Genomic DNA, 144,179 nt, shown 5'->3' on the forward strand with positions numbered 1-144,179 from the left:
AGTTCCGCTCCTGAGCCCAAATCTCTTGTGTGGCAGGACAGAGAAAGTACAATAGTAGCAAGTCAGCAGGATAGCTGGAACTTCATGCTCCTTGCCAGAAAGTAGGATGTCCAGCTAGCACAAATAAATGTGTAGAACTAATCAAATTAGGATGGACATGCTGTGCAATACAGAGAAATGCATGTAGGCAGAAAATTGTGTTTAATATTTGTAATCAAAAGCATTTATTTGGGACTATAACAGCCGAGTGCTACGTGCAAATTGGGTGAGGAAAAAATGTAAACACTGTTTCTTTGATTTCATTGGGAGTTCGGGTACAGGAGGAATGCTGGATCAAGCTCCTTTTCCAGTGGCTGTGATTAAAAAGCTATGTGAAATGAACTTAGGGGCTTATTGACAGAAAATATTACTGTAAATGGTGGTGAAAACCTATTCCACAGAGATTACTCTTTATTGCTTGGAGTTTGCCAGAATTTATAGGATGCAATCTGAAAACTGTGGGTTTAGAGACCATTTGAGGAAATAACTTCAGTCCTAACACCACGTTTTGAGGCTTCTGCAGAAAGCAGAATTTAATGCAGCAACTGGAGAGACAGTGGAATTTTATTCTGTGAACTTTTCAGGCCCTTAAGGAACATGAATTAATGGAGGAACCACACCAACTCAACCAGTAGATGTTTTTGTTACTTATCCAGTTTCCGTGTCAGCTGAAATACAGTTACCTATAAACAGAATAACCAGTGACATGGTATAGCCCATGCCATGTGTCACTGAAGAATGCAATTAACCATCATGCAAAAGCAACTTTATTACAGTAGCTCATATTATAAACTGTACACTGGCTAGAAATGCTGAAGTGTGCTTTGTATGTGCTTTTGGGAATATGCTAGACTAGCATTTTCCAGTCCTGAGAATGTTGTAGCCAGCTTCAGATTTCACGGAAGTAAACAAAGAAGGCCTCATTGTTTCATTTTATGAGAGTAGCCTTTAACGTTCAGGGAGAGAGGAAAGGATATGGTACAGGAGTAGATCTGCTGTTAGCAGACATCACAGTACTGCCTAGTGCTTTATAAATGTACTCCATGGAAGTAAGAGAACTGTTAATGCTGTTCTAGCTGGAGGGGAAGCCGGCAGCCAGTCCTCCGGGATGCATCGTGTTCCGGCTGTGCCCCCATACCCTACCTGAGGAGCTCCCTGTGGCAGGGAGGTCAGCCATGAACCTCCCTTTTGTTTACAACCTCCTTTCTGCAGGAGGAATCTTTCTGGCAGGAGGGATGCAGTAGCCGGTGTGCCCAGATTCTGTAAATCAGACCGACAGAGGAACTTTGGTCATCTGTGCCAGCTGAAGAGCTCTCACCTCTTCTTTAACTGAATAGTATGGAGTGGGTTAGATAACATACGGACAGCCATACAAATGTAGTTTTGTACCAGATGGTTGCATCCCTGCCACTACTTGTAATCTATATGTATAGCTATGTAATCCTTCCACGAGTTATTTTTCAAGTTACTCGTATTTTGCAGGATTGGATGTTTTGTCCTGCTACAACTAACAGTTGCTAAACTCTGTAGGCAAATTATATAAATTCACAAATTGCCTTGAGATTATTCAATGAATAATACAACAACAATGAAAAACCTTAAAAGTTGTGGTATGTATGGAGCATAACCAAGTATGGAACCTACTTGACTTGTGGCAAAGGTGAACATGATGGGTCTTGAAAACTACTTGCTAATTCTAAAGAGGTCCATTTTCATTTGAAAGACATTTCCATGAAGGTTTTTCCACAAGGAGTTTCACCCAGCATGTGGTTAATCAGCACTCACTATAAGTGAAGCTAAAGCTTCACAAGAGTGAAACGTCTCCATGAGGAGAAACAGAGAGCACAGATATTAACCTGGAAGTACCCTGAATAACCCAACAAATATGTAGCCTGGTAAGAAATAGTCACAGAAATGGTCAAGTAGCACTGCAAAGTTGCAGAAAGTGAATGCAGAGTTAGCAAAAACTTTATTTGTTCTGATTCTATTTGTATTCACTCAGTGCCATGTGACTAAAGCTCCTGATTAAAACAAGCCCCCTCTGTTCCGCTTTCTCATTGGAAGTACCCTGCTCCCAGTTGTCCAATCATATATTATTTAGGTGTCGTATCAATTATTTGGATTAATTTCTAATACAAATATGACTGGAAAAATAATTGAGGTTGATGGAGGCAGAGATGGTAGCTATCAGACAACAGACTTCTATGAATGACTCACTCATCTTAGTGGTCAAAAATGTCTCTTATAATACAGAATTTGCTCTAACAAAGCAGGTAAAACAAACATGATGGCATTTTTATTCAGGGCATATTTCTTCTGCGTGCCCATCAGATGTGTTACCAATAATATGAGTTCTGTGTTTGCAGAGACTCTTTATCACTGTGGCCATGATAGCATCATTCTTAGGGAAAAAAAAAATAAAAAATAAAAAAAAAAATAAAAATCTATAGAATTTCACAAGAAAAATGGATTCAGAATTAGGAAATACAAAGTTATAGAAAACAATCATCCTTTTCCTGCAATAAGCTAGTGAGTGGAAACAAGAACGCTCAATATCTGTGCATCCAGACATCAAGGTGATATGCATGGAGAGTTTGCACCCCAGTATGATATACCTAGAGCGGACGGATGAGACACTTGGGTGGAACTTGGCTGTGCTCTTGCAAGACTCGGTATGGGGATGAAAGTGAAGCAGTAATTCGCTGCTGGTATAGCACAGCAAAACATCTGCTCTTCCCTTGTAGATAAGAAAGAAATCATGACTTTCTGAGTCATGGTACCTAGATGAATGTCATAATGCTGGAGATCTTCCACAAGAAGTCCATTATGGGTAGTGCAATGCTGTCTATAGGTGACAAATTTCTGCTGGAATGCCATATTTTCTTGTATTCATTCTCTTGTAGATAGAACCAACTGCAGCAGGTGGATACAAACAGTAAGGGAAGAAAATGGGAAGGAAAAGACCAACTGAAAACATTACAGAACTGATCAGCATGAAAAAGTTATAGCAGCGTCCAACCTGACAGCCTGGGGAGAAGACAGGAGTCCAGTAACAGACCATAGCATGGTAATGATCACCTCTGAGGCAACATATTCTGGCTGGTCATCTGCAGTGGGAAATGCTTGGGAGTGGGGGGTGAGAGAAAACCCTCTGACACCACGTTGTTTAGCGCCCCGCTGACTGTGGTGCTTTATTTCTCTAAGGGTTCGCATGGTAACTATGTTTGCACATGGTAACGAGCTGCCTGCAGGATTCTCTGATGTTTATGACCGTCACTGCTGGGGTCTTGATTGACTGGGGGAGCAAAGTGTGATGTGTCCAAGCATGTGAACTGATCAATGTTGCTGCTTACAGGCCAAGAAAGGTTGGGGTCCCCTGCCTAATGCCAAATCAAATTTGGACACATGTCATTTATAGGCATGCAAAGCAGTATCACATTTTTTTCTTCTTCTTTGATCACACTCAGAAACTACAAATCCCCAGGGTGAAGTCTTAACTCCACAGAAAGCAGGCGCAAAACTCCCTTCTGTGGTGCTTGGTTTATGGTGAAAGTTTTGTTGTTGTTGTTGCTTTTTTAAACAGTCCTTATAATTTCTAGAAATCCATGCTTATTTCCCTCCCCTCACAGCAAGTAAAATGTCAGTCTTCACAGTCAGGTGGTCTGCTGAAAACGGTCAAGTCTGTCTGTTCAGGGTGTGGAAGGCTGATTATAAATTTACAGTCCTATAGTTTTATATTTTCTCCTATTATCTACTCTTCAGAGCATGTTTTATGTGTTTTGCTCTGCTGGGACAAATGCTAAGTTGTAGCCAGCTATTTCTTTTGAATGCACTCAGTGGGAGGTGGCAGTTGTGTTATTACAAAAAGGTCTTGAAACTTTACCACAACATATTCAGCAAGGTGACGATGTAAAACCATTGGGAAACAAGAGAGAGGTGAAGGAGAAATTCCACACCTGGGAAGTTATTGAATGTTTCAAGGCAGACCATGCTTTAGAAGGGAAAGCATCGCTGCTCTGCCTAATCCACTGCCCCAGCCCAGTTGTCAAGAGCCCTCCAGTGAAGGAGACAGAGCTCCAGCTCACCTCGCATCCATTGTATCCTCCAGCTCATGTGCCAAGTGGAGCAGCCAGGCACCTTAAATTGGCACCGTCGACTGCTTACTTTTGTGGTGTGACACTGGGACAATGGAGATTTTGAGTGTGATTGCATTGAGCCATATACAAAAACTCTCTGACACAAAAGGGAGATCACGGGGTGAGGGACACTTCTGTAGGTGCAGCCAAACCCATCAGAAACAAGTTCTGTATTGATTCCTGACCCATTAACTTCGGTTTTATGTTTCCTTTCAGATTATTCAGATCTTTCCTGCATTACTGATGTTTTCTCTAGAAAGGGAAGTGGAACCTGACAGCATGGACTAGAGCAGTCGAGACCAGAACCGAGTGCTCCTTTTGGCTCAATACACGTAGGTGGTGTGCAGTCATCTCCTTTGTGGACATCCATGTTGGACAGTAAGTGCTCAGTAGTGGGTCTTGGCTATCACAGCTGGATTTCCTTCACAGGCACCCTTATCTGTGTTTGATTTTGATTGTTTGTGTGTTTTCCTTGAAGATGTCTTTGGAAACAATGGACCACAGCAGTACATTCTCTCCAAACGAAGCTGGATGGCTGATACCGGACCCCACACCCCTCTCCCAACACCAGCACCGAGACCCCCGCACATTTCGGCTGAGCCCCACGCCTCCTCCACCACCCCCCGCACCCCCCTCGTCCCTCAGCCCCCCGCAGGTGCCGCGGCCGCCTCCCTCCTGCTCAGCCCAGCCTCCCGCAAACCCTCCGCATCCCACCGCCCCCTGCCCAGGTGCCTCCCCCGGCTCCCTGCGGCCCCTGGCCTCCTCGGCACGGCTCGGCACGGCACGGCTCGCACCGCACGGCTCGGCACGGCTTGGCACAGCCCTACCCCGGCCCGGCCCGGCCCGGCCCCGCCGCCTCCCCATTGGTCCCTCCCGCTCCCCTCCGCTCCGCTCCGCGGCGCCCCCCGGGCGGCGGCCGGGTCGAGACGCGGCGCCGGAGGCAGCGCTGCCCCGCGGCGGCGGCGGCGGCGGCTTAAAGCGTGCGCGCCGGCGGCGAGGGCGCGCTCACCTGGGCGCCGCTCCATGGGCTCCGCCGCCGCGCACAGAGCCGGCCGCCGGAGCCGCTGCGGGGCAGAGCCCAGGTGACCATGCGGGGGAGCCGGGCTCGGCCGCCGCACGCTTCGGGGAGCAGGTAGCAGCGCTCCAGGTGCGCGGCGGAACATGGACTGTCTCCTGCTGCTCGGCTGGACGGTACCTGTTGCGGTTCTCAGCGGCTGCTCCATGCAATTCCCGACCCTCCCGTGGCTTGGAAGCGCTGTAAAGGCAGGTCGAGAGCACTTTCTTTTGCAATCGCCTAGAGTGCTTGCATACCAGGTTACTGCACAGTCTCTGGTGCCTTGTCTTTCTGACTTCCCTTGTCAAGTAAATCTCGCCCAATGCTTCTTTTTTCTCTCTTTTTTTTTTTTTTTTTCTCTTGCAGACCCTTCAGTTGTGCTGCCTCTGTTGCATGTTTCATGCAGCAACTTTAACCAGTGACAGCATCAGCATCAGTGAATTAAATCATGGTTTGTATAGCTCTTTGTGTTATCTATGTATGTGATGTATGTGAACATTCGTGTGGATGCTTTTTTTTTTTTTTTTTTTTGGTAGACTGAGCGTTCAAAGTGAAGAAGCCACGGTGTTCAGGGAACATAAAGTGAAAGCAAGTTGGCTGCCATAAAATAGCTAACCCTGGGCAGAGATTAACTTGTTCAGCCCTGCATGCAAAAGCTAAAAAGAATGATAGGTAAAGGCAAAGTGAGTGAATAAACGAGCTGGTAAATACATCCACGTTTACATGTGCAATTAGGAAGATGAATGTGTATGTAGCCACAATAACAAAACCTCATGCATCTGTTAAGGAAGCAATGAGACAAAAGTAATGAAAAGATTTGGGTGGGAGGGTGGAAGAAGCAGAGCAGTGCAGGCTAAGGGAAAGCAAACCTGGAGAGAAAGGACTGCTCTGAATGACAGCTGAGGAGCAGTTTGTTCCCAGGTTGCAGAGACTAGCACTTAGATGCTGATGAGTTTGGGAAGTTTGAAGTGCAGTGTATGCTTTTTATTGGGTGAGAGTGGAAACAAAGTACAATAGAGAACCACACCAGGGTGCAGAAAGGAAAACCCTGTTGCACCCTATCATCTGCTCACTGGGGGATTCCCTCTTTCCAGCAGCTGCTTGCATTTTTTGGCCACTAGCCTGCTTAGAGTCCTCAACTTCTGCCGTTGATTAACACCACTTGAGGAAAGTGAAAGCTCTTGATGTATTGTTTCCACCGTCTAAGAAAAAACAACCTATCATTGGTTATGTGCTCAGCTTAACGTGCATCCAATAAAATCTATTTAGGCGAGAAGAGTGGTAGTTTTTGCAACATCTGTTACGACATAAGAAGGAAGAGTTTTTTTCTTCTTTCCAAAGGGTGTTAGAAGTGGATTGTCTGGCTGTCAAATCTATGGACATCTTTAAGTATTTGCAGAGAAGTACAGCTCAATGGTTCAATGGGGCAGGGAAGCAGTTCAGTCAGCATAGTTACTCATATAACTGGGAACTGGTGCCAATGGTGCTAGTTCAGCAAATGACTGAAATTCAGACCAAGCTTCCAGCATCCAAGTAATCCCTGTATGGGTAGTTCAACAGCAGTGGTCATGTACTTCAAGCTAAGTGCCTGCTAGCTGGATCATGGCCTCTATTTTTTTTTTTTTCCTTTCCTAGGTTGTGTGAGTAGATCTTCTTGCAAATAGTTTTGTAATTTTTCACGTATTTTATCCAAAACAATAAAGTTCTTTGACACGCAATTAGCAATGGCTGACTAAAGGTTATTAGGTAGGATGTAATCTCTTTCTGCTGAAGGTCAATTACAATTTGAAACCCAGTCTAATCAAGTCACTACAAAGAGATGAGGTCTCACTCAGTTAAGGCATTAATAAATTAATCCTTTAATCCATTTGAACAAGTGGTACAGTTCTACAAAGTCCCAGTCATGGTTCCCCCTACAGTGATACAATATTTGCTGCATTCTTAGGGAAGGAAAAAAAAAACAAACCAAAGCAGCCTTCACATTTGACAGCAATTAATACAGGGGGAGGGGAAAATCTACAGATCTGCTGGTGATGACAAATGTCTTCAGAAGAATGATTGTGGGAATGTTCACAGCTATGCTAGTTAGTCTGTACCTCTCAGTGGGGCAGAAAGGAAACAAACACAGTTTGAGAGCCTGTGTGACTTACAGGGATGAATATATGCAGTCAAGACTATATACACATAGCCTGTAGAGCTTTCAGGCCTGTACTTAAATGATGGAATTCTTCATACCATAGTGAAAGCCTGCTGCTTACTGTGTAAGAATGACACTTACCTTATTTGCTGGATGCTAAAGCTGATGGCTAACTTTTTTATCGTTACAGATTATGTATTTGTGACACCTGTCAAAGTGGATTCCAGTGGATCGTACATTTCACACAATGTTTTGCACAGTACTAGGAAAAAGAGATCAACTCAGAGTTCAAAGAGTTCCTTGCACTACAAATTTTCAGCATTTGGACAGGAACTTCATTTAGAACTTAAACCTTCAACCATTTTAAGCAACAGTTTTATTGTCCAGGTACTCGGGAAAGATGGAGTCTCAAATTCTCAGGAACATGACATTGAGCAGTGTTTCTACCAGGGATTTATAAGGAACGATAGCACCTCATCAGTAGCAATATCTACGTGTGTAGGCTTGGTAAGTGTTTCTTTAAAACAAATCAGTGTTTGAAGTATTTTCATATACGGAACAGTAGCTGTTTTGGCAAAGATCTGTATGTATGTACCATATACCATTTGGTGACTTTCCTAAAACCACCAGTGCATTTAACAGAAGAGATTTAGTTATAGCCACTGAACTGCATCACACCTTTTGTAATTTTTTATCATAGTCTTTGAGGAAAAAACAGAAGATTGACCAGTAGTCCTAGTAATTAACCCACAGCAATTTTCATTTGCTATAGTTTGTGATAGTTTCTCCTTCTTTCACCTGCTTTTAAGTAAATGTTCTTGTTGCTTTTGTGAACTACTTTGGATAAAGAAAAAATCAATCCACAATTTAAGAGCAAAAAATATTTATACCTAGGTTTGTCAACTACTTTAAGGAAGGGTGAATTTCTTAGCTCAGTAGGAGTTATGAACCAATCCTTTGACAATTGCAGCCTACTTTGGTTTATAAGTCTTGACGAGTTGATCTCTTATGAATGTGTTAAATGTTATCTTTGCATATTTTATATTTATGGCTGTCATCCAAGTTCATGAAAAATTATTATGCACAAATTATTATTTTTTTTTTCAAAATATATTTGACAGTGCTCTTTGCCTGCAGAGAAGTCTTTATTGACTTAACTCAGAATAGTCATCTACAGAATTAATGGTTATTGATGGCTTTTAGGCAAAAGATCTTACACCTTGCCTGCAGTCTGCTATGAATGCAGATTAAAGAAGGGAAATTCAACAATGTTAGGTTATATGAAGCTGTCTTTATGCTGTGCAGTTCATTAGGGTCCAGAGGATATGTTAGGTCACCCTCTAGAAATCTTTCTTGGAAAGGTACTTGACCATAAGGGCTATTAAACTGCATGATGGGACCAAAAGAGGGGCACTTCAGACATCCAGTGTTTCCTTTGAAATAGTAATCAGTGACTTGAGAAGAGGGTGGTTCACTTGGAAGAACTGTTGAATACTGATAATTGGTTGCAAGTAGTCTGGATTATATTTTGTATGCTCTACTTCTTTTTATTTTATTTTATTTTTTATTTTTTTTTTTTTCCCTGTGTTGGTCACAGCAGTTTGAAGGAATTAATATTTTATAGTTCATTTGAACAGTTGCAAATGTGACTTTGGAGCAGGTGCCAGGAACAGGAATGAAACTTTCTTTTGTTTTTATGTTTGGAGTCCCAAAGTCTCCATATCAGGTGTGCTTAGTTGTGAATTTCTATAGAAACTTAATTTTCAAAACTACAAGCTTTTACTGTTTTTATTCCAACAAAAGCCATTCTCACTCATTGCAGTGTTTGCCATTTCCTCTAAGGGAAGTGCTCTACCTACATACAACAGTTAAAATTTGGGTGATCTCCCCCGCTTGGTCACGTTTTGTTTTCTAACATGCTTTATGAGCTAAGTGAAGCTGGGCTTGTCATGTCTTGTCTGGAGAAGGAAGGTTCAAGTCTGCCTCAGGTCACAGAGAAACAGAATGTGGTGATCTTAACTGAGACTGAAATGGATCTGTTACCACTGTCTCGACATAGAGATTGTTATGACTGGTAAGCTTTACTTAGAAAAGATCCAGAAACTGATCAAAAGAGAATAAATACTGTGGCTTGAACAAATTTATTATGGCACAACATTTTCAGTACCTACACTATCATCAATTATAATCTGTCTCTTTCTTTAATCAGTTCCAAGATTCAACAGATTTCACCTTAAATTGTTATTTTAAACCGGTAAGTGAAGTAAACCTTACAATAATCTCTGGCAGAGTCAGTATTACAAATAACGCAGAATTGTTCCTTTCTCCGTATCCATCCATTATTTTCAGTGCACCTAGTGAATATCAGGAAACTTATCAACAGGGCTCTTAGTCTTTCAGTTTGCAAGGCTGCCTTAAAAATGTGTCATCAACTGTCTGTAATGACAACCACGTCATTTTTACTGTGATCCAAATTCAGTGATCATATGTTAAGTCTGGACGCTGTGCTCCGATCAAGAGAACCTTGTGAATAGCTCCTATATCCTCTTTGCACCAACTACTTTTGTCACTTGGTTGCCCTTCTTTCCTATTTGTTTTGTTCACTGCAATTAAACCAAAAGTGGTGTTTCTTCTATATGGTTGGTAGCACTAATCTTTCCATTGTTCCTTTCATTAGCAATAGCTTCTCTACAATAAAACTGCAGTGACCCATTCTTTCAAGCCTGGAACACCACAATGTGATTTGGAAGCAATTGCATTTCAATAGACTACAGGGACTCTTTGATCTAATTTTTTGGATGACCTAGAGTATTCAGTCATTCAGTTGTCTGTTATCTGCCATTGCCTGCAGAGTGGACTTTTGAGAGTGTCTATATGAAAAGGTTTGTTAGGCAGGATGACCTTAACTTAACACTGGAAAGGAGCAAGAATTTGTTGCTTCAGTATAGATCTATTAAGAGATGGACGTATCTTACACTTTAATAGCTTAATTGACACTAAGGCCTCACGTTTTTATGCTGACTTGTTGATTTGAGACTGCATCTTCCCATCAGTCAATGCAATTTCCTTGATGTGTCAAAAGGCAAAACTGGGTCCACACTCTTTTTCTGAATAAGTACTCATGTAAATTAAGTTAGCATTTTAGGGTAGTGTGTACAGAATTACTATGAGTACTGCCTCTTGCCTTTTCATCTTTAAAGTGTTTAGGTATTTTGATTGTCAATGGGAAACTTGCTTTCTTCTGTACACTTTTGCTTCAGTCAGCATCCTTTATTTGCTGGAGCATCAGCTATACAGCAAGAAAGCTGTGATTTTTTTATTTATTTATTTTGATGAAATGAACTTGTATGCAAGAAATCTTGTTTAGATCTTACATGCCTGCTTCACCGTCAGGCATTCAGTAACAGCATCATACTTTCTTGGTAACAGCATGTCAGATTTAGTAAAATTCAGGCTCGTGGTCTACAACATAGAGTCATTCAGTCAGTTTATCAAAAATGCTCAAAATACAGGTATAGTTTCTACACCTTCATAAAAATGTGTTCTGGACTATCTGTAGAGAAGATAATACATTCTCTCCAAAGAAGCTGTGATTACTTTTTTTTAATGTTCATATATTTTGCTAATACTTCCTCACTCTCAGGGCTGCTTTTGTTTTGTTTTGTTTAGCTCTTCTAACTTTGGGTCAGTGAGTTCATTTACATTTGTAAATATAAAATTAGTTTCTTCCTTTGTCATCATCTTAATGTGGCCCAAATAGAAAATCCTGTAAAATTTTCAACTCCTTTCCCCACTGATGTTCATTGTCATTTTTAATAAAACTCTTCTGATAGTCAAGAATGACTTGGATATTCCTTCAAGTTCCACAAATTCCTTGTGCTTTCCCAATGTGTACATCCAGGCCGCTGGTTTGTCTTGCTGCTTCTTCCTGTTTGTGTGTTCAATTCAAGCTGCTCATTCTTCCCCACTTTTTTTCCAAGCTCCTGTTTTGAGCTAATTCATACTTATTCAAATTACAGTTTATTATTACTGATATTATTTAGTAATATATCATTACTTATATTTGCCTTTAGCTGTATTATTGGGACCCAAAGCCACATAACAAAGGTTTTTTTTTCCCCAGTTTTTCTGAAATAGGTGGTGCAGGCCATTGTTAGAACAAGGCTTATTTTTATTTTTTTTAGGAAGTATTCAGTTTGGCCATTTCTCTATTCGCAACTACTTGCCCTTGCCCCTTTGCCCATCCACATACACTCTATCCTGTGTTAAAAACAGGTATCTATGTCAGGTTCACCATCTTTAAACCCACTTCCAGGATGACTCTGTCTTTAAAAGCCTTACTACTGTTTGTATGTTGATTGTCTCTATTTACATGCTTTTTTTTGTCTACTTTCTGTCTCCTTACGTGCTGCATATGCTCGGTCTATGTATACATAATCTCTTGTATAAAGTGAGAGGTTTCCAGTCACACAGAAAATCAGGGCAAAATAAAAGAGAACCCTAGAGTTGTCAGTAGTCAAGTGGCGTTCTAGAGAGAGTCTTAAAAGTAATTTATAACTGTGCATTTAGGAACTGAAATCACACTACTCTTGTGAACAAGAACCCTCTCTTTAAGAGTCAAGCAAGTTTACATTGTAGTCCAATACACAAAACATAGAAAATACCGATCATAATGAATGAGTTGGTTTTTATTTATAGCATTTGTGGGAATGTTGCTGCTATTTGGTGGAGGAGAGGCGAGGGCATCTGACAAGTACAAAGCATGTGCCCCCCGAGAAGAGAAAAGAAAAAAACATGTACAACATAAAGGAGTGCTCCTACCATTACATCATAGAGGAGACATGCATCTGTATTTTGGGTCAGAGAGAAAATCAGCAAAGTTCAGTGGAACAGTTCAAGTACTTTAAAACTGCATGATACAGAGTTTTATTGTTTAGACCAAATTCATCCCTAAACAAATGTGCTAGCATGGAGGCCTGACAGACTGCACCTGCTTATGCTAGAAGAGAATATGGGCCATTCTGCCCCTTTTATTTATGTACCTCAATTAGAAGAGTGGAGTCAGCTTTGAGCATTAGCTAGTGCCCTCCTTTGTTTTTGGTAAGATGTGATTGAATCTTTCATTATAAGGGGCCTCTTTCTCTTGTCTCAAGTTCTGTTGTGTTTGTTACTGTCTAGTCAAGGGAAGAGAAAGAGGAGGGAAGGATGAATCATGTTACACTCACTGAGCTGTCAGAGGAGTCTATGACTGGAGAAAGGGTTAGGTGTAGCTCTGAGAGATAAACAGGATATGTATTAATTCACTCGTAGTTGTGTGTGCATGTCTGAGGGCAGGACTTTTCTCAAAATATCAAAGAACCCACAAAATTAAAGCCTCTTAGCATAGTCTGGCCACCTAAGAGGCAGGCAGGCAAGGCAACTCATATAACCATGCATTGTAGACATTTAATTGCACCCCATATTAATATTATTTAAGCTCATACTAACAACTTCTTATACCTAGAGCTCACACTTAAGTCCAATTAAGTAGATTGAGACAAATCCCAATGTTCTTATTCAGACAAACTCCCATCATAATCAGTGAGCCAGACTGGTGGTAAAAGTACAAAACAATTGCTGTTTGCAATGAAGTTCCTTTAGAAACCTACCACTGTAAAAACAGGACAAAATATGGCCCAATAGGACCTTGAAGAGAAGATTTGTTTCATTCTGAAAGCTATTTTAGTCCATCTACAAGTCAATATACAAACTCTATAATTTTTGCTGTTACACCAGAACAAAATGAGCAGCATATGGAACATATGTTCTTTGACCTTCTTTATATTCACACACCAACACATCTCTATCCTCTATAAAACACAAATTCTATTTCACAGAATCATCACTTTGTCCACCATCTTGATAGACATTGGGTAATTATTCATCCCATAATACAGTAAAGAGGAAAGGAAAAATTTTCCAAGGAAAATGAGGTGACTGAAAAAAAGCATTCTTGCAGATATTTTAAAGTATACTAGACAAACACAAATATTTTTGTATTGACTGTTGATAGGAAATGAATTGCATGATTAGGTTATTGATTACCCTCCTGCATATCTGTCAGATAAGCTTTCTGTTCAGCTCTGGTTTTAACTCTGCAAGACAAAGACAGTGTTATCCCAGGCAGTGTGATCCTACTGATTCCTCAAAGGTGAGATATGGAGTTAGATAGGTTTAAGGTTGGAGGAATAATCTGTCTCCACTGGACAGGAGGACTAATAGAGTTTGTGGTTCTTCCAGGTTTAGTGAAAAAAAAAAAAAAATATAACCCTTGAACATACATAGAGGAAATACTGCCACTGAGTATGAGCAGTTTGGCTCCATCAGCCTGAACATAGTGGCTGTGAACATAGAACAGTTCTCAAGACTGCCCACAGGAGCTAGTCCTCTAAGTCATTTTTGCCTGCTCCATTATTGCTTAACTGGCAGTAAGAGCATGGAAATTGTTTGTTGGTGTATTTCAGAACAAACTTCAGGCTGTTGTGAGCACCAGTGCTTGCACCCTAAAAACAGTGCCAGAAACAGGGGGTCGTCCACTTGTGTGTAGATAGGCAGTTTGTCCTGACCTTTTTTTTCTAAGAAGCAGTCTTGTGACTTCTAAATGAATCACTAGACTTTATCTATACTTGAAACATCAGCATTTTTCTTGCTGTAGCAAAATCTTTCCACAAAGCTTAGTTCCCACAGTTTCCCTAGTCCGTTTGAGAGAAGCTAATAGTCAAATGCCCTCATAAGGGTCAGGAGAGGATGACCTGTCTGCGCAGACTTGACCTCCTCATAACAGGATGTCTTTGATGTAAATGAGGATTTTTATTTTAAGTGCCACTATTTTGTTTGGACCATACTATCTCTGCTGCTGAGATGCAACATATTCTCTTCTCCACAGCCATGAACTACTGAACATCTAACATATTTCCCTTTTTAGAGGCAGATTCTAAAAACTAATAGCCGCTTTCAGTTACTAATAATTAACTTAAACAAGATTTTATTTCTCTTTTTCCCCTTCCTCCACTTCAAAAGTGCTTGAGGAAGATACCGGGTCTGCATACCCAGAATAAAGTCTTTTGTTTACCCAAACCACAATGACAGCCTGTGAAACTGTAGTTCAAGTCCAACTCAAGCAGCCCACTCCCACAGCTCCTTACATGACACACAGCAGTGGAGTGAGTGAAAAGCAGAGGAGTATCTTGGTTGTGCCTTGGTACTGCAGCACAGTCCACTTAATTTGAGCAAACAGCGATATCAAAACTGTTCTTAATCACTGTTTTCTTAAACTTGCTTCCTCCTTAGTCTCTCTGTACAAGCAGTACACCGGTTTGGCACTTACAGTTTTTTATCGCAGTTATATTTATGTGCACAAGGTATTTAAGATAATGCTTTCAGATTTGCAATGATTGTGTCTCTGACGTACAGTGTGCCCCATACTCAAAAGAGATTTAGTTTGATCACTGGGACAGCCGTCCAGTACTGCCAACGATGAGAGAAGGGCAGAGGTCTGAAAACTGTTCTCAACTTCAGTGGTTTTGAAATTTGCAGTCCATGGATGGGGTAAGATAAAAGCTGGGGCCATGCTGTGCAAAGGCATCCAGAGTTGTGATGCTAATAATTTATCAGTTGGTTCTATAAGACAATTTCAGAGCTATTTGCATCTGATTTCACTGTCTCCTGGACATAAGTATTGCTGTGGACCTATGGATTTCTCTGGGGGATTTCTAGAAGATACCTGTCTTTTTTTTGGAAGTTGCACTGTTCAGCGATAACCTGACAACACCCCCACTAAAGTGAACAGTCTATTTAGTCATCAGAAGTGTTCCCTCTAATTTCCTGATCACGCACAGCTGTTAGCTCTGTGCGACACATTTTGGTCTTCTCTCAGTGAACTAGTAGGAGAAGGGTTAAACTTAGTTATCTGCAGTGAGAGGTACACTGGACCTGCAGTGAGAGCTAGCACTGAACCTACCGCAAGTTCTATCAGCTGAAGCTCAGACTTCATTATCTTTTTTTGTAAAACCCACTCATTTTGTGTTAGGAAGGCTCTGACTAGCCCTTAAATGGTATCTGAATTGAACCTTAATGGATAATTACATTACAAACAAGGTTTTCCTCTGTCTTTTTGATCATGTCACTGGGAGCAAAAATGTTGGTTCTTTCTTGCCTTTTCTTATCCCATTTTAATCCCAATTCTGTTGCTGCAGGTCTACCATAAATTACAGTATGCTAAAGGAATTTCCTATTGATTTGCTCTGACAGTGATTTGACCAGCTATGTGAATAGCTGATGGAAGCAGAACTTATCTTTGGTTCAGACAGTAGAGCGTTGACTAAAGCTTCGAGGTAAACATTTACAGAAACCTGAAATCATAATGCCTTGCAGCTCAGCACAATTTACAAATGTATTAATTAAGCTTCAGTACTGGCTTTACTCTGTGTTAGAAGAGACTCATAATAGGTTGACATCAGTAACCTTTTATTGTTTATCGTGCTCGGAAGTCACTAAGAATGAGGGTGAAGAAATGTCAAATAATCAGGTCATATGCAAGTGAATGAGTCTTGATGGTTGAAGCTTAGTACCGTGGGAACCATTATTGTCCAGAGTAATTTCTGGAACAGTCAAGTTAATTTCTTTTTTCAATGTTAGTTCATAAGCTGGGGAAATCTACAAACAATTTATACAGTCAGATGAAAATTCTTTTCCTGAGTCTCATAGGTAGCTTCACAGCTAGTTCCTGACACAAATTAGTAAAACAAAAAAGTCTGATGACAAAGATAACAGGTCTTGAAGTTATTCTTACTGAAATAGCAAGGTCCAGCATAAATGCATTTAATAGAAGAGGAAGCTGAAGCAATAAAGTGATATTTACTTGCAGAGACAATAGGGCATTGCCTTTTCACTCTTCTGTGGCATTAACATTTCTAGCTGCCCCACTATGTACACAGCTCTCATGGCTTTATGCTGTGAGGACTGGATTCTTGCTGTTCACAGTGGGATCACTTGAATGCTTGTGCCTGCCTGCCTAATATATGTTAATTGAAGGACTTTTGTGTCTCAACATCTTTATTAATATTAATGGAATGAGATTTTTAATGGACCTATACAAAATATGCTTGACCTAGCTTAAGCCCTCACTTTTGTTTTTCTATTCTGCAGCACAGTGTGGCTTCCAACTAATTTAAGAACGTAATATTATATTCTGTGGCAGAATACACAAACTAATGAAACATGGATTACTCTTCAGATCTTCAGTTTCTTTGCCATGCAATATAAAATTTATGTAACATCAGAATATAATTAGTTTTTTTAAATAATGAAATTAAAAACAGATTTTCTTTTTCTTCATGCAAATTAATGCGTTTCAGTGAAGAGACTGAGCATTTAAAAATAAATCTGTCTTGAGCAAGCTTGTCTTATGTGACACATTCTTTTTTTTTCGGAAGAAGTCATGAAAACAGTAGGTCTTAAAATTAGGCTAGACTAAACCTCAAGAAATATTTCCAGTCAATACCGCAATGGGATTATTATCTGGTCATGGTATAGGGTAGGTATAAATGGTGTAAAGCAGTGTCAGAGAAGAAAGTTTAAACTTTTCAAAAAAATGTGGCTACCCAGTTTAATTTCCTGCTAACACTTGATAGAAAGTTGTGCTATTTATCTTGGTTGATGCAAGTATAAATTAAGGATTATAGTACCGATCTTGGTCTAGGGCCAGCCTGATTTTTCTGCAGCCCGCCATGGATCTGTGGATAATTACAGTACAGACGAGAAAAATGTTTCTGTCACTTTTGCACTTTTTTGCTACTTCTTCTGTCAGAGGATCATTCCTTATAGTCTGCTCTACAGACTTACATTGTTTGCAATAGCTGTCTGTGAAATCACTGTAGAGACCAACCTACCACAACAGTATATCCAGCCCCAAGTTTCTTTCTCTGATTGCTGGCTGCTCTTCATGCTAGAAGCCATGCTGAAGGCTGCATGGATATTTTTTGCATTCTCAACATCGCGTGCTGATGATCAGATTGTTTTCTCGCCTCTAGCAAAAGGTTGAGCAAAGGGGAGAAAAAGAACAACTTCCAGGCTGAGACAGAAGTGAGCAGCTGACATCCTTTGATTCCTGTACCACAGTATCTTTCACTGTCATTGACAGGTATTTGTTGGTTTAGGGGCTTCATCTAAAGCTTGTGGAGAGTAAAAAGTTTTGTGCTGGCTTTTCTGGATCAGAACCTGTCCTCAGGAGAGTTCCTCCATGTATCTTCTTGGCCATAGAATGAAGAGCGACACCATTTCTTTGGGTAAAATTACTACAATTACTCCTTGATTTAGAAAGGCGTTTTTCAAATGGAGAGTAGTGCTGGCTCATCAGGAAAGTGAAGCATGTCGGTTTCCACTGACAGACCCTAAAACACATCTTGTAAATAATCCAAGGTAATACTGTATAATCAGATTTTCCTGAGTTACAAAATGGAGGAAAATGGCCTACCTGAAAGGCAAAGAAACCCATCTACAGACTGCCTGTATCCTATTCTAAGGGACTACTCAGACTAACAGCAGCCAGACATGAAATGAAGCAGGAGTTCAGGTGGCTTCCCAGAGAACCAGCTGCTGCTACTGCTGCTGGAAAATGCAGTGAAGTGCTTGGCATCTGGTGCCTGCAGCTGCCAGATGTGTTTCAGTGAACTAACACCAAATGTTTTCATTATTGCTATGCTGCCAGGGTATTATGACAATGAAAGAGAAAAGGAAGTGCAATGGCCACCAAAAAATTCAAAGTCAAAACTAAGTAAATGTAAAGAGGTTACTTGGCCTAATCCTGATCAAGTCTTGGTGAAGTAAAATCTGGCATTTAGAGTAAAAGAGGAAAGTAGTTTCAGGCTTGTTTCCCTTGGTTGACAGGAGTTGGATTTCACAGTCTTTGACCTGCAAAAATGTGCAAGGATGTTAACACCTGTCTTCCTGGGAACACCTGTAGGAGGGAAGACCTTATTTGTATTTTGCCCTTGGTAGGAGAGCTGAATAATTGCATAGAGGAGGACATGTAGTCTCCTATAGAAACAGTTAAGTGATACTTGTGATTCCTCTGCCTATCGGAGAGCCTTTGGTGGTCATTTTCACTGTCTGAAGCAGGGTCCTACAGCTCTCACTCAGTGAAGGTCATACACGAACCCAAATACGGGGTGGGAGCCATGACAGAGCAGCATACAGTCAGGGCCATGTGTCACTGAACATCAGACTAATGATATGGTGACAAAGTTTTGGTTTCTACATCAGCCTGCGTGACAGATGTAACACCAGTGAAAGGATAATTTGGACCTGAAGCTGAGTCAGCAAGACCAGATGATATATTACCACAGACAGTTGAAGCTGGGATCAAAAATGTGCCAGACTTTGGTTTTGACCTGTATATGTCACCAGTTCTATTTACATGTTTTCAGCTTTTGGGTTGTAGTCCCATAAGAAGTATATTTTTTGTTGTAATTTTCCAACCGTTTCTTGAAAAGTAGCTTTCTGGTGTACAGAATAGTAACACAAGACTAAATTAGTTAGAATCAGCTTGAGGCTGAAGGAACAATATATTTTTATGTTGTGGCTGTTCACATGATTTATTTAATCATTTTAAAGATTTCAGTTTGGGAAAGTCAGGAATGCACTCTAATGTGAGAAACAAAACAAAAGAAATGTTCTTTGCCCAGAATGAAGGTCTGTGTTCTGCAAACTAGCATTTGTATGGCGCAAAGGATACTCAGCCTCCACAGGCCTACTTTTCTAGTGGGTTTAACAGAAGATTTGGAGTATTTCCCTGTGGGGCTGTGTTGCTACTTGCCATCAACCTGCTCTGAATGGTGCCCCTGTGCTCCAAAATGCATCCATAGTGTGCCACATGCCTTTAAAGGCCGTTTATCTTCTGGACCTGACTTTTTGCATTTTACTACTCAGTAAAAAGGAAGAGAAATTGATGTATACACACATACATGTCTATACCAAAGAGCTGAATAGGTGCTAGTGTGAATCTTGATTTTACTAAAGACAGTGCAATGCAGTAAATATGAATGTATTTTCATTTCCATAAAGTTGCACAAGGCAATGCTCTCTAGAGCTGTTATCTTTTCTGCCATTCAATAGCAATATTGTGCTAGCAAAATAGTAACTGTAATTTTAATCAGCTCCTTCATGTTTCTTCCAGGAAGGGACTCCAATTTTAAGAAGGACGATGAGGTTTGTCTGTTTGATTTTTATAGTAAGTGGATGAATGAAAAGTAATTGCAAAAAAATGACCATGACATTTATCAGTCCTGCATGACTTCTATCATTATATATTAAAACTGTTAAAGGAAGAAGTTGTTATGAATTCATAAATTATTTTATACAATTTACTTATGCAAAAAAATACATTTAGGTTTGATGACATTTGTAAGAATTGATAGTAGTATAAATAATTTGAAAAAAACATGGAAGTCCAGTGTCCCATTCTGGCACTTTTGAGGAGTTCAGTAGAGGTGTACAAAGAAGAGTCCGGGGTAGGAGTGAGCAAATGTGGAATCTTGGGCTGAAACTATGTCAACAGGATGGGGAGTGTAGTTTCAACCCTCTCTTATCTTCACAGCGTTTCTTGTGCATGCTAGCTCTGCAGCGAGATGGTTGATTGATTCATAGCAACTGATGGCCAGTTTAAAATTACAAAGCTTTCAATTTCCTTGTTCCTGGCAGATGAAGAGGGCGGGCATTTCCTGATTATATGGTATACATTCAAAGTATTTCAGTTCCCTATGGTGCTATTTGTGACTAATTTACTTCCATACAACATTAACACTGCTGGTTTTATGCTGTGGGAGGAGTGTATAGTGTAACATGCTGTGAAGAGAGGAAATGTTTCACAACAAGAGGTCCTTCTGGCTTTTCCTCTGTTTATGTTACCACCTGGAAAGTAGAAAAGGTGGAGTAAATGACTGATGATCCAGATGCATGAACAGTCACATCTTTAGGCATGACACATTAAGCTGGGCAAATCCACACAGAGAAATGGCAGGATTGCACTTTTACTCCTGAAAGCAAATATATTCTGATGTAGGAAAATGTGTAGGCATGAATAGCACGTGACTACCTTCATGCCACTGGTCTTTTGGCAGGCCCTTTAGCCAAAGAAAGTGACCACTGAGCAGCCAGATTATTCTGGGGAGAAGTCAGGGATGCACTAAGGTGAGAGACAGGGGCTAGGGACAGGATATATCTGAGAAGTTGTAATGTGAAAATGATAAATCAGGGTCTGTGCAATCAACATTGAGGTTCGGAGGGGCTCAGAATGAGGGGAACACATTTTTTACTCTTCGTGTTCACTTCCGTAATTCCTGCCTATGGCTGTAGACAAGTGATTTCTTCCTTATGGGAGTTGGTGTGCTTTGATGCACTACTTACTTGACTCATGCAGCACCTCTCAGCCCACCAAGTGTATCCTGATTTCTAAGGGCTCAAGATACAACAGTAGCTAAGCTATGCAGCACTTCACTCAGGTTGTGCCCAAAGTCCACAGAGAGTCCTCAGGTCTTGTGTTCTGTGCTGCCAGGGTGGAGCAGGGAGCACATGCAGGCCCTGGGACTGGGAAATACACACTAGCCTGATGTGTCTGTAACTCTCAAACACTTCCTTGATGTCCCAGAGCCTCTGTGACCCTGACAGCACATTCCTCTTCTTGGAGCTTTTTTCTTAACCTATGTTTAACCTGACCTTTGCTTAACCTACTGTTCAGTAGATTCATTGCAGAAAGAAGGTCAGGCTGCCTAGGAAATTATCCCTGCTAAATCTTCTGTTGATTATTTTTTTTTTTTACCATCTTTTTGTAACTTTGCAACATGTTAAGCTGTCAACAAATTACATATAATTATATTTCCCTTGACTTTACTGCATTTGTAATTCAACTAGAAGGCCTGTAGTGCTTAATAAAGTGACAACTCCTATGGCAATAGATTTCCAGATTTCTTGGACCAGTTTAATATAGAGAATATCTCATGGAAGAAAACATCACTTTCAAGTACAGTCTTCCCTTTGACACTTTATTTTTACCATTTCTTGAGGTCTCAGAGATCATCACAAGGTTATGTAGATCTTTCGGGTTCCATGGTCCATATTAGAAGGTATTACATTGACAACACTCTACTGTACAAATGCTTTGATGAAAAAATGCTATTCACTTGCTTGAAATTCACAACAAATGTATGCTTGCTGACACAAGAATCAAAGGCTTCCCTTTTTGGATGAATCTCTAAAGGACTCTGTAGAAATGGAATCCTTTGTGTCCTTTCCTCATCTTCTTTTTTGTCCTCTGATTCTCAGAGGTGCTTATTGGAGCTGATTTCATAATTGAAAAGAAATTTGTAAATATTCCTACACCATCTTACATGCTTTTATTAAGATGCATCCCTGCTAAAGAGTCACATAATTCATAGGCTTATACTAAAATCTGCATATGGTAAAATCAATGTAACCTTTCATGACTGCTGTAGCTCTGCAGGCCTAGGCAGTAAGTCAAACACAGACCTGAATACTTGGAAACTGTTGTGTTAACAGCCCAAGTACTGGTTTAGACTTGTATGTTGTACTCTGACCCTGTCAGCAGGCAGGATGTCAACAGATGTAAATTGATGTATTGCATTGAGGAATGGATTTAGCTCACTTTATGCTGAAAATTTGGACCAATATTAAGGTAGTGATATTGTTTCCATTTTAAGAGGACAGTTTCTGCATGCTATTGTATTTGATACCAAACCAGGACATAATTGTGGTGGTTTTTACATGAGGTCAAAGTTGTTTCTACTACAGAGATTACTGCAGTTAGAAAATTATGCTGAAAATTATTTCTCATCAAACTTTCATTTATAATTGTATTAAAAACCTTTCTAGACAGGGCCAAATTCACTCAGACTTCCTGTGTTTCATTTCAGTGGTGAAACCAGCAAGACAGTTGGCATGCTCACCTTTGTGCATCATTCCCTTAAAATCAAAACATAGACTAATTTGTGGGAGGGAGGAGTGTATGTATGCACAGTTTCGAAGGAGGACAGAAATTAGGGCAGTATATCTGGGCACAACCATTTGGTAACTTGTTACCTTTGACTACAATTGGGAAAACAAATCTTTGGACCCCTGGAATACTTGGCAATGTAATACCATGAAAGCAGGTTTCATGGCTATAAACAGTGCCCACAAATATGAGAGTTTTTGACGGCATGCAGTTACAACATTTATCTTAGCAAATAACTCCTTATTCAAATGCCCATTCTAAATTAAGACCAGGACACTAAAGTTGTACCTATTGGATACTGTATCTCTAAATCTGACATGGAGTTGTCATTGTACAGGATTCTTAATGTAAAAAACCTGAGAAAACGGTGAGGTCTTATTTTAAATCGTTGGAATGATACTGCTCTGTATTTCAGGTTTAATGGTATGAATTGCATTCAAAGTTTTACTGATCTGCCATTTTTTAGAAAGAAAACACGATTCACACACACTTAAGCTACTGTCCTGTTTTGAAGAGATGACTACAGCAAAAGCAGAGAAGATGAAATTTATTCTATCCTGCTCCCCTTTTTGCAGCAATGCTAAGCAATCACACTTCATCTATAGGCATGTGTGAAGTGTAAAGAATTACAGCAAGAGAATTCCTAGTTATGAGCAAACCTACCGACCTGCTCAGACTCCAGTGAATGTGACCACATTATTTCAGGGTCACATATCGTGTCGCACTGTGAGTCCTGTGACTGGGGACACATGGCACAAGTCCATCTAGTGACGTGATGAGGGACAGATCATGGGCAGAGCCACATTTGAGCAATGTGTCTTTGAACAGGGTGCTTACCAGTGTGGAGCCCTGCTAGGTGGCACGTACTCAGCTACCATGACCTTGTATGCTCTGGTCAGTGGATGAGAGCTCAGGCTGCTGAGTGGCATCCTCAAGGCTGGGGCTGCAGGGGGAGAAAGGCCATGTGCTTGTAGTGACGGAGACAGAGGCATTTTAGAACAACCCAACTGGAGTCAAATGCGAGTCTTCACAAGTCTGTTTTGACCATCTGCAGTGTAGAGTATACTGGCCTGCCTTTAGAACTGCGAAAACTGAGGAACGGAGAAGCTGAATGACTGAAGAACTGGGAGTTTAATCCAGATAACCCAGGCGCCAGCCTGACATCTCACTCTTGCGCCATCTTTGCTTCTTAGTTTCCATTCCTTTAATGGTCTAAGCTCTTTTGTTCCACTCCCTTTCCCCTTCCCACACAGATATTTCAACATATGTATATGTCTGTGGATGTGGAATATCAGCAAAGCTGATACTTTGCTCCCTACAGAGTTCTTTGTGACCACTCTCTCATGTAACTAATCCATAGCAATGTATACTCCAACAAGGAAAATTAAAAGGTTGGGAACCACTGACCTAACTTCTTAGTAAGCAATACAGCTGGCAATCAGATGTAACCCGAGCTCCTCACTATTGGAGCTGCCTGAGCTATTCATAGCAAAATAAAATTGCTATGGGAATAGAGCTGGATTTATTTTGTTTGAATGCAAATTATCCCAGGTCAGACAGGCTCAGATCTTCTGCCCCCTCAAATTCATTTGCATCAGCTCTGCTAGGCTAAAGCTTTTATCTGGAGGATCTTCAGTGGGGAAAAGTAGATATGTGTAGTGAACTGCCACTGTCTAGAACATTCCCTGTGGGGCTTTGACACAATCATTGTAAGCCACTCTGAGCAGAGTGAAGGGTCTGCCATCAGCTAGTCCTGTGCGGTGTCTGAGCGTGGTTAGTCTCTCTGTCTTGGCTGCAACTTCAACAAGGTGTCTTAAAGGTCTGAAGGAGCCTTTCACACTTGTTTGCCACTCTCACTCATGATTTGTAATCTTCTGAAAAGCCTAGCTGCCAAAGTCCTATCATCACAGGAAAAGCTGAGTTTTCACTAAAAAAATAGACCAAGTATGACTCTAGTACACATGATCATAAAGGGTAAAAAAAACACGTTAAACACTCAATCCAAAATGTTTCAAGAAATCAGAAAGCAAATAAAACACCAAAGCCCTTAAGCATTATTTAAAAAAAAATCTCGTAACTTACAGTATTGTGCAAGGCCTGATTCAAGACTTCCAATGTTTGGAGCTGCATGTGCGATAGGAGGGAATGTTCCTTATCAGAAACAAGCAAACATCTGCTAATGCTGAGATCCTATGGAAAAGAATCTCTAAGTACTGATTTTAGTTATCTGTTATCATCAGTTCTTTTGTTTTAAGCAGTTCATTTTTGGTGTCATTATTACCTAAATAGTCTTACTGGTTTTGCTTTTATCAGTTATAGGATCAGAAGATTGATTGACAAGGCATGCCGTTTCCGTAGAATATTAGTACATCTGAATTTCATCAACATAAATTCATTAGCTATATACAGAGGAGAAGAATCTTCCCAGTGCCTTTTCATTGCACCTAATCCTTTGAGCAGTATGAATAATTCATAGTGGACCATCCACAGGGCAACTTTCTGCCCTGTCCAAAGGTCTGTTAAAGATCTAGGTATCTCCAAGTCACATTTCAGAGCTTTAAGAGGAATATAAATGGTGCTTTTATGGGAGGACAGGGAGGGCTGCACTTCCTATGCTTCAAAGTTAAAGGTAGGGCTCCTCTCGCAGGCAATGAATTCTGTTACATGCGATGCTAGTTTAGGGGACTAACTGAGCTACCTTTTGAAGACAGTTGGCCTGTTACACTTGGTGTACCATAAGTAACTAATCAACTGTAAGACGGCACATGACAAGTACGGGCTGCCTCTTTTTAGGAAAAGTGAAGCATAAACGCATTCATAAAACAATCCTGCTGTTTCCTGTTTGCATTGTGATGGATTTCAGAGCTGTCATAACTAATAAAATGTCTAGATTTTATCTTACAGTTGCAGGGATTTGCTTAAACAGGCCATACCCAACTGCTTGTACAGCTACCAAGCCTAAATTCAAGCAGCTTGTTTTAGCTAACTGCTTTCCAGAACCATTGTAACAAGCCAAAGAGCCAAACAGTCAGTGCCCATACTGATGGAATCGTTAACGAAGTGATCTTGAGTGCACTTGGCAAAACACTTAATTTAAACTGTAGTTTGTGTCATAATGCTGTACTTTACATTAGTACTTTTCTTCTGTTCATTTATGATGCCTACTGTTTTTTTGTTTTGTTTTGTTTTTTAATATGAGAAATGAGGAAGCTCAGTTATATATAAGCAAGTATTTAATCTTTGGCAAAGCAATCAGATTTGTGTCAGTTCTAGAATATCTCATTACCCTGCAATAAATACCAATTTAATACATTTAAATACCAATGTGACTGGTTCTATTACCTTCAATGGAGGAACAAATAAGAGTATTTCCTTATTTGCCATTTGTTGACAGAGGATTGCATAAAGATGTTTTAAGCAAGTTCAGTCAACTGCAGAAATACAAAGGCACTATTCAGATATAATGTTGTCTTTGTTCATATAGGAATAATTAAAGACATGCAATTTTGTTACCTCGTTTTAATAACTGCTGCATGTTCTGCATAGCAATTCTTTAGAGCAGCCAAACAGAGTAGTCTTTCATGACTAATTCAGATTGGCAATTTAAATGTCTTACTCTCCTTCTGTCAGATCCTCTGATAGTAAAATGTTATGTTGTTAAGAATTCCTAACATTTTACATTTGCAAGAAATCTATATATTAGAAAACAGAATAAACTCAGTTATTTTGTGGGTCATTTAGAACATACAGAAACGTGATCAGCTGAGAGCTCTCAAATTGAAATAGACAACCAGTGATTCTAATGCTTCTTTCATAATAAAAATAGTATGTATAAAGTCCATTAACTTAACCTAAACATTTGGTGTGGTACCGAGCCAGATATTGCAATCTGGTGAAAATCAGTAAAGGTCTGCTGAGGTTATCCACATCAGCCAGGGCCCCAGACCAATAAAACATTACATTTGTACCTTTCTGATTCTGGGATAGTCCTCAGTAACTGCCCATCTACAGACTCGATGCTATTCTGAAGAATGGGTGAATTTGTTTGGCAAACATAAAAGCTAGGGAATAGTTTAGTTAACTTAAATTCTCTTTTGTTTAGTGTGTTCGCATGACTTTGTGCTGCCTGGTTTGGGACAGGATCAAAAATGAAAATGCTCTGAGTTTTACTCGTGGGATCTCTGACTTCAATAATACATGTGTATTATTGGAAACCTCATGAGAGTCCATTCTCACTAGTTTCCCAGAACATATTCTTTCCCAAATTGTTATAAAAGCACTCTGGAAATGCTTGCAGTTCAGAGACAATGTTCAGTTCAATGGGAGCTCCTGGGTGCTTAGCACTCTAAAAGTTGGAGATTTATTTAACAACCTGTGGATGGATTTAGGGGGGCAGACCTGTCACTTTATGTTGGAAAATCATGGATCGCGTCCCTGTTGCTGTGTCTCAGAACCTTGTTTAATTCACCCAGTGGTTCAGTAACATGGGTGCATCTGTATGAAATGCCCTTCTGAGGGGAACAGAAACAAAATATGGAGGCAAAATACACTTCAGCTCTGTTAGCTGCCACGGCTGTCGCCTTTGCAGCTACCACCCAGAAAAGGGGCTGTAGGTCATAGCAGAGAGGGAACAAACTTCTTTAATTACCATGATTTACTGCCATTGGTTTGGCTGTTTGCTCATGCTGCTTCCCATGGGTAAAGATATCTTTCACCTCTGCAACACTTCCCATAATTCAGCTCCTTCATTCTGCTTTGCCAGATAAGTTGCTTGTATTTTTTCTACCTGATTTCACATCTTAATTTGCTCATTTTGATTATAGTTTCCAGAGTATTGACATTTTGACCCTAACCTGAGAGGTGCTCAATAACCCATATCTCAAAAAGTTAGTTAGTGATATCAGGTATCTACTATTTCAGGTCACTCTGTACTATACTGCTGGCTATAATTCTTGGAAATAGTTTTGCTTATGACTGTAGTAAGGTTATAGTCTTACATATTTTTCATTCTACCACCTTAACCTATCCGAAGAGGTGAGTCTACCTCATTACACATTCTCTTAAGAAACATTTATTTAGACTGCCCACAAGATGTGGGATTGCTTTGAACAGCCTTATACTGGTATTGGTTGAATATCCTGGCTTTGGAGGAAAGAAAAATTCATGGCATGTGTGAGAAAACTGTATATCCCTTTTCAAGGCTAGACCCAAACCTCATTCTAAGCAGCTGGCACTTTTTGTCATCTTGAGGGGATTTTGTAGCAGGCTGCTGGTATATGCATGGGGGACTGCCATCTCTGATCATGCATTTGAAATGGATCTGAAATCACCATTGCTGTTCTCCAAGCTGCTGGCCAAGAACTAGCTCTGTTACAAAATACCGTGTAGACACATAAACATTATGCTGAGCTTGAGCTAATAAGCCCAGTCTCTCAGCAGCTACATTGCTCAGCTGGCTTGCCTCCAGCTGCCTTGGACCACATGCAGACTGCATGGAGGGCTAGTCTCAAACATGAAGAGCATATCTATACTTCATAAAGGGACTACCACTAACCCTATAAAACCCGATGGAAGGGACTCATCTCCCTCTTTCTGCTTCTAAGATGCTGATGATTCCAGAACTGGAAATGGTCTAGCAGAAAATTCTCACAGGTGGGACATATGAGCTAGGGGAGGCCCTCCTCCAGCAAGGTGGAGAATGGTCTTTTGCGATGCTAAAGGACCAGAAACCTAGCATCACATCAGGGCAGAAAACAAGAGTTTGGCTTTAATTAAAATGAACTGTAGCTAAGCTCATTTCATGAGTTTTCACTATGAAGAGGAGAAAAGAGCCAGTATGCTGTGACACGTGATGGTCCCAAAATACTGTAAAGTGAATTCCAGATATAGAGGCAACTTGTGGTTGTGGACCTCAGATAATTTTAAATAACCAGCAACTATTGTTCTTAGGTCATCTATTCTTATTCTATCAATTTCAAGGAAGTTCTACATTTACGTTTTTATTTATTTTAAGTAGAACTAAAAGCTGTACTTTGTGCCTGTGATACGTGCTGTAATTCTCATTAAGATGTTTGAATCAATGACTTGTGTGCTGGACAGTTGGCTAATAACACAACAGAAGTCTTGGATCAATGTCCACTGATGTCTGTGGGAAGGTTTATGCCAATTTCAGTTGGCCTTTTGTCAGGTCTTTTAAAACTTTGTGTGAATATTTGGAATCATTTTAACGGGTGTGAAACTACATTTAACTCTGCTTTTTGAGAGATTTTTCATTTTGAGTACATGCACACTCACCTAATGGTATAGACATCATTAACTTCTTTGGCCATGGTTTTAGCTGTTACCAGTTTAGACAGAATGTTTCTAGCACTCTCGATTTTATATATATACTTATAACATTGAATAAAGCATTCTGGAAATGAGAAGTATTGCTTAGGCAGTACATGCACATGTTGTTTAGCACTTGTTTTAGCTGAGATATTCCCGTCTATACAAATTGTAATTCAGTTTTGTGTCAGTCATTATTAAGTAGTTTTCTTTAGCAGCGACGTTGCAGTTAATTCATTCATAGATTTTAATTATCAGTTTCATTTCATTAGGCTTCTTACCTCATTATTTGTATTTTGCATCTGGATTATGAAACTCCTGCAACTTTATTATGCATGTGGCCAAGCTGTTGCCTTTAATTTTATTAGCATTTAATGAAAATGTCTTGTATGCAAACAGAGAACCCACAGCCATGAAGCTCTTCCAGTGTAGAGCAAGGGTTTCTTTATTATCTTAGAACCTCTTTCTCTTGTTGTAGGCAAGAAATACAAGTTTTGAAAAATCCTCTGTGTGGTATGTCTCTCACTGTCAGTGCTGTGTTCCTTATGGAGGGTCTGTTTTTTGGAGATGCTGAAACATCAGAATGAATTAGATTTACAAACCAGTAAGCTCCCAGATTGTTCACTCTGAATCTAAGAACACAGGGGGAGACAAATGGGAGCAGCCTTTGTGTGGTTTCAGCAAAAGGCAAATGATAGAAACAGGTTTGTTAGAGTTGGATTCTAAAAACCATTTTATGTGGATTTGAAATTATGGAAGATTTACCTGGTTTAGAATAGCTAAGATAAACTTTCAATGTTTTAAAGCATTCCTCCTATTCTTCAGTTTATAATCTATAAAAAAAAAAATAAAATCTTGAAGCAGGTATTTTATTATCATTTCCCTTGTCTAAATTTCATTTTGAGATTCTTCCTCCTTTTGAACTATACTGAGAATATGGAACAAGTTCCTTAGTTTGGTGATAGCACCCTGATACCAAGGAATTTTACAAAGACGTATTCCGGTGTGAAAATTCCTTTTGCCCAGAGCTAAGCAAACGCTTCATAACAAATAATGAGTGTGGGGAATGTTGCCTTCTCATCTCTTCTCAACTTGTCTGCAAACAAACTGCAAGTTCCTCTAATTTACTGATTCAGAATTATTTGCTATCCACACAGATCAACGTATGTCTTTCAATTTACTTCCCAATGGTATGGAATATCCCTTACAGAAAGAGCAAATATGTGTTGTGAGGGAAGAAAAAAGAACAGCAAATTCCAACTGAGCAGTCTCTTGGGTTTTCCTTTCCACCCTGTTCTCACAGTTACAGCTATTGTTAGTGATAACCACAGTGGGAGAGCGAAGAGGGAATAGATAGGAGTCCCTGGTCATTTTCATGCTGTGTTGTTTAGGCTTACTAAAAATGGTAGATTTGATCGGCCTGCTTCCTCTCATAGTGTTATGATCGCAGAGAATCTGAAGAAAAAAATGGAGTTTAGACCTATCCAATCCTCTTTTTGTCAGGTCCCAAACCCATCAAAATTAATGGAAAGGTATTACTGAGTTCTGATTCAAGGATAAGCACGTGTATACTTAAAGCTATGCTGGCAATACAAAAACCTAATGCATAAAATTTCCATGACAATTTTGACAGTAATTGTTAATCTACTGAAATACTTGATCTGGTGAACCATGTTGCAGATTACAGTGATGTTTCGTGTATTTGTAGGAAAAATTCCAAAGAACACATTTTTATTTTTTTTTAACACTTACACTGCCCAGGAGTACAGACTAGCCAAAACCTGGCCTTCTTCAAGGAGCTGGAATTCCTTGGCAGTATGAGGTTAGAAAAGAAGATTCTGTGCTAGTATCCTGCCTGTGTGCTCTGGGATTTCTCAGGTGGCGTATTTTCCAGACAACATGACCATAGCCGTAGACCATTTTACTTTACCTAAGGCTAAAATTCAAGAACCTGCAAGAAAAGCATCTGGTTGTTATTGCCCAATTGCCCACTTAGCACCAATCCAGAGGAGTGCATTTCTGTCAGAAGCCAGGTCAGCATTCTTGGCATTACTTTTGAATTACTGAAGAGATTATTTTAATGTGAATCCTTGAAACCATCCCATACCTGAAAGAAATGGAAAATGATCTGTGATTTAGTGAGTAACCAGGCTGCTCCGTGGCACTTCCCCTTTCTTCATGACAACTTCATAAAAGTAGATGTTACCAAAAGAAGGTATCTTTCGTTCTCACAACATTTTTCAATTTGGAGGACATGTGTGATGCAAAACACAAAGAAAAAAAGTCTTATTGGAGATTTGGGTTCATTTCTGCTGAGGAAAAAAAAAAAAAAAGTGAATACCTTTGTGAGGCACTCAAGTCTGTTACAGCCTATGAAGTAGTGCGGCAATATGCAGTACAGGGTCCACAACTCAGTCTGCCTTTTTTTTTTTTCCTTTTTTTTTTTTTTTTCCAGAATTCTCAACCTACCCTTATAATGTTAAATATAGAAATTACATTTGGGGCTACGTTTGGTAGAAGTTGGTGTACATCAGGGATAGTTTCTTACAGGAAAATGTAGAAAACTCTTTGTTCCATATGGTTTGAATCATTTACAAAATTAATCCTACAGGAATAATTTCAGATGTGGAAACCTTTAAAATGGGGAAATAAAAACCAGATTTACTACATTTATGTTTTACATCAGAAAAAAAAAAAAAAAGGCAGTGACCAGGTATCAGTGCCCTCTAGCAGATAAAGACTGTCTCTCAGAACCACTTTTAAACTGTTTAATGACACAAAACGTAAGGATTAAAATATTATTCTTCTTCCCTACAGGAAAGTACTTTGCCATTACCAAATACGATTTGACATTTGAAATATGCCAATTTATGGCATTAAGCAGGAAAGTTAAATTCTTGTCAATGTTGTCTCTCTCTTATTTATCAGGGGCAATTTTAACTTTTCTTTAGAATATTAAATATTTAGAATATTTAACTGCATGAAGTTCAACAAGGCCAAGTGCCGGGTCCTGCACCTGGGGCGCAATAACCCCAAGCAGAGCTATAGGCTGGGAGATGAGTGGTTGGAGAGCTGCCAGGCAGAGAAGGACCTGGGAGTGATGGTGGATAGTCGGCTGAATATGAGCCAGCAGTGTGCTCAGGTGGCCAAGAAGGCCAACGGCATCCTGGCCTGTATCAGGAACAGCGTGGCCAACAGGGCTAGGGAGGTGATCGTCCCCCTGTACTCAGCTCTGGTGAGGCCGCACCTCGAGTACTGTGTTCAGTTTTGGGCCCCTCGCTACAAGAAGGACATCAAGGTGCTTGAGTGGGTCCAGAGAAGGGCGACGAAGCTGGTGAGGGGCCTGGAGAGCAAGTCCTACGAGGAGCGGCTGAGGGAGCTGGGCTTGTTCAGCCTGGAGAAGAGGAGGCTCAGGGGTGACCTTATCGCTCTTTATAGATACCTCAAGGGAGGCTGTAGTGAGGTGGGGGTTGGCCTGTTCTCCCACGTGCCTGGTGACAGGACGAAGGGGAATGGGCTAAAGTTGCGCCAGGGGAGTTTTAGGTTAGATGTTAGGAAGAACTTCTTTACTGAAAGGGTTGTGAGACACTGGAACAGGCTGCCCAGGAAAGTGGTGGAGTCACCATCCCTGGAAGTCTTCAAAAGACGTTTAGATGTAGAGCTTAGGGATATGGTTTAGTGGGGACTGCTAGCGTTAGGTGAGAGGTTGGACTCGATGATCTTGAGGTCTCTTCCAACCTAGAAATTCCGTGATTCTGTGATTAAGTAGATACAGACAAAGATAATTATGAATTTGTGTTGAAGAGAGGAGAGGGGGTAAATTGTTAATCAGAATAGCATCTATTTTAATGTTCATATAATTTTTCAGGAAGCAATTTGATCATCTAATTTCATAATATGTAATCTCTTGTCAAAATGAAGATCATGGTACTATTTTAGGAGCACTACTATTAAAACCCAATGAAAAATACTTATACTGGGGAGTACTGTGAAGATACTATCGATTTGGAAAGACAGAAGTGAATTTCCATGAAGAGGGCGTAGTGTCTTACTATAGACTATGGAGTACCTCCATATCTCTGATAAATCTTTTAACGGGACTTAAAGTCAATTTTAGCATTAGCTTAGAAAGCTGTGAAGATTTTACATGTAGCTATCTATTTTCACTTTCTTTACGTGTTCTGTTGAGTTTTCCTTATGGGAAACAGTTCTGAAAGTGCAGAAAATTTCACAAATCCTTAAGAAATACAGTGCTTGTATTAGTCATTAAAATTTACTCTCTTTTGAATATCCTTGGCATTCTAGATGCAGGAATTTAAGCTAAATAAAGCATCAGTTTCAGAAGGGAATATGTGATACCTGTCTAATATGTACGTTTTCAAAGAATGCTTTTTGAGGAAGGAGGTGGTAGAATCATGAGCTTTGAGGACTTAAGATGTCGGATAAGATGGTTTGTAATTGACATTTGTTTGTCTGCACATATTTTTTTGAAGCATTAGAGAAATGTAGATCTCATGGGATGTCAGTTTTGGCAGGAGGGTATTGGCACATGGTAGAGCTCCACTGATCCAAAACAAAAATCTGTATCTAGTATTATGTATATAATGTAACAGAATTACCTGATGAAACTTCGTGGTTTTTGACTTGGTAAAAAGGAGTGTTTATTACAACGTGTTTTACAAAACCGAGAAATGAAATAAAATCATAACTGATTAATGAGCTGCATGGAAATACTTCCTCAGTGCCACCCGCATTTCTCTGGCCCTGATCCTGGAAACACTTCATCACATGTGCAGTTTTATGCATAGATACTATGTGAAAAATACAGCACCCTTTTCCCATACTCACTTCTGTCTTTTAGGGATCCAAAAAGGAAGATAATTAAGATACTTGATTTCACTGTTCAGTTTTCATTTGTATGAGGGCAAAAAATATAAACTGCTTTATGTTGATTAGATTGCTGGAACTTGATTGCTGAATGATGATACTAAAATTTTTAGATGCTTTAACTTCGCACTGCTGTGCCATAACGTGCATAGGTTTCTACTTAGAGTAACCTTATGTCTGGATTATTATTGCTTACAAAATTAGTCACGACAATGTGTGAAGGTGCTATGCTAATGTGGTGGGGTACAGCATGCTTGTTCTCTGTGTTACCAAACATAACACCTGGTTGTCTTCAAAGTGCAACAATGCATATGTAATTGGGAAGACTATCTAGATTAAATCTTGAGTAAATGTATTTTAAAGGAGTACATTTCAGTTTGTCTAGAGGCTTTGGAGGGAGATCACTTTAAGAGCTAGCATGTTCCAGGTGTGAACTTCAACAGTATTTCCTCTAATTTCTGCTTTTTTTTTTTTTTTTTTTTTTTTAGTCGGGTTTGATAAGGACACGGAAGATAGAGTTCCTTATATCTCCATTACCTCAGCAGCTAGCACAGGAGCACAACTACACATCACCTGCTGGACACCATCCTCATGTATTATATAAACGAACAGCAGAAGAGAAGGTGCACCGGTACACAGTAGAGTCCAATCCCAAATACTTATCTCTTGGTCATCACAGAACTCACACTTCCCACAAGTATCATGCTCAAGTGAATGGTTACCACCCTGGAAGGTTTCAAAAGCAACATTTTTGTGGACGTCGCAAGAAATGTATGTAAGGAAACTTTCTCTCCTTGTTTGAGATAGTGCCTCTTAGAGACTGTATGGTGATACTTAGGTGCAGTTCATAGTCACCTATGTGATGGAGACATAATAATTAAGGATAGTATGGCTATAAAGGGAAATAGATATGGGAAATATGATTCTTTAAATTGATGTCATCTTTTTTTTTTTTTTTATTAAGCCATCAGATCACTGTTTAGTTCTCATTTACTTTACCTACTATAAAAGATCCCTTATCTGATTTTTTTGACATCACCATAGTTTTTGATAAGCCTTTCTGTTTTAAATCACTGCTTTTGCATAGTTAGGGTTGCCAAGTCCCTAAACTGTTCTCTGTTAGTCTGGGGAAATAGAATTAATTAGGCTTGAAGGTGGAGGAGAAGCCTTCCAAATCACTACTTTCTGAGAGGACAGAGAATAAATCTTTCAGAGCTCACCATCTGATAATGAAAGTTTCAGCAACTGAGATTTTCAAAAAGAACCTCCCACGTAAATTGTTTAAATAAAATTTTGGAGCCACCTCCTAAAAAACATACTGGAGCATAGTATCCTGCCAAGATCTATTCTGACTCCTTCATTTGGCCTTCAAATTTCTGAACATTTTAGAGCCCCCTTGGACCCTATATCTGTACTTACAGTCTTCAGTTGATTCTCTTTGCAAACCGATCTGCTTCTAAGTTGAGTTGCTTAAGGAGGGTCTCCAGGATTGCACACAGTATTGAAAATATTGTCAGTCTAGTTACATTCTTCCAACTTGCTTGTGTTGTGAGAGAATGAGAAGGTTCCTTTTCCAATAGGCATGTAGGGAAGACAGAGAAAAACAAATAGAAAGGAAGGAACGAGAAAGGAGGTAGTGGAAAAGATGGCTGAGGCTGAGGCCTATCTGAAGCCAGATAACTGCTTTTTAAAAAGTGACTGCTTCTTCAAAAATCCTTGTCCTCACTGATTTGAAAGCTAGACCTCAAATGCCAGATGCAGAAGTCTGTGATTCCAACCGTAAATATTTGCATTCTGATGCAGGTCAAAGCTACCTCATTACATACTCCCTCCCGCTCCTGTCTGTTTTTCCTGATGCCTGCTTCAAAGCAAACAAAATGGTGCTAAGTTAGCTATTCTGCTCTGCAGTATTTAATTTTATTTACATTGTCCACTGTGGTCTTATTCCTTATTTGCTGTACCCCCCATGACTGCTTGTCCAAATTCAGAATTATTCATGTCTTTAGTTTTTACATAATGCCGGTCCCTGTAATAAATTAACACATTTTGGTTATTGCATTTTCAAAACCTCCTGGGATTTGAAAAGATATTATCATTATTCCTGTCTTAGAAGCAGGACTCCAGAGACACAGGAGATGTCAAAAATAACCATTGCTGCTGGATACTAAATCAATAAGCTGAGTTTTCCTTTAACATACTTATCAGAATATATACTCCTGTAATTGTGTATGTTTATTGGTATGTTTAGTGATTCCACTTAGAGCCATGAGATTTTAGCTGGATTTTTGAGCTGGGTTCCTGGTAAATGAAGAACATACAGTTAGCATCCAGCTGTGCTGAGTTTAGTGTAAGTGATTTATCCATCATCACCTAGGAACTTGGTGTCAGAGGCACTGTTAAAATCCAATTAAACAAGATTTCCTTTAATTATCTTAACCATGCAACTCTTTCTTTTCACATCCTGCATTTTTTCACCTCATGCTATACATACCTGCAACCTTCTGAAAGGAAGGAGGAGTTAAAAAAAAAAAACAACCTAGTTCTACACCCAGCCTTAGCTAATATATCAAACAAACCTCTCTTGTGTTCACCAAATACAATGCAATCCTGCAAATATAATCACATGTGATCATTTAGTTGAGTAGGGGCAAATAAGGGATGCAGAAGAAAATTTTATTTATTTATTTATTTATTTATTTATTATTGTTGTTGTTTTGATTTTTTTTTCTTGGTCTTGTTCTGAGATCTGGAATCATATTAATTTGAAATTTTTAGCAACATCCAGTCCAGCCACCTCAGACAGAAAACTTTAGATTGAATAAATAAAGATGTAAGAATTGAGTATGCAGTGGTACAGAAGACAGTCCTCTGCTATTAACACTGCCTATAGTCAAGTTAATTTATCCTAACTTAAGAATGAATCCAAGTTTTCTGAACAGAAAAAGGGATGAGCATGCTGCCACTTCTAAGATCATAAATGTAGTTTGTCCATCTCATCGTCATTTGAAATTTCCTATGTTGTCAGTCTGTAAGCACTAGAGAAGTCGGTTAATCTTTCAAACTCTGCCTCACAATCTTAATATTTTTAGATCATGAGAATTCACTGGACTGTAGTCATTAAATCATGCTTGAAACATATTGCTGCATAGGTTTTATAAGTAGCAGTGAAGATAATCCAAGAACAAAACTCCACTGCTTGAGGATCAGTCTACAGGACATGTAAATATAAGCACCATTTTTTATGAGTCAAGTGCCTTGAAGTTATATTGCTTTCAAAACATGGAAACTGATGTGCCCTGAACTGAGTGCTTTACTTTTGTGTGAGGCAGGTCTTCATGTTTTGACATGCTTCCAGAAGAGGAGTTCTCTGAACTTGTAAAGGATAATTTTTTATAATGAGTGGTGTTTTCAAATCTTACTAATACAGTCACTTGCAATGTTAAATAGAGTTCAGCGTGACTTAATTCTTGAAAGCAGATTTCTATTGTCCATTCTGTGGTATTCCTGATTTCCCAGCTTGAGATGCTCTGTCATTGGACTAACTTTCTGATGAGGCACAGGCAAGATTTTTTGAATTACCTGAGGCTCCTTCACTTGCCTCATGTTACATCCCATGTCAAACAAACAAACAAACAAACTGTACTGTTATCCAAATAGTTAGCATGGCCTTAAAAAGTGGCCTTTGAGTTAATTCTTAGTGCCAAAGCAGCGTAGCTTTAGGTGAAAGAAGCAATGAGCAATTGGAGAGTTATAGGATGTAGAATATAGATTTCCTTTCCCGTTTCGGTCTCTCTGAAGAAATTGATTGGAAACCATTTTATGACTTTGACATTGACCAAGCTATACAAGCACAGAGGGAAAAAGTGCACCCCAACATTAGTGTGTGCAGGCTGGATGCGCATATCCTGTTGTCAAGCCTTGATTGCTGTTTCCTGACATTTACCTATGCTAAATAAATACATTCCCAGCAGGAGCAATGTCAGTTGCAAATTTGCCACTGAATAGAACTTAATTGTGGTGTGTCTCCTTTCTGGACACTTATGGTATATCTCCTTTCTGGTGGTGGACGTCTGTTGTGGAAAGGATTTTTTTTCATCAACTGCTATGTAAGTAGCATATGCCAAACACTTCTAGATGTTATCAAAAGGACAGGACATATGTAGGTATTCTGTTAAAAAATCTTTTTTTTTTTTTTCCACAGATGCTACCAATTTATTAGATTAATTCTTTATTTTGAACTGCTTACAGAATACATATGTTTTTTCTCCTATTTCCATCTCCCCGTATAGCCATCCTACCCTGAAGAATTAATCTTTTTTTTTTTGTTTCATAAATATACAAGAACTTCCTACTCATAAGTATTAAATCATATGCTGTAAAAACAATATGGCTCTAAACCTGTGTTACTTCCGTATCTGATGAAACTGATCATGGGTGATCTGAATCCTTCCCCAAACTGAGTTTTATTTCCTTTTTAGATGCACCTAAGCCACCCACAGAAGAGACATACATTCGCTCAGATGAATATGGGACTTCTGCTAGGTTCAAAAGGTCATCTGCTAAAATTCAGAAAAATGGAAGTCTAAATGTTGAAACCCTTGTTGTGGCAGATAAAAAAATGTTAGAGAAACACGGCAAGGAAAATGTAACAACATACATTTTAACAGTTATGAATATGGTAAGATCTGATGTCATTGAAGTATGTTTTCCCTGTGAAATATTGTTATGTCAGAGTATCTTTCATTAGACAAATGGTGATACCAGAAAGGGCAGGCACAACATAGACAAGCTCTTCTTCAAGTCTCATACAATGTGTTACTTAGGCCAAAAAACTATTTATAATGATTTTTTTTTTTGGATTATCACAGCTCTGACACTACTACTGTAGGGTAAAAAAAATATAAATGTTTGGAGAATATTTACAAATGTTAAATTTTAAAATATATCTTGTATAGTACAAAGAAATCATGTATGCTGAAACTGAAACTTTTACTTAGTTTCACGAGTCTTAATCTGTTTAGTCTGATGTCACTCCTTGAAACAAAAAATTGAGAAAGCAAATTTATTTTGAGAAAAATAATATAACTAGAAATACATTTTCCTTTGTGGCCTTGTTCTCCTTTAATTTTTTCTTCAAAACTTGAACTTTAACACTGATTACACTTGATCTGCGAGAACAAGGACAGAACAAAGCCCATTGAAATCAAGTTTTCAAGTGTTTTGAATAAGTGGAGTGGTTTGGGGCATAATTCTGGGTTAAGCTCTTTTGGATTAATCCTAAAAGATATATAATTCCATTAACTTGTATTGAAAAATGAAGGTGGATGTGATAACTCAATATATATGTCTATTTAAAAAATATTTTTTAATACATGTAGATAATATTTCATTTTCAATAATCACTACAGGTTTCCAGTTTGTTTAAAGATGGAACAATTGGAAGTGACATAAACATCATTGTTGTGAGTCTTCTTCTTTTGGAACAAGAGCCTGTAAGTTGTATCAGGATTTTCATGGTGTGTACTTCATTTGATACTGTTCACAGGGAACACTGGATATTCCTCTGTTATGTACATGAACTTTCATTAGAAGTCTTTGTCATTCTTATGACATAAAGTGTGAGAAGAAGATTGAAATCACAAAAAGCTCAAAAATTCTTTTCTAGATGTCACTGCTTTTCCTTTTTTCTTTTGATACTAAAACCTTCATTTTCATATAAATGTTCTTTAGAAACTTTGAAATGCATCCAATAAGATAAAACTTAACAGTTTCCAACATTTTCTTGGAGAAGGCTGGAATGAGAAATCTACTTGTAGGTTTTGAAGTAGGCTCTCCAGTGGGATGAACAGAAGAGAGAAAGAGACAAAAGTTCCAAACCGTAGACAGCATGTAACAGAAGGTTGGAATGGAGCTGATTCTTTTGGCAATGGTCCTGAAAGAAAAGAAGAAAAAATCTTTCCTGATGAGAAAAACTTTTGATGGGTTAATTTACTTGCATAATATTTTTCCTTCACCAAAATCTCCAAAAATTTTAATCACAAGGTTAAAAATATTTTGGTATTCAGTTTTATCAGGAATCAAATCCCTATGTATTGTATTTCAACTGCTGACTTTGAAAATATCTGTGTCTGGTGAATGCTTCAGTTTTATTTTATAATTCTAATAGATTAATTCATCAACTGAATTGGTCATCACAAATAGTAAATACAGGATTGCATAAGTTCACATAGAAAAAATGCAAACAAAAATAATTCTCTTTTCCCTAACCAACTCTTCTTCCTTCAAGCACCTTTCTCAAGTTTTGATGAAAGCACCTTCTTTCTGTGTCTGTGAAATACCTACAGGGTGGATTACTGATTAACCACCATGCAGACCAGTCACTGAACAGCTTTTGTCAATGGCAATCTGCTCTGGTTGGGAAGAATGGAAAGCGCCATGACCATGCCATCTTGCTTACGGGTTTTGATATCTGCTCTTGGAAAAACGAGCCTTGTGATACTTTAGGTATGATAAGAAAACACATTCTGAGAAACTCGTGGATGCAGCATCTTGATTCACAGAGACTGAAATGTTTTCAAATAACAAAGGCCAATTTTGTATATAATGTTAAACTTCTTGAACAGGAAATATCTGTATTATTTTTACATATATTTCTTTGAGTTACCTAGAAGAAAAAGAATATTTCCAGTATTATTGTCCCAGCAGAAGTGGACAGATAAGCTCTCTGAAAACATCCTTCTGGATTGTCACCTCTTCAAGGAATATTTGAGATTTTGAAATAATTCTGAGCCACTCTGATTTATTTTATTTTATTTTATTTTATTTTATTTTATTTTATTTTATTTTATTTTATTTTATTTTAAAGAATAATCTGTACCAGTAAAGTGCATTTTGGAGGTTTAGGTTTGATTTGCATTAACTTCTTATACTGGAGTCCCTTTATTGTCAGATAAAAGTCTGCTTTAATTCTTAGATGATAAAACTGATGAAGTAGATAGCCATCTTGCATCTTCATGCAACACAATAGGAGTGGCTTATTAGGAACAGTGTAGATGATGTATGTACTTAGCATTCTGTAGAGGAACAACCTCTTCAACCATTTCCTTCTTTCAGGATTTGCACCTATCAGTGGTATGTGCAGCAAATATCGTAGTTGCACCATTAATGAAGATACAGGCCTTGGACTGGCTTTTACAATTGCTCATGAATCTGGACACAAGTAAGTTATTTTTCATGAGTCTTACCTACTCCTTCTATAAATAAACGTGTAAGTGAATGGAAACACAGCATCAATTAATATAAATCAGCTAGCCATGGATCACAGAGAGCAATTATTAGAATATAGACAGCATCTATAGACACCCATGGAGCTTGTATTGTATTTTTATTTTTTGATGTATTGGTTATGAACAACCTGTGTGGCAGTTTTAGTTTTTCTGTAGATATATCCATTGGATTTCCATTTGATTTCTATGGTAATAAGAGTGTCATTTTCCTAATTTCTATCTCTCAAGCACAATTGGTAGTCTTCTGTGGAGCTTCAGCTATTCTCTGAATTGTTGAATTAAGATCTAAAGAAGACAAATAGCTTTTACTGTCCCATTTTCTCCAGATACCTTTTAATTCCTTTTCACAACTTTTTACATGTTTTTGACTTTCACTTCCAACATGACTCAAGTTGGATTCTAACTAACCACTGGTGGTATAGAAGTATATCTTCTCAATGTGGAACAAACCTGAAATCAAGGCTTAGAGAAAACACTGACATAGGATCATTATTCTGTACAGCAACATTTGTGCGTGTAATATCCTTCAAAAGCAGTGCTACTATATTCTGCTGTTTGCTCAAGGCATGAATCCTTCTGATTCTGCATGACTGAATCAGGACTATTTAATTTTCATTGTACAGATATGCTCTACAGTATATACTATGACCTAATGTCTACATGAGTGACCCTTTCACAGGTCTGAGGGGAAACAAGGAATTAAAGAATAATCCAGCTACTGGTGAAGCCCATGGGAACTGAGCCAATGCTTTCAGTGGGACCAAATATGTAAAATGTATATAGCTTCATCCTCCTGGCACACTAATGCAGTTTCACTGAGCTCAGTAGACTTTTAATGCCCTTCGATCAGTATGAGGGAGAGAATCAGGCTCAAAGCTTATTTTTCAAGAATTATCTCCTTTAGTAGTTTAATCTCTTTCTTGTTTGTTTTATTCACTTTAAGAGATTATACTTGGAACCTCTTAAATACTTTTTTTGGTTGGTTGTTTTTTTTTTTCTCTTTTTTCACCACTGCCATTGATTCTTATATTATGGAGCTTTTTGGTATATTTCCATACTCCTGTCTAATGAAATGCATCTTATCTGCTAGAAAACAGCTGCCTCAGGTACAAACTCTTATCATCTGTTCATATTCATGTCCTTGAGACTACCTAATATGAAGTGTAAAACGATAGAACTTGGTCTCTGTGATACAGAGATTTGTGGAAGAAAAATGTTCTCAGAATTATTGTCTGGCAATCCTAACAATAAGCATGCAGCATGCGGCTTTGGAAACGGTACATGATTCATTATGTCAAGGTGTAAGGTAATTTAGTGCAATTTTGAAAATTTAGGATCTCATCTATTGATCATCAGTGTTTATATAACAGGTTGAGAAGTGCTTTCAGACTGTGCTCTGGTCCTGGAGAAAAAATGGTTCCCTGTGGCAATTACTGAAGGTTCTTATCTGACAGGATGATGCATACAGGATGTTTCCTGGAGTTTTCTTATTTCGCTCATTAAATGTCTGTTGTGTGTCTTTGAAAGTCAAGTGTCATTTCAGAGAGTTCTCTCCTGACTGTACCAACTCAGAATTTTTAGGAGAAACTTCAATTCAAATGTAGGATTGTTACCGCTAACCACTTCAGTAAAACAAATGGAGTGATTTGACTGTTTTGCATTGATCTCATATTAATATGGATGCAGATAAATACAAAGTCTTGCTGAGTGTGCTGAGGTCCACTGTGAATATATTAATCCAAGTATTTCTTATTAAGAGGGTATTGTATAGTGTATAGATCACACTGTCATCCACTGAGTAGCTTCAATTGTTATACACTTTTTATGGTTTCATTTAAGTAGTTTGTGTTTTTACCTGAAAGCTTAACGTTTCCTTTGGGAGTTCAGAGCCCATTGAGTGAGCGGATGTTAAAACTGTGGATCTGTTGGCTGTAATGCATGTGAACAAAGTTAGTATTTTATAAAGGGTTATAACATATTTGCTCAGTTGGCATTTTTTTTTGTCCATTTATAGAATGAGACATATATTTTAGAAAGTTTGGATCCTCAATTGGTGGCAACGCGTGCAACTCTGATGAGCCTGCAATGATTTAAAATAGTAGAGGATCATGCCCAGTAAATTAGATATTCCCTGCATGTGCACACATTGCATTCATAAAGTCACCAATGTACTACAATGTAGAAGTAACAGATTTTGAAATTTCTATTCCAAACACATTGAAATCCACAGATATCCTGTACAGTGAGTAAATATAAAGCAGGGAAATAAAGTCTGAAAATTAAATTTATTATAACCATACGCTCCACATAATTTATCATTTTGAATGTGGCTTTTATTATTGCTTATTATTGCTTATAAACAAGAGAGATGAGAGAGCACATTGAGGAAAAATCAATCTGGGGTAATCTCTCTGCTGCAATTATCCACACAACTCATTAGTCACTTTTTTGTTTGTTTGTTTAGCCTTTTTTTTTTTTTTTTCCTTATAAGGTACTTTGCATTTTGGAGACATGAAAATAGGGCACCTGGAGTATAAATCTGATTTTGGCATTGATTGGCCCCATTTGACAAAGGCTGCAAAAACATATACCTATAGCTGTGACTTGAATTTTTCAGAATATTTCTCTTTCACCATGATTTTGCAAGAAATTCATCATCTGTTTATCTGCAGAGCAGACTTACTATAGACAGTATAATATTCCTCCCCACCTCCCCCCACCCCCATTGCCCCTAGTAGTTCCTTCCAAGACACAGTTGACTCCAAGTAAAATCAGTTCTTGGCTTGTTATGGGATGTCCAACAAGGTGGACATAGAAAGCTATAAAGTGGATGTTAGATAGAATTTTTCACTGGCAATTCATGATACAACAAATAGGCACAATTTCATGAAAAAAAGACTAATGGTTGAACTGTAAAACTTCTGAAACAGTCTGTAACTCTGGTAATTAGATGGCAATGCCATGTCATCAGCTCACATTGCAGAGCTCCTGTCCATCACCATCTTTCTTGAAAAATGACTGTTTTTCTAATCATACAAGTGCATGATGACAGTAAAGTCTGAATGCTATTAACTGGAACTAGTTTTATCCTAATAGTCATTTGAATGGTGGTTTGTGCATATGTGTTCATCCTTTTGTGGAATTCAAACACAGAGGTGTTGACTGTAATGTGTTTCTTCTGCCACAAATTGTGTCTTGCTTCTGATTAATGTAATTTTTCACTCTCATGTATGATTCTTTTTCAGCTTTGGTATGATTCATGATGGAGAAGGAAATCCTTGCAGAAAAGCTGAGGGCAATATTATGTCTCCTACACTTACGGGAAACAATGGTGTGTTTTCTTGGTCTGTATGCAGCAGGCAGTATCTCAACAAATTTCTCAGGTAGGTCAGATGTTAATCTGGACCAGTGTCAGGGAATGTATCTTAGTAACTGGCCTTGAACACTTGAACAGACATAAAAATTACATAGGTGTGAAATTTACCTCTTTTAAAATGTGCTCAAACCAGTACACTATTTGAGCCTGCACACTTGGACATCTGAGGTGTATCGGTGGTATGGTATAGAATCAGAGAGCCATGGAATCATAAAATGGCTTGGGTTGGAAGGGTCTTTAAAGATCATCTAGTTCCAACCCCCTGCCATGGGCAGAGATGCTGCTCACTAGATCAGGTTGCCCAGGGCCTCATCCAACCTGGTCTTGAACACCTCCAGGTATGGGCCATCCACAACTTCTCTGTGCAATATAAGTGTCTTTTTCCTGCCTCATTTCAAAACAACAAATTTCACTCTCCATGAATATCCAATAATAATGGCTGGCATATCATTCTTTCCGAGGCATTCCTGTCAGGTTTAGTAGAGAATTAGCAGGAAGTGAACACAGAGGGCCGACATAGTAGTGCCGAAGTCATTACAAAATGTAAATTAACATTAATTGCCTTTCTCCCTAGAGTTTCTCTCTTGATCTAGCTCATGGCATGAGTAAGAACATTTTAAGTTTTTCATACACTGCTTCTGGTGAAAAAAAATATTAAAAAGAGAAAGATGCCAGTTACTTCTCCAGGGTGTTGGTACCACTCAGTGATGCTTTTAAAGGAGCTGTATTTTTCTGAGCTTAATGTCATCAGAATTGCAGTCCTTTCTTGCCAAATTTTCCTTTTATTTGTTGTACATGGGTAGAGTATGTATCATTATGTAAAAATGTGTAAGTGGTACTAAGACCCAGATCCAGTAAGGGCATTGTAGATGTTAATTCTCTGAAGTAAGAATCGAATTCCTACATATTTCAGTTTCTTGGTTTCAAATTATTATCTTAGAGCAATGGATAGGAAAGGTGACAGAGTTTTGGTGACTTTGTGTGCTCCAATGATGCAGCATATTCAGATTACACAAGCAAATTTCAAATTGAAAAAAAAACTCATAAGCCCTCCAGCATGCAGTATGGTCCAACAGACTTACACTTGGAAGATATATCTAGCATAGGGTTACCTTCCATACACATTGCTTCTCAAGCACACATAAAGGAAAAAAAAAGCAGACCATAGTGTACCTTTGGTCTTAAGCTAGACCCAGCCAACCCAAAGCACACAAGCCGCAGAAGGCTTCTGTTTGTTGATCCACTTGAAGTGAATGCTGAAATGAGACAGTGTCCATGTCGACTCTTGATTCCTGATTTTTGGAATCTATTTAAGGGAAAGAAGCAGACCAGATTACCTTGATCTTTTTACATGCAAATAAAGGGAGCAAAATACTTTGGTATCATTTTTTCCCTGTCACAACAGTCCCAAAGCCTGGAAATTCATGCTTCCTTAAAAGTTTGCAGGTCAGGCTACCAACAAGATGTCAAGATCTTTTGGCTCCTGCAAGCATATATTCTTATTTCAGTACATGACTATAAAGCTAATTAAAAGTACTGTATACCATACTATATGTTTTTGCTGTTCTGTAGCAAATTAAAATGTTGTGATTTAAAGACCTTAGTCATAATCACTATACATTCTCATTATAGTACAGCTCAAGCTGCCTGTCTGATTGATGAGCCGAAGCAAACAGGACAGTATAAATACCCTGACAAACTGCCTGGGCAGATCTATGATGCAGATACCCAGTGCAAATGGCAATTTGGAATGAAAGCGAAAGTATGCAACCTCAGCTTTGTTAAGGTACCTATTGATATCCTTGTGGAAAGTTAAAATTATATTAGGGAACTGCAGCATTCTGTAAGTAGAAGTAACACTGTTCTCCAGAGCCTGGGGCTATTTCTCTACTTTATCTTGCTTGGCAATTTGCTTTGAAGGCACTGGCCTCCTTTGAGGAATATCACCATTCCTGAGGTGTTTCGGAAGGAAATTTGTCCTTTCTGTGAGTCAGAAAGTGTGCAGTTGGATACATTAGACCCCTGAGCCCTTGCCTACTATGCTTATGGACATTAGCAGGCAGTAGAGCTTTGATCAAAACTTTCATAAGGGATGAGGGTGGTAAAAGGACTAAGCTTCTCGTGTTTGGTTTTACTCCTATGCATTGATGTGGAAGCCTGGAAAGGATCTATATAGTCATTTAAGAACAATAAAAATGGATCTTCTGACTCTGTGATGAAGGATTAATTTAGATTAACCCTTTATTTTAGTGACTATTACAGTCCTTGCTGGCCTCCTCAGAGAAGACATTTTGTCAAATAATCCAGAGTGGTCATTCTGAAAAGTGTTGTCATTTCTTTTACTCCCATTATTATTCTGGAATTTTTTGATTTATTTTATATTCACCATATTTATCAGTTGATGCAAGCAGTGTTTCTTCAACAGCTACAAAGAGGTGAGAGTGAACTGCATTGGGAAGAGACTGTTTCCAGCCACCTCCCATGTTTTAGAAAATCTGTTCAGCTTTATTGTCCCTGCAGACTTGTTTTAATTTTAGCCTTTAACATTTTAACACAATTTTTGTTAGTATAGTCTCACACTCAAAATAGTAAAAAATATGTATATAGTGAAATGGTCCATAAACAAGAAGGCAATATACAGCATATGGCTGTGCTATGAATCTTAAACTCTGGATATTCTAAATGCAGAAATTTTTGTCTATATGGCTTATATGGTAGCAAAGGCATATATCATTTGTTACTTTTTCTAAACACCATGACATAATAGGAATTATGAGTTCTATGATAAGTACTTTTTTCTTTCTCTTTTCAGGATATATGCAAATCTCTCTGGTGTCACAAAGTAGGTCACAGATGTGAGACTAAGTTCATGCCAGCAGCAGAGGGAACAGCTTGTGGTATAAGTATGGTAAGTTCTTTTAAATAGGATGTCATTCTATCTTGGTTTTAGATTGCATTGGGTTAAATACTAGCTCCCCTCAAAACCAGCTTTATCCAGACCACCCCAGGTTTTGTATCATGGACTTGCCTATTGCTCTGTAGAAGATTGCACTGCGATACATAGTCAGGACTTGTCCTCACAGTAGTGTCTATTTGATTGTAGGTAGTGATGCCTCTCCTGTCGAGCTGTAGAATAAGATATATCTAGCAAATCTAAATCAGCAAAAAAAATAATAATCCATTGATTATAACATCTATAATTACACAAAATATTTTATTTTGCTGTAATGTTTGTTTCAATAGAATATTGTTTTGATTTTCAAGTTACTGACAAATGTTCTGTTTCACTTTTTCTCTTTGTATAATATTTCATAAATGAATGATAAAAGGAGAGAAATTTTAGCAGAATTTTAGCAGGCTATTTTTAAATTACATGGGAGATTTTGAGGTTCTGACAAACCAAGACCATCAAATAACATGTTTTCTGGGGGAAGATAACCCAAAAAGATACTCTCCAAAAGAACAGTTTTGAAAATTTGTGCATCAGAGATCGTGAATCAGAGCTTGGACAAATTTAAGGCCACTATTTATCTATACCATCATGTTGACCAATCTCCTACTTCAGAGTCCTTGTTGTACTGTGAACTATATCATTGAGTTCAATGGGTGACCTTAGATTTCTTAGGGTAAAGCGCTAGAGCTTTTAAATGTCCATTCTTTTTTTCTTTTCTTTTGCACCTACTAGGTACCACTAACTCTGATGGGATATTTTTTGGCATTCTTTTGGCAGTGGTGTCGAAGAGGACAGTGTGTCAAATATGGTGATCATGGACCCAAGCCTGTAAATGGTGAATGGTCTGCCTGGTCTGAGTGGTCACAGTGCACTCGGACTTGTGGAGGTGGGATCACATATCAAGAAAGACACTGCAACAATCCAAAGTAAGACATAGATATGAAAAAGGTATTATTTTTATGCTATTTATGTTATTAAAACAAAACAAATGGGGTCCATTTCTGTAGGGAAACGATATGTGTGAAATGCTTCTTAGACCATTCTTTCACGTCCATTATGACCAGTCAGTATCTAAAGAACAGAAATATGTTCTGTCCACTAGAAGAAAGTAGTGGCTGTCCAAAGACTGCTAGAACACTGTAACATCTATCCACTCTGAATTTTTGAATTTATTTTGTAACACTGCAGTTTATCTAACACCTGCTGCAGTAAAGAAATGCCACACAGACATAATCACACCTAATAATTTAACTGTAATTTAAGACTTCTGATGGGATCATACTGTCCAGAATAATAAACCAAAGACATTTAAAGCCAGTATCAAAATGGTTCTAGATTTATGACTTTGTATGTCTGTCATATTCTTGTATTCTTTTATGTTTCACAAGTCAGAATAAAGTTGCTGAACTATGGTATTGTATGCTAACTCATAAGACATTTCTAGCATGTTCCTCTAGTGAACATCTTATCACTGTACATGCTACTATTCCTTCCAATACTATTTCATAGTAGAAGTAAAATGTTATCAGGTCAGAATCTTTTCTAACTTAGTAGAAAAAAATGATGTCACTGTTTTATTTCATACAAAACTTTAACAGGCATATACACACGTATTCTTCATTGCACACAATAAAAACAGCACTTAAACTGCAGTAATAAATAATAGAGAAAATATGACACAGTTTATACGAGGCTGTAAAGAAGCCTCACACCTATTGCACAGTGCTCCAGTAGTAATATCCATGCTTCATATACTATGTTATAGGAAAACTCAAGTTAGTTAAAATAGTCTTTATTATCCTTCATCAGTCAATCTTTGCAGATCCATAGCAGGGCATTCTCAACCTTTTCTGTTGTTTCTCTGTGGTTTTTGATAACAAAATTGCTTGGATAGTTTCATTTTTTAATGAAAAATCGTTAGCATGAGAGTAGAGATTCTCAATTATGTGTCATATATATATATTCTGGTTTTCTTACGTTGGTCTCTGTTTTTCCTGCTGAATTTGCATGTATATACCTTGTTCTTTGCATTGATTTGTAAGCCTTCTCTTGCTCTCCATGCAAGACAGAAGAATGCCCACTAGTTGGAATGTTTCAGCTTGGCTTACTATAATAACGAATAATGATTTCAAATTGTGTTAACACAAAAGCTCTTTAACTTGCAATGTGTCTGTTACTGTAGCATATATTTAAAACTTGTACCCAGAGTGATCTATCTGTTCTAATTTCAGTAAGATCTGATGTAAGACTTGATGTAACCATGTAAGGCTTGATACCAGAACTGTACTGTCTCTCTAAAAAAATTAAATTTTATTACATTAGTAATAATCCAGTTAGAGCAAGAAGAATATACTATAAATCTCTCTCAGATTTAGAGTGATGAAATTACAGACTATAAACAAGCCGTCTACACATCAATATACAACAGTGAATGGATATCCAGGTAACTGTATTTCACATCACAGCACTTTTATATAAAAGTGGAATCCTATCCATTTTCAATGTTAAACCACATGGAAAGATTTATAACCTACTGACTGTTCATTGTTCACTTCTAAAACTACACATAAACAAAGAATAATGATCCCTTTCTTTCTGAACTTCTGAAATATATTTCAGATGTTTAGATATCTCAATATATCTATGTGTATTATTTCATATGTAAGATATTTATGTCAGTTTTCCTAATCCAGGTTTGTGTAGGAGCTAATGTTTTTGTTCATAAATCTGACAGAAGATTTTGGATAGCAAAATTCTGAGAACGACAATAAATAATATGTATTTCTACAAGAGATTATGATAGGGGCTGTGGATCTCTGAAGAACTGACTGGACTTTCTTACAGGAGAATTGGGGGGGATTTCTAGGTTTCTCATGATTTTAATGGTGACACCTTATTTAAGAGCTTAGACAGGTAATACAGCTAATACAGCTTCAGACTGCTGCTTATGAAATACTTATTATCTGTGTTAGCATGTGAAATTCCCCTCTTGAAAATGATATCCAAGCAATTCAATTCCCTTTCTCTTGATACTAATAAGTTGGACGTCGTGACCACACCCAAACAGCTCTGGATACGGCTCCTGAATTACCACCTCGGTTATGTACAAATTCATAATAGCAGACACCTATGGAGGTCATCTGTAGAACACAGGGTTATGACGATTTGCTAAAATAATTATGTGTCTATAAATTGTCCCAGTGTAATTTCATGGATCTGGTTTTCATAAATCACAACATTTTACACTTGGGGTACTTTTCCAAGATAGAAATAAATTACATAATTTAATAGTTTAGCTGGGAAAGAACCTGAAGAGCGCCCAAGAGATTTGAATTAATACCTAAGTTGTATCTGTGGGACTGCATCCTACCCACTTCACAATAGCGCATTGTTCAGTAGAAGCAGAAGTAGAATGGAGTTTTAGCATGTATATAAACAAAAGACTAAATCAATAAAATGGCTTCAACATGTCTTTTTTAATCTTTTCTGTACAATAGCTGTGAGTAAAGACAATGCAGATGTAAGCCCGTGTAAAATTATGATGCCATTGAAAGCATTAATAAAAAGGAAGATTGTGAAAGATCTTTTGAATTCATGCAGAAAACAATTGTCTAGCTTTGTGATATTGTCATAATATGGTCATAATATGAGCAGAAATGTCCTCACTTCAATTTAAATGATTACAAAACATGAAAAAATAGGAGTCCAGAAATTTCAGTCTCATTCGCTTTATAACGCATGAAATATTTTCCTTATTTTCCTTAATTATTTTTTTTTTCAGGATTTTACACTCTGTGTTACATTCCAGTGAATAGCCATTTTAGTTTCTTTTGTTGATCTTTAAGTGCATTCCATTAAGGGTACTGTAGAATTTATTTATGCTACATTTGTAGCATTTTAATATTTCAGTCTTATATGAAGTTGGCAGCTTTGTACTTATACTCCTTTTACAATTCATTCTTTGGAGACTGTGCTGGCCTTTCTCAGCTATTTTCTTCCTTCTCCAATTATCATCAGTAATGCCTCAGTTATAACAGCATTTATTCCATTTATTTATGCAGGGATCTTTACCAGTATGTGCCAAAGTTGGGAAGGTACACCTATGAAAGTTTATGCTGTATCTGCATTAGGAGTACTATACTGCTATAAAAATATTGGAATACCTTTTTTTTTTTTTTTTTTTTTCCCACATCTGAGCATGGTTATACACAAAGAGCTGTTAGTCTGAAGCCAAAAGCTGTTGGTATAAACATCACAACAAAAGCGTGATTTTATCAGTGTCAATGAGAGTCCTTTTTTCTGAAATTTGGTTTTGTAGTCCTACATCTAGTTTCCTGTGAATTACTCAACTGACATCTGGTTGGTAAAAAATGAAGGTGGAGATGTTTCCATCAATTCTCTGGCCAATGGCTTCAGTAATGGGAATGTACTGTAATATTAAAATGCTGGAACAGAGTTGAGAAACAGAATGCCTCTTTCAGTGCTCCCCTAGTTTGGTGGAATTTTATACCATCCTTAAATACAAGCCTGTGGCTAGAAATCACGATTTAGCCATAAATAATTCAATTATATTGCTTATTTGGTGGCATGTACTTGGAAGGAGGTTGCTTCTTTTCCTTCTACTAAAGCAGATTTGTTCACTGGGGTTGAAGGAGTTCAGAAATCATACATGTGTTGAAGCTGTAAAGAAAATCTGTAGAGAATTGAGTAAGGACCCAACACTTGGCTGCTGAAACTCCAGGCTCCCCCCAGCTGCACAAATACTGACTTCACTGATAATTCATATCCTCCTTGCCCTTCAAAGACTGAATTGCCACCAGCTAGTATGGAAAATCCAACTCTTTTTAAGAGCTTTGCTGCTGTACCCAGTGTTAGTGTAGTTGACCTCAAGTAAATGACCTCAAGAAAGGTCAATGGAAGTGCTTTTTCCACAACACATTTCTCTGGTGCTTTAGCCCAGTTTTAAATGGCACAGCAGAGGGTTTACACCTCTTCCTTGGAGAAACTATTTTGTAGCCCAGAATTCTGGAGAAGCCAGGTATTGTGAGGTATTGTGTACATTTGAAGCTGATTTAAAACATGAGAACCAAGCTCCGGCTTAGTTAGTGGGTTAGATGTGTGGGAATTAAAATTTACAATACGGAATAGTGTAAAAATAAAATGTATGTGGATTTTCTCACCCATGTTGCACCAAGCTTTCTCCATATTACTTCCCAGACAGATGCATGTTAAAAGTTGCATGAGATAGTTGATACAGGGTTACAGCATACTGTTTGAGGCTTTAAACAAACAAATGTGATCACACTTGTTGCAACTGTATCTTTTATACTAGCTATATAGTTAACTATAAATAATATATATTTAAATTTAATGTTATTTTACATTTAAATATATCTTAAATAATGATTATTATTAAATAAGTAATAACTTGACTAAAATAATATTTTTATTACCTGATATATTTTATTTTCATTTTTGTCTGTAGTGTGTGTGTAACATTGTTATGCCATCCACTGAAAGATCTTGTTTCCCAAGCATGTATGTTCCGCAATTTTTAAAAAAATCATAATATAAATGTATGCAGGTGCAGAATTCTCGCTTTTTTTTCTTTTCTTTTTTTTTTTTTTTTCACTCGATGCAAGAAATAGCATAATATCACACAGATATCACACAGTTCTTAGACTTTGGGGTTTTAAAGACTTGGCTCAGTACTTGCAGATGTATATCTGAGTGTTGTGGAACTGCAAAAATAACATAAGTGGATTTTTAGGAGATCCATAAGGAGTAAGGAAGTGAGTGAATACGTATCTCATCGGTTTGCAGGGTCTCTCGGCCACTTTAAAAAGAGCAATTCTTGCATTTTAAATCAGCTTACAGACACAGACATAGACCAAATAGTAATATATATATAATTCTGATAACATAAGATGAGTTATGCAAAGCAAAGCAACAGAATATGTTCTTTTCATTCTCTCCAAAATTAAGGGAAATACCCAAGTAAGGTTTGCTGAAGCAGATGTGACATATTTAAAGTTATTCAAGAATGTCAATGGTATCGCAGAGCAGGGCAACTATGTGTAGCCCTGCTTCCTTTGTTTAAAAGCACACTTTTTCAAAATGATTTACAAAATAAATGAACAACCAAATGTCATTAGTCATTTTGTTTATGATTGACCAGTGCTATGTTATTCTTTATTAACTCTTATTGTGATGTGTAATTCTTTGCACATGTTCCTTCCTGGGTTATAACGGAGTAAAAATAGCTATATTAGCAAGACTGAAACCAGCCAATACAAAATAGCTATAAATTTTAATTAGTGAACACATGATTCACCTCTAGATGTTTGCATCTTTGCTGAGTTTGCAGTGATCCAAGTAGATAATTCATGGCAACTGCTTTGCTGGGTTTTAACAACTACGAAAATTAATGGTTTGTATAAGAAATACTGATCTCCTGAGATAACACATCCTCTCATTTTCTCTGTTAATGTGCATGTAACATGTGCCAATCACATAAAAAGTAAGTGCTGCAAATGATTTTTTTTTTCTTTTTTTTTTAGGCCACAGTATGGTGGCAAATTCTGCCAAGGTTCCAGTCGTATTTATCAACTTTGTAATACTCAGCCATGTCCAGCAAATAGTTTGGACTTCCGTGCCCAGCAGTGTGCAGAATATAACAGCAAACCTTTCCGGGGATGGTACTACAAATGGAAGCCATACACTAAAGTGGAAGGTAATTATGCCACAGCTCTGATGGACAAAGGCCATTGCAGAAAGCAAGCTACCAGCTGAAAATCATCCATATTCTTTAGGCAAATAACACCGTGATGTAAGCAAATAGAAATTGAGTTGGCTTATTTGAGATATGTTTGCTTTCCAGCATAGCTGAATCCGGCTCTTATGTGATACCACCTGTATGAACATGTAGAGTTCATTTTGGTTGTGAATTTAAACCTTTGTCCTTAGCATGACTCCCCAGCTGTTGCTAGCCCTTTCTTTTATATTACATATGTTTTAGTATAAAAACAAAACAATAGAAAACAAAAAAAAATTCCATGGATTCTTCAGCATGGGAAATGTGAGCTTCTATAGTAACGCTACCAGAATCTTCCTTCCCTTGGAATGTTCTCAGATTTCAAAATGTAACAATAAATCAACCTTCTGACTTTTCTGCTGGTACAGTCCCTTAAGAATTAGAAAAACAAATAATGTACAGGCATATATTTTTTTAAAGTTATCTTTTACTAAGAGATCTTTATAAAATTCAGGTCTCAATAACTCTCGTTTGTCTTTTGTAGATTTAAAATTTATTTTTAATTTATCCACCTTAGTTTTGCAAATAGTTTGCATCAATGTTCATTTTAATCAATTACAGCAAGCATTTGCTGCAGTTTGAAAGTCAGTTTATATATACAATTTTTGCTACTTAAAGAAAAGTCACTGGATTATATCACATTGTAGCTGCTTTGTTTACAACCTGCACAAATTTGTTTTCAATGCCATTAAGTATACACACACCCATAACCTATTCATACCCTGATTATAATTTCTTTAAAAGATTTTGCAGACATTTCAGTTGCTATTTAGAAATCTGTGTCCTAACAGCCATTGTGAATAGAGGAAAGAGGAAATATGGTTTCGCAGCATGTAACAATGGATGCTACATTATAGGGGGAATAATACTTCATTTAACAGAAGTTAATGTAGCCTACATTGGTTTTAAGGCTGTGTTTAGTAAAAGTTTAACTTAGGGTCAGAGGGCATACTTTTCAAAAGCAAGAAATTCCCAAGTGATGCTGAAATTGAAAATGCCTGTCTTTATTCTCTTTAACTGCTTTTCAAAATATCCCTCAAGATCTATATACTCCTGAAAGTATGATCTTGTTCTCAAAACTACTACAGATGCCTTGCCTCTGTAGAACAAGTTGAGTGCTACATGCTATTGAAAATCCAGCTGTTTATTTAAGAATAAAAGGATACCATTTTAAATCCAATTTCATGTTCCTGAAAATTTTACATTGCTTTATTTGTTGCACTTTTGTATTAAAACTGTATTTCAGCAACTGTATCAATGTAGCAATAGCATCATTGTATTTGTCTATGTAGAATTTATCAGCCCTTTATAAGCACAATTTACTATCTGAGTATAAGAAGAAATTTGATTGACAGTGGTCTGGCATTTTTAAAGGAAAAGCGCTTTTGTTAGGGGAAAACCTCACCCTTGTCCTAGCTTCCATCTGAACACACCATTTGAGCAATCATACCTTTTTCAAATTTTAATTAAACATTAACACCATTATTACAATAAACTTAACACTATGGACAAGTGGAGCTGAAGTCACAGCCACAGCAGCAAAGCTAATAAATATGCTCATTTTCACATTGGTGTTGAATTCTTACATGTAATTCTGTGAGTGTGTGGACTGTTATACCCACACATTGTTTTAAAATGTATTTGGCTGTAATTTTGCCTATCTTGGGGTCCTAATAAGTCACTACACAATTAATCCTTGTAGCTGCCAAATGTCATGTAGGATGCAAGTAGAAACAGCAGGGTGCTTGGAGTTTTTTGTTTGTTCATTTTTAAACTGTGCCACAGGTCTAATACTTCCTTGTCTTTTTGTTTGTTTGTTTGTTTTCCATAGAGGAAGACAGATGTAAATTGTACTGTACAGCTGAAGACTTTGACTTTTTCTTTGCAATGTCCAGCAAAGTGAAGGACGGAACCTTGTGTTCACCAAATAAATACGATGTTTGCATTGATGGAATTTGTGAAGTAAGATAATAATTAAGTTTCTTACAATCTTAATGTCTATTTTTTTTAAGTGGGCAATTGACTCCTTTATAGAAAATGCAGCTGTTACTTCAAATTCCCTTGTATCTGAGTCCTTTACTTCTGCCTTTTGGTTGCAGCAAGTAGGGTGTGATCATGGACTTGGTTCCAAAGCTGTACTGGATGCTTGTGGAGTTTGTAAAGGAGATAATTCAACATGCAAGTTCTTTAAAGGCCAGTACTTGATCCAGCACAAAGCTAATGGTAAGGAAAGCTGTTCCACATGATCATCAACTCGTTGCTCTGCTGTATCCCCATGTAATATATATATGACTCCTTGCTCATTAGGGAGTGTCTAAAAGTCCAGATGTGAACTGAAAATCACAGGGAGAGTGAGAAAAGAGTTCACATTTCTGCTGTTTCTTGGTAACAAGAAAGCTATGAACATAAGTCTTGGTTAGTTAATCTGTAGGCATTCCTCTTGTTTCTTAAGCCACTTTTTCCTTTTACGTGTGAATTTTTAAAAAATATTTTAAGATTCATGCAAGTGGGTCAACAGTTCTGACTGGAAGGGGACAATAGAATATATAAAAAGTGATACACAGCATAATGCCAAACGTGACATCATTTCCACATCCATTTTTAAATTAAGTTGATGGGAAGCAGTCCAGTTGATTCAGTGGATGATCCAGTCACTAGGACGTGGACTTTCCTTTAGTGGACTGTCACAGGCTTATTGTGAAATCCTCTCCACCTTACCCCAGTTTCTCAAGCATAAAATGGAGATAATAAATATTTCTTTACCCACAGAGGTATTTTGAGGATCCATTTATTGATGATTGTAAGACATGTCAATGCTACAGTGAGGTATGTCAGGAAATCATTTAGGATATAGCAATACAGAAATACAACGCTAGGAGAATAAGCTAAACTGAATGCTCTGCAAAATGAGCTGTGTTCCGTGTGTGTTGAAGGTTGTCAGTAGCATCTTATTTGACTGTAGAGTGAAGTAGGTTTCTAAATGCTCAGAGTGAAATGAGTCACGGGAAGGAGATGTAGTTATATATAGGGCTTTGTGGGAGCTCTCTGCATCCCAGTGCATTTCACCTCAAAAAGCTTGCCCATGATTGAAGTGGTACCTTCCGACTACTGCAGGAAACTACAGGGAAAACATGATAAAACAGTTACAGTGAAACTACCATTTTCTGCATTTTTCTAAGGTAAATTTGCTTTTTCTTGTCTTCAATCGCAAAGACAAATTCCAGGAATTGAAATACCTCTGATTTACTCTGATTACAGACTGCATCGGGGGTTAAAATCAGATTTTTTTTTTTTTCCTTGTGGAAATGAAGTAACTTTGGTGGATCTGAACAGCTATCTTCAATATCTTTCAAACTGGCTGAAAAATGGTAAACCATCTCTATCCGTATGGCAATTGAAAAAATTTTGCTTACTTCTTTCATTTCAGACTACTATGCTGTGGTCACTATTCCAGCAGGAGCACGCAGTATACACCTCCATGAAATGCAAATCTCAACCAGCTATCTTGCAGTGCGCAACCTCAGTAAAAAGTATTATCTAACAGGAGACTGGACAATTGACTGGCCAGGAAAGTTCCCTTTTGCTGGAACAGTTTTTGATTATCAACGCTCTTTTAACCATCCAGAGAGTCTATATGCAGCAGGACCAACTAATGAGACGCTGGTCTTTGAAGTAAGCTTTCTTCTGTTTATTCTTCCCTTGATGTCTATTACAGAATTAGTAACGACAGCTTTAGCTCTGTGCTGTAGCTCTCAGAGAGATTAAAGAATAGCATTGAGTCACGATAGTATTCAGACTTAATTGTGTAGTCATGCTAGATTGAAAGGCCTTTCAACAGTTCATCAAGGTTTGAAGTTTATTAAATGTCACAAATTCAGTAAAAAGAAAGGTGTGTAAAACACACCATATAGCATTATTTCTCAGTTGCTGCACAATGGTAGTAGAGATTATAAGCACATCCCACAAGTACTGTACAGTAAAATTCAGAGATGTAAAAAATAAATTTAACATTATGGATAGGCTTAAGGTAAGAGCTTCAAATGATGCTTTAGAAAACGCAGGCACAAGTAGCCCTTTTTACATCTACTTTGGGACACAGGTGATCTAAGTACCATACCTTAGGCTCCTGTGTAATTTCTGTTGATTCCGTTTTATCGGTGATAGCGTCTAGAATAAGGAATTTCATATATGTTTACCTCCCAGTCAACTTTGTTCCACTTACTCTGTCTGCCAGATATACTGTGTTGAAACTAGGTTTAGAAGAAAGTAAATTTGGTGCTTCTATGGTTTGTTTCAGTGTTACATTTTTGAAACTGGTCAAAACTGGTCTTTTTTTCTAAGAAAAAACTCTTTCTGCATGGGGTTGCTTGTCTTTTAAAGTGCATCAGAACATCTGAGTGTCAATTTCTGGCTAAATCACCTAAGTCTTTACTTACTGTTAGCTATATCAGTTTGCCTCCTTTGTTAGAAAGCACCAGCAAATCCATGGATTTTTAACGTGTCTGTTACATCTGTTTTGATGAACTCTTCCCTGTGAGAAGGAAGGAGCCAAGGGATTCAATTCCTTCCCACATCTTCCTGCAGTACCCCGGTCAGCCTGCTACCAAAGGCATAGCTTTCTCTGGAGTGTACCAGGAGAGCGGGAGTGCGAGGGCTGTACCCACTCTCGGAGGCAGCAGGCGGTGGTTCTTCTCCCCATCACGTAACACCATAACTGGAAACAGCTCTCTGCAGAAGTTTAGCAGGAGTGGTGAACCGAGAACTCTGCATCCTGTTTCCATTACACAGCTTTGTTCTGTTAAGTTTAGGAACACAGCGAATATAGACTGTGATATGAAATATATTCTTCAAGGATTATTTAAACTTTCACAGCTATTCAGTAAAGATTTTTATTTTGAATACTGAAGAGCCTTACCATTACTCATATTGAGTAATGTGCTTAAACATATATTTAAGCATCATTGAAGCTCATGAACCTTGAACACATGTTAAAGTACTTTAGGATGGACACATGTTTTAGAAGGGACAGTTTGACATAGGCTAAAGCTGTACATTTTAACAAATTGTTATCCTAATTTGCAACAGCATTTCAAAATGTTTTTTCTCAATTGAAGAATTTTAATTTTGTGTGTGTAGTTTAATAAGAATATTTTAGTTGAAAGAAGAGTTTTGGCCTACAAGTCATAGACATGCTTCCTTGTCTCCAAATCATTTCCAATATAGCCTTACACCAAAGAAACAAGCACACTTATAAATACTACAAAATGCTAAGCTGAACTCTCAGGAATCTTATTTGTCATAATACAAAGTAAATTGAACTGTATTATTATAGAACTCAAGTATGAATAATAAATTGCCTGTAAGATGACTTGGCTGCATATCATGCAAATACTTCACAGAATAAAGATTAAAGAAAAAAATATTTCATTTTAATGCCAAATAACACTTCTATTTTCATCCTATCAAATTATGCTAAACAGTTTTATTAAGATTTAACATTTAACTTGAGGCTATTGCTCCTAGGAGAGCTTATTTAAGCTTCCCTTCTATTTTTATTGAAATACCTACACCACTGGCTTAATAACTAGGGAATCTAACAACTGAAAAATGCTAAAGTTAACATATTCCCCAATTATATATACCTATCAGCTGTAGTAAAGTGTTTATTTATTTATTTATTTGTTTATTTGTTTGTTTGTTTATTGGCTCTCAGTAATTTCAGCAATGTTCAACAAGCTGAATTCTGGGAAAATGCAAAATACTGTGTTCAGAGATCTGCATCATTTATGCTTTATCAATAAATAAGCAGCACAAATACCAATGAAAAACAAAGAATACACTTTTATGAGGAAACATGCATTGCTGAATATCTATTTCCAACAATAATCATGAAACAAATCCTATTTAACTTTAAGCATACAAAATAAGTCTTGCTAGCAATTTTTTAAATCCAATTAAGTTGATTTTCAGTAAGATGAGGCTTTCCAGGGAGCAGACCTCAGCTTCTGCTGTAATGTTTATATATTTTTTTTAATTATTTGTAATTATGTTGTATTCAACACCAATTTAATAATTATTTTCTGGAGTAGATTTTTTTTCCAGAAGTATTCAGTGGGAGTCCTTGTAAAAACGGATACTACAGGGACTAAGAAACTGAATAAATTGCATGCATAAATACAGGAACTTTTATTATTCAGGTGGGCACAAAATACAAGTTTTTGTAGGTGTATTTGTTGCTGTTCCGATCTGAAAGATAGATTAGCACAGTTTGTGCTTGTTTAATTTTGTAGTCATAGTTTTGCAAGACATTTGTGTGGTGACCCAAATGATCCAGGTTTTCAACTGCATTTCTGGATGCAAGTCAACCTGCACGCATCCAGAAAGTTCAGGTTACACACATCCTCTGAGTAGCATTCACAGGAGAGGATGGGACCAGTGCTCTCCAGGTATGGGTCCAGACAGGTCTGGCACGTCTGTGCTCAAGGCAATCACTTGCTGTGAAATGCAGTCATTCTCCAAATTATTTTCTTGAAACAGACATCTGAAGCATGTGTTAAGAAATAAGGGTGAAACCTAAATAAGAAAAAGAGTCTTAAAATTCCCTATTGCCTTGCATATCACAAGTAATAGTTCAGCCTCGCAGTTCAACTAAATGTTTTGTATTTATGCATTATTGTATATCATGTTCCTGTGCATCTGTTTTTCTATCAGGTTTTTCAATAGCTAAGCTGTGTCATTTAATCAGACTTTGCAGTCCTAAACACTATTCAAAAGTGGATGAGAGACAAGAACCACAAAATACTTTTCTTTTTTTGTCCTGGAATCTTACCAAAACAAAACAAAGCAAAAATAAACAACAAAAACACATATACATATTCACATACATTATATGTATGTAATTATGGGAACCAGTCATACCAAAGAAGACAAAGAGCAGTGAATCCGTAATTTAACTAGGTTGTGAGAGAAAAAAATGCAAACTTAATGTACAAATATTTTCTGAGGGGGAGGAGAATATTTTGAGAAGAATGTGGTATAAAAAGTGTAGGATGAGTGTTTCCTGAGCACAACTACTGGAAGATTTAAATGAAATTCTGGAGATTTCATCAGAGCCTTTTCTGGATTGTCCAAGAAGTAAATTGACAGATGGAGGGAATGCAAAGCAGTGTAAACTGGTGCCCTTTAGAATTTGTATATCCTTCTGAAATTGCAGTTGGTATTATTGATAGGTTAGTGATTGTGGGTTTGTAGAAACCAGTAAAAGCCTAAATGAGAAAGAGACATGGGTACTGAAGGCAGTTCCCAAAATGTCAAAATTCAGGCTAGATGAAATAACAAAGGTCAAAGTGGTAGAAACATGATAGTTAAATGATAATCTGGCATAAGAAATTAATACCAGGTATTTAAATATGGTTTTGGTAGCATAATTGTCTCATCTTAAATGGAAACATATTGCATTTTTTTAAGGTAGTTGAATATATTCAGTTTATTTATTTATCTGTCATTTGGTCAAAGGTCATTTGGGCACCACTTCCATTTAAAGACCTCAACAGTGTTTTTCTGTTAACCTGAGGAGGAATGAACAGTAAATTAATCATTCGTTCATCTAGCTTTGAAAATGAGGGCTGGCAGTGGTCACCTCAAATGCTGAAAGTACTTTCCATATGGGGCTAGCAGAGCACCAGGGACATTGGTGTCAGAGGGCTCTATTGATACACATCTCATGTGCGGGTCATGTGTGACTTCCATTTGTTGAAATATTCACTCACCCTCCACAACTAAGTCAAATTACAAGAAAGAGTCTGAAAGGGCAAGAAAAACCTGCACTGTTTGGTTGGCATGAAAAATATTGCATGACCAGGGATCAATAAACTAACTTAAAAACACAATAATTCAATAATTTGGTTTTCCATTCTACCAGTAAAGTGAGGAAGAATGGATTGATTTGAGAATTCAAATCTGATTTGAGAAAGCACTGTAAAGTTTTTCAGGATGAGATAGAATCAGTATCCTCACTGAAATTTACCTCAAACTCGGTGAAATATTTTATCAAGGAATTGTGAAATCTTGGTTAAATAATCATAAAATCATGGTTTACTTTGACAACAGTAAGCAACAGATGGAAAGGATGCTTTATAAGGAGGCAAATATCCATGGAAAGAGAAGGTGAATGAAGCTTCAAAGCAGGAAAATGTCTAATTAAAACCAGTAAATCACTTCCTCTTTGCCAATAGGAAAAAAAAAAAAAAAAAAAAAAAGAGAGAAAGGAGGCCAGGTGGAATGACTTTACTGATGATCTAGCTGCCACTGGGAGAAAGCCAAGTTGCAGTTATAAAACATTACATTTATTATTAGCTACTAGATGATAAATTTGTACTGATTTCCCCTAAAGAGAAAGTAAGTTAAAGAGAGCTAAGATGTGCTTATAAGATGCAGATGTTGGTTCAATACAAACAGATAAAAGGGTTTTCCTTTAGTGAAGAGAGACTAGCTGGACAGTATCCCTGAAGGTTGTACATTTAGCATGTGAACAGTAAAAAAATGGAGACACAATAACAACAGAAGATAAATTTGAAACAGCTGAAGAAGAAATGAGATCATACAGGACCTTTCAAGGTTACTTTTTTTGTGTGTGTGTGATTTTTTTTTCCTTTTAATGACCTTAGTGGACTTCCTTGAAAAACAATAGTTTGTCATAAGCTTTTAGTTAAGATTTTGTTTAAAGTGACTTTAGAAATACTGAAGGGATAAAAACCCTTTTGTTTTAAGGTTTGACTTAAGTAACCGATGTAGATGCAATTCTTCCTCTGCTGGTGCTTTTCTCTACAGGTGTTCTCCCACTTTGCTTGGAAGCTCCTGCTATTGGCCACTGTCAAGTCATGTCAAAGCCCCAGCAGCTGCCCATTCAAGCCAGTGGTCCTGTTTTAAACAGGAACAGTTTTCCACCAGCATATGCTCCATGCTTAGATTTACACTACTGAAAACGGAGTAAATTCATGAAAGTCAGTGGAATTAATCTTGATTGATCAGAGAAATCAGAATCTGGCTTAGCATGTTGGATGTTAAAATATGTATTAAGTGGCATGTAGATTCAGAGTGGATATAAACTGCAGGTCTCAGAAGCATCTTTCTGAAAACCAAATCTAAAAAGTCAGACACTAGTCTTTAACACAGCTAAACTTCTCAGTCCACCCTTTTTGGTGTAACTGATGGCTCACTGGAGATAGCTCACCTCCTTCACATCTACCTAAAGAAATTATCAAAGACTTACAAAGCATGGGAGTGACCCAGAAAATGTAGATGCAATTTGAAGGTGTAGATCAAAGCTATCATGTGTGCTGGGGTTCAAAGTCTGGGCTCATGCCCATTTTGTAAATTATCCCCATGCAGAATGAGTAAAGATGAAAATACGCAAAGCACATATGGATAAACAGTAGCTATTCCTTTATCTGGCTTTTTATTTAAACTCACTGCAATTCTCTTAGTGGTATAAGTGTATTACTCCTTCGCAGAGATATGGATTCATTTTATAGCTTGTTAACCTGCCAGACACTTGTATGCTTTCCTGTACATTAGACAGAATATTATGGGAGAAGAGTTTATCTTGTCTAAATTAATTTATTTTAATTCAGTGTATTGCAAGTGACTTCATATACGCATCCTACAATAAAAGATACCTTAAAAGTATAATGACTCAATCATAAAAAAGACATTGATAGGCTCTTTAAAATATTGACCTTTAAAATGGAATATTGTATTGGAGACTTAGGATAGCCATGGGGAAAAAAAGAATCTCAAACAAAGGAGCAGATGCACAGCTAGTTTAGAAAATTTATTGGCTTAACTTTGAAATCAAAATTAGCAGCAAAAGGAAAAGGTTCTTTACTCAGGAGAATTCAATTTATCCATTGTTTTAACATTTTATGCTCAAAGCAAAAGCCACAGTTCGTTTTCTTCAGAGTAGATCTGGCAGATTCCAGCCACAGAGTCTGTGGTTTTCAAACTCAAGAAGCTGTAAATTTTATAACTCTGCGCCCTGCGGTCAGAGCTGCTGAGTGTTGTGTCTGAAGTCAGGTGGTTGGTGTGTTAAAGGTAGACATTAAACAGTTCTATTGAGGAACTGGAAATGTTTAAGGAGGTTGTTTGCCAGCTGTAAATTTGGGAGCAAATGCCAGTTGGCTGAAAATATGCTGGAATGTATCCAGTTAAGTAGACTTGCACTGGAGGTCTTTCCAAATTTGTAGGTCTGATAACTTGGCTGTATACGCAGACTTCAGTTATTGGGTTGTTAAGGAAGGGCTTTATAATGAATGTTTGAAAATACAAAAGAAAAATTTTTATATGCTCATTACTTTGGCAAAAATGTAACTTTGCAATAGCATTGCATTTCTGATGAAGACTTGTTTGAATGTTACACATTGTATAACGTTTTCAGCTGAGTGCCAGGGACTTTAAATTATATGACTTAGTGTCCTACAATATTTTGTCCCCATTACTTTTCCAGAGTTTGATTTTGCCCTTTTTCTTTGTAGCTGGGATGATACAAGGATGAGGGAGACCTGAATGTAATGCAGCTTCTGCTTTGTAAACATGCCCTCTTGTTCAATAAAGGGGAAGCAGCTCTAGATTTGGCTGCAGGTGGGGAGAAGGAGAGGAAGTTACAGGCTTCAGCTCTTTCTTACAATTGGATCTACTTTCCAATGCACAAGAAGGGGATGTAGCCCAATGGCTTAAAATGGAGCAGCCTGCATGATGTGCAGGATTTACCCCACAGGCACTCACTCAGCTGGAGGCTGCAAGGTTCTGACATCATTGCATGGTACTCTGAAGTGACAGACACTAACACGTCTTGTTCCAACTCATCAGACATCATTTGCATCATTTCCATTTGCTGTGTTGAAGCACCAGGAGAATATTGCTCCACAGGAGTAAAACTGGTTGTAACAAAAATGTTATTCTTCTCATCCTCCCTCTTTTGTGTTCTGAATTTGTTGCTCAGGATGCATTTGTTTTGTTTCTTACCTCTACTACCACCAAGTAAAGAGCAGTTTCACAGTCTAAATAATTCAAGATACTTGTGTTGGGTAAGCTTTAAGTTTTATGGTTATTTTGGCCACTGACGTAGCACAGCTTTGTGACAGTTGTCAGAATCAAATGAGGCAAGGGCTCACCCTTACATGAGGTCTTGAGGAATGGACAAAACATCTTCTGCTTTTGACACAACTTACTAAATGGCCAGGTAGAATTTCAGCCCGTGCACTTGAAAGAACATAGAGCAGCTAGGGAAGTGAGAGAAAGAGCATCCTCGCGCTTTCAGGAAAGAGACTTTAACTGTTTGTTATTAGGCAGGTCATTTCTATCACGAGAATAAAATAAAGCTACTGTCTGAAATTGCTTCTCTGTATTTGAACAGGCCCAGTAAATGCTTGTTAATGAAGAGTGACTTTATGCCCCCCATTACTGTGAATGAAGTTCTGTGAGGAAGAGGGCCCCAGCTATTAGTAGTGAAAGCAGAGGGACTATACTAACACTTGATTTTGTGGTCTTGTTCTTCATTTGATATACTGACCTTCCACAGTTGCTAAATAGCAATATGAACACACTAAAAATACATTTCCACAACCTGTGGGACCTGCCAACCTGTTTTTTCTAAAATTTTGACACCCATGGGCTTGAAGGTTGATATTCAAAGTGATGGTGCAATAGATGCTGTAACAGAGTTGGACTTTTTGCCATCAGCTTTCTAAAAATCAAAACCAAATGTGGAGGAGATGTTATCCTTCATCTGAAAGGACTGCTAAATCTTATAAAACATTCACAATGGATAGTGATAAATAGCCAAGGAAAAAAGAAAGTCCTGGAAAAAAGTTACATTGATAAGATTTCAACAGGGCACAGCAAATGGGGCACAAAACCACACAGTAAAGAATGAACATGAAGTAACATACGGAAACTTTATCATATGCTCATTAGTGAGCACTGAATGTTGTAGAGGCTTTATGGAAAGATGGTATATGACCCAGAGATCCAAGTGCATTTGTGCAGGGCAGCGTGGAGTTACACAGCAATCTCAGTTCGAACATTTCCTAGTTTAGAGTGTTTGAGTTTAATCCTGTTCTTGTAAAATAGAGATACATACAGATATTACTTAACCTTAAAGCAGATGTAGAAATATTATTTCTGTTGAGAATAATTAATAAAAATAGGGAGGTCAGTAATGACTCTCAGATCTATTTATTCCATGGTCTCGGAGGTACTCTAAGGTGCTCATGAATTAAACTTGGATGGTGTGTAGATGGTGGTGGATGGTGTGAGATGAAAAGTTGCACTTGAATTACTTCAGTTTTCCTGTGCTTGGAGGGTTTTCTAATCTGGACGTTTCAGTGAGAATGCACCCATTCACCTACTCTTTTGCGTGTATTTTGCCATTGACAGTTCGCAGTCCTGTTTTCACAGTTGGGATCATTATCAACATTCACTTACTGAAATACAATATTTGGTTATTAAGAATAGAAAATATAATACCAATTTTTTGCTGTTTTAGAAAAGTATACAGTTTACAGTCCAGATCAATTGTGTGTTCAACATTACCAAGCTGGAGTTCATGTAAATTTGCCTAAATTTTTACTGTCACATAAATTCTCTTTTCCAATATGTAAATTTTCAGAGTATTTTAAAACTCTTGGTTCCATTTTAAAATGTATAAAACGTAAAATTTGTTTTATTTCTTGGTCGTAAAAGACAAGAGAGTAAATTTGTTGGTATTTTTTGAACCCTATCTAAATAGAGATCAGTTCTACCTGCATGGGTGTGCTTAAGCACTCAGGTTAGACATCACACAAACCTAACTGACAGTGTCAGCCATATTTCATTAATAGTTTGAATAGTAATCATTAATGTAAAGTGGAATCTTACTTGAATTGCAAGTGTTTATCAAAAAGCATATTTAGGAACTGAGGTAAACCATACCTGATCTTTATTTTGCTATGACCAGATCCACAGTGGTAAATAATTAAAACTTAGTAGAGCTCTGTAACTGTAAACTCTTGCACTTTTTCTATTAAGTATGAATATAAATGCACTTTACTGCCAAAAGTAGCTCCTAAAATAAATAAATATTTAAATACATTTTTCTCCCCAAGTTTAGGTATTTGTCAGATTTTTGTGCATCTTGCATTGATTTTAATTCAGACTGAAATTAATACAGTGAATTGGAGGAAGCTGTCTCCATGAAGGCTACAATATAATTCATTACTAAAATATTGCACCTCCAAGAGGTAGATTGCCTGAGTTAAGTGACAAGGATTGTTACTGTAGCTAGTAACCACACCATCTACAATTTTTCTAACACATTATGGTAAAATCAAGAATAAAAGATTTTTCCAATCCTTTTTTTCCCTGTAGACAAGACATCCAGGGACAGGTCCTCTGCTGAATTGAAGCTTTTTCAGTTTCAATCATCTTAAAAAAAAAACAACAGCTGAGGGTCTGCCAAATGAAACTTATTACCAGTCAGTACAGAAAAACATTTATTACAAGGAAAAGAAATCAATTTTATACCCTCAGGCTCAAGAAGTGAGGAAGCCATCTCTAACCATCTTTATTCCCAGTCCCCACACAGCTATACTACTGCTTTGCTCAAGCTTCTTGTAGTAAAGCATTTGAGTCCTGCTTACTCAGTGAGCAAATGTGTCTTCGTTTGTAGAATCATAAAATCATGGACTGGTTTGGGTTGGAAGGGCCCTTAAAGATCATCTAATTCCACCATCCCTGCCATGGGCAGGGACGACTTCCACTAGAGCAGGTTGCTCAAAGCCCCATCCAGCCTGGCCTTGAATTCGTAGAAGGCATTGTGGAAGGATCAGTTAGCTGAGTGTTTGCTAACTAGAAGATAGGAAATATCTCCCATCCCCAAATCCTTAATCCTTCCACTGCACTGGCACAAGCAAACTCCAGCACCTGCCCATGAGCCCCTGCAGAAGGCAGGGATCCACCTGTTAGGAGTCCATCTCAGGAGAGGAGCACGGAGTGCTGGGGCATGGCCAGTGACATATGCTGTATCACCAAAAGTCTCCAGACAATATTTCATGTCTACTGAAGGTATTTTTGCTTCATCAGTCCAGTCAAATGCCTTCTGATTTAAAGGAGCATTGTGCTGGCATTTCTGCACTCTGCTTATATGTCCTGCAGGTGCTGGGCCAAGCAAACACTTCACTGTTCTGGATTACTTGGATGAACTTTAGCTTAACAAAGAATCAGGTCTCCAGCAAATTCTTTCGCAAACTCTGTGTGTGTAAATATGTTATGTGTGTATCATGTTTAGTTCATCTGCCTTCCAAATGACAGAAATGACAGAATCCATATTTTTTTTTTTTCCCAAACAAAACCAAAATACCCCTCTCTAGATCCTGTTACAAGGCAAAAATCCTGGGATTGCTTGGGAATATACATTTTCCAAAATCAACACTGAGAACAAGACATCTGTCAAAAAGCATAGCTACTCCTGGGTGACGGTGCAGTCAGAGTGCTCAGCTACTTGTGGTGGGGGTAGGTAACTTTTTAATTACCAATGCTCTTCTTTTTCATTTTTAATGCATCTCAAACATTTCAGCTGCGTTTAATTTTGAAAATTGTTTATAAATACAGACAGAAGGTTACAATGAACACCTGGTCCTTATTTTTTATCTAACAACTTATAACATAAATGAAGTATCGTCACACTTCCTTTGTAGTAGAAAAAAAATAAATCCTTGTAGTCTCAATTCATGTCACTTATGGTGACGACTATCTGTAGGCATATAATACATGTATCTTGCTCTTGAAGTAACATGGAAATTAAGTATGTGCTTCGATGTAGTTGTAATTTGGGAACATGGAAAGATAACAAATAATTAGTACAATTTATCTATCTGTAGAGAGTAACTGAAGACTATATTATGTGACAGTTGCACCCTGGTCTCACTGCTTAATTACAAATATTTGAGTTCTGCCAGCTTAAATTCTGAAGTTCTGCTTAAGATAAAGATTTCTTACTAACATATTCTTCTAGGCATTTCTTTGTTCAGAACATGTATATTTTAAAATCCCGGGTGCTCTGTCAGTGAAAGTAGGATGTAGTGAAAGCAGGAAACTGGCACATGGGAAATCCTGGAAAAAGAATTGAGAACAAAAAATTTATTGGCCTTTAAATCGGAACTTAGTCATATAAACAAGATTATATGATGCAGCTGTCCTTAACATCAAAGAACTGGACTGGATGACCATGGAAAAGCCATGTTATGCTTCTGTACTGGCAAAAAAACGTGCAGGTGAAATTCAGGAATATCTTCTTAGTGAGTTGTTAGACTTCACAGCATATCAGTACACTCTTCAAGGCCCACCAGGAGCACTGTAGACAAAATACAGCTACTTTATTTTTCTTGCTTCCCTTTAAAACAAACAAAAGTTTGGATGGATAGCATGGATAGCAGCATGGGTAAAGACAATGGAAGTAACCGTGTTTTCAGATTTGACTTGCTGTGCCCAATGAACCATGTGTGAGGTGCACAATACATCCCAACTAAAGGATGTATCTATAAAATCATTTAATCACTTAAGACATTTGTTGCTTTTCCTGTAGTCTGACCTGATGTAGAAAATAGATACACACTAGGTACAGGAGCTTGCAGAACTCTGAAGTCTGTAAAAATACTGAAAAAAATGCAAAATGTTTTGTTGCCATTTGCAAGCACATAAGCAGAGCTCTAAGCAAATGCTGCTGGTTTCTGCAGGGAATTGGGATTCGAAGCATTACTAATTTTTGCTGGAGGAAGATTCTGCAAATATGCCATTTATAACTAAAACGTTTCATCTGACTTCAATAGTAGCTGTGTTGCAGAGAAGGAAATTAGTGTTAAAAACTTGTTGCCAAATGAAATCCTATTTTATTTAGTTCACGTCAGTGGAATTGTACCAAGGATGAGCTTGGACTTGTTTAGATAAAATTCTTTTCTACTACTTTTTCTCTTATATTTTGAGTAGACATTTATTTTACTACTTTTTTTTTTTTTTTCTAATACTTCCATAGGACACATTACAACAAAAGCAATTTGTTTAGAAGACCATCGTACACGAGTTAATTCCTCCTTTTGTGGTGCAAGGACGAAGCCTTTAAGTGAAACAAAACTATGCAATACTAATCCCTGCCCAGCATAGTAAGTTCTCTTTATTTTTCTACCTTTTGTTGTGCCTTATGACTGAGCTAGCCAGCAAGGTCACGATAGGCACACAGAATTGTATAGCCTGCTAGATGAACCTCTTTTTATTCTGTAATTTAAAACAGTAATTGTTTAAAAATGTTAGTTGTGTAGGCTTCTACCCAATGATAATAATAGAGGCAGTATTTCTAATGTTGCTAAGCAAGACCTCCTGAGGATTGCTTGCAGCTCTGTCACCATGCTGGGGTTAGCTATGTGACACTGAGTAAATCTAAATTACTTAGGGGCCCATTCTGCCACCTTTACTCACCTTGAATCAATAAGACTATTTCCTGAGTAAAGTGCTACTCCCCGTGTGGAGACTTGGCCCTCTGACTCAGATTCCACATATTAGATTAGGCTAAAAGAATCTTGTGAAGTGTAATTAGTGATTTTTGGACAAAATGCTCCATAGAGTATTATGATACCAATAAGAAGACTATCTAAGCCAAATAAATTGTCAGTAATGCTCCTGGTGCCCACAAAAATAAATATGAAGACATTGCCTATGTTAACAATCTTATTTTCTAAAAGACACAAGAAAGTGAGATGCAAAGGAAGACAATGACATATAGATAAGCCTTTAGAATCCAGCTGGTATAAATCAATAGAGTGCCTTTAAAAACAAAGGAGTTACACTGATTTATAGTAGCTGTGGTAGGGGTCCTTTAGAAAAAAAAAAAAGTTGCATGTTCATATAATTAAGCACAGTATCATGTGGCTTGGAATATACATGGGTAGATTTAAGGATGTATTGAGCGTCTTTCTTTTGTTGTTTTTTCCATATTTGGACTCCTGATTTTGCGACCTTTGCATTACTTTAGTTTTATATTAAACATGAGAAAAGGTGTATTATATTGGACAAGACATCCATGACTTCCAGAACAAGAGTTCTTCTAAAGCGATATGTTGAAAAAATCAAGTGTTGCAGAAGAAAATAAAGAGAGGTAAAAAGGCAGTTTAAGTGCACAAGCAGCAGAAGGCAGAAAAAATGGAGGAAAGCTCTACTCCTGGTGTCATCTGGTGGTTTTACTCTGTAGTGATAAAAGCAATGGGTGGTAAAAGCAATTAGCTAAGCCCACTCCCACACTTCATAAAAATAACACATTTGATGAAGTTTAATAAGCTTTCCCTATCTTCCCCAATGCAGAAGAGGATGATGGGACAAAGCAGAAAGATACACATGCTCCGCAGTGGCTTTGTTTTTGATTAAAAATCCATAGTTTCCAATGTGTTTAACATTCTAAAAAATTGTCCAGTAATAGTTTGGAATTTCCTGCAAAATTTAAAGATTACAGCAGAGAACACAAAATCCAAATGGCAAATTATATACTATGACCACAAAAGGATAGAGATAAGATTTAAATAATGGCAGCATGTCACATCAGAGCCCCATGTTCCTGTTTCAGCAGTTTCTTTAGATTGCTTTTAGCCACATGATTTTCTGAATACTAATTTTGAGTAATCTTTGTAGCCAAACACAATCTGTTTGTATATGACTTATCTTCTGCCAGAAGTATTTTTATCCAATGAACACAGTATCGTGTAGACAGAAATGTAATGTCTGTGATGTTCCCAGGAGTCTTCTTAAGCTGCTTATGCTTACCTTCATTTTGATGTGGTATTGTGCTATAAAGCTTCAGCAAATGATCTTCATTTCTATTTTGTCCCTCTGGACCACACAGAAAATTTCTATTTCTATTAAACAGAGATCCCAACGTATTTTAAAGATCCACCGATATAATTATCACTAAAAATGCTGAATATCCTTTTTGACAGGCAGTGCAATATTTTCATGCTAAACTTCCTCTAATAGTCTTGGATTTACTACAACACAATTAATGACTTTATGCCTAAAAAGAAAAACTGTAAAAGCCTCAAGCCCTCAAAAACTACACCTTTCAGGAAGAACAGTTCAACTCACTAATTAATTATTTTTAAAATCCTGAGGATATATTAATGTATGGAGGATCTACATGTAGGACCTTGTCTTAAGGTAACAGATTGCCATTCAACCGAATGAAACCATGCCAGATCGTCTTTGTTGAGGAATCTACCTAGAAAGTCATGACGTAATTTTACCCACAAAACTGAGACTGTCAACATAAAAAAATATATATTTATATTAATAAATACAGTGGAGGAGACAAGGAATGCTTAATAGCTAGCAAATAGAGGAAAAACAAATATGGTAAGACTAACAGGCAAGAAAAGGTGGTGAAAAATAGATGAGATACAAGTGTGTCTGTTTTGTGACTTAAAAGAGAAGACTCCAGCCTTGTAAAGGTCAATGAAGTATACTTGCCGCATAAGAACAAAGACTTAGTGGTAAGAAGCAGAACAAAACTACCACCCTAACAGTAAGAACGCAGGCATCAAAATGCACGCTGTTGTTGGGTTTCAGAGCTGCCAAATCTGCTCATAATTAGTTAGTTATTTGAGCTAATGAAAGATACTCTTGGATCACAGCCCAGATAATCCTGGAAAATGGCAGTTTACTAGAGGACATTAAAGCAAGTTTATCGCCCTCTCCTCAGTGGACAAGGGAACTTTCTGGACACTTATGGTGAATAAACTCTTAAAATGTTTGCTTTTGATTGCTCTGCCAATCATAGTTGTCAGAAACATCAAGGAAAACTAATTAAAAGCTGTAGAATGGATTAAAACTGTATCTTCTGTCCAGATGTTTGTATTGCAAAGGTCTAAACATTTATATATCAGGCAAAAAGGAAATTTCTGACATGTGCTGGAAATACATGACTACTGACTTCTTATATTAATATTTCTTTGCACTTAAATTAGGTCTTTTTATATTTCCCACTACTTTTGGCAGTTACTGAAGTTCTTAGATTGAGCATTGGGATTTCTTCTGTTCCCAAAGGAATTTTACCAAGAATATGCCTTTTATACATTTTTTACCAATTAAAATTAGTTTTGTTTACAGGCAGATGTGAACAGACAGGCAAATGAGATGCTGGACATCTTTCACACAGTAAGAAAACAAAACAAAACAAAACAAAACTTTCCTGTCATTAAAACTCTATGTAAGCAGCTATTCTAGTCATTACAGGGCTAATGCTGTGAAAAATGATGGAAGTGGGGATAGGAGAAGCAGCTGGAGTTGAGACAAAAAGCCCTTTTCTAAGACATCAATTATTACCAATCTGTAAAACTGTTTTAAAATACTTAGTTTAAATTCAGTGTTGGGTATTTGAATGAGTTCTCAACTTGAGCAATCACTTAAACATTCTTAATTTACTTTGTTTTCTTCAGCCCTGTTTTCCCATTGAGTTGTCGGGTTACGGTCTCACATCTTAAGCCTTTGGGAACAGACACAGTTGTGTGTTTGCAAAGTGATACATAAGAGCTGGGGATCCACCCAGTGCTTCTATAACAGAAACACTGAGCAACTACTGACATTTCAGAATTGAACTTAGCCTAAGTGACTGGCAGTGACTATTCAGGCTTTGTGTAATTTTAGTGACAGCATGCACAACTGAAGCTTGCCTGTGACTGCAGCATAGATTTGCCCAACAGATTTTGCTGGTTGAATTCCTACTGTTTTATTTAGATTCCACATCATCTGTCTGCCAAATTTATTAGTCTGAGGACAATTAAATCCTCCAAACACTAACAGCAGGACTGCTGATTTTAGCAAGTATGTTCTTTTTTGTAAATAGAGTAAAGCTAAGGTTTGCCATTGATATTGCTGGACAGCACCATGCCAACATTTGTCACCCTAAGCAAATGCATCTATGCACATGTGCGTTGGGAGGCACCTGCCCAGCTAAAATGGCCCCACTCTTCCCCTGCCATGCCAGCTTTTTCCTTATGTAAGCTTAGGTGGATCTTCCTCCTCTCTCCGCTTTCTGACAGAGGCTGAAGGGAAAAATGGGCAAAACTTTCCAGTGATACAATCTCGTCTATTTACAGACCTGGCTATCCATCTGACTTTTCTTTTGGCCTCTGGTCTGTTAGTCTATTTGGAGGTCCCTTCAGCAGCTAAAATGAGAAAAGTGATCATCCTATCATTTCTTTAGAGAAGATTTTTCTTTTCCTTTTTTAGAGAGTTTTTCGGTAAAGACATTGTCATGGTTAAAAGGAATGGTGATTTGTTAGCCAGATCTGTAGATTTTCTGGATACTCCACCAGCCTCAGTGGCAGTGTCTCCCTCAGTCCCTGTGGAATTCCAAATTCTAGGTCAGATTCATAGGCAAGTTCATTCTGGTAGATGAGAACTGTAAATAAGTAATACTAGTTTTTCTAGTTGTATGACTTATATTTCATCCCTATCAAAATGTTCTCTGCTTTGAAGATAGATTAAGTAACTAAGGCTTTTTGATTGCTTGAAAAGATATCAGTACATCAGTAGAGTAGACTAAGCTGAATCCCTGAGTGACTCACCTTTGATAGGTGGCTCAAATGCATTGATTTTATAAAGCTAATTAGCCTCCTGTGTTTTTCTAATATATATTTTCTCCGTTAAGCTGGTCACCAGGTGAATGGGGTGCATGCAGCAAGTCTTGTGGAGGTGGACAACAAAGTCGCCTCATTCAGTGTGTCCAGAAAAAGGCTTTCCAGAGAGAGGAGGTAGTGGCCCACTCCCTGTGTCCTGTCAGCACTCCTGCCCAAGTGCAGATGTGCAACAGTCAAGACTGCCCACCTGAATGGAGCCCTGGACTATGGTCTCAGGTAACTTGAAAAACTTCTATTTTCTTTTGTTGGCATAATGAAAATACTGCCAAAATCTCTGCTCAAGAAGGAAGTGTAAACTTTGTGAAAATCAGTATTTTGCGAATAGCTCTATTTATAAAGGTAACGTACACAACGTATATATTTTACCTAGCCTTCATAAGTGGTCAGACAGGAGGGGTTGCCGGAAGGGGACACATGGTGTCCTGCTGGATACATACAAACAGATGGAAGATTTTTCTGGTTTATAACTTCAGGCTCTATGAATTCTTCAAAGCCATTAACTCTTCTCTGAGATAGTTCCCACAGCAATGTTAACTTTTCTTAGAGATGACAGGCAGTCAAGGACGAAGAAGTATTTGGGCATGTGTTGCATACACACTTTTGAATTGCAGGTTGATAAATCTGTGATTTACATGTGCAATAATAATTTATGTACTTTTGCCTTTGTCAGAATAACTCTTCTATAGCATACTTTAGAATATTGCTGTACTTAATTTCCATGAAGGGCATAAGGCCCCTAGGCAGATTCCTGTGTGTACACACCCCGATTCACAAGCCTATGAAATGCCTCACATTAAACCAATCTAAGTTAAAAAGCATACACACGCTTAAACAAAACTCATCTCTGCTCTTTCTTTCACTATTGTTGCTGCTGGTATGAACTGGTAAGAAAAATAAATGCAAAATACCCAATCTCTCTTCACTAATCAGGTAGTCATTTTAAATGATTTTTTTGTCTGTCTGGGGGGAAGATTACAACCACAGATTTTCTGCAAGCAGGTATTTCTGATGCATCTTCAGTGCAACTCTGCTTTCATGAAATCTTTTTAAAACATCTGTGATTTAATTTGTATAGTGATAATGTGGTATTCCACATTGGAATGTGCCTGTTAATTATTAGTAAGAAGAAGAATGCTTAGAAGAGGATGCAACAAGGCAGAAAGCTCTTTATTTCCTCATTTCACCAGAAATGGCTCATTAGTGCATTCTGTTGCATGCTAAGGCAATGAAAACTACAGAATGTCTTTTCAACTGAGCCACGGCTCAGCAATACACGTTTGTTCACTGGTGACTTGTCCTAAGCTTCATTGCAATCTTGGCAATTAACATATCTTTGGCCAAGCATCCTAAGCATTTTCTGTATCAGATTCTGTCTTGTGAGATTCATTCATGAAGGAGTTATGCATAGATTCCCTGGATACCCCTGGGCCTATGTCAGGACAAAATAACGAACAGCTGAGAACATCTTGCTGTGGGAGATCTTCAGAGGGGAGGTTAGAACCAGTTTTCAAGTATGATGTCCAGGGAAAAACAATTTTACTCACAACTTAGTATCTCTCATTAATGGAAGAGAGATATTACTTATCTGTCCTACATGGGGGCTGTAAGAGTTCATAGTTTACATTACAAAACTGCTTAGAACAATTCTTTAGAAGCAACACACAGATGTTGCTGTTATGTGTTTACGAATTGAATTCAAGTTTACTTGCATTATAATGACAGCCACAGAGCACATTAACCACAGTTTCTTTGTTCACTGTAAAATACAAATGTCAGTTTGCATTTCCTGGAGCTCAAATGAGTATTTCTTTCCATCGCAGTGCTCCAAGACCTGTGGGAGAGGTGTTAAGAAACGGGATGTCTACTGCAAAAGTACTGGTTCTCCCAAGCTTAAAATCTTGCCTGATAGTATGTGCAGCCAAGACCATAAACCTGAATCCCAGCAGACCTGTGTGCTAGGACGCTGCCCCAAAAATGACCGTCTCCAGTGGGTGATTTCTTCCTGGAGTGAGGTAAAGTGGTAGAGCTACATGGCTCACTGTCTTCCTTCACTGGTCTTGACTTGGGGCACACACAAACTGTGTGGAGAAAAAGAAGCTGAGCTGACATTTGAAAATCAGGTGTTGTTTGCAAGCCACTATAAAAACAGTTCTTTAAATTCAGGTGTAGTTAGATGTACTCTATGTCTTTGTTTTTCTGGACTTCCACTGACTTGGCTTCATATTTCTTTTTATACATTGTGGAACGTGGTCTTTGTGGTTTTGGTAATGCTTTTGTAGTTTCACATAATTTGAGTTGTCTTGAGCATAGCACAGCCTCCTTTGAGGGCATTTCTATAGATGTAAAAGGTGTATGTTGCTTTTGCAGTGCTCAGCTTCCTGTGGCCCAGGTGTACACAAGCGAGAACTAAAATGTGGTGAGAAAAGCATCCATGGGAAATTGATCACCTTTCCTCAGAGAAGATGTAGAAACATCAAGAAACCAAACATAGACCTGGAAGAAGCTTGTAACAATGGAGCCTGTCCATCACAACCGTTGTATAACATGGTATCTGGCTGGTATTCCTCACCCTGGCAGCAGGTAGGAACAGGAAGCTTTCTTGCCTCTCTCTCCCAGTCCCAACTAGCACTGGCTCTCCAGCAGCATTTCATGTCTTGGATTTTCTGGAGTTTTTAAAGGAGCAAGTTTCTCTGCGTGGTAGTTCAAGTACCATACCCTAGTGCACAGCATTAAAGAATGGAACAACTGCAAAGTGACTGCTGACTCCTGGACAGTGTATCCACTGTAATTAGAAGGAGGTTTTAGAGAGCACCAAACCTAGAGAAGTAGTGGTATCACATGCCACAGAATGGGTGCTATCTGGAGCTGCATAAACATCCAGTATGGTGTAAAATGCTAAAGACTATGCCGCTGTGACTTTACGGCAATGTGAGTCTGAGCTACCCAAACTGAAGCTAGCTTGAGTCTTACAGTCATTGTGCTGTAGTCAAAAATGTCCAACTGTAGGGAGGAGAATGGAGGAGGTGATATCCCCAGTGCTGACAGTCCATGGGTGTCTTTTGCACACAGCCGTTCCCTAAGGAAGGTCACACCACTCAGCCACTGGAGCATGATGCAGCTGGTCCTTATCCATCCTGTATTTTGATGCAGTTTATTTATTTGTCCTTTATCTGAAGAATGTCACCCTAACATGTTCTTTGTGCTCCAGAGGCACCAGATTCCATGGTCGGTCACCAATACTTCCTTCTCAGTCTTCTTTGAACTGCACTGTGGTTGAACTATTACATAGCTACATGCACAATGGATTTGAGGACCAGCACAGATTGCCTGGAATTCCCTAAATACTATGATTAATTATGGGATCAGTCTGTATTTGTTCCTACATTCTTGCAAACAAGCTTCTGTATTTCTGGAACTTATCTACTTTATGAGTCACATATCAATGAGCCACACACTCATTTAATAACATTTACATGAAACAATGTATGCCTGACAATTGTAATCAGATGAAAACGATCACATTTATCTTAAAGACAACTTCTCATGAAACACATAGAAGTAAAATGCTTATTCATTTTAAAATACTTCATAGATCTTCCTGAAAACGCATAGTGTTTTTCCCCAGATACTGCCATAATTATGGTTCCAGTGGGAGTTTTATCTCTGTTCAGACAGCAGGATTGGGACCAGAGGCTCAGAGTTCAAAAGAAATCAGTGCAGACCATCAGGAACAGGTTTTCTAAAATATTCAGTTTATGTCTAGATGCCTAAGTAAAGAACCAAATTTTCAGTTGAGTCCTTAAATAACCACACTTTAAGAAGGGTTCGACATGGAGAACAGATGCACACATCTTTGAAAATTTGGTCCTGATGGGGATTGCCGAGCATCAACACATCAGATCCTGAAATCTTTCTGAAAGTCTCATCTTAAACCCTTGAAACTTTTTCCTTTGGCTTTCATGAGATCTGAGAGATTCCCTATAATTAAAGACAGCTTTTTTTTTTTTTTTTCCACTTCCTGTCTACAGTGTACAGTAACATGTGGCGGGGGAGTGCAAACCCGGAGTGTACAGTGCCTACGCCAAGGGAGACCAGCTTCTGGGTGCTTGCCCCATCAGAAACCAGCAGTCCTGAGAGCTTGCAATACTAACTTCTGCCCAGCCCCTGTGAAAAGAGGTAAAACTCAGCTCTACATGCTGCAGCAGGGTTGGTTGCTTATATCTATATATAGAGATATACTCTATATCCAGTAAAAATCACCTTTTCCAGTTACACCCACTTAAGGTTAGTATTTGGAATGTTCCTGCACAAATGATTTTTTTCCAAACTTTGCAGCTTTACAGTTACTTTCCAATACTACCACAGTATCTCTCTTCTCAGAGAGAACCCTCTTAAAGAAAACTTCAGTATAACTGAGATTTTTAAAACTTTTTTTTTCTAAAACATTTAAAAATGTTTTATTAAAAAAATAAGAAAAAAAATAATTTTATTAAAAAAAAATTTAAAAAATATTTTAAAAAGTTACACAGTTTGGTTCTGAGCTGCATCTTCAGATTATTTTGTTGATTCACATAGGAGTGTCCTATGGTATTGTCGATTCACGTAGGAGTGCCCTAGGAATTTTCTCAGAAACACCAAAAAAAGAGAGAGGTGCATTTGCACCATCCTGTGTATTTGCTCACAAGCTGGTACAGTTTGTGACTCCTTCTTAACTGAGGAAAAAAGCTCATGAGGTCCAGGTTTGTCCCATATAATAACAATTACCTAGGCATGTTAGAGCTCTTCAAACATAAGCTTTCAAAATATTGTACCTTAACTGACTTGTTACCATCTTAAAACAGGGACCTGAAAGTAATATCTATAAAACTTGGGCTGCATTGCAAGAAAAAAAAATATATATAATAGAGTTGGGAGCAAAGGTCAAGCTCTGGCCCTGCATCTTGTAATTTGACATTAGGCAACACCCCCTCTTGTCTCTACTGATTTGTGACATTCACTGTGTACAGAAACCCTGTAAAATGCAGTGATATCTTATGTGCTAGAGCATTCTACTACAGCAACTCAAGACACACAGATTATCAAACTGTGATATCTGGGGGCCTGAATCCAAACTAGGATATACAGATGAAATGGTCCTAAAAGAGATAAGGGAACAGTTGTCCTGCTTCTACAGTTAAATGCTCTTAATTCAAATGCTAACGAACCTTTCCAAAGTTCTGTTGTACTTCAGAATTTCTGTATTACATCCTCTTCTATCATGATACAGCAAGCACTTTTCTTTTACCCCAGCCTCCCTCTGCTTTATTTCATGTCTGAAGTAATGTCTGTTATTAATTTTGTCCTTGGCCTGTTTCTCTCTTGCCTCACATCTGCAGGAGCCCTTTCACCTTTATTATAACTGGGTCGTCAGGCTCTGGAGATCAATTATCTCCTCACTGCTCTCTAACTTTCTGTCTAAAGCAGCAAAAAGAGGGGGAACCAGCTGTGCTGGAATTCCATTCAAGCAAATCAGTCTCTATTATCAGCCACGTAGCTCTAGCTCAGTGATCACAGTCAAGAAATTAATGTTTCAGGGAGAGTTTACACACTTTCCTAGACAAGCTGGGTCATTTCCATCCGCTAGATGCAGTTACGGTCACCATAACTCCTAACATATCCAACTGTTTGAAATCAATCAAAATTAAACCAACATGTAAATACTTGAGTAAATAGAAATAAGGAACTGACAGCCTGATCCACATCCACTGAAGCTGGAGGGAGTCTTTGTGTTCATTCCAATAGTCTTTGGATTAAGTCCCAAGAGCAAAGTTTTTGGCCACACCTCTGTAATGTTACCATTACACTCCAGTCTTCAGAAGGGGGATAAAGATTTATTAACATTGCCTTCTCATTTCTTAAAATGTTTTTAAAAAAACAGCTAGCAATTTGTAATTTTTGAAAATTTATGCTTACATGGCAGGAGATCTTCCTGACTTAGAACAGCTTTTCTTGCGTTGGGTTGCACGTCTTTCATTGGTTGCCTGCTTTGGGTCCTTCCAGTGGCAAATTCTGTAGGGGGCCAGTAGATGAAGTAAAGTGAAAGCTGGTGCTGAACTACCATTTCCATCCCTACTGAGATTCAAGAGTAGAAGCATAACATGGCATAGTGGGAAGGCTACAGTATGACACTGAGCCACTTAGTTCCTGGAAAACTTTTTGTTCAAGGATAGTATTTTCTTTAGACAACATTTATAGAAAGGATTCTGTTTTTAAAAACAGAGGATTTTTTTTTTCATTTTCCTATTCATTCAAACAAATTTGAGAGTGATAAAGGTATACAACATCACCACTGCCATCATAAAATGTAAGTGAAAAATGTGAAGCAGTGAATAATCAAAATAAATTCATACAAAGAGACTGGGATGACTCCTGAACCACAAACTATGAAGTTGCCTATGCTCTGTAAGGGAGCATATATCTCCTATGACTCAACTTTGCTGATCTGAGAATGCCGACAACGGTGGCTAGATTGTCTTCAATGTCTCCTTGTAAATTCCTTTTACTGACCATGTAAACAGTAGTTCTGAGAGTGGAATGGAATCTTTTCCCATGCTCATAGGAGATTTCAGTTTAGCTATAAATTTTGCTAAACCTCATTTAAATGTCTTACTGCTCTCCCAGACATTGTGAATTTGTTTATAAATCATCCATATGAATCATCACTCTGTTCTTTTAAAGAAAAGTAAAGCATCCACTACAAAACAGTAGAAAGCAGTAACTATGTAATGTTTTTTAAAGCACCTGGACTGTATGTATAAATGATCTGTACATAAACATGTGAAATAAAATCTTAATTGAAAAGTCTTATTTATTTTTGCAATTAAAAACTATGCTTTTCAGAAAAAAATGCTGTCAGCTGTCTCTTACCCTATTAGTTAATTAGGATTTCACCAGCATGGCACAGTCCTAAAAGCCTGATTCACCTAATTTAAATGTTTAAGTTAGAAGAGCGATTCCTTACAAAAGGAGAAAAATAAGTCCCTTTGGAAAGTGTTGGAATACAAACACACAGCAGAGCGTTTTGTGCACATGACAGACATGATCCATGCATTCAATTTTCCATGCATTTTCTGTGTTTATACACATAAACTCAAAGCTGAGACTACTTTGAAGCACAGCTGAACTCCACGCAATGTTGGTATCAACGTGCTTTGGAGCACTGAAGTGGGTTCATTTATACAAGTACTTGGCTTTAGAGCATTTAGATCAGAGATGAAAACACTGATGCATGAAAACTGACTTTTTTCACTACTACAGTTAGTGGTCAAGTCCTCATTTCATTCTGTTTTCCTGAATTTCAAAGTATGCTCTGAATTTTTTAATTCCTTTAGCCTCTGACATTCCTACTGTATTATCTCTATCAGCATCACTTATCAAATTAAACTAGAATTTTTGAGATTTAAGATAGTTCATGATTTGTTTTCTTTGAATTGAATAACCCATCATATTTTTAACATTACCAAAAGCATAGAAGTTTGTTGAACTACTGCCTGATTTGTTGAATTGCTAAAACATAGTCTTAACATATTGCTTGGATTTCTCTCCTTCAGATGATCCTTCTTGTGTGGATTTTTTCAGTTGGTGTCATCTGGTACCCCAGCATGGTGTCTGTAACCACAAGTTTTATGGCAAGCAATGCTGTAAATCATGCACAAAGAAGAACTGATAGCAGCGTGTTATCTGAACTCTTCAATGACAGGATTTTCTTTTTCAATTTATGTTGAAATTAACTTTGCTTTGAGCCAAGACATGGTGCCACATAAACCACTGATAGAAGAGACATTTTTTTCTAAGGGAATGTCTGAGGTACAGTACTTGTTGGATATATACTGAAAAAGGAATGTTTTTTTTTCTTTATTTGCTGACCTCACTAAAGTACAGGGTACTATGGATCACTTGAACACTGAGACTCAACGGGCAGTTCTTCTTTCTTTAAAAGTGTCATTTTGCACTGTCATATGTTATGAGGAAGAAATTAAGGTAAGGATGCCTTTTTTTGGCTAATTTACCTGAATGCCGAGCAAAAGAGATTGGGATTACAAGGAATAAGGTTACAGCGTGGCAGCATGACAGATCACACAACCAGAAGTGTTTACTTTAATATCTTTTATGATAAGTTCATCCCCAGGTAAGGAAGCTGCTTACTGCCACTTTCACAGAAAGACATTCAAATGACTGTTGGTTGGAGAACCCAGTGTCACGTGTGTGACCACGAGAAGTAAATGGTGCACTACAAAGATATATGGTGCTTCTCTATTATACTTGCTGCTGGAAAAGCAAGTTTTGCATCATGCTTATGTTTTTATTGTTTTGAAGAATTCATTTTCTGCTTTGTGTAGAAACTCAGAGGTGGTTAACTAGTAACTTGAAATGTATTCCTAGAAATATTCAGCATTAGAATATTTGGACTTTTAATAATGCTCTGTTACAAGTAAAATAGAATTTCATATTTCAACTAACTCAAGGAACTCAGATTTATTGAGCTCAATTGTTATGTTTTCAACTTTCTAAGCTCATTAGATATGTAAATTTAAAATTTAAACTTGATAGTTTTTTTCCAGAAGCTAGGTTGTTTGAATGCCAAGATACTGAAGAATGTCTTCCTTTTAATCTCAAATCTCTGCAAGTTTTGATTCATCTGTTGCCCAAAGGAAATAATGAGAATATTGCAGTCCATCAATCCATGCCAAACTTCTCTAAATAGTTATTTATTCACATAGGTGATATGAAAAAATTGCAAATGCTAAGCGGATGATTTACTCTAACCAAATGGAAATCATTTCTATTTTTATACATTTTCATAAAACTTCTATTTAGTTCAGAATCCACCAGCAAACAAAACAAATGTAAACACAATGATACTTGTAATTATTCACTATCAAGATGTTAGGTGACACTGTATGTCAAATGGTACAATTTTAAAAGTTTCTGCATTGAAAAAATACCCAATACAACCTATTTGCCAAAACCATTCTGAGACAGAGCTGTGTTCTACTGTAATTTTCTGGGGAGTGCCTATGAGGGACATATTTATCTAATTCCACCCAATCCCACAACTTCTTTTGATGAATGTAGCTCAGTTTTACTGTTTTTTTTGTTTTTTTTTTTTTTTTTTTTAAAGTATCATTTCAGCATAAGATTAGCCAGCTCAGCACTAATGCCAGACAGTGGTCACTTGAAATTATCAGTTCCTTTTGCAACAATTTAAATTAAAAACATGTATTCTATGATACTTTAAGAAATGATGATTGGAAACATATCTCAACCTACATCACTCTGTCTTGATATTCAACATCATATAAGTGTAACCTCTTTTCTAGGAAAACTACTTTTTGTTTTATTTTGTTTTGATAATTGTGCCCTTTTTATTATTTGATGTAAAATAATTAATTTATTAATGCATAGCTTTTCCTTTATATTTCTTTGCTCACTTCCTCAAGTGAAAACTGAGAAAAGAAAATGGTAGTGTCACAAAATATGAATTATGGTGTAAAAAAAAAAGCAAAAAATATAAGTGTAATATTTAATTATTTTATAAGCTTTGTAATAAAGTACTCTAACTGTTTCATTTTATTTGGAATTGTAAAATTCATGAATGAAATATGGAGGCTATAAGTAAATATCAAGTAATATAAGTGGTGTTTATGCATTTTGTTTCATTTGTGTTGATTGTGCCATAATATCTTTAAGTAAAACATTATCTTACTTTCTTCTGCTATGTAATTGTCTTATGTCTGTGACTCTGAACCTACCCCAGTTCTATGGGGGACGGCAACAAAAGTTGTCCAAAAGAAAAGCTTGTTCTTTGGGACAGTGGAAATTTAGCCACCATAGCTGAGTATGACTTCTACTGCCTATCCGTGCCCTTACCATTCAGGTTTTTTATGGGTTAATATTGGTTGGGAATCCTCGAATCAGTGGATTTGAGTGTTTACAAGCCATTATGATGAATGGGGGGAGGTCATTCCTTTCAGGCACTCAAAGTCAGGCATATGTTCTAAGGTCATGTGAAACTTGCCTACTTTTGAAGGTCCTATTATACTGGTAAGTGTGGAATGCACCACTGGCTATTCAACAAAGTGAATATATTGTAGCTGCCTTTCAAGAGTAGATGATGTTTCTCACTTGCAAGACTATCCTGCCACTGAAGTGGCTGGTCTGGACTGTGCCCACTGCAGGCACAAAAGGGCAAAATGGCCATAACTTCATGTTTTTATTTGCATAACACAGAAGCTAAAATACACAAAAATACAGTTGCCTTCCTATATGCAACACAAAACTGACCCACCCCTTCACCTGCAAAAGACAGCAGAAACTTGTATATCACAGAACCACTGTGATTCTTGTATGTATTTATCTGCAAGGTGGTTTGCAAGAAGCCTCGCTCAACTAAGTATTAGGTTTTACAGTCTCTCTCATTGGCCTGGAGATACTTCAGTTTTCAAAAAATGACTCAGTTACGAAGTTTCCATGCTATTCTCTAATATGACCTAGGAGGGACTCCATCATTTTTATACTCTCTAACGTATATTTGTAACTTGTCCATTCATTCACCACCACACAAGTCTCTGACAACAGTAAGCTTCATAGAGTACTGTTGGTAAGAAATACTGAGCATACTTCTGGTTTACACTACAATCTAGTAGGCACTAATAAACAATAGATCAGTCTGCTCCTGAAGGATTCCCAGCAAGTGCTCTTTTGAACATGATTTGGACTAGTGATTTAAATAATTAATATGTCCACACAAGACTTCAGACTCGAAACTGCTTTGGATTCTGGTCTAGAATTTTGGAATTAAAATTAACTGACGGTTGTTAGTGAATTACAGTGCTGGAGATGGATGTTGAAAGAGGAAGTATTGCATAAAGATGTGCTATTGTGTGGTTGGATCAACCCCAAGTCCACAACTGTTATATTGCTAAGCCCTTATAACGATATTTGGTATACAAAGCTTGGCAGTTTTCTAGAAATATATTGCTGCAAGGCTGACTTTATAAAGCAGAATGGGGTCTTTTCACAAAGGAATAACTCTGTTTCCTGTAGTCAGATTTCATCACTCAGGTAAAGGATGCATCTGCCTAAAACTCAAACGGATATTTAATGAATGGCTTGATTGTGTAAATCAAAGTCAACTACCCTGGATGCCCAGAAGACATGAAATGCTGGAGACAGATGAACATTTTGCTGCATGTGGTTTTATGGTAACATGATCCATATCCCATATTTCCTTTATTTTTACATCAAATCCTATTCAAATGTATCCATAAAATACATTAACATTATTATTTCTATTGTAATAGATGTCCAGTCCTGAGTCGCCGGGGTTCCATTGTGTACAACACTGTATACACACCATGAAAGGCTTACTGTCCCAAGTATACAACAAGAAACAATAGGAAAAGAAAGCATTAATAATGGGATCATTGTGATCTGAAGCGCTGCTCGTGGGTTCATTGTCTGTCTGGACATTGCAGAACATTTCAAAGGAAACACCACGCAGATAAGATCTGAAAGAGCAAAATGTTGAGGAAGTCTGTCTTGACTGTTTTGAAAGGAAATGCTAAGCATTGCTAAGGCCTGAGAGGAACGTAGAGGGAAAAGTTAGTAGGGAAGCTGGGACACAGTGGAATGAATCAAAAATGAGGTGTGCTCAATGTTGAGTCCTAACCAAGATAGTGACTATCATGAGACGAAACCAAGAAATACGAATTATTCAAACTGTTACCCTGGCAGTTATCAGGGACTACAGAGATGTGAGGTTTTGGCAAGGCAGTAAATCTTTCCATCAAAAAGAGTTCTGGAATAAGGAGATGCAGCTGGTAAAAAATACCCTGAATTCTTACCTCACCAGTCTCGTACAAACATCAGCCAAATCAGGCTGACCTTCCTTTCTGCTATCTGCACGTTGTGCACCACTAGCACAGCTATCCTCCATCTCCTTCTCTTTAGAAGGAATCCAGGTCAAGGTTGGCTGTAATCCCAACCATTCCATGCTGGAATTGGTTCTTCCATGTACATGTTTCTTCTTGTATAAGTTGTTCATGTGGCGGGTTACAAATAGCACTTGCTTCCCATGAGAGCAGGCTGTAACAGACAGATTGCACTGCAAATGGTACTAGGCTTGCACTGCAAATGGTACAAATGTCGGTTGCTGTTGATAGCATTTATACTGCATTGCCCGCGGAAAGTCATTGTCTCTGCCCTGGATGGAGGCAACCAGAAGCACACTCTGGGCAAAGAGCTTGCCTTTTAGCAGTCAATGCGCCAGGCAGGGTTAGGAGTATCTGCCTGCTCGTTTTCCGTGAGTGATACTGGAGGACAAACTGTCTGAATGTCCCAGACAAGCAGAACTAGAAATGGAACCTGAATTTCTGAATTAAAAATCTAATATTTCAACATCAAAGACAATTTTCCTCATGCTCTCTGAAAGAAGGAAAATCTATTCTAACACCTATACTTCAAACTAGTATCTATTTTATGTACTTTCTGTTCAGTAGTAAGTATTTACCCATAAACAGAATCTGATGCAATTTCTAGATTCTGCCAATGAAGGCAGAACCTTTAGTTAACTCTAACTTCTGGACTTACATTCTAAACATTAAATCAAGCCATTGTCACCACACATTTAATCCTTAACACAGTACTGTGTACCTACTGTGATTTAAGATAAACCCTCAATGACTTGTAGGTGACTTGGGCTGCCAAATGTTAGTTTATTATGTTCTGTTGTGATAATGTTCACTAATCCTCTCATAACAGCATAGAAGAGCTGCCACAAATGATCATTCAAAAAGTATATAAAAGGGTTTATAATAGCAATATTTACTCATGAAAATCTTACCTATGGAAAGCAAACAGAATTCAGAGAAAAGCATACACAACTCCCTCTTTGGGATCTTCTCCTTCTTATAACATTAAAATACCCAAATCAGGCCTGTCTAATAGGAGAAACTGAAGGCATTGTCTCCAAAGCAGGGGTCCCCTGCTCATATTCTTGTGCTTCTGTGGAAATTATGGATCTTTACTACCTCTGCTTAGATTATAGTTGAAGATATTCAGGGTATCTGCAGGATTCAAGAGTTGTTCTCATACAAAATAGTTAATCCTACGTATAATGTTTCTGACCAACTTTCATAGTGCTTCTAGTGTAATAATGTGTTGCAACCATCGTGACTCCTCACCTCAGAAACCTGCAATGGCACCCAGGATCCTTGTGCGTCCTATGTAGAGGGAGGCACCTGAGCACAGAAAGGGATAAATTTTCATTCCATGAAGAGAGATGATAGAAAATCCCATTAATGCTTTCCCTGGATGCAGCTGTGACCAGTTTCACAGGAAAAGCCATTCTGGTGCAATGCCTTCCCCAGAGCACTAGAATTCACATTTCCACATTGTACATTCAGTGCAACTGTTGAACAAGTAAGAAATAATTGGGGCTCACTTCTTCCCAAAATGCATCACCAAAAATGATTTTTTCTAAGTGACTAAACAAAATGCTTTACAGCTTTCATTTCTGGGGGCTTTTGACAGTTGAAAAACAATTTTTCATTGAGATCATTTTCTGTGTTGTATTTTTAACATCCAAACAGATCATCTCACAGATTTATTTTTTTTTCTCCAAATAGACAAGCCCTGCAAAAAGGAAAGTGCTTCTAGATTATTCACTGTGTTAAGGATATGTCACTGTTTATCCATGGGAGTTAAATGAGAAAATTCAATATGCGAATCCTAATTTCACCCTTCGGAGGATACTCTACTTCCAAGTCCACTAAAAGAAGTCCGACTTTCAAAAATGTAACTGTACAGCACTCTCCACTGATAGATAATATTTTAATAGGATCAGAACATTTCATTTCTAGACACAGATATTGCCCGTCAGCAGAAAGTTCATCAGCTCAGACTTTGTAAAGATACATTGCAAATGCTAAATTGCCCAGAACTACCATGACTTACTCATTACTGTCTTTGCTGGTGTGCGGGGAAAAGTCAACCAACAGACAATAACAGGCTGTAAACACAGCCCTCCCCAGTTAAATATAGGATATACTTCTTCAAACTGTATCATTTACCACAATTTAATTTTGAGGTTTTTGGTGTCCACTACTAAAATACTAGTTGCAAAACCAAAATTGCTTATGAACAAACTGTAATATCTAATTTTAAAAGCATTCAACTATTCAGTGAGACCTTAAGATGGTATATGGTCAACTATGATATACATCTACCATATTACATGTTCTGAACTCAAATTCTTGTTGTGTCTTGTGGTCAGTTCTGACCCCCCCCTCCTTTTTTTTTTTTTCCAACCGCAATGGAACACGTAATGAAAATCCTGAACTTGTAAGTGTCTTGTTCAGGTAAGTATGTATACAGCTTGCTCTGTGTGTCATAAACAGTCGATTAACCTCAAGCTGGACTAGCCCTACTTTATATTAGCCATACTGATCCAAGAGCATACCAGTGCAACTCTCAGGTAGCTGATACAAAACACATAACTAAGACACATTTAACATTTGGGACATTCATCAGCCATTTATTTATTCCTTTGCACCCTGATTCTACACTAGAGCTTACTTATTTTGAGAATCCTGATCAGTTTCACCAGTTGTATTGCTGTTTGTAATGTAGAGCTAAATCAGAGAGTCTGTGTCCATGCTGCAGTGCAGTGCTGTAGATCAGTTGTGTGTGGTGGTGAAAAAACTTCATCTGGGCTAGTTAAGAAGCCAGAAGTTCACAGAACTGGTTATGTAACAGGTGAGGGTTGATGCCAGAGCTATAAATTAAAGTCTGAGATTACACAGCTTCTGAGCTTTGACCTATTGTAATCAGTAAGGGCAAGGTTGAAGGGGCTTGTGTTTGCTGCAAAGTATTTGCATCGAATTGTGTTTGTTTAGAGCCATAATTCAGTGGTTCTGCTGGTCTTCATCATGGGCCAAGAATGATTTTTTCATCTTGCAGCATAACTTAGAAACATAAAATGGACGGGAACCTATCTTCTGACTGACAACAGGCAGAGATGAGATATTGCATGGATATACTGATACTCTCTTTTTCTGCCACCTGAACTGTTCTTATCTACCTATATACAATATATCTGGTATAGATCTTCTGGGCTGTTAATCTAGCTCTTATTTTGTTCAAGCAAGTTAATTAAGGTTAATAAATAAATAAATCATAAATGCTATCTGTCCTTATTCAGGAAATAACCAGAGTAAAGAAAGCAGTTCCCCAGCTTCCTAGATGACATAATTATACTTTGCACAGGGACAGAGTACTTCAAGAACTGGGTTATTCTTGATGCTGGCTCTTGTAAATGCTCTTCCCTGATCTTCTCATTAACCTTCTGAACCTCAAGCCCACTGGATGGATCCCAGCCAGCAGCTACCAAAGGACTCTTTGAAAGCAGAGTTTACACCTCAGTTTCCAAACTGTGTTACTGTAGTGTACTGACTATATACAAGAGGGAGACAAACAGTGAATTTGTCTTTTCAATAACAGTGGTTGATTAAAAAATAAAGTACCAATAATGTGAGATTCATACAGTCCTGAAACCTTCAGACATTTTGGCACGTAGCTCTGTCTCTCTCGGACAATTGCATCCCCTTTTTCTCTGCTTCTCTCCTCCTGTTCCAAAGCTCTCCCCCTGAAGCCATGGGGGGGGGTGGGGAGCGGAGCTGGTTGTGAAGTGTCTTGGGGTAATCCACTTTGACAGGGAACTATGCTGATTACAAGTTATGGCTTTGGAACTGTAAAGCTCCCACTGCTGTCTATGTACAAGTTGCTGCTTTCTATTTAAACCTTAACAGTCAAATCTAATCAAGAGAAAATAAGGACGTTTTTATGAATTCCATGAGAAAAATTCCCCTCAGGTGTAGCTTGCACGGTTTGATCAGCTCCAGTATCATGTTTTAGCGTTTCAGATTAATCCTGCAGATACTGAGCCAAGAATGCTAGCTTTCATACTCTCCTGATAGCCAAGCAAAAACACTTCTGCAATTTGTTATTATTTCAGCTAAACTTGCAATATGCAAATTAAGATTTATGGCAAATGAAGGCTTAAAACTATGCATTTATCTTCATGTGGAAAAGGTATCATGTATTTGCAAGGTGCCAAAAAATACCAGAGCTGGGCAGAGAACAAGCGAATTACAGCTCCCAGAAGGCACTGGAGAGCTGTACATCAGCGTTTTGTGTTCTGATGACAGGAAACAAACTATTTCACAGTCTAAGATTTTCTGGAAGATATGAAGCTGACCCAGCCCCCAGCCTGAAGTATCTTGTTTCAGTGTTTCCAACTGAATATTGTTAAAGTGTCAGGTAAATCTAAGATTTTCAACAAGGTTACACTAAAAGAAAAATTATTATTGTATGGAATGTAAGTATCCTGTTGAAAACACATAGATGGGAAAAAACTGATCAAGTACAGATAACATTTATGTTCCCTACTATTCTCCCATCCTTGCCATGCATAAGCAATTAACATCATTCCCAGCCATGTGCTGATTCAGCTTTGCTGCAATTACACTAAGGCAAAGAGACAAGATACTGCCTATTCCCCACCTCATCTTTCTGGAGCAGTACTGAGTAACACAAACCATGTAAGTAAGATTCAGGGGTGCTCTAGAGAGATGTATTCCTGTGTGGTCTCATTCCCTGCTTTATATTCTGCAGTACTGAAGACAACAGGATGACACATGGACTAGAGAGAGATCCATGCATACTTTCCTTCCTAAGTCAGGGTTTCCAATGAAAAGCACTGGAAAACTGAGATACATGCCCAAAGTTCAGCTCAGCCTGAGCCTTGGGGTCCAATTTTCATCTCAATCAGAAGTAATTTCCCATAAGTTAAAGGATTCATAACCATACAAAATCAGTGTGTACAAGTCAAACTCAAACCACATCTGGTAGTAAGGACATCTGGTAATAAGGGAATACCTGATGCAGCCGTACACGGTGAGGGAAGAGCTGCTGGAAAGCTGCCCAGCAGAAAAGGACCTGACGATGCTGGTTGGCAGCTGGCTGAACGTGAGCCAGCAGTATGTCCAGGTGGCCAAGAAGTCCGGTGGCATCCTAGCCTGTATCAGAAGTAGTGTGGCCAGCGGGGCTAGGGGAGGGACCATCCCCCTCTACTCAGCAGTGGTGAGACCACACCTCAAGTACTGTGTTCAGCTTTGGGCCCCTCAGTGCAATGACAGTGAGTTGCTTGAGTGTGTGCAGAGAAGAGCAATGAAGCTGGTGTAGGGACAAGAAAACCAGATGAGGAGCAGCTGAGGGAACTGGGGATGTTTAGTCTGGAGCAGCGGAGGCTGAGGGGAGACCTCTTGCTCCTGAAAGGAAGTTATAGCAAGGAGGTGTCAGTCTCTTTTCTCAGGTGTCCTGGTTTCAGTTAGGACAGAGTTAATTTTCTTCCTAGTAGCTGGTAGAGTGCTATGTTTTGGCTTAGGATGAGAAGAGTGCTGATAACATGCTGATGTTTTAATTGTTGCAGAGCAGTGCTTACACCAAGCCAAGGACGTTTCAGCTTCTTACTCTGTCCTGCCAACAGACAGGCTGGGGGTGCAGCAAGAACTGGGAGGGGACAGACCCAGAACAGCTGACCCAAACTAGCCAAAAGGACACAGGTGACAAAAAACAGGACACAAGGAAACACTCTCAAGTTGTGCCAGGGGAAGTTTAGATTGGATATCAGGAGGAATTTCTTCATGGAGAGGGTGGTTAGGCATTAGAATGGGCTGCCCAGGGAAGTGGCGGGATCCTCATCCCTGCAGGTATTGCACAGACATGAGGATGTGGCACTAAAGGACATGATTTAGTGGTGGGACTCATTAGCTCAAGTTAATGGTTGGACATGGCGATCTTGAAAGTCTTTTCAAACCTAGATGATTCTATGACTTTTAAAACATGAAGGATGTTAAGTGAACAGTACATAGTTTTTCTGAATTTAGTCTCTCACAAGCTACAGTTTCCAGTTTCTGGAAGATGCTTTGCCTCACTTCTCTAGCCTACTGGAAGAACAAACTAGATTTAGTTATGCATGTTCTACCTTATTCCCTGTTTTCATCCAACTTCTATGAATATATCACCTAGAATTTCAAAAACGGGTATTGCAAGGAAGTTGTTCAACTGAGGCTTGGACTTAGTTGATATAAATACTTAATTCTGCACTTCAGACTTCTGCAGGTTTTGGAGACTGAGAGTGGATTAGTCAAAGAGATCCGATGTCTGATACCTGTGGGGTTAGGCTCTTTCAGCCCAGACCTTGCAGTGGTACCTCCTGTGGCTGATGAGAGGGTGCTCTCCAGAGTGAACTCAGAGAATGGCACAGCAGCAAAAGAACTATATTTCAGTGAGTAAAAGAATATATGTGTTCTTAGACAGCCACCTAGTGAGCTCAGTGAGGAATCAAGAGCTGGAAGAAAATTCACCGAACTGTTTGAGACTGGAGTTACACTACAAATACAGTGCTAAAATCAGCAGTGAACTTCTTAGGTTTTTCTCATAGTAAACACAGTTGCAGAGGAAGGGCTGCTGAATTACTAAACAGCCGTAAGATAAGATTCCTCATTACCTAGCAATTCTAGAAACAAATCTTTGGGTGGGAGTTCAAGTATTAAAAAGGATGTCTGAGGGTTAACTGAATTTCAGAAATGTTTAGGAACGAGTATGTGTGCATATATGTATACAGATATGAGGGTATTTTTTAAATCTCACCTTTTTCTTATATACCCATTTCTAAATCTAAAGACTATTGTTGATTGAAAACCCTCATATCATACAATATAAAAAGGGTCAAAGTCCAGAGGGAAAGATTCTTAGAATTGCACCTGGGAGTTCGCACAGAAAGCCTGCCTCACTGGTCTGTGTTCCAACGTTTCTGCTAATCTAAACTTAAACATGGTTGTGAAAATAGTATTTCTTAAGTAAGACGAAAGAACCTATGACCCCAGTTCATATGAAGAATAGCACTTATATTTACTGCTTGTGTGTGTTAAATTATAGCTCTATGAGAGAAAAGGAAAGCAAACAAACAAAACAAATGGAAAAAGAAAAAAAAATACATAATGGTTCACAGAAAAACATTCAGGTATGATTTCTGAGATTGTCTTTGCAAAATTTTTCCAGGAAGACCACCAAAATGTTACATACTTATGGCTTCATATCTCTGTTAGTGCTCTGGATGTTCACAGAGCCACAACATGCAATTTTATCCTCATGTTAGAAACACGCAGAATGTGTGGAATTATAGTGAAGCAGCCAGAGTTTGTACATCATCAGTCCAGTGGTTACATATTAACCGCTGCTTGCTAAATTACTTTTTGCTGTGAAGACCACTTGCAAGGAGAAAGCTCCCAAACGGTCTCTTTTTATAACTATTGAAAAGAAAATGAAAAGAAAAAGATCCACTGAAATAAGACATTAAGACACTAGTAGAAAATATTATCAAAACTACCATTCTCCAAGTTTTGCCTAATATTAAAAAGCCATAAAATAACTGTGTGAAGGTGGTTAGGTCAAAGAAGAAATAACTAAACCCTGCTGATTATTATCTGTTTGGGATGATGTATAATTTCTACTCAGACATTTACTGCCTCACAAAAATCAGATACAGAGAACTGCCGAAGTTGCAGATCGTGTCAGTCCTAAATTATTGCTGTAGCCTTGAATGCAGTTTCTTTGTTCTTACAGACTTGCAGTGTTTGTAATCCATAAGCCCAACAATACAATAATATACTAAAAATAGCATGCTTTGAATTTGTCTCAGAAACATCAGCTCTACATGCCTAATTAAATATCCACGACACACACAAAATAATTGCAAAGAGAAAGACATCTCCCTCATGAGAGCCAGATGATTTTAATTAGGTCTCACTCAAACTCTTGCTACCCTCGCATGGCCCAGCTCACTACAGAACGTTCAGTCACGCTGAGATTGTATGCTGCTGGCCGGGTCTCTCTTTCCCCTTTCACACTGGTTTCTGTTTTTCTGTCCCAATTTCCCCCCATTCCTTAGGAATTTACTGTCATCCAGCTCTCAGAGCTTCAGTTCTGAAACTCCCCAGACAGGTGGGGCTTGTGCCATTTGACAATTTCTTTTTTTTTAATACCTCAGGAAGAGGTATGCGCTAGCCTGCACAGATGGCTTGTTTCTCTGTAGGAGAAGCTGAACTTATGCACACAGGTTCCACGCAAAGTCTGTGGAGGAGGAGAAATAGTTTTTATTTACTCCAGATAGACGTCCAGCCCCTTCATTCTGCTACAGACACAACCAGAGCTGCCGTCAGCTTAGCAACTGGAATACAGCTCCCTCACCAGGCACTGTGGGTTAAATCCTGATGGCAGCTCACCAGACAGCACCTCACCTCTCCCCAAAGGGAATCATCAGAGCGAGTGTGGGTACCACACCACCACCAAAATAAATCCTGACAAAGTCACACTTCCATCATCTCCCTTCATAAGGCTCAGTTTTCATTTGTATCCAGGGGGAAATGAGTGCCATGGGGCTGTTTTCTGTGACATTGCCGAGAGGTGAAATAAGCACATTTCAAAATTTGTACTTCAGGAGAATTGGAATGATTTGAATATCCCTGTTGTTCTAAGTAGGTGTTTAAAACAATACAATCATTTCACCTGCTTCAGTACAATAGGTATTAGTTATCATAGTTCACAAAGTTCCATAGTCCATTCTTGTGTGATTTCTCCTTTCCTGATCCTGAGTATTTATACACATAGGCAAAGAGACAGAGCTGCTCCCTGCTGTTTTATTAGGGCAGCATTACACTAGTGGTTACAGTTATAGAAGTACTCTAACCCGAATTACCTCCTTTACCTCTGAAGCCGTGACTCTACTGAGTTTCCTATCTACGTGTATAACACACTCCTGCTTTTACACAGCTCACCTGAAGTGTGAGTAAAATTCATCACTGTCAGACTACACAGCCACTAATGCTTCTTAACACTTGTAAAAGTGTAAAAGGTATTTCTTTTCTGTTAGGCCTGTAAAAATTATGTTTTTCTTCTGTATCAAACTAATTTCTATATTATACAGTTAATATCTTTTCAGTGATGAATCCTAAACGCAATCCTTCAGAATACTTGTATTTCCCTAGAACCGTTTCTTTGACTCTGTTTTCCCTTCGTGTCTAGAGGTCACTTTCTGGAAGTACTTGACCTCTGTTCCTGCAAATTGGATGAGTATTGCATGCTTATGACATCTGCTATGGAGAAACATCTCTCTCATGAAGCTCAATTGAGATGTTACCTTTTTTTTTTTAAGTGACTTTTTGTTCTGACAAAATCTTGTAATCAGAATTACCCTGTGTCACTGATTAATAGCCATAAGACATCAAAGAATTCAAGCCTGTAGAAACAAAAATGTGAATGGCTTCCAAACCTACAAATCATAACACTGCCTGAAATTCTGTCCTAGGACTTAGGTTCATTCCCTTGACAATTTGTTCAATACTGTTGCTCTGACATATTAACTGAAAAGCGTAGATAGGAACTGAGAGGATCTTTGGTTCAGTGATGAGCAGATAAACTTCCTGTAGCCCCTAGAAAAATATGAGCTTCTCATGATTCACTATTAAGCTGTATCTGCCTGTCTTGGATTTGAAAATTATAGTAGGACTTGACTGAAGATCTTCCTGGTCATGGGTTTAACCCTTAATGATTCAGAACAAAGAGACCCTCTCCAGGGTCTCTTAATTTAGAAAGAAATTCTACCATTCCATGTGCTGAACTACCCTTTAAATGGAAATTTGGTATTCCCCAAAGCCTGTGGAAAACACTCTAAGGAGGCTGGCAAAACTAGAACCATTAGTTCCCTTGCAGAGGACAGTTTGGTGGATTTTTATTGCTTCCCAGATCAGTAACTACAGAAACATTCCTTTAAAAACTCTGCAGAGCTTTCTCTCATATATTGGGTCTGAAAGAAATAAAAAAATCCCTCTCTGTTTTCACAGATTTAGGAGATTTAAATTCAGACAGTCCATGAGACTTCATACAAGCAAAAACTTCCCACAGCTCATCCAGAAGTTAAAAGAGGTGTTTGCTCATTCTGTTTGATGTTTTACACTCTTCTTGTGAGACATTTCCCTCCACTGATCTCCCCTAGTGGTCTTAATTTCAGTACAGAAGTGTTGTATCATAGAAGCAGACTGCATGGTGAGATAGTAGAATAAGTTGTAGAGAAACTCTTCTGCCATATGGGAAAACTTTAAAAGCAAGTTACAGCTGTTTAGATTATTATGAAATGAATGACCAAGCCTTCCTCTATATACTTTATGGACATTATTAAAAGAAATACTAAAACAACCATCCCCAGCAGTGTGCTGTTCTTGCTGTTCTGCATCAGAAAGACCTGAGAACTTTTCACTTTTTTCTCTTGTCCCTGTATCTACGCATCAAGTGGTCTATGGAACAAAACTGCAAAGAGGATACTATTATCAAGCTCTGAAAACATGGGAAGAGCAAGCTTGCAAAGGACTCCTGGCTGTGTAAGCTTAAGAGGAAATGATCAAAGGTTGGTTCTAGAATAGGTACAGCAAATCCTGCAGCATGGTAAAAGGATAAAGCAACAAGAAAACTGCTTAGGTAGGCTTGGCTGGACTGACCTAGATTAAAATCTTGTGGTTAAACCTAAACAGTACAACGTTTTTGTTGCACTGCTCTCAGCACACTAGAAAGACTAGCTCAGCTACAGTTACAGGTCTGGAGAGCACATGGCCTAGGTATGGCCAGTCATATCTGGTGAGTCCTTACTTAAGGTCATTCTCACCTTCAAAGTACAAGCTAGAAGGCATTTTGTCTGAATTCAAATCGTAATGATTTTTACATAGTAGAAACCTTGCATGAAGAATGGCACAATTCTTTTATTTAATGGTACTCATCAGTATTTTTTATTTCTTTCTGTGATTTCTCTGTAGCTCTTCTCCAGCCTTCTGAAAGCACTGCATAGACGTGCATGGCAAAACTGCAGCAAGGAGCTGGATCCTTGCTTCCTTCTATGAGACAGGTCTGTACAGAAATATAATTCAAAACTTTCCAGCAAGTGACAAAACTCAGCAAGGCACAACTTTACTCTTTCATGTTATATCCATCTACTTCCAAGCTACCTCTCCTGGTGGCATTCTCTTCAAGTTGATACAAACTGAAGCAGGTTTATTAATGTTACACCTGTTCCTTTGATATACACCTCGAAGAAAGGTGTTTAAGGAGAAAATCTTTCATAGCATGTCACCAAGCTCTCTCACCTCACACTTCACAAGCCTGCTCCATTGAACCAGGCACAAAATACAACATATAAATGAGCAATTGCATTCATATTGTTTGCCTGGAGGTTTTCCACATGTGGATCTACTTGTACGCTTTAAGAAAAAAAACTGCTCCTGCAAGTAAAAACATGAATGTGTCCTTAAAACTGCCCTTCTGAAAATAGCTCAGCCTACTTGTAAGAATTCCTGCAACTTAGCACATGCTTCATCTTCAGCTCAGAGTGCTAGCCAAGTAATAATCAGCACTCAGCAAGAATTAGGAAGCCAGTTTGTCACAGTGAGGTCATGGGGAAGATTATTCCTGCTTTATGTCTCCATTTATAATAAATATTCCATAGCCTGTCATGGAAAGGATGTAGAACATATTTATACTTCCAACCTCCCTTTTCACATACAATTCATTAACTTGTTCTGATAAATTCGATAGAAGCCTATACCTCTCTGTCATTTTTTACATGCTTCTTGGCTCAGAAGAACCAATAATCTACCTTATAGTGCAATGAAAGTACTGTGTAACATTGAAAGTTAATGCAGTACAGATCTAGATTAGCAAAGGTGTTTCATTCTGATGTAAAACATAACTGTGTAAATCTTTTGAGAGTCCTGTACAACATACAATGCACTCAGCTCATATTTAGGCTGCTTATGACCATCTGTTGAGATATCATGATTCAATTTCACAACTTCATCTCTCTCCTATCCAAATATTTATTGCCAGATACTGTGAGGTTGGAAAGACAGCCTGCATGACATTGCAATGGTTCTCCTCCTCTTTCACAATCCCCTTAAGAATCCAGTGTATTTCTCAGAATAGAAACATTCATTTATCTGAAAAGGGCATCACGAAATGCAAGCAGTGTCTCACTACATGGCATGAGGCACTGGAATGAATTGTGGTAGTCATTAAGGAATTAGTACTACCCTTAGGGATCTCACAAGAGCAATCTAGGTACTGCAGTTATCTCTGCATCTGCACAGAGGTGCCAAGGAAAATGGTGATGAAGTTAGTTATTGCAGAACTTGGTGGGAGTATGACATGAAAACATTTTCTGCAAATGTGATTGACTGTGTTAGGGAAATCGGTAACTTGATCTGTGTCTGAATAGTCAGGGAAGTTAGAGGAATTAGTCTAATCTACAATGGGTGGCTTCCAACATGACATCTCCTGCAGGCAGGTGGTCAAGAGTTCAGCAGACATTAGACAAAATTTTCCTATGTCCTCAGATTCTCTAACGGAATACGGCAAAGGGACTGGTTGTGGTATTTTTATACAGACTGGAGACTTTTCAAACCAGGAATCTCCCAAGAGAGTATGTAGAGAACAGTTCATGTTATGGTGTTGCCACGTTTGCAAAACAAGGACTGAAGAAAAAATTCTTGTTTCTTTTCACTCTGAACATCTTAGCAGCACTGAGGTGACCATGCAATTTCAAAAATAAAATAACATAACAAAATCAGATTTAGGAATGTATTAGAACTCAGGTCCCAAACCACTGAAATGTTATAAAAAGACAGGAAACATGTCAGCTAAGTTTTTAAGAGTATCTCAGAAAGGCTTATAACATGAAAATGGCCAGCAAACACAGAGAACATTTATTTATAAGACATTAAGATACATGTTGTATCTATGTCTACTATAAATAGATAAAATTTTGAATGCATATTTTTCAAGCAAATGGAGTACAGACAGCTAGTTCTCTCTTTACAAAACATATGGGAATCATCATGATGGAATTACTCCTTTCAGAAACTCAAGCATAGAGTTTTGGGGAACTTCCAGCTGTAGTCCAAGAAAATAATTGCTTAGAGATGAAAAAACATTTTTGTATAAAAAGAGATTCTAATCCTACATTTCTTAATCCTATAATTCTTACCCAAATGGCTTTCAGGGAAGTCTACTGCATAAAGAAGTATTCTCAGGTGAGTGAAAAATAATAATGAAAAAAAGTAGTAATATATTTAAGCTGACAACAAAATAGATGTTTGTCAAACTTGAGAAATGACTTGCATATCTTTTTTTTTTCTTTTTTTTTTTTTCTTTTTCTTTTTTTTCCATAATAGCACAGCAGTTCCTGATGGGGTTATGTGGCATATGGCTGAATTGATTCTACAGTGATGTTAAGTGCCCAGCAATGTTTAAGTATTTCACAGATAGACCTAATACAGGAAATCATGGCACCTATTCTTAAGAGAAGGACGGAGGACAAGTATCCTGGAAACACACAAAGAAAAAAGGATTCTTTCCCTGCTAAGGCTGAGAATCTGTTAAAACCTTATGCAACTTTGTGGAATTTTTCAGTTGATTCACACAACTGTTATTTCAGGACAAGAAATCAGAGAAAGGATGAATGCATGAACAGTTAATAGAACCACACTGAGAACAAAGCAGTAACCACCTCTAGGTAGTTCAAAGATGTCAGAATTTTTATTTTAATGCCTTTAAAATTATCATCTTGCTCTGATGACCTGAAGATAAGTATCCTTACCTCCAGCTCCTGATCTTTTCTTCAAAACATACATCCCCTCTCAGTTGCAGATCTGACCTGGGTCAGTTCCCACGGCCTTTCCCTAAGAGGTCCTGACGTCAGTGCCTGGCCATTAGTCCTACTTACAGTACTCATATCATTTTCTGCATCCTGGGATTGTTAACATCACATCATTCAGTTCACTGGGTATTTCTATCATTATTCTAAGCAGGATTCTGTGACATTTTAGTGGTTTTGTTTTGGGTCATTTCAGTCCTCTAACCTGAAGCTGCTGATAATCCACACAACAGACTTTGCATTCTGACATACACACGTACATAGATTTTCATGTTACATGTAAAATACTACTGTATCTCTGGAAATAAACATGAAAAGAGTTTTGAAATGCCAGATTTTGAGAGTCCGTGAGGCTACAGAACTTTACAACTATCAGCAAGGTATACAAACTATCAACAGTTTAACTGTCCTTTTCAATCAGACCTTTGCAGTTTAGAGTATCATTACACCCCCATGTCCCATCTGGAGAGAAAAAGGCAGGAAATTTATGTCCCTTCTAAAGCAACAACTACTATAAGGATCAAATCTGCTGAGAATTCAGGAAAGTCACTTTAAATGCTGAATACAGTCACACCTACCTTACTGAAACCTTTCCTTTCCCATGCTAACAAAACCTAAAATAATTTTGCTGAGTAAGTTTGTTGTTGTTATTGTTGTTTCAAGTAAAAGTAGGCAAATCAGCTGAAAAGAGAATAAGGATTCAGAACTTGCAAGGCAAATATGATTTGAGCACTGAAGCAAAGAAAAATCCTGAAGCATGTGTAGGTAAAGTATCTCCAATTAAGATGGGCTACACAATAAACCTAACATAAAAGCCTTTTGCAGACATGAACACATACATTTAAAAATCCTATAACAAAATGCTGAAGGGAAAACCAATTCAGTATAACCAAATACTATTTCTTCTTGCTGAGGTAAGCTAATGTAGCACTCTGTCAAATCTCTGGCACTTAACAGCACTTAGAGAAATACACAATGCAATCTTGGAAGCCAGGCAAAGACAGATGGAAACGAACAATAAATGAACGGATGGCTAGACAGACAGAAAATCTCACCCAACATTTTATCTGCCATCTGCTTCTCCTTGTAACTGTACCTTTACACAATTAATTCAAGCCCCAAGTTTCCCTTCCTGACACTGGAAATTACATGAGTGTTTATGACAGAGTGGAATATGTTTAAAGAAAAAACAAACAACAAAATTAAAACCTGAAGGTAAGCATTTGAGAGCACAGGCTCTTGAGAAAGGCTTTAAGAAAAACAACAACCACTCTTGTTATTTCCTTTGTTTTTCCATATTGTTCTTTAAACTTCATCCTAGAGGGGGTCTGAACAACAGCAAGAGATAAGCAGAGATGAGATGAAAGAAGGGAAGATACAGCTTTGAAAAACTAAAAGCTGTTTCTTTTTGTCTAGCTCTCTAGTATCACTTGCAGCAATATGGAAAAGCAGTAGGAAACGTGCTGGGGTGGGAACGTTGCTGTGAGCTTGTGTTACAAACAGCACATTTCTGCGTGGCACAGAACACTGTCTTTTTCATCCTTCTCACCAGGTCTAATAACGATATTTGACACTTACAAGTCAACATATATCGAGTTATTTCAAAACACTACATTTTCTTTCATTTGAATTTACATTGTTCCTATGGGGCAGAGAGGAGAACAAAAGAAGCAAGTGATAAAGAGTTCGATAGTTACTGAACAAGATTCTGAACTCTAACTGCAGAAGTCGGTGAAATTCTCTAGCAGGTTTTATTTAAGAGGGCTGGCCTCTTTTAGCCTTAAATCTATTATGCCATGTACCATATCACCATAAATATTTCAAAGATACATATGGTTAATATTTTCTTCTGTCATCAAGTGGGCAATGCTAGTGTGAGACCAAAAACTTCTCCTCCTCAAAGGAAGAAATACTTTGCTTCTTAATGTAAATTTAGTTCTTCAAGAAATAATTGGTAAGTAAAGCACACATTATGGCTAAAGATACACTTAGAATCTAGGCCGACACTACTTTTTCAAACAAAACAACCCACACATGCTGGATTTTAGAAACTGACACACTCTCCATATCATAGTGCATCTACTGTAACTATCACTTTTCACCCCCATTTATTAGACTCAGAAAGAGCACAATGAAACCATTTTCAATAGGATTAGTAAGTTTAAAATTAATCAGTTTTATTGATGCAAAGGACAAAGGGTTTTCTGATAGCAAAATAACACATAAATCTCCATTTGAAGCTTTCACTAATTTAAATTTCTTACTTAAAAGCAGCAAAGCACTGAGCTGTCTCTGGTGGACAACACCTGATGAGAATAGGGTTGGGATGGAGCACTAAATCAGTGCAATGAAGGACACTATTCTCTGGCACTGATGTAGTGCATTTTTGTAGCAAAAACATCATACTGATTTCAGGACCATGCTGTACTCAAGCATTTCAGAGTGCTGCAAAGACTTCACAGGAGTTGCAGCACCAAATTTTATCAGTTGTGTCAGTTTGATTGGGTTGTATTCTAGCTTCAGAGATGCCAGCTATATAGTAATATTTTATTGTTTGTATCCCTGACAGAGATTGTAACATATACCTAGAAATGTGCTTAGAGAGCTGTAAATAAAAAGCAAAATTTTGCAGGACAAGGATTCCAGGTTGTGAATAACAAGAGCATACATTCACAATAGAATACTGTTAGCATTTTGTGACCCCTACTTAAGTGCTACTGCTATACTAGCAATCAAATAACGATGGAGAAAGAGCTAAAGCAACTCTGCCTTAGGTCACAATGAAGACCAGCATATAGGTTCAGAAAAAAGAATGCATTTCCATCTCCCTGTATTTTAGCTCCCTATCTTAGTGAATGTTCTTGGTGAAGTAACTATAAAATGTGGTCTTATCTATCAAAAAAAAATGTGGTCTTAACTGTCAAACTTAGGTATACAGACTAATTCTGCTGAGCAAAAGCTTTGCATAATGCATATCATAGTGCATATATAGCACATAGAGCTGGTGCTTCTGAAGATACTTACTGACTCGCGTCTTGTGCCTATCACTACTGTCTAGTGCATGGCTTGCCTTGCAGAATTGCTTACGTGTTCATATTGATGACAATATGAACTTGGCTAATGGAGAGTTTTCTTTAGCTGACATAGTGGAGAGCTCCTCTGAGAGCTTGAGCTGCAGAGTTTGCATCTCTGTTGTGTTGAACCTGATCCAACATCCATTCCAGCTGATAGAAATACTCTTGTTGACTTCAGCATACATTATGGTAGGCTTTTTCTGCAGTTAGTTGCAGTGACAGTGTTTGAATGCTCAAGTTCTTGAACCCTCATACTACATGGATATATCACAACTTTAGGAACACATAACACCAAGCTAGAGAAAATTATTCCCTCACTGCTCATTTTAGAGCCTACCACAAAAATACCACAGGTTCTCCAAGCCACTGAGCAACGTTCCTTCTTTTTACATGCTTTTGTTCTTGAAAAAGATCAGAAAAAAAAATCAGTTTAATATCTCAATATTTAACAGCTACCTCAGAGTAATGATCCTCTTACTTTTTCCAATATTTAGCAGTTCAGAGGTGGACTGTGTTGAGAGTGGCAAATTATAAAATCATAGTTTAAAACCTTTCTCCATGTCAGGCATGTACCTGTATGACACAAAGTCATGCACTTCCTGGGATGTTCTGGGGACCAAGAGAAGCAGTTCTCTGTCAAGAGACGTTGCTGAAAACTTCTCAAGTATCATCTTATGATAAATACCTCAAAACTTTCTAAATGCTAAACATTTTAAAACAAGATTCAACAGTCTGATTTCTCACCCCTCCCCTTTGCTTATAAAAATTACTATTGCTTCTAAAATCTACATGACGTGTATGAATGACTCCTTTTGTAATTGTAGTTTTCTAGTGCTTTTGTCATACTACTACTGTGATTAAATACATTAGTTTTAACTACTGTTAAATTGGAAACTGGAAGTGTTTAGGAGAAAAGAGTAAGTGCAAACAGGAACAGAAAAAAATATGGAAGAGAAGGAAAATCCTAAGTGCTTCAGTGATATAAGATGTCACAGTTAGCATAAGAAATTTAAGTAACTTAGTGATCTTACACTATATTCCTTGTCCCTTCTAGCAGCCAAGCACTTCCCTTTATTGCTTAGCATAACGATGCCTACACTTGATGACAGTGCTGTGACCAAGGCTTACCAAGTTACAGGCCACTGAGACTTGAAACCAAGGTGAATTCTATGACTATAACAACTTCTTTTTCTCTTAAAAATTAATAGAAGATGTCATCATCAGGACAATGACATGTCTTGGAAGATTGTTTAAAGGCAACAAGTATTACAGACTATCTACAGAAACTACTTGAGGTATTTCCTAGAGATCCTATCACTGTCATAGCAAAATTTTAAAGTGTGAGTCAGATAAATATGGATAGCAACTGAGCTGCAAATTGACCTTGTAGGCTTGGGATAGATTTAGTCACTGCTGCCAAAAAAATTTTCAGGTACATCAGAGATTTGTGCCCAGGGGTCCTCTTCTTACCCAACTAACTTGTAATCACAACTGTCAGTTTCAGAACATTCATATGACCCTGTGGAGTGTAATGTGAGTCAACCATCTGAATGTGAAATTCGTTAGACAACTGCAGCGTGCTCAGTGGGAGCAGATTGTGAGACAACGGCAATGTATAAGAGAAGATGAAAGAGCAGGTTAAAGGGTTCCTGCAGTGGTTTTGCAGGTTTGGGAATAGGTGTGCACATATTATGCCAATGTGTCTTCTCACACACCTCAAATAAGATCGTTTGGATGCTGTGAAAACTTGAGCAGTAACAGAACTTGACACCTATCTCTTCCAGTATCAGGGTATAACAGTGATTGGACTACACTTTAATAAGTCTTGCCATTTCTTGTTTATCAAGGACATCAGGCTCTGAAAGCACAATTTGCTAGATTATAAGTTTGCTGTAAGAGGTGTGAGCAGCCCTCCCCACATCACTCCACCCAATACCCACCGTACCTCTCAGCCTATGCCAATCATTCATCTGTAAATCATTAAATCATTCCGATTGTTTAAAGGGGTCTTGAAGACCTGACTTCTATACAGTTCAAGCAGGGCTGATTTATTATCCCTCCCCCAGTTACATTTGTTTAGCCTTCCCAAGTCCAAAAAGAATCTATTGATACTGTTAGGGGCTTTACATAAAGCTGAATGTTTAGGCAATAAGACTACTTGGCAGGCACTCACTAAGTTCTGTTACACTTTTTTTTTTTTTTCTCCATTTAATTCTAATTTTACTTCCCACTTCTATTTTTCCCGATAATTTCTTATTGCTGAGGTGGGCACTTACAGAGACAGGCAGTACTGCTATTAAAAGAATCAATACTTACATTGCACAATAGTTATACTGCTTTATTCTATTTGCATCCTGTGCCCTTCATCTGTGAAGAATAGTGATCAATTATGAAGATCTGTCAGGTTTGTTATTACATGAGATCATTTATTCTGTTAAGAGGATACAGCAAAGTCAGCAAGCCAAGAACATATAAAGTCAACTACAGTTTCAAAGGCTATGGCTGAATCCTGTAAAAAAGACAAGTGTACTTTCTACATTCTTCTTAAGGCCTAAGAACAACAGGACAACTCTCTTCAGACTGACTGCCAAGAAAACATTATCAAGATTCACAATATGTAGCTTGAAGATTTCTGAAAAACTTTCTAATGGTGCTTTGCCTAAAAGTTTTCCCCTAAAGGTCTCCTGTGATTTGTGAAAACAGTCAAAGAGAACAGTAATTATCAGATCCTTTTTCTACTGGACCAAGAGAATTACACAATTACCCATAGATGGCCCTGTTCAGGTTCTTTGGGAATTACAGTTAGGGCATGCATCTGTGGTCTTCCCTTCCCTCACTAAGACAATGTCAAGTTGAATTTGCCAAAACTTATGGATGTCCAAGTGCACTGCAGCAGGTCAACAGAAAAGCAGCAGCTATTAGCAGAGTACAGCTTCCAGATCTGTAAGAGCTTGTTATCTGTGTGATTATGCTCTGCTATTGTAATCAAATAAGTTGGACGCCATATTATTAAACTTGCAAACACATTTAATTGCTAACTAACAAGCAACTCTAGTTCTATACACCTGTATGTCAAATCTGGGCAAGCAAAAGTTGAGGTAAGGTCAAAGACAGACTTTGTTTCTTAAGGTTTTTTGGTTTTGCTTTTCTTCATGAGATAAAAGATAAAGGTAAGAAATTCTTATAGTGATTTTCAACTGATGCTTTGAATAGAAATTTCTGAATATTTAAACTTTTTCTCACAGTGGGAATTCTGATATTTGTAGCCATATCTAAGGAAGGATCTTTTACCACTAAACGGCTTGAAACTGAAAATGAACATACTGCAGAGTCTAGGAGAGATGCCAGAACTGCAAGTTCTCTGCTTAGCTACAGAACAGGTACAGTCAAAGTACAACACGTTCAAGATATTTTCTCAGCAAACATCTCACACTGATTTTGAAAGGACTATGTTAAAGATAAATGTTTGTTCATTCTGCATACCTATTCAGCAGTGATTTAAGGAGCTAATTAGTGCTGACATTAATTTTGGAAGGAGGTTGAGGCCCAGATCCTAAATGAGCTTAAGCACCCATTATCTCTTTTATCTCATGTCACCTGAAAGCAATGTACCTTGGAGGAGCTGAACCCAGACTCTACTGTAAGACGTACAGCCCTTCATGTTGACTGCTCTCCTGTTCTGCAGTTAGAGAAATTCAGGCACAGAGAATCCATTACATGCTTGTGCTTTGACCTTACAGATGGGAAGAATGGATGTGGCTCTGAAAGCATGAAGAGGAGCTTGACCCCAGGTACTAAAACCAGTAAGGTTTAAGTTACTTGGAACCTCAAATTCCCAAATGAGCTGTCATTTAGCTCTATGAACATGTAAAGTCTTGAATTAAATTGTTGCCATAAAAACGTAACAGATACTAAATGTCTGCTTGGAAGTATACTTAATATCACCAACAGCCTTATATAGTTGTTCCTCCACTGAAGCAGGATGCTTTTATAGGCCTTCCTCTGCCATTCTGCCTTGTGGGACATAAGGCAGAAACTGACCTTAAACCACACAAAACCTAATCTCTTTCTAGATTAGTCTGCTCCTGGCCAGACCTACACAATATAGTCTGTGCTATCTTCAGGGCCAATTTTTCTTCTCAGTTCATATTTAAATTCTACAGAATGTAGTACAGATTTGCCAGCACAGTGGGAGAAATGCATTTAAAACTGAACTTTTCTTGTTTCTTATAATTTCTCCATATATCTTGCAGTTTTCTTTTAAAATGTGAATAATCTGAGCACGTGAATTTGTAGATACAAAATCAGAGTCTGTATCCTCCTCTGAATTTGGCCCAATGACACTTGTGTTACTGTGCCAGTCCTAGGTCTGTTGATAAGTTACATGAGCAATGACAAGAGGCAGAGAAACAATTTAGAAGAAAAGAAATGCAATTTTAAATGTGTTATGCCTATCTACATTTATCTACATTTGTAATTCTAGTCATGGATCCTATCTGTTTGTAAATTTCAAAGCAAAATATCTCTGAACTTGTGAAGTCAGTGCAGATTTGCTCATCTTTTTCTTGCCGCATAAAATTAGACACATACCAGGCAACTGTGAGCTGATTAAAAGAGTCTCTCCACCAAAATAAAAGAAGCCAGGTCTTGTTATAAACTTGGATGCTGACTCTTGACAGAGGTAAGGTGCATTGAGATGCTTATGAGATTCCTACTATTGTGAGAACTTTAACAACTGGTTATATGCTGGAAAGTGACTCTGAATAAATAGCATTGTGAAGTTTCAAATTTATTTTCCCTCGAAGTCTTACAGAATAAATTTGCCCACTTTACAGGTAAAGATGCATTTTCTCTAGCTGACAGCCCTGTAAACTCTGAAAGTCACAGCCGTGCTCTTGACTTGCGCATTTCATTACTGCCATTCTGAAGTGGCATCTTAGTTAAAACTCTATTGTTAATGTAAGAGACAAAAGACAAAAACAAACAAACAAAAAAATAAACTCCTTCCCAACAGCTCTGATTGTACAGGACTAACAAGCATAAGACAACCCTGGAAATGTCTTTCTTCTCATATAGGAAGTAAGAAGACATGCAGGGAACAGACCTAATGAGTGTGAAGGGATCCCTATACTCACCTGCATTTTTCTCCAGGAGAGAAGGAATACAGGGATAAAATTCTGTTCAGGGAAGCAATGACTAGATTTTCTGAACTCAGTGAATTTTCTGACATTTCTCTGCAGCCCATCTGCCAGTCTAGGCTGCTTATGCAAAAATTAAGAAATATATTATCCCAAAATTAAACAACTCCCGTTTCAACCATGAACAATCTCATTTGTGTCCAGTTCAAATTGTAAGTAAAGGCACCATTTCCCTAACACATACTACTATTGTTACTGGCTTAGTAGTAACTCTAGAGTGCAACATATTCAGACATGGCCCAAAGGCAGTTGTGTCCCAGAGCCAGCAAATGAAGGTAGCTTATGTACCATGTTCATTTTCTTTGCTCAGAGATCAGAACTGGCAGTTTCATCAGTACCAGTACAGCTGTTCTGCCCAGAAGTAGTAAATTGCCAGAGCTTATTTCCAGGATGTTTGTGTCTTTTGTTGGGATGTGTGGAGTCTTCTCTTATGTTGATAAGAATGTTTAACATAAACACACGGCCATACTGAGTGCTTCTACACTGTGTCTAGCCCTGACAGATCACTCTAGTTAGACCAGTGCTTATAACTGTGATGGTTGTACCTTCTGTGGTCTATGAGGTAAATCTTCAGACTGCTGATTTGAAGTCTTTGTTGACTCTACTGGAAGTCCTCTGTGGAAAATCTTTTACTTCAGCTTCATACTTGAAGACAATTGGCCTCGTGATGGCCACTAGGAAACTGTGCAACCTGGAGTACATTTACTCATTAAGCCTCAGATATAAATCCTTTAACAGGTGTCAAATATATATAACAACTAGTCCACATCCAAAGATTACTATAAAGCTATAACCATTGTGAAGGGTAGACACAAATCACTCTGAGATTTGATTTTCCTGAATCATAAAGATTCACCATAAAATCTAGTTATGAGCAACATTTAAAAAATGAGCTTCAGTGCATGAAATGTTAGAGACATTTGCAATCTTTTGGAAAAATAGTTTCCTGTTCAAGATCAAATTTTAAATCATTCTTTCAAAGTTGTCTGAACAGAAACGTGTTAACTTCTCACAGGCAGGTCAAGGAGACATAAATGTTAGCAAAGTGTGTTCTAAAAGTTTTGTGTAACATATACAGTATGCCCTGGGTATGGGGAGAGCAGACTTGAGGCTGCTCAAGAAAGAGTTAGTGAGGTCCCCTTGGAAACTGCTTTTGAAGGCACTGGGGTCCCTCAGTGCTGCTCATGTTTGAAGTACCACGTCTTAAGAGCACAGGAACATGCAATTCCAAAATGCTGGAAGTCAAGAAGGCAGGGCAGAAGGCTGGCTTGGCTGGGCAGGGATCTTCCAGAGATTAGGTGGAAAGTGTATGGCCACTGGAAGTAAGGTCAGTGACACAGGAGCACTACAGAGATGCTGTTTGCCATTGTAGGGAGAATATTTGTGCACCCAAAGCTCCATTAAAGCTGAAGCTGGCCAGTACTACAGGGGATAATAAAAAGGGCTTTTAAAAATGTTAACAGCAAAAGGAGGACCAGAGATAACATTGGCCTGTTACTTGATGAGGATGGAAACCTCATAAATAGGGTCACAGACAAATCAGAGATGTTTCATGCCTTTCTTTGCCTCTGTCTTCAACACCAGTGATGGACCCTGTGACTCCCCAGAGCCCTGAGTTGAAGAGCTGTGACTGCAGGAACAACTCCCAGTCATTGATGATTCTGTTATTTTTATTAAGATAGGTCATGCTGTGTCATCAAAGTTGACTGCAGTATACAGTTGTAAAATCAGTGTGAGATAAAAATCATGCCCAGTATGAACATAAAAATTAAGTAACATTCCTTTCTTTTTAACAGCTAGGACTGAGTGTCATGATTCAGTTTGTGTTGTGGATTTCAAGATTTTGAGTGAGAGAAATGAGTAGAGTTCCTGGCTGGAATTCATTGGCTTATTCCCAGCAAAATCTTTTGTAGGGATGCACAAGAGCTCCTGTGTGAGCATAGGATGAAAGGATCTATGAGAGAACTGGCAGTTGTATTTTGCATGGCACATCTTGGGACTCTTGATTGGAGTCCTTCAGTTCTTCCTTCAAACAGGCTCCTAAATGGTAGCGAAATGAATATGTTGCATGGTTTGCAGAAAGAACATTAATGTGCTGATCTGGGCTCAAAACTTTCATGAAGCTTTGAGAACTTTTCTGAAAAGCTATTGTAAGTTTGGAGAGAATAAAAATCTGGCATTTTATCTTATTATGTTTAGAGCTTTCAGAGGAAGTCTGGATATTATTTAGTAATACCCCAGCTCTGATGGGCCATTTTCATCTATAAATCTGAAAGAATTCTACATGAGAGAATTATTTCATCATCCCATTTTCTAGATGGGAAAAACGAAGCACAGAAAAACAACATGAGGTCCGGAATTTGAGCTATCAGCATCCCGTAGATGGTAACTCTATTCACCAAGCCACATGATATACTCTCCAGCAGAAACCCATCAGATGGGTAAAATTAATAAATCCACAGTATGTGATGCCTGTCTGGTAATAGCACTAAACCATTAAAGTATCAACCAATATGTGATTTTCAAAGAAGCTGAAGACTCCTGATGATTGCTCTTATTTAGAATTCCAACTAGGCTGCATGTTATTAGATCAGGTTTAATGAGTTATCTAACTAGTGACATAGGGTCAGAAGGACCCTAAGACCCTAAGGACAGAAATGCTTCCCCCCCCCCCCCACTTCGATTTGTAAATTTCCTTGGAAATTGGAAAGCCTTGGAATATTTCCACAGAAAATTATAATTAATTATTTTTCCCCATTTTTTGATGCACATGTAAAACTCGTGAGCCAGACGTGCTAACAGGTCACACTCCATCCAATTTGTTCCTGCCATTCTAGAGCAACACAGTTTTGAATTTATACAGCCATATTTATTCATTTTATTAATACTAGCCCATAGCTAAACCAAGCATTTTGAACTCCCTGAGAAGTTTTCAGCTACAAGAAAACTGGGGTAAATCAAAAGGCCCATATGGCATGAGTGGCATCCTCTTTGGAGTAAAGTGGAGAGATATGTGGAGAGCAAAGTAGCAATCCCTGTGATCCCCTACTTCCTATGTGTAGAAATTAATTTTCAAAGCACTGGTTCTTCATAAAAACCTTAGATAATTAACCTGACCAAAGTCAAAGGATTGCAAAATGCCTCTTTTCACAGACAGTCAGGTTTAGATCTGGTCCTATCTCTTTGAAACATGCATTTCTTGTTCACTTTTTATGGATAGAATCTTCTACATACTTTCTGAAGTAACACTAGAGGGCAACAATGCATGAGATATTCAGAATTTGTGTGCCTGAGAGGGTATGAAATGGGTGGTCTTCATTTGTTAATAGTTAAACAAAATTTACCCCTTGCTTCATGCATTTGCTTTAATTTGAAAAGGACTTATGCTAAAATAGAAAAGGAGGATGAAAATGATTCCCAGGTGACCAGAAAGAAAAAAAATTGCTTTATTTTTTCACAGTGCTGTGATAATCTTAAAAGAAATTGAGTATCTTTTTTTTGAGAAAGATACAGGGAATCGGTGTCTCTTTGAAACAAAGTACTTGACATTTTATGATCCCTGAATTTGTTCCTTATTTTGGTGAAACACTGACAGAGAAAGATCTATTAGGAAGGAAAGGATAGAAAAGGAAAAAAAGAGAAGAGAAGAAAAAAAGGGAAAGAAAAAGGGAAAGAAAATAAAGAGAAAAAAAAAGAAAAAAAAAAGAAAAAAAAAACACAAGAGAAAGAAATTATAGAAGTAGTTACAAGTCATAAAACTTTTTATTTCTTCACTATAGGTATCTCACCCGCACAGCCCAAAAATTGTACTTACCCTAACTGTCAAGTCTCTCCATAAATTTTAGCTCAAATGCAGTTGATCTGTAAACTGAAAGAGTTTTGCAAGGGAGGGGAAGAAGGGTTTGGTTTGGTTCTCTTGGCTCTCAAATCTAATTTACCACCCTTTCATATAGTGTCTTGGGCCATATATTATTTCTAACAACATTGTTTGCTCAGATTCCTATTAGTAAATGATATTGTCTAAAGCTTGGATGTTGTATAGTGCTCAAAAATAAAAATCTTTCCATCTTACTGCTTTCAAGTCTCAATAAATTCAAGGTACCTGGATGGATTTTTGTCTTGAATTTACGGCTCTGGTGATTAACATCTTCAGGGTGCATTCAGACATCAAGAGAAGGTTTTGCTTCAAAAAGCTTTCGTTTAGGAACATCAAGTGCAAAATTAATGATTCAGGATTCATTCTGGAAAAAAAAAAAAAAAAAGATATAAGTGTGAAGTGAACCTTTAATGGTCTGTTAGAGGGAGTGACTGCTTAGAAGAGTTTTTATAGCACTGCACTTCCTGCTACTTTAATAATAATAATAACAGTAACAGTAATAATGCCTACCTCTTGTATTTCACTTCCCATCAGTAGAACTCAGGTAATTATGTTCATTTCTTATTTTGAAGCAAGCATTATCAAAGAAAGGAATGTGATAATGCAGTATGTGTTTTCCACTGCTTGTGTTTTTAAGCAGTGTAGCAGGACTAGTTTTCTGTCCTTTTCTGAGGTAGGATACAGAGGAGTACCAAATACCAAATAAAATATTTCAGAGCACCCAAATTTTAGACCTATCACTATAATTTCCTTAAAGGTGTGGATCATATCGTGGCCACACAGGGAGTCTAACTATTTTGAGTAGACAAAATATTTGCTACATTTAAAAGCCTCACCATTTCTGCTTTCAAATATATAGCACAAGACTAGCATGAAGCTACGTTAGTACGGCATGTTGATGGGATGGTTGACTGGTACAAGACAGGCAATTTAAAAGCAACAGATTATGTTCTTTGTAAGAAAAAGAACAAAGGATCAGCTTTAAAATGCTCATCAGTCTGAGTCGGCTTCATTTTTTTTTCTTCCTGCAGCCAATAGAAAATTATCATGCCATATGAAATTAATTCAGGTCATGATAGTACAACTGTAGAGCTAGAGGACAAATCATGGAGATTGCTCAGAACAGACTCTCCATTTTCATGTTGCATGTAATGAGCCTTTTGGTTGAAATATTTGTCATGATGTACTTTGTTGCCAGTATAAGATGAATACGGTGCCTTTGATTTTGAGCCTCTCCAAGATAATTATTGATATTCAACTGTTTCTCCTTTATGTACCTATGTTCCATAGACCTACATTTACTTCAACATTGGCAGCGTATGAAAGGGGACAATAAGGATAGTCACATAGGTCGGATGTCCCTGAAGAGATCTTGCCTCTCATGCTGGTGTTCTCTTCTTTAATCCAAATGTAAAGATGAGTAGTAACAATTCATTTCAACTATATATTATTAATTTTAAGCAGTCTAATTTTTCTTTCAGACACTTTATATTACCCACATGTAATGACCCTTGCCCACATAAATCAACGAGGAAGATTTCATTTGGTTACTGATGAACCCAGTTCTGTTCATTCCCAGCCTCTTCCTCCAAAACACTGAACATAATGCTCAGCTTTTTCTTAGTCTTCTTGAAGAAGTAATGCATAACTCAACCCTTTAGTGAAACTTGGAAAATTGCCCTTCATCTCCTAAATGCTGACTATTAACTGCAGGAATTTTAAGTGCTTTGCTCTATTGTATTTAGCTCTACTATACTAGATTATCCTTCATTTTTGCACTGTCCATTGTGGTTGAATAAGGTGATAATTAAACACATGCAGTCTATAGAACAGAAAGTGTTATTCAAAACTAACGATCAAAGGTCACAGAACAAATACATTGACAACTTGCTAAGAAGGGAGATTATCCGAAGTCTTGACTTGGTGTTAGTTCAAATCCCAAAACAGGAGAGAGTTTTTATTCCCTCTCAATTCCTTTGTTGTTTTGGGATTTCTGTGTATTGCTTAGATTTAATTTCTATCAAAGCCATCCCATCAACTCTGTTGACTGCTTGGTAAAATTCCCTTCTACACTCGGGTCAGTATGTACTGAAGAAGAAGGTTATCTGCACTATTAAACCTTTGACTTCTCGTCCTTTGAAGAGATCGTTTTGCATTTTGCTATGGCAGAACTGTAATTAGATCTGTTAATTAAGGACAGAATGAACTTTTTAAAAACTCTAAACCCCTTTGCATTTTTGATAAGTTTGCTTAGGTTGCTACTGACCTTCGTACAGGGTTTGCCACTGCTTATTAATTGTTAAATTTTAATTAGGCATGCTGATGAATATGCTAGCCTTTGCAATAAATAAAAGGCAGCTTCATTTTTAATCGGATATTTGCAAGTCTACAGTGAAATTATCTGCTTTCCTAGAACACAGTTCATTTAACATATTTTGATAACAGTAATTGGTGATATAAATAAATAAATAAATAAATAAATAAATAAATAAATAAATAAATATATAATGACTCCCTGGTTCAGAGACTGGATTGCCAGTGCAAGAAGAGCTAAGACATTGGATCTTAAAAATATTCTGTAGGCACTTGAGCTAAATGACTTTAACAGTTGGTCAGATATTCCTGGTATTTTTACTGAAATTCTAAAACATTTCTTAGAGAAGAAACAACTCTTCTTACAGAAGAAGCAGGTCAGACTTGGGGACAGGGATAAATACAAAGGTAAGAAGATGAAGAAGAGGATGACCTTTCATGCCTGAGGGAAACAGAATTTGTAACACTAGCAAGTAAACCAAGTAAACTTTTTTTTTTTTTTGTTCTTTTTTCCAGTAACCTGTCCTATGCTTGTGTCTATTGACCCATTCAGGGACTCTGCAGACACAAGAATGTTGTGAAGCAAAATAATGGGAATCTGTCCCAAACTCCATTGAAATCAAAGGGTAACAGGGTTCAAAATATTTCTTTCTGATTGACCAACAGCCCCATATATGAAAGAAATAGCAAATACCTATCCTGTGTGATCACTCTAGTAGAATTAACAACCACCCTGTTTGTATGCAACCTCCTGCCACTCCCATTTCTTGCCTTTGTGAAGGATCATCAGATGATGATCATGATGAATGCGATATTTAATCAGCTACATCCTTTACCTGTACAGATGTAGCAATCCCCAGCTGATAACACAGCATACTCACATATATAACTTTATCTCCAGTTTCAATGCCATAACTATAAGCTGTGCAGCAAACTGTGAAAATACTAGAGACAGTGACTGAAGTCCTGGTTCAGGTTGAGGGAAGTGGCAAATGTCACCCTTCCCACACAGTCCCTGCCTAACTTCTGAGATCAACAGCCAAATGCTCTGCACTGCTCTTATCAGGACCCACCACATACATAATGAAATGCTGCTTCAGTCAGTGCTGATCTAGCTGTTTCACTATTTGCCTTGAAGAAAGAGCACATATGATTCTTTTTTTTTTTTTTTTCTGGGAAATTTATGCGGCATCTCCTCACAAGGAGTGGATAACTAGATAGTTATCATGTTGTTTGTATTATTACTGACAAAATGCAACTTAAATTTCATTAGGGATGAACCAAATGGGTTTTGAAAGCAGATGAAGTGCTCTACTCAGAACTGTGTGTGTAGTGCTGGGGGTTCCCTGTCCTCTGACCATCTCAAAGCATGTGGTCACTGCTGTTTGGTTTGATGCCAGTTCTTCAAGTGTTGAGCGCTGCTTTCAAGATTCACACTGCAAGCAGCAGGGCTGATGATTGACTTGCCAGGGTGATTTCAGGCAGTCATGAAAGTGCTTTTTTTCAAAGGCTAGTGCTTTGGGAGCATTCTACCATACTGTGGGAATATTTTGCTAGTGGTACACCTAGCTGCTAACTGGACTTACAGTGATGAAAGGCCTGACAATTCAGAGACAGTAGGAAAATTCATTTCCTGGGTCCTAATATGCACATCTTCTCAGAAAACAAGTTTCAGCTGACTCCTTGCATAGGACTCCATGATATGTGTTTGACATGTCCTGACATTGAAAAAGAAACCTAAGTCCATTTTCAGAGAGTGTTTGAGTAATCTGTCTGCTCTTAACCCTGTTTTATCCACAGATGCTCCCAGCAAGTCTACTGAGAATCGGTTCTTCTTCTTTAGAAATCAGGTATGATTGCATGTCTGGCTTCACTTTTCCTTGCAATGAAAAAGCAAGAGAAATATCTGAAAGCTTTCCCCCTTACTGACATAAAAACGGCATTACATCTTCAGCTCAGGGTGGGACATGCTTCATCTGATACTTCAAGACACAGGCTAATGCATCTTATGCAGTACTGTTGATTTAAGTGAAGACCAAGACTCTAGCAATACAGTTGTAACTGCAACAGAAAATGGGGTATGAAATAAGGCCGCATATCAGTCTTTTTAATAATGATCTCCTCAGAGCCATATTAACGAGCTGGAAGCAAAGAATTATGGTTGAGCAGAATTTCTTCCCCTTGAACTTAGAATAGCAGCAGGACATGAAGGAGCTGTAATAGAATGTTATTTTACAAGAAGTAAATAATGTAATAGAGTCTATAAGGATGTCAGCAGGAGAGTTAGAACTGTCATAGCATAATCCTGACTTGAGCAGCAATGTGTGAAAAAGTAGCCTGCAGCAGTTTTTCCAGTACTTCAATAATTTCTGCTTTCTCACTGATCTTTGTTTACTCTACTTACCTTGTCAAAAAAATGTTTTACCTTATGTTAAAATGCAAGTTAAAAGAGGGAAATGTATTCCCAGAAATCCCAACTTTTTGAAGCATACATATTTTCTTTTCTTTTTGAGTTGTGGTTGTGGAAAAGATGGGAGAATTGTATTCCTTTTACTTAAAAAATATGAAGAGCAGTAAAGTCATACATAAAAAGAAAAATCCTATGTCTTTGTTGCCTTTCTTTTTTTTTTTTTCTTCTAATGAATAATTCAAAAAATTGGCAGTATTACACCTCACATTCTTGTGGTACGATGGCAGTTTTTCCAAAGAGTCCTCAAATGTAAGCTCAGGAGGGTCATGAAACTACACAGTTATCATTACTGGAATACAACAACATCTTCCAAGATAATGCAGCACATTTATATATATAATTATTGAAGCAAGCCAAGGAGGGCAAATTTGCAACTAAATAAAACAGCACATATCAAACTGAAATTACAAAAAAAAGAGGAGGAGGGTTGTCACTTTTTTTGTCATTTCCCATTTTGTGTGACATCTATTTAAATTTTCTTAAACCGCTAATATAGGAATATAATAAAGAAGGGAGGAACAAACTAAACATAACTTTTATGATGGCTTTGCTCCTGCCTTGACATCATACAAAGAATTCAGAGCATGCACACCCAGAAGAATACTCTCTCAAGTCTTCCCTGTCACAAATTAAATCTGAATTTCAACAGGATCTAGGCACCTAAAAAGGAAAGTAGTTTCCTTTCCAGAATGTTGTTTCCATTGATACTTTGCCAGTTGGTGCTGTGGCAGAACCCAAGACCCTATGCAGTTCTCTCACCCCATCCTAGCCATAGCCTCAGGAATGGTATGCCATGCTTTTAATTCTAATTGTATTGGCTTCCCTAAGTTTGAATTAGACCTTTAACATCAGTTTGGTGTAATGTGTTTGTATGGAATATTTGTCTCGGTTTTAAGGAAATACATTATAAACCTTTCACTGAGAATATGTGATATTGCATTGTCCTTGAAATTGCATTAGGTCCTTCAAAGCCATTTAATCTCAATTAAAGCAAAGCATACAAGATAAGGTGCTCTGAAGATGCATTAAAGCGTGTTATAGTGCCAAGCCTCCATGCTCTTTGACACATCCTAAAAGCACTGTGGCATTGGTTTAAAGGTACGGTTCAAAAATCTCCTTGTGACCCATTATCCATGGATCATTAGTATAATTCAGAACTATTGCAGTGTATTGTGCCAATGTGTGCTAACAAGAACTGTTAATGTATGAAGTCTTGACATGATAGATTGTAATGCCTCTGGCTCTGTCATGTCAATGGAAGTTTATGCATTAAATAAAACACACCAGGGGATTCAATAGCTCAGAGATTGGGAATGCACTATAAAGCCTTTTAATTCAAAATCACCATTTGTAATCTATGCTGAAACTGCAAAGCTTGACCTTGGATGGATGGTCAGAAGTTTATAAGAAAGAAGTTTAGCACTCTCAGTACGGTCCTTCCACCACAGGACAGCATCCTTTGTATGATTCCTATTGGGATCCTAAGGACTGTAGGCAATATGAATCCTGAGCTACTCTCACAGCTGACTGAGCACAAGACATTTCAGGGCGACGTGAGCAAGTTTATGCTGCCATTGATTTTCCTGCACTAATTCAGAGGATAAACAGAGGACTCAGTTCTCCAGAGTTATCAATCTGGCACCTTTCAAGCACATTTAGATTGGCATGGGCTTTTATTTTCTGTTTTATTTTTTTCACTTCCTAATTACATGTTAAATGCAACAGTGTTAACAGATGTCACTAGAATACAATTCCCTAGGATTTCAAGAGCAAACAACCATAGGGAAAAAAAAACAAAAGGATTCACAAAAAATATTTCATTATCCCAATCATTTAGAACTGTAAAATAAACTGTTATTTTCTTAAATACCTATTTTTTACAGTTATTTTTGTAATAATTTCTGCCAAAGTTGCCAGCAAACCGTTGAATCACAAGCACACAGGAAGAAGATGGTGCAACAGTGAGAGTTTTCTCCTAACGAAACTACAAAAAGCAATGGTTTGTGGTTTTTGCAGTGGTCTCACCTCCATATCTATAACGTAGTATATAGCAAAATCTTACTGTGGAAGAAATTGTATTCGTATTAGTGACAAGCTAAAAAACACAACAAACAGAGATACATTAGTACCATGCTATTCTGGGTCTATTTCCTACTTGCCTTTTGGGCTTAGAAAATCATTTTTGTATTTCTATTCTCCTTAATCTGTTAACAGTGATTTTGTAAAATAACTCACCTACTACATTAGCCTGTTGCTAATAAATTTACAGTTGGTTTAACTGATAAATCTAAGAAAAGAATTACATAGGAACCTGAAGTAATTAATATATGAGAATGCCTACTTCGATTCTTACATAATAATGAGTTCAGAAGCACAGAGCTCCCACAGCTCTCAAGGAAGGCAGTGAAAGCTGCAAAGATTAAGAAAGAGCTGCTTTTTGTCCACCTACATGTGGACATGCCAGAGCTGATTCCTACAAATATTGTAACCTCAGATATAACAATAACTGATGAGTAGTTGAACCTCTTTTTGGAGTTCTACTAGGTCTGCACATTCTTCACTAATATAGATAACTAATTTTTAATAGTTATCTATTTTGGACATGACAAAGCAGCTCATAAACAGGTAAGCACACTTACATAAAAACACCGAAGGCAGGCTATCTATGTAGTTCATGTACATGGACTTTATGTTTATTTTTAGTACTACCCAGGTCTACTGCCAAGAGTAACGCAGAGAAAAGTAGAATAATCTGTGAAAACTGGGTTATATCTTCTGGGTTTTTATCTTCTACTAGCCCACAGTGCCTGGAGCTGTAGTGGCACAACAGGTTCAGACAGATCTCTTCTGCACGTCCTGAGCTGGCTGGCTGAAGCAGGTCTGGTCTGGGAGCCATGCGTTCAGGCCAGCCAACAGCCAGCTGAAACCTGGCCAGAAAGAAACTGGTTTGTCTGGCCAGCTCAAAGCATGGGAAAAGCAGATGTGTTATCTGTCTGCACCTCATTGGATCTTTTTTTTTTCCACTTTTTTTTTCCTCCAGCTTTGCCTTGGGCTTTTGAGATGAGATCTGCCCATTCTGCGTATGGTCTCAGGGAACTCTGATCCCACTGAAATGAGAAATGCCCATGAGCCCACTGATGTGACAAGGACTATTAGCACCCTTCTCTCTGACATTTGCCCACAGGCCCTGAATTCTCCAACACCTAAACAGAAGTCAACACCCACTGCAGAACAGCTTCAATTATGTGCTCCTGGTCCTTATACTCTGTGCCATGGAAAAAAAAAAAAAAAAAGAAAAAAAAAAAAGAAAAAAAAAAACAGTTCCAACATAAATTTTGTACTTTCACTGTTGCACTAGTGGATTCCCTATACTTAGCCCATTGTTTAAAATATGATTAGGACCCAGGTTTTATCACACAAGTGCCCTGGTTTAGGCTCATAGTTCCAATACTTCTGGAACTATTTCAGTGATGAACTGTAGATGGAGTTATTAACTCACCAGAAGCATTTGACAGAGGAAAAAGAAAAGGCCCTCAACACATTCTTCTCTGAAACATTTATAAGCTCTTGCAATTGTTTGTTGATGTACTTAAAACAGTATATTTAAGAGCATGGAAATGGAAGCAAGCTATTTGAGTTACTGAGGCACATGACAGGTACCTGGTTGGAAATGCCACATGACTTCTGCTCATATACCACCACCCACCTCCAAACACTTCCTAATGAATTCTGGACCTGGAGAAAAAGACCAAAAGCCATAATTGTAACAGAAAAAGGAGAGATCTCAGACTTAAAAAAAAAAAAAAAGCCAAAACATTCCTAGAAATACAAACTGCCAAAACTGCTTGGATTAAGCTTGATTTTACGAGTAGCAGTAACTCCTCACTGTTCTCTTGTGTTCATATAACATGATAGCTCACTTTATCTCTCTGTTTCATCTTTGTTTTCAGCTGAGTTCCAACAGTTTTTGAACTGGGGCAATCACCAAACCTCTGTTTAGTAACATCACCATCATCCAACACAAGCAAAATCAACTTCATTTTCCAAGAAACATCTATTGTCCATTGAAAAGATTACAGTGTCATTCTCTTCCTTTGGAATGGAAGATTTTCTCTCAATTGTTACAATACTCGCATATTTCTAGGGAGCAGAACACCCAGTCATTAGTGGGTTAAGAAAATCCCCTGGAACTACATCATAAGCAAGTTCTATTCCTGTTCAGTGATTTATTTAAATGCAGTTATCTCTGAAGGATAAGAAACAAATCCTTAGGGTAGTCACAGAAGGAGGGAGTTAGGGCACAAGGGGATTTTTCACCTTCAGATTGAATTAACTGACTTTATTCTAAAATGGGGATAGTCAACTGGGAGGGTTAACCAAGCATTTGTTCAAGACTGCAGCACATGACTAGCAGAGATGCTCTGCTGACCTGAAGGTGCTTTGGGTAATCTGAAACCTCAGCCATGGGAGCAAGTGAATTTCAGCAGAGACTACTGGGGCTGATAACAAATACCCAGTCCTAACTGGAATCCCAGAGAGCTGTTTCCTTTTAAGACACTCTTCATCTCCTCCTTCTCTATCCATTTTACAAGGGGTTTGGTATGCATTTTTTTATCACTCTCAGCAATATGAAGTGATCAAGATACAGTTTGTACAGTTAGGAAGCCTGCCTAATCTCTTCCAGCAGCTGTTCTCAGCAGCTGAATGCCCAGACAAGTGTGGAAGTGCCTTCTTGCATGAGGAGATCCATAACTGAACCTCTTGAGCAAAGGGGACATTGCAGCCAGGGCACTGCTGCTGATGTACTGCGCTAAGCAGGATACACCGGTCCGTGTTTCAAAGGGCTCTTGCAGTCCCCTACAGAGCACATTTTTCATGGGGCCTGAAAGCAAGCTAGCTTAAGAGTTTCCTTGGGCTAGGCCTGCTCTAGCCTCTTCCTGTCAGCTTTGGTTAATACGCAAGAGACAAAAGCAACCATTTGTTCTGAGGTCAATATAACACATACCTTTTCAATACTCACATGGATTTTTTTTATGTCTTCTGAACATAAACGAACATGCTCATTACCTTAACAATACTTACTCCTATACACATAAATGCCCCTATTTGTACATACCTGTTTCATACATACCTGATTGCCTAAAATTAGACCTTTAATTTACACAAAAGTATTGTAGGAGGTTGACAAATTCTGACAATGACCACAAAGATGTTCATTACTGACAATCAGCGCAAGGTGGTCCTAGTAGCTTCCACATAAGCTCATATAATAAGGAAATGCAAGTGCATAATGCAACAAGATAATCTGCACACAGAAAATTGTCCACTTTTATAGGCAGTATGAAGATCATGACTTTTAGCCATTTCAAAAGTATCACAGAATCCCAGAATGGCTTGGGTTGGAAGGGACATTAAAGATTACCCAGTTCCAATGCCCTACCATGGGCAGGGACACCTCACACCAGACCAGGTTGCCCAAAGCCCCATCCAGCCTGGCCTTGAACATTTCCAGGGATGGAGCATCCACAGCTTCTCTGGGCAGCCTGTTCCATGGCATCACCACCCACTGAGTGAAGCATTTCCTCCTACAATCTAATCTAAAACTTCCCTCTTTTAGTTTAAAACCATTCCCCTTGTCCTGTCATTGTCTGCCAAAGCAAAAATTTGCTCTCCATCGTTTTCATGTCTCCTTTCTTGAAGTATTGAAAAGCTGCAATAAGGTTACCCTGGATACTTCTCTTCTTCAGCCTGAATATCCCCAGAGATTTTTTTTTTTGTTTTGAGAAATATTTGCCATAATCCTAATGATATTGCAATTATTCAAACTGAAGAATCTCCACACCTAGCAAGACAATAATTTGGTGGCTTGCTAAAAGAAACAAGCCTTAATAATGTATTCCTGTTAAGATCCTGCATTAAATGGAAGAACTAATTGAAAAAATGTCTGATTCTCTGTTATTCTACAGCCACTTTAAACTACTCTGATAAAACAGCCTTAGATTAGTGCTGTTTACAGAGTATAGGAGAAATGGGAGTTCAGGCTAACATTTATATACTTGGAAATGTATAGCTATTTTTGTTATATTGTATTATCCCCCCTCCACCAATAGTAAATGAGATTTAATAGAACTGATGATTTGGCTATACTGAGTACTTTTGATTATTAAAAGAACAGTATAAAACATTTTGTGTTGTTGTTGTTAAGAATCACTAGAGGTCTCTCTAAACCTGCATCCATTTTATGTCATCTCTCACTCTTTTGAAGTGCTTGTGTATGAACTCTTATTTTGGACCATAGTTTCTGTTTATGCTTTAGACAATTTACCTCATATAACCTTAATGCTAGTGTATAACACCCACTTATTGAATTAATTGTTTAATAGGCCAATTAACTTCAGCTATTTCTCTAAGCGCGTAAATGAGATCATTCTGTTCCTCTACATAATATGACACTATTGTAATGAAAAGTTAAAGGAGATTGGATAAAGCAATGTAGCATTAGTCTTTCGGGCAGGTTCCAAGAATTACTGCAGGCAGTGGGACTTTTGATATTGACTCCAGCTGCATCAGGATTTGCAAAAAGCCACTTCACTACAACATGTTCATTAAGCTGTGTCATTTTCACAGATTCATGTATCACTCCAGTAGCTAATGCACAGTTTAGTGTTAACTAATCTGTCTCACATTTTGCATTTCTTTCCAGATCACTCAACTGGTTGGTTTATTAAGTATTTTCCACACTCCTTACACATTAAGAGAACCTGACTTGCACATTCAGCACTCACTAAACAGGATTATCAACAAAGAATCTGAAGCAGATGAGCTTTGGAAGAAATGCTGCCACAGCCATACTCAGTGTAACATCTGCCCAGTGAAGCACAGGAATTCCTTACCTTGTAACTCAGTGTCTTAAGCTGACTCCTGTTGGAGAGCCTGCACAGAGATCCACCTCATCATCATTGCCACCTGTAAATTAACTTGTGGTAACTAAGGCAGCTTCCAGCTATTTATGCCACTCCTTCACTGGATGTTGTGTAATGGCGGCCGCATGAGGGCTGCGTGAGGGAGGAGGTGTTGCATAATGGCAGCTGCATGAAGGACCAGGTATCATGTAATGGCGGCCGTGTGAGGGAGGAGGTGTCGTGTAATGGCGGCCGAGTGAAGGACCAGGTATCACATAATGGCAGCCATGTGAGGGAAGAGGCATCACGTAATGGCGTCTGTGCCGCACTGTCTCCACACTGAGGTGAAACTCCCTTCTTTCTTGCTCCTTGCATCAGTCATAGCGGCCTTTCTCTGCCTCTTCCCTTCTCTCCTTTCCCTGTGCTCCCAGGGTGGGCTGGGAGGTGAGATCTGTGCTGGAGGGCTCCTGTGAGGGCGAAGCCCTCTTCTCCAAAGGTAATTGGGTGACATTGGCAGTAGGGTGATGATTGGACCAGATGATCTTGAAGGTTTCTTCTAACCTTAATGATTCTATGATTCTATGAATTCATGGCCTCCTGGCAAGAGTGATGGGACCCTCCATGCATTCCCTGAGGTCTGCAGCCTGGACTATTCATGACTGCACAGCAAAGGGCTCTCCCCTCAGCTCTGAGACCTAGCCCATTTCTCCCTCCTCTCTTCTCCCCATATTATAGCCTTTACCACCAGTCATTAGGAAAACATGGAGAAGTGCTCAGGATTAGATGTCAAAGTGTCTAAATCTGACTTAAGTTCTGTTGTCATTGGTTTATAATTTGGCTGTATTAAGTGAATCAATTACCACGTGCCTTACATATGTTGAAAACCTTGATAGCTAAGCGTCATGCAGTCATCTAGCTTATTTTTCCTCACTGTGAATAAAAAAATCCTTCTTTTGGTGCGCAGATGTGCTATCATCTCCATTTCCATTTGGAGAACTGAGTCAAAGAGAGTCTGAATAGTTTGCTAAAAGACCACTTGTAACATTTCTGGCAGACCATGAAGCTGAGGCCAAGAATGGAAAAGGCAACAAAAATTCTGGAGACAGGATATTTCTCAGAAAAGGGTTTGTGTTCAAGTTACCTATCCAACAGAGAAGAGAGACAGTGAAAAGGGTTAACAAGTTATGTAGTTATAAGCACAGTTATGGTTGTACAATGCAAATAGAATTTGCAGGGAAGGTGTTATTTTTGTGTCTTTCCTCTATGGTTTAGAGACTTTGTTCCTATAAAAAGTATCACGTCTGATTTCAGAAAGGCTGCTTAGGGATATGTAGCATGTAACAAGCAAACTATAATGACACAGTCTGCATCATGCCCAGAAGACTAAGCTTCTTAAATCAATCCAAGTGTTTTTCCCCTTTCATTGACAGGAAATCAATCCTTCCTGACCTGATACATTGACCTACCACTTACTACTCTACCAGCTATGGAAATCAATACACAATAATAGAAGGCAGAAGTTTGAAAAGGAGCTTTTCTACCTTGTTCAACCCAGGCACGATACAAGGGTTATAAGGGTAATTTTGAAACTAAGGGCACTACAATGTTGTTTTTGTTTTGCAAAGCAAATGCCAGTTGTACAAGTGTAATGGCAACTGATGGCAGCTCAAGGCTATATCTGTTTTTATTCCATGAGTGCAGCAGGAACTAGCAGTGCCAGGAGGTTACTGTGGAAAATGAGGGATCTAAACAACTACTTGTTTACATATGTATTGTAAATATTCCTTTGGTAAAACATCATGGTTATAGAACTAATTACCTTTCTCATTGCCTTACTGATTTGTGTGGCTGCACATATTCAGTGTTAAGGGCAGATCCCCCATTTTTCATATGCATCTGTATATGCCCTGTTTTTTATTGATTATCATGTGAAGGTCAAACCAGATGCATGTTTTTCTCTCCTCAGTATTCTGTTACCAACACTACATTTATTAAGCAAGTATATATTATTAGCAAAGGTAGCAAAAATTTAAATCGAAGGAATAAGAAAACCAAAACAAACAAACACTCACCAAACAAAAACAAACAAACAAAAACATAACTAGTCTATTAGTCTATGCTTAGCCTTACCTAAAGATGCTTTCAGTGCATGTCTAGTTAGATACACGGCCTTTCAGTTAAAGAAGACTGGAACTTACACCCTTTCTCTTTCTTAGGTCAAGGAGCTCTTTGTTCAGCTGTCACTGTTTTGTTCAGTGAATGTCTACCCCAGCCTAGCTTAACCATTCAAGAAAGCTGGATTTCCTAAAAAAAATCCTTATCTTTGTATTTTTCCTCTTATTTTCATACTGCTAAGTCGTCCTTCTTACATAGTCTTTATCTTCTTTTTCCCACCATTATTTTTTTTTAAAGCTAGCAAAACTCTAGCCAAATCAAAGTATCAAGAGAAAATGCCTTTCAAAGACATTCAAAGGTTCAAAACTGTGAATTATCAGTCTGGGTCTTTTTTTTTTCAAAATGAGTAAGTGAATGAATTGAAACATTTTGTGCACTTTAAAACACATATTTCTCAGGATTTTTTTTTCTCTTAAAACTTCTAAATTACAGTTAAGTGAATTTCATCTCTGAACAAGTTCAAACGATTGTTTGCTAAAGTACAAGAATGAAAAACTTCAATTTTATATAGTTTTAATTTTTCAGGAAAATAATGTTCTGAATTTGATAGAAATCTCTAACTCATGTTTATTAACCTAAAGCTGCATTTCTATTAAATTATTATTCATCCAAAACTATTGCTTGTTCTCAGTTAATTTCCCAGTTAGGCAGACAGACCATCCATGAGAACGTCCACATGATCATTTCAATTTTTTTTTTCTTTCTCTTCTTAATGGCTTAATTGATCTTGTGCTTGCAAAATGATGTCTGGGAAGGATCTTCATCTGTTATATCCCAGCTCTGATACTGAACAAGTCCCATTAAAAGCAGTATTTTGAGGACCCCACCACAGCCATATTCCTAAATAAACAGACAGACCAATACTATCACAGGTCTATCTGCTGTTACTCTACACTATGTGACTTGGCTGTGAATGGGATATAGTTTGGCTCTGAATATTTTCATTTAAACTCTAAACAGTGACATATTGTTACCATTATAACAACACTGGGGAGAGAGGGGAAATTTTAGATAAAGACAGTGAGACAAATCTTTGCTACAAGCAGAGTTACACAATCTTTAAAATACAAGCAGCTCAGGATGTCAGTTCCTAAGGTCTTATTTGAGCAAGCCTTAAAGATAGGAAAATTAATGCAACCTCACCAAGGTCTGAAGAACACAAGCTGAAATAGCCTGCAGGATTCATGGATTTTAAAGTAAGGAGATGCAGCTATGACTATCCAGTTTGATTTGCATTGCTCAGGCCCAATAATTTTATCCAGTAAATCCTGTTATCAAATGAATTATTATTTCCTTCCTTGTAAGTAGTCCTTCAGATCCAGTAAATTTGAGCTGAATTATAGCATATCTTTCAGGAAAGCATCCAGCTTCCTTCCATCCTATAACACTTATGAGGCCAGACATGAAGCCTAATAAGCCATCTTCTTTTCCATTTCATAGTACCAGGACTTAATCCAGCTATGATGTGAAAATAAACTTACATTGCTGTGATGTAGCACTCCCATATACCACTGTCCCTACCCCTGCCACCAATTTTACCTTTACTCTATGAGATACATATTTCTTCAGGAAATGACAACTAAGGATAGAAGGAAGAAATCAGTCAATGGGAGGATTGCTATCTACAAAAGGAGAAGTAGTTTCCTTTGGGTCTTTTCCCAATTTGTTCAGCAACTTGGTGGAATTAAAAAAGCAAAGCAGGGATTGGAAGTGAAAAAGACAAGGGGCAAGAACATGAATATATCCAATTTACCTTGTGTGCCTCATTGGAAACATTTGAAAATACTACCCTGAACTCAGGAATGTTACCCTTGGTCTTCCTATTCCATCAGCAGAGAGAGTTACACCCCTGTGGAGGAGAACTCAGATCAAATAGGCTCTGAGTTCTCTTCTTCAGATGCCTCTTTACAACTACAAATGTAAAGCAATGCTAGAGCAGGTATATTCCTTACCTAGGTACTTCCTGGTTTGTGGGTAAATTTGAATATTAATCATAGTTATGTCTAGATTAATGTAGACTAAAAATGATCCTATCTATTCCACTGGAAGGCATCTGAAATCTTGCAGCTTAATTTGCGTTTCTATTACATTACAAAAAAAGCATTCAATAAGCTGAATCTTGGCAACGTCATGATGTGGAAGAGATTTTTGTTGTTGTAGGTATTTGCCACTGGTGACACAAGCAAATAAAAGATGTCCCAGCTGCAACCCATTCTCCCTCCTGATTCAAGATTTTAATTTGAAAATGGCTATTTTTAGGCTAGAGCTCATTTGAGGTTGTTCTCTGTCCCCAGCATGTAGCTGATTGCTGATAACCCATTTGGGGAGTGGGGGTGAACTATTGCAATCTGCAAACATTACGAATCAGATTGACTGAAAAGCAGAGCAGAGCTACAGAGACCTTTCTGAGATTCAAGTCTGATCTCTGATACTCTCTGCCTTCTCTTAAAGATCCACTCTTTACTTATAAGTGACACTTCTTTCACATTTTAAATAGCTGGCAGAAAATAAAAAAGAAAAGACCCTAAAATGCTTTTGCCAGACTAGTCAATGCATTTAAGATTAAGCTGAACATTTCTATACATCTGTGACCTTTAAAATCTGTTAGGAAGGTGAGATGTTAGGATTTAGTCTCAGCCAGGTGATTGATGTTTTTTCCAAGTGTAAAGCAAAGCTATAGTCTGTAGTCTAAAGCCTATTTATAATCCTCTTTAACAGCACTTGCTACAAAGATACAACTCATTTCTTTGTGAAAATAGCCTGGTCCAGCAATAGTATGATATATTTAAAGAAAACAAAGTAAGGACCTGGAGCTTGCCTCCAAGACTTATATTGATTGTCATTAATTGCCCTGCATCTGAAGGAATTTTATTAATACAAAACTTGTTAGCATCCCTCTAAGTGCCAATATGGATATTCTATTGATATGTTTATTTTCTGAAAGTAATCAGCAATGACAGTAATCAGGAACAGAAATGGCTTTGCAGGTGGGGCATTTGTTTCTCGGGCTGCTCACAAAGATGTATGACACTCTGTACCACTCACAAGTATGTACCTGAGAACTGAGAGAAGCACAACAGTCAAGTCCCGATTGATAGCAATGCTTAATCCAGTCCCCTTCATTCTTCTTAACCTGGTACGCTCTACTGATTCATTCTTGATGGACTCAAGGAAAGGTACCCAGCCAGATGTAAATGTCCATGCCACTTGATAAGGTTTTACCATATAGCATTTTTTTCCTGTCCTTAGAAAAGTAATGGAAAGGGAGGGAAGAGATTTGTTGGGTTTGCCAGTATGCACTTCTGGAGAGCAATTAGATCTGCTGGGGGAAGGGAAAGTTGGTAGCTGTGGGGCATGGGTTTCTAGTCAGTGAAGACATCAGTAAGGACAGGCTGTTCTATATGATTCAGTATATCCTCAAGCCAGAAGCCAAACCAGCCAGCAACATTTATATTCAATAATGTTGGAAAATAGGTAGTTATCTCAGTGATGATTCATTAAGGCTCCAGTGAAGTTAGATGCAAACCTGAAACTATGCCTACTTGGTTTAGACAAAACATTACAATTCTGTGCACTCTCCAGGTTTTAGTCTTTCCACTAACATTACAAGGAAGTTTAGGTCTTTATGTTTCTATTGCTACCAGACTGTGAGTAAATGTGGGATCAAAGTAAGAAAATAATTAAGATAACCAGAAAGAAAGTCTAAACATGAAGCTTAATACTTCTGAAGAGACCTAGAAAGGAATTTTCTACAATTAGACAGTTTCCAGGCAATCCTTCCTTTTTTTTTTTTTTTTTCTTTTTTTTTTTTCCCACATTATATTTGTCCTAATGCACTGTTACTGCATTTACTCTAATAAAGGACTTCATATGGACTTGGTTTTATTGTACAGTCATACTATTATAGCAGAATTTTCAAAGGGGGTCCATCTCCCACTAACAGGATCCAATGGAAATTGAGTGGTTCCTAATAATGAACCCTACTGAAAATGCCATATCTAAAGGCAAGGTAAGGCAGCATCTACATCTGCTTCTATCTTCTTTTGACTGTTTGGTACTGGTCAATGGACTGGAAATACTGAAATGTTGATTAGATTTCAGTGGAACAATACTGAAAGGCCAGAGTGCTACCTCACTGGAGAGGCTCGGTTCTGTCCAAGTCTGCTGCACGCTCGGTGTCACTGGTGCAACTGAGCTAGAAACAAGCCACGACTGCACTGCTGAGAGGCTCCCTTAGACTAAAGAGGTCTTCTGAGTAGAATGTAGTGGGAGCTGGGAAACTATCAAGCAAACTGCCAACATACCACTGTACTTTTCAAATCCTTGATTTCTGAAGATATGCTAAGAATGGCCAGTGCCACATCTGTTAATGATGTACTTGGCTATATGGTTTCTGATGTAGCTCAGAGGGGTCTTCATCTACTTAGCTGCCCTTAACCGCAAGGCACGAGCAACCACAGCCTGTGACCATCAAACGCATGCACAGGGAACCTTAAGCTGTTGCAGTCATTGTCCGAGTTATGCTGCTTTTTGATACCCAAGCTACCAATACTACTGCTAAGTTTGCAGGAACTGTAGTTTTCTGAACACACAGTGGACATGCTCTAGTGGCAAAAGCAGAGGGTGCTTTCACCCACTTAGATCAGCCCTGGACATCTTGCCCTCGAAGCTACGGAAGATGGCACGACACCTATGGACAGAGATCTGGACTCTGACCCCTGTTTCTTATGTTTGGTGATGAGATTTAGTTCCATGGTAGAAATACCCACTCTATTTGTGAAGAGATAGTGCTTTAAAAACGTATTTTTAAAATTATTTTAAAAATACATTTATAAAAACCACATCTATAACAATACGTTTATAAAGTATAGCAGCCTTAAAGCTCTCTGTCAGATGTGAAAGATCAGATTTGTAAAATCTTAGCATGTTTGGCCACAAAATGATTGAGAAAGAGAGAAAGAATGAAAGACAGAAATTGAAATAGCAACAGTTTCCACCAACAAATAAAGACTCCTTTTTTTTTTTTTTTTTTTTTTTTTTATTACAGGGAATAAACTGACATTCTCCTTGCTGTATGTACAAAAAAAGAGGAAGGAGTCTGAAGAATACCAGTAAATTAGGTCTCTTGCATTCACTGAAGTACAGAAATGGCTCAAATTCAACAACTTGGCACCTCAATGTCAAATGGAAGTCAGAACCTGATTGTTCCTTTAGTTCTAATTTCCCATCACAATGATCCTGCTGTCTGCTTTTGTTACCTCTCATTATCTGACACTGGATTGCAAGCCTCACAGCAAACTATTGATAAGACCAGGCCATGTGCATCAGAAAATGCAGCAAAAATGACAAGCACTTGTTTTACTTTGGGGGGGGGGGTCTACCTCAAAGTCTGTCCAAACCCGCTTTCATTTACAGACCCAGAAAGCATGAAATCCCTCTCTAAGATTTGCTTAAGTATTAAAGACACATTATACCTATCCTGCCACCACCAACATTACTTGATTTCAGCGTCAAAACCGCAGTGAAAATGTACAAGGAAACATATCCTTGGTGCCTCAGTGCCACTTGTTTCTGAACTTCCCAGTGCAGGAAAAGATGGGAACACTGCATGAATTATTGCAGACTGATCCCCCCACACATTCAGTCCCTCTCTGCCAGTCAAGCCAGATGGATGTGCTCCTAGCTGATACCTTCTTTCACTACCCTTTTGTCTTACAAGGTGAAGTTTGCCTCACTGCTGGCATTCAAGTGATGGACCTGAGCAGGAACAATTACCTTTGATCTTTACCCAATAGACAAATTCTTGTCCTCTGTGGCTATCAGGACAGTCTCTACCACTACCTGCAAGCCTTTTTTTCTGTATTCAGAAACTAAAGAAGTTAGTTATGAAATTTTGCTCATGGGGATTTTCACATGAAGGAGATGTTATTGAATTTAACAATGTCACCTTCCTTATGCAACACAGCAGCATGTTTGTACAATGACAAAGTAAAGCATTTCTCCTGCAATCACAGACAGGGAGCTTTCTAGACTACAGATGTCCCAAGAACTAGAGGAAAAGGAACTAGACAAATTTAAAAACACATGAAGGTTCAGGTTCTGAAAGGGAATATCAGGTAAGCACCTGTATGCCTTAATACCACTGGGATTTAAGTATAGTGGAAGAAGGTCAGATTTTATTCTACACATTCAGTTTGGAATTTCCCAGCTTCTCTGAAAGCACTGCTGGAGGAACACAGCACATGTATTTCACTTACCTGAAACTCATACAGGATCATTTGCTGTTAAATTTGGATATGAAAATGTTAACTCTTGGTGTCGCACCTCCCAGGGGGAGAAGCAAAAATGAAAAAAACTACGGAAGTAGCAGGTAAACATCCCTGCTACTAAATCTTTCTCTTCGTGTCCAGCTTTTCTATTTTGGTTCTTTGCTGAGAGGAAGTACACGACCATACCTAAGAAACATGACTGTCAGCATTCATTAAGACCAATGCTTAATCTCAGTTGACAACATCAATGTCAGAATCGTAGCCGGGAGCTGGCAGCATTTCAATAGAGGATTCTTCTGAGCTCTTACACACTACTTCAATAAATAATCCTACCGGGAAATATGGAGAAGAGCATTTAAAATGATTTTAGCTGGCACGTCACTACAAGGTTGAACCATCATGTAGTGATGTGCCCACTGCCTAATTCCACTGTGAAATGTTGAAATACAGCTTTTAGCTCCACAGAAGCATGTAGGCCTCTATTTACATGCAAATTGATGCTATTCATGTGTGAACTACAGCAGGTACTGACTCTGCCAGATGGAATAATTTGGGGATGGGCCCATTCTCTTCTGCTGAGGGCTGCATGTATTCACACATGCTGTAGATAATTGTTGGAGTTTCTATGTCACCAGAAGTCCCAATTAAATAACTATTTAAATAATTTACTTTTTTTTCTGAGTGAAACATGGTCACGCATACAGTTGTGTAGACTAAAAATAATTACAATAATCACTCTTGTAATACCATTATTAAAATACCATCTCTGGCAGTAAGGGGAAGCAGGTGGTTCAGGGCAGAGTATCAGAAAACCTGGACATGTCACTGCCCAGTGATTTTGGACATGCCATTTCATCTTGTTGTCTCTTTTTCCCCTTTGTTTTCATCTGTGAACTATTCATGGAAGGCATAATACTTTGTTCAGTTTTCTAATTTGAAGTAAGCAAAAAAACCCCATGAACATTACTGTACCAGGCATTCACACACATTTAGTTGCACCAGCCCCTGCGTGACCTTCACAGGCAGCAAGGGTCACTTTATTTTAAATAATGACAGTCCTTTTCCACGGAATTAGGATGATATTGCAAAGCGGTAGGTGGCTAAACTGATTGATGAAAACTGGCTTGGCTGATAATGCTTTATTTGAAGCACTGATATGCTTAATATTTGTTCAATTATCATCAGCAGAGAAATCAGGCTATCAGTGTGTGAACCTCCTCAACGCACAGTGGCCAACCTTACCTAAGGCAGCAACAAACACAAGACCTGAGAGGAATCAAACAACAGAATCAGCTGATCTATTTACAATTGGAAGCTACAAAGGGTTTTTTAGGCAATGATTTTCATTCTCTTGAAGCTGGAGATGCAAAGACAGATTTTGACACGTTACACAAAGAAAAGGATTTAATTAAACTGAAGAAAATGAGATAAACTTTGCATAACAAAAGAAACGAGAAAAATACACCTATCTTGCAGAAAGAGACTGGGACAGGATGTGAGGGGCTGTATTCACATCCTGCTCTCCTTGAAGCCTTTCTCTATAGTGTGCACTTCAAGCCACAAAACAGAGGAGCAGCCTTGCTGCTGCCAACCCACACTGTCTGCACTGGATTTGCACCCTGAAAAATCATACACAAACAACCCCCCCAAAACAAACAAACAAACAATCAAAAAACAAAACAAAACAAAACAAAACAAAAAAAAAAAAAAAAAAAAAAAAAAAAAAAAAAAAAAAAAAACAAGACAACAACCAACCAACCAATAAAAAACAACCAAACAAAACCACCAAAAAGCTCCAACCCCCAAATCTCTACATTCAAGCTAAATATCCAACCATTAGTAAGGTGAGCAGAGTCCTCTCCTTTTCCAATTTATCCTACTCCTGAGACATTTTTCAAGCATTTGGCTTCACTGCTCCCAGCCCCTGGAACACTCCCAAATGCTTTTACATTTCAAGGTCTCAAGGGCTAGTGGATGGGTTTGCTTCATCTGTAAATGTTGGCTAGTACTGCAAAAGGTAGACATACAATGAAATCACCGCAGTGGGAAATACAGCATCATCTTTGAACCATAGAAAAAAATCCCCTTACTGTAATCCCTAATTCAGAGGATGATAATCAAAGATAATTCTCCCTAAATGTTACTTCGAAAAGGCCATTTAAAAATAGGATCTGACAATCATATACTCCTGCAGAAGAGAAAAGAAATACGTAAGGTGTAAGTACCATGTGTAAAATGGCACACTTTGAGATACTCATGACTGAATCTTCTTTTCTCTAACAGAGATAAAGAAACACCAGAAAATGGTCCATTCTGGACTTTTTACTTTCCCCATATGATTGATTTTAGGATATTAGTTTTGTATTTTATAAATCCAATCTTCCTTTGTCAAATTTTCTGGGATTAAAATAATTAGCTCAGAAAGTGAAATAAAGGGCACTACCATGAAATTGATATCCATGTGTGTGACTGCTTGTCTCTTCAGCAGGTATGTATGATTGTGAATAAAAAGGGTTGATTTGCTTGCCTAGCTCACCAGGAGTTAATCTGCATACACTGACAGACCTGGCTGACTTGCCATACACTGAAATGAGTCCTAGCACAGGAAAAACAAATAAAAGATATTCTCCGCTGCACACTTCCACATACATTAAAAACTACTGCACCAGATTAAATGAAAGGTCCGGATTAAATGAAAGGTCCACATAATCCAGTTGTATTCAGTATCTGAGAGTGACCCGAGTATGGAGAGTATAAGAAACAGGAATGTGCTTGGAAATGGTTTCCCTGCTGTGCTCAGCAATTCACAGTCACTGTGACAAACCCAGACTTGATGTCATCTGAACCCAGACTTGCTTTTAATACCCACTAATAAGCTCATCCATAAGAGTTTAATCACCTTTTGAATTTATGTCTAATTTTATCTTAGAATCATAGAATCACAGAATGCTTTGGGTTGGAAGGGACCTTAAAGACCATATCGTTCCAACCTCCTTCCATGTGACACTTCCCACCAGATGAGGTTGCTCAAAGCCCCATCCAGCCTGGCCCTGAACATTTCCAGGGACGGGGCATCCACAGCTTCTCTGGGCAACCTGTTTCAGTGCCTCACCACCCTCTAAGTAAAGAATTTGTTCCTTATATCTAATCTAAATCTACCATCTTTTAGTTTAAAATCATTACTCCTTGTCCTATCACTATACTCTCTGATAAAAATCTTCAGAAAACTCTGTAGCAATGAGTTCCACAACTTCATTATACAGCTTTAAAAAAAGAACTTCCTCTTCTTTCTGTCAAACCATGGCACCAGTAAGATTGCAGGTTATGTTCTTGTTCTCCAATCTTGAAAAGCAGTAAAGTAATAATTCTCAATGCTTTTCCCTTAGCTGCTTTTCCTTTCAGCTATTTCCTAAACCAAAGACTTCTAACCTGTGTGATATCTCCTCTTATTTTGAGCATTCTTGTCACCTGTCTTGTTGCCTTGTCTCCTGTTTTAATATTTTCCCATAGGTATCACTTTGGACTTCTCAGCAATACATTTTAACTGCCGTTTTATTAGTTCTGTGAGTTTAAGATCTAAGCTTTTCAGTTTTGGGTTTGACTATTCTGTTAATTTTCCTATTGCCACTAGACATGAACTTCCTCTCCAGGATCTCTGATAATATGTTGATTAGTACAAGTCGTAGCTCAAAGCCTGGGAGTACCCTGCTAGTAATCTCCCTTCGATCGAAAAAGCTGTCCAGGTATTCTTATCCTTTGTCTCTTATCTTTTAACCATTTTTTTTAAAAACATAAGAGGACCTTTCCCCTTATGCTTTGACAGTTTAGTTTTCATGAGAGTGTCTCATGAGAGACCCTGTCAAAAGTGTTGAACGGAAACCACTTGTATGAAATGTTTTCTATTGGGAATTAAAATATTCGCGATCAGCAATCTATGGAACGGACTATTTTGATTTCCAGAGAAAGGGAAAAGGAATTGTGAATCATTTATAGGATGTTTTCTGTCATTGTGTGTCAAAGTAGATGCACAGATGACATTAAAATATCATAATTTCAGAAGCTTACTTGATGTTTTAGTAATACGTGGTAACTAATGGAACTGATAATTTTCTCTAAATCGTATATAATCTCACTTTCACTTCTTTTTTTGAGCTGAAAATTAAAGTGAAAACAGAGAAAACCTGAAATTAAATAGAACAAGATGAAGTTGCCTTCAAACACATTTTGGTGAGGCTGAAGGAAAATGCCTGACCTCACAAGAGCCAAAATTCAGAGTTGGAGCCCCCTGGCAATTATTGGTGTTAACTGTTCATAACGCTAATCCTGCTCAAGGTACAAACAAAACAGACTAAAAGAAGTGGCAGACTCTTGGCTTTGTTGTTGCCTGAACTGCTACAGCTGATGCTGCACGGCCACCACATGCATGCAGGATGTATGGTTGCAGGCACAGGCCATGTTCCTTGCCAGCCCTGGCAGCCACCTCCTGCAGCTCCCAGCCCAGCAGCAACAGCCGCTGCAAGTCCCACTTTACCAGGCTCCCCAGCTTGGCTCCTTTACAGAAGCCCAGGAAGCACTCGAAACAGTGCTCCAATGTAGAGCTGCTTCCTTCAAAACCCTGTAAGAAGAGAGTACGGAAATGCCAAAACTGTAAAGGAGGTGGGAACTGAGGATCCATTTCAACTGCTCTGCTCCAGCCACAGACCTCTGTCCTCCAGCCCTTCCTGTCATCAAATCCCCAAGGCCCACAGACGACATTCCCAGTCCTCTTCCTTGCTTACTTGCCATAGCCTTGCTAGTTGCTGCCAGTCCTTTTCCCCAAGCAGAACCTGCTCTGTCATCACTGCAAAACTGTATTTTTTCCACATTGCTGAAAAGCTGGGGAACAGCAAAGAATAAAATGGAAATTTACACTGCTGACACCGAAGAGGTCTCTGTTTGAAATATGTTATCATATTTTGGAAATCTAATACAAAATGAGCAGAGAACCTGTATGAGCAGGCTTTCACATCTTGTTTCCTTAACATGGCCAGGGCATGGAGAAAAATAATTTATTAAGGAAATGATCTCAGAAAAACATAATGCAAGAGCTAGTAATGTCTAAAATAAAACTCTTTATATTTTTCTATAATTTCACTGAGAGATGCATTTTTCATCTTGAAAAATCCATGTTATTTTTTTATTTTATTTTATAATCTTGTGTTACTTCCAGATAAAACATCATACGAAGATAAAATTCAGATTCATCTGTGCCAGGCATTTAAGAATATAAAATATCAGAGGCGTACTGTAAATTCCCAAAGCCATACATTGCAAACCTAAGAATACCAGTGTTAAGGTTACACTTAGAAGACATCTGCAAATACTAAGGACAGTAAAGGTCATTAAATAAACTTAACATTTCCCTGTACTTCAAGTAGAACAATCAGGTTGAATTCCTGCTGTAGGTGCCAAGCCCACTCTGTTTTAACTCTGCAGTTATGACCAGCTTCATGTGGTAAGTTATCATTACAGCAGAGAGGCTTCCTACAAGTTATACATGTATAGGAAGGTAGACAACAATTTTAGAATAAAAGCTAAAAAGAGAAATTTTAAAAGGCACAAAAACCCACAAAAATAATCTAGAAACAGTTAATGCGAGAGAATGATTGCTGCCTGATAAAATGGAGAAAGATAATTTTAGCATAATTTATCAGAACATTGTTGAAAATTTTCTTTTCTTAGGTGTTTTGTGCTGGCTGGGAGCCATTTAATCCTGCACTGCAATTGAAGAGAACATTTGCCTCCTTGGTTTTCAACTCTAATATCTCATAGCACAAGCAGAGCTTTTGTTATGCATCAGCAGCTGCCAATATTTTAATGAAAGGCTCCAACAAAAATGGTTGTCCTTTGCTTTTGATTTATTTTAGCTGGCAGCTCTTCAGAGTTTCAGTTCCCAGTACAAACCCAGCCCTCTGCAGCTTCTATACACAGTCGTCCAGGATCTCCCAGTATTCTCCCATTACAACCTGATTGACTACACTGTGGGCATCTCTCAACAAACTTTCCAGTTTCAGTCTTCGAGAGTTTTATTTTCAGCAATGCAAATTCCAATCCTACCCTCATCTCCTAATAAACTGAAAGGAATGTTTTACATCAGATATGTTCATGCTGAATCTGGGCATTTAGTACAGTCTCTAATTCTGTCTCTTTTCCCTACAGTTTGCATTTGTTTCTCAACAGGTAAGGTCTTTCTTTGCATCTTAGTTTGAGGTTTTAATTTTCTATTCTTCTTTTTACTTTTTATTTTATTCTTGTATGAGTGTGTTTTTCACTAATAAATCCTGAATGCTGTGATAGGTTTAGGCAAAATGGCAGGCAACTAAGTAAGCCTGTGCTTAAAACACATAAATCTGCAGAAGTTAAATACATGTCTAAATGCTCTCTTGAACTGTTACTGACAAAAAGATTTGCAGGCTCGTTGCACTGGGCACTGCTGATGTCTGTTTTATATTATTTGTAATAACAGCACTTAACCAGCTTCCATTCCAATGTGATATTCCTAGGTATTTTCACTAAGGCATTTCCCATTAGGAAAAAAAATAATACATATGTAATAAATGCAAATTAATTTGTACAAGAATGATAAAAACTAAAGCTGATTGCAAAACTGTAAAAAAAAAAAAAAAAAAAAAACACAAAACAATATGAATTATAGCCTTATTTGTGACACAGAATTTAAAAGCAAAGAATTTGCACAGATTAAAAAAAAGTCCTGGAGAGATTATACTATTTTACCCATTTGTACTAGCTTTCAGGATTTATCTAGCAGTGATGGTTCTGTGGAAATATAATGCTATTTGGCATACTAAATAGTGTCACTTTCTTCTGATTCTGTCAAGTTTTAATGTAGACTAGCACAAGGAAATGTTAACCTCTCCTGTTCTCACTCCTTCGGTGTGATTTCTAATACATCTGACACAATCCCTTGCAAGTCCTTATTTCGTGGTAATTACATTAACATGATGTGCCTTCATCTAGGACTTCATCTGGATTTCATCTTGTACAGAAAAGAGTCCTGGATCACTGAAGTACCTTTTTCTTACAAAAAAAAAAATAAAAAAATCTTCAAAGCCTTAACCTCAATGTTTCTAGAGATCTGTCAGCTTAGAAGTAACACCTAACACCATCAAATTATTGCCATTATCACATCCAGGGCAATTGCTCCCCCCTCCCTTTCCACACCAAGGTTTTCAGAAAACAAAAAAAATAGTTTTTTTTTTTTCAACTTGAAAAGTTGTTAGCCATGAGTGTGACTTAGATTTACCGAATTACTCTACTGTAGTGCCCCAGGAAGACTTGGCAGAGATTGATTCCAGCCACACTGAAGATGACACATATCAAACTCTTTCACAGATGCTTATTCACCCATCAGATTATATAACATTGACCCTGGAATTGCTGAGAACTAAAAGGAGTAAAAAGAGAGTTGGATGTGTTTTATCTGGGATGCCAGGTCATTAAGACTATTCTGGTAAGATATAACAGCATGGTATGATGCAGACTTTATACCTCAGGCTATGAACTTGTCATCCTACAAGTGAAGTGACACCAGTCTGCTTAACTGCTTGAGCAATAAATAGAACCTCTTTTCTAGCACATAATAAAAGCAATGGAGAACTTCTACTTAACTTTTTCTTCTTCATTCTCTCTTCTAAAAGTGCCCTGAGCTCTGTTGGAGTGCTTGTTTAAGAGTGCTCACTGTTGATACTTGTAAGTAATTAGGCACCGTAATTGTGCTGTTTTTTATGCTATGAATGCCATTATATGTACACAGATGCAATCGTCATAAATTCATGAAGTGGTGGAACATAGGTTATTTTTTGCAACATAGACTAATTTCAAACAATGCTGATGATGGGAAAGAAGAAAAGCTATTTTTTTCCTAAAAATGTCCCATGGCATGTTAGTAAGTAAACTGGAATGTGAACACAGGACTTGGGAAATCACTGTGAGGGCAAAGATATATCTCTGACCAAATACTGTAATGCTAAATTTGCATCTAATTAGATGTTTCATTTTTTGGATGGTTTCTTTCTTACAGCAGAAACCTGCCTTTGGCATAGGGGACAGAATAGAGGAAATAGAGCAAGCATCCAGTTTTGACTCTCCCACTATAAAGGTTGGTTCAGACTACACTACTGAAAAACATGCTATAGTTATGCAAAAAAATATATATATTTAGGGTTTATTACACTTTGCATATTGGTGAAGAACAGATAAAGTTTTATTAGGCTAACCAACATCTCTCTCTCTCTTGACACTCACAGAAGATAAGGCAGCCGGGCCAATTTGATCTCCTCTACTTCACAGGACATTCATTTCAGCTCCCTCTCAGTTTAGCCCAGTATCCTGGTCTAGGCTAAATCATTTCGATCCTCAGCAGACAAACCCGTGGCAACCACAGCCAGGCAGCAGCAAAGCCTGATGGCACGCCATACCGTGCAAGGCAAGGTTCATACAATTGTGCTGACTGAATCTGGTCTGAAAACAGCTTGCCCTTCTCCTACAGCAATAAACTAAAGCCACATGTTGAGGCAAGTGAATGTAATGACTCCTCCAACCTTCTTTGACTGCTGCTTTCTAGTTGCTTGAACGTTTCATTAATAATGAGTTGCCTTTAGTGCCAGGTAGTTACAGCTTCATCCTGTACACTGTGTCATACCAATAGGTCACTAGATTTCTTTGGAGAATACACATATTAAAGCCTAATACGTGGTGGTTGTTATTTCTGTCTTCTGAAGAATAAATTTGCCTTGTGACAAACGGCTTCACACCGACCCGAATAAAATCATGGCTTGTCTTCAATGTCCTGTTACAGTCCATACATTCAGTTCTCTTTTTCTTAGGTCTTTAGGCTTTCAGTTGGCATAATTTGCATCTTCAGTTTTTGCAACAAAATCATGTTTACAAACGAGGAAGATAATTGTGTCCCTTTAAAAATCAGGTTTATGGGAACTAATCTAAATGTGAAGTTAACTCATTTTTAAAGCTGCAGCTTAAACTGTCATTAAAGCAAAAAATAAAGGCCCTTAGAGGGAAGGGAACATTAAGAGGGAGGAACTGAGACACAAGGTTACCGATAGAGTTGTTTCTTGCCCAGCAAATGAGTAGGAGAGCTAACCACTTCATCTTCCATCCCACATAAACAAGCAGTTGATGGTACAATAAACACAGCAAAAATGAATCTCAATACTGAAAATGGTTTTATGCTGAAGTGCAACAAAAATAAGGTTTGGAGGTTGTATAAGCTCCTTACAAACAGGCAAGTTAAGACTTCAATATTACACAAGATCATTTAAACCCTCTAAAAACCTTTAAAATTTCTCTCTCTCTTGAACTGGCACTTTAATAAGGCAATTCCCAATATTTGACTTGTGAAATAGCCTAGAATATAACAGTTGTATCAGCAGCCTGTAGCTAGGCTGCTTCTTATTGGTCTTCTGTGAACATTTTAAACACCCTTTGTGACATGATGAAAGCCATACCTATTTCAAGGCTTATTTGCACAGAGGGAGTAGTTAAAAGTTTTGATTATTGGGACTGCAGATGGTGGGGCTGATTCTGGGAGTAGCAGTCTATTCTCCCAGTCCACAGCATCTGGAGACCAGTGCCTACACCAGCACCCATTTTTTCTGAACTAAGTCCTTTTTCATCTGATAACAAATCTGTGACTCACATTGTTCATTTCAGTAATCCAGCTGGGTGTCACATCAGCTTTGTCCCCATCTTTAAATATATTCCTGCCATCTGTCTTATGGTCTCAACTGGTAAAACAATCGCATCCTAGGTTACTTACAATCAATTCCCAGTTGTTCTGAACAGCTTGAGATGTCTCACATCTTACTCAGTGGCTTGTGGTAGAGACTAATAAATGACTTTTATAGGAAGATGATCAGTTCAGGATTCCCTTTACTGACATTTCAGATGCCAAGAAGTTCAGATTTTAGTTTGATATCTTTGCACTTTTCCCCCATATGGTTTTGGTTCCCCTTGCAAAGAAATGTGTTTCTCTCCATATGCCTCTTATCTTGAGCTTTCAGTGTCATCTTTAATTAGAAACTGAAAATCAGTTGGTTTGATTTATATCAATTTGTCATTGCTGCTTTTGTCTTTCAGACAATCATATTCAGATGTTAATGTCAAATTAAAATTATTCTTTATAGGGTCATAAATATGAAATATGCAATTAAAACACTCCCATTAGGAAATAATAGAGTGTATGACAGACTGTTGTTCACAATGCTTCAGCAGCACACCCAGTCAGCGCTGTCCTTGTGAGTGTTGTGAATCTGTCATTCAGACCTACAACTGCAAAAACCTAGATTATATCTGTGGCTGCAGGTGTGACACCATTCAAATTCTGACACCAAGGGAGTTATATTTGCTTTCAGCTCTTGTGATCATGATGAAATTGTCAAAGTGAATGATGATGCATCATCCAAATGGAGAATGTGGGTGGTCCTTGCTGAAAGCTGTATATCAGGAGCAATCAGGTCCAGTTACATCCATGGGAACAAATACCAGGGGGAGAAAAGCTATGCTCCCTGGCAGGTACAGCTGCTCCCTTTTGGATATAAAAGGCTAACCATATGCAGGGAATAAAATGAAGGACGTAGAAAAGGAAAGTACTTGCAAAAACAAAGTACTTGCTAAACGGATTTGTAAGCAAAGTCGCTCTTACCCCAATTCCACTTCTGAAATAACATCACATTTCTAATTATTCTCTTGGACTTGAAAGAGAACCAGCTTCCCTGTGAGGTAACTCCTGCTAACCAGTGGGTTCTAATGACAATAGGCAGGTCTTTGCCATGATGACTCTGGAAGGAGCTGGACTTTGTCTTTTTCTTTAAATGAAGGGAGCTTGAACAAATGTTTAACTTAATATGAGAAGGTTCTTTTTCATCCTGAGTCTATGACCAGCATTTCTCTTTCATAAGGAATCCTCTACAGTAACTTAGCTGACCCTTTTGTTCTGTTATACACGGGCTCAGTAGTGCAAGAATTTTCAGCATTCACTCATTACTTTATCATGAGGTGGTTAACAGGGCCTCACATAACCCACAAATAGGCAGAGCTACATGTGAAGAGCTGTACACAAAAGTAGCCTTTTACAATAAGGCATACAAGTTATTTGATTTATTCTGCAAATCACAGGAACAAATACTGTATACTCCTCTATGCTAGCTACTGACGCATCATCTTCAAACTAGTTATTCAAGCTAGTTATTTTCACATTCT

The 144,179-nt window shown here is 38.0% G+C and overlaps 1 protein-coding gene across 2 annotated transcripts; it reads left to right on the forward strand.

The window, feature by feature from the left end:
• Positions 1-5,336: 5,336 nt before the first annotated feature.
• Positions 5,337-82,471, forward strand: ADAMTS18 (ADAM metallopeptidase with thrombospondin type 1 motif 18; the record flags this gene model as incomplete). Of its 2 annotated transcripts, none has more annotated exons than XM_084294576.1 (23): positions 5,337-5,489; positions 5,596-5,680; positions 7,557-7,873; positions 34,115-34,397; positions 38,105-38,304; positions 39,035-39,118; positions 39,971-40,130; positions 40,740-40,845; positions 44,158-44,295; positions 45,921-46,074; positions 47,101-47,196; positions 48,019-48,167; positions 53,802-53,974; positions 55,887-56,017; positions 56,155-56,278; positions 57,483-57,727; positions 68,461-68,602; positions 70,122-70,248; positions 74,778-74,982; positions 76,587-76,778; positions 77,134-77,346; positions 78,795-78,942; positions 82,356-82,471. In XM_084294576.1, the coding sequence occupies 23 exons, from the start codon at positions 5,337-5,339 to the stop codon at positions 82,469-82,471; spliced, it is 3,741 nt and encodes a 1,246-aa protein (XP_084150702.1). The 2 variants fall into 2 exon arrangements, with proteins under 2 accessions (XP_084150702.1, XP_084150703.1); XM_084294577.1 differs by having other exon boundaries at positions 5,337-5,438.
• Between the last annotated feature and the right edge of the window lie 61,708 nt (positions 82,472-144,179).

This window comes from Netta rufina (genome assembly GCF_964035555.1).
Source record: "Netta rufina genome assembly, chromosome: 13".
NCBI classification, from domain to species: domain Eukaryota; kingdom Metazoa; phylum Chordata; class Aves; order Anseriformes; family Anatidae; genus Netta; species Netta rufina.